This window comes from Parasteatoda tepidariorum, chromosome 3 (assembly GCF_043381705.1).
Source record: "Parasteatoda tepidariorum isolate YZ-2023 chromosome 3, CAS_Ptep_4.0, whole genome shotgun sequence".
Classification (NCBI taxonomy): domain Eukaryota; kingdom Metazoa; phylum Arthropoda; class Arachnida; order Araneae; family Theridiidae; genus Parasteatoda; species Parasteatoda tepidariorum.
Genome location: NC_092206.1, coordinates 39,146,628 through 39,275,715, shown reverse-complemented (window position 1 = coordinate 39,275,715; position 129,088 = coordinate 39,146,628). Strand labels below are relative to the sequence as shown.

The window sequence follows — 129,088 nt, the reverse complement described above, 5'->3', positions numbered from 1 at the left end:
CAATACCGCACACCCTCGGTCCCTACGCAGACTGATCCAAGTGGTCACCCACCCGCACACTGACCGTAACCAGTGATGCTTGACTTCGGTGATCTGCTGGGAACCGTGTCTTAACGATCAGTCCACTGCGGGACAGTTATTTGTTTGAATGCAACTTATTGCGTTAATATTTAAATAATAACATACATAGTAAATAAAATAAAAATAAAAAAATAAATAAAATAAAAAATAATTGAAATAAAAATGAATAAAATAAAACAGCAATAAGCAATTATGTAAATTAATGTAGCTCAATATTTAAAAGCAAAACAGAAATAAAAAAGCAAAACAGTAGTAAGCGAAAAATAAACCAGATGTTTAGCAGGTGATTATTAGAAGTTCATTTGCATTCGATGATAGCGCACATTTGTTTGCTTTTAATTTATTAAATAAATTCCTTTTTATTTAAAATATTTTTATTTAATAAAGTTTCTCTTTTAATATATAAAAACTTTTATTTTATTAAATAATTAATGAATTATTTTTAAGGGATTGTCAAGTCAAGAAGATAAATCAATAATAAGAATTATACAATAATAGAAGATAAACCATAATTGATTATCTATATATATATATATTTCTCTTACACGGCGACAAAAAAATAAGCCTCATTACAACTCCCCGAATCGCAACGCTAGAAAATCGACCAATGATTGCAGCTAAAAATGTCACATGCCAAATCTAGCTGAGATGGCTCAACATATAGCGCTTTTAAAAACGGAAACTGAAATAACCAGAGAGAGCATAAGCTAGGCAGAAGTGAGTAGTCTTTGTCGGTAGATCTCGATTTTAGTATTTTGTCGAAAGCCTTTTTTTCACGAATTTATATATTACGAATTAATTTGACGATTTTTGATTTATATCACGAATTTATTTGTTTTACTAGAATTTATTTGTTAGTGCAGGTTTTTCCATTGCAATTCACTTATTTCAATTTTTAATAGACTTAATTATAGCCAAAATTTTAACCTTTTTAAAGAGATATCAGTTTACGAAATTTTATCTTAAGATTTTATACTATAGCACATTTCTAATAGGTTTAACGAATTACATGTCATTTATTTGAATTCAAATTTATTTTAATGACTTAGTATTTATAAAAAGATGTAATTTTTTTTTTAAAAAATTTTTTTATATGGATTAGAATGATTGTTTTGAATTCTTAGAATTTTCTGCATTTGCATTGTACCTAAGTTAGTAGCGAGCGAAGCGAACTTGGTTTGCGAAGCAAACCATATAAGATTGCGTAGCAATTTTCGGGGTTTGGCGAGCGTTAGCGAGCAGGGGGCGCTGCCCACTAGTTGCAATGAATATCGTAAGACATGACTATGATTCTTCAAGGACTGTGAATCAGGTGTTTATGTTGAAATTGTTGTTGAAATATAAAATAAATAAATAAAATTTAAAAAAAAGCTCTGCATTTCACCTTCCTATGTTAAAAGTATATTAAAATTTTTTACAGTTTAAAAACAACAGTAGTAGAGCGACTTCGTGTGAAAAAAGTGTTTTGAATTTATATATTTAAGAGCACGACAACAAAAGTAAAAATTTGAAAAATAGAGAACAATTCCGAATACCTAAGGGGGCTAATTTCAAAATGGAGATGCATTTAGAAATTTTTTTTCTGATAAATCTAAATATTGGAATTACTACTTAAAATTTTTTTTTAGCGTCAATTGGACTGTTTCTTGTTCATGAAACATAAAACAGAAGAGTGATTTTTGGAACATAAAATAAAAAATAAAACATTAGCTTGATTTAAAAAAAATAAATAAGTATAAGTTACCTAAAACAGTAAAAATTTTTACAGTAAAATTTAACTTGGTTAAAAAATAAATAAATATAAGTTACCTGAAACAGTAAAAATTTTTACTCTAGTCAAATTTATACAGAATAAATTCCTAGAATAGCTTTTTATTATTTCATATGGGGAAATAAAGTTTCACAAATCGTAGGTAACGGAGGGTAAAGTTGAGAGAAGATCATAATTTTAATGTTCTTGCATTGCTAACTATTGAATGATACAAATATTGAAATCTACTTATTTTTCTTTATATAAACTTAATATTTAATGAAATGTTAATTTAAAAGTCAATAAATAAAGTTACCATGAATATGGTTATAAAGTAGAACAATAATAGGAGGGGAAAAAAGAAACTTCAAGTCAATATACTTGGAAAGCTCCAATGAAAAAGAAAAATTGATATAAAACTGAAAAACGTAATTTGATCTTCCCATATACAAATCAAATGAATATTAAAACAATAAATTTAAATCAATTATGCTAATAACTGAGGGAAAAGTGAATAAAACATCCTTACCTTGTCTAAGCTTTATTTTCTTGGAACACAGCAATTACAAGGACAATATTTAAAATGGCTGCCCAATCTAAAAAAAAACACCATCCAAGAAGCGATGGGCCCTATTTCTGAAAACTTAACAGAAATAATTTAATAGTACAGTAATAATGGTAATGGAGTGATTAAAAAATCTTGAGATAATATTAAAGTGCTTGATCTTTACTCAAAAGTAATTTTAAAATTATATATAAGCTGAACTATGCAGTAACTTACATAAAACACAATTTTCACAAGTAACTAAATTAAAACAAATAATAGATGGTTTAATTGCAGTTAAATAAGAGGCTAAGCAGGCTGGGACATAGCAATTTAGCTGTATCTGTTATATTAAATAGGTATTACGCAGGCATTATATTTAAATGCTAATTTTTATGTATGTACAAAGAATATAATAAATTAAATTGAATACTTAAAAACATTATTTGGAATTTTATTTCAGTAGTTAAAATAGTTATGGGAGATCAAAATTGCAAGTTCTTTGCAGTTTGAAAGTGCAAGCTTTGACCCAAAAATATATGCTCGAAAGAGTGTAATTTGTGAATTTATTTTTTCATTTTAATGCATAACTTCCTAATAAAACGGAAAATTAATTGTTTGGTTGACAAGTTTTTTTTTTTTTCACTTATGAGTTAGCAAAAATTTATTAACAAATTTTCATTACAAATTCCTCTCTTCACGATTGTTCTTGTTTTCAAGTGGCGCCATCTATGGCCAAGCATTCGACTTCTGCCACACCCATACGACACACCCGTTTATAGGGCGAACCCATTCATACATTCACAAATCGTAATTTTGACCTGAACCAGAGAACGATCAGTCCCCAATCCAGTACCCCTAGATGTATAAATTTTTTAATGGGAACATGGAGGACTTAGTGACTAGGCAGATTTAACGTGCACCAGTCACTATTTACTACACTGGGAGTCTTCAGCCGGTTGGATTTGAACTCCCGTTGTCACGAACATGAGTCCAACGCCCTACAAACCAGGCTATCCCGGCCCTATATAAATTCAGTTTAGGAATTATTTGACAATTTCGATGGTTAATAAATTGTTCTGAAATTGAGGACTAATTTTACGAGTAGTCTGAGCAAGAATATTGTTCTTACTGCTGGATATTCTATTCTGAACGAATAAAATCAATGAAAAGTAAGTTAATGCAATGAATAAAGAAAATAATAATAATAATAATAATAACTTCTCAATTTTCCGTTAATCAATTTAAATGTTAAAATTGTTGAATAAATTTTCCTAACATATTCTTTTAATAAAACATAACTACTTTCAGAACAGTATTAAGAAAATACAACATAATCAACCACTTAAAATAAATAAAAACGCAAACATCGAACATTTTAAAACACAAATCTATTCCTTTTTTACATTTATTTCGAACCATCTCAATATCGGCAAACAAAAATCCCTTCTCTGACTAGAAACTAGAATATCGAATTCTGACAAAAGAGTTGCAGCGCATATAGCATTCGCAATGGGTATTGTTTTCAAAAATGCAAATTTATTAATGCCGAGAGAAAGTAAAAATAAAAAAATAAAAGAAAAAAAAAACAAAGGAGCAGAGCGAAAAGCATCTCAATTCCCCTCTGGGCTACGAAGAAAGTTGTGTGGATCAAACAAAAGGCTTCTTAATTCTGGCGCTTTTCTGCACTCATGATTCTGTATCCATAGCAACGTACATAAGTTATATAGGAAGAAAAGCAGCCAAATATGATTAAGTGATACAGAGTTTAATGAAGGAAGCCAAGCTCAGTCATTAGGGAAAGGCCCCATGTCAACAACTGGCCCTCTGTTTTGACAGTATACTAAAGAGGAGTAATCCATTTAAATCTGTAACGACATCATAGAAGGTGTCAGAAATCAGTTTAAGGCGCCAAGCCCAATGACAAACACGGAGGAGGCTTTTCATGCCTCCCAGTCATTGGAGTAGTCATTGATCTGGGCGCCTAATTCGATTTGGGTTCTCAACGCCTCGCGCCAAACTAATCGAGGGCCTTGACTGACAACGTTTGGCTCTGGGCGGGCTATTTTTTTCAGCCAGTAATCTTATAGAGGTGAATGCAAAAACTCTTGCAGCATAGCAAAAGCGAATATCATATATTCCGCTACACACGCTGAAGCGCTTCCATAAATATACATAGCGGTTACTTCTTCACTTCAATTCCTTTTTTTATTCTTGCCGCCAAAAGCCTTTTCCCTTGTGTTATTTTTGACTCCGAATTTTCGATCGCTCCGGGAGTTCTTTCTCTTCAACTGTATAATAACGATTCATAAATAAGTTCTCTTTTCGAAGACGTCAATTTTTACATTTCTTTTGTAGTTTATTCTCTACCCCCCCCCCCTCCGTTCTTTAGATATCCATGTCTTTGGATATTATGCTGGAATTTTTCATTCGATGACAGGAATCTTGAAAGCAACTATTAGCATCTTATTACTGCTCCAGCAGTTTTTATTTGTTTAACTCAAAGAATTCTTTTTCTTTTTACCCTCTCCTGCTCACAATGAAGAGTGGGAGACATCGTAAATAAATTTGTGCGATGTTTTATGAAATTGATACACTCCCTTCCAATTTCAAAATGTCTGACCTCTTGGGAATGTCTTAGAGATGTTTAGTTTTATTACATGTACGTTGCTCTTTTAAGAAATTTTAAACAATTTTGATGCATTTTTTTAATTTTAACTTATTAGATTTAATCAACATCTAAACACGTGCCTCTAATCCATTTTTAGATGTTTTTTTTTTAAATTTGAGATAAGAAACTGGAGCATTTTATTTACGAAATAATGAATTACGGAATGAATTCAGAAAAAAAGTAGTAACTAACCTTTTGCCGTTATTCATGTCTTTAGATATTATGCTGGAATTTTTCATATGGTTACAGGGATCTTGAAGGCAACTATTTGTATCTTATTACTACTTCAGTAGTTTTTATTTGTTTAACTCGATTCTTTTTGTTTTCTCCTAACAATAAAGAGAAGAAGACTTAGTAAATAAATTTTTGCAATGCTGTATGAAATTGATATACTCTTTCCCATTTCAAAATGTCTCTTAACAATATTTTCGAGATGTTTCGTTTTAATACTTAAAATTAAAAGCTACTCTTTTATGAAATCTAAAATGACTTAGAGGTATTTTTTTAAAGCTTTTTGGGTTTAATCAACATCTAAGCATGTGTTTCTAATGCCTTTTCAAATGGTTTTTTAATTTTTGAATAATATATTAGTAGTTTTTTAATACTACTCCTGCAGTTTTTGTTCGTTACAATTTTAGAACTCTTTTTCCTTTCTTCTCTCTAATTAATGAGCATATTTGAAGTCACCCCCTGGAACAATTGAGATTGAGTCCTACTACTTGAAGATCCAATGATTAGATCCAATGATTTTTTTTTTAAATTTTTCATTTTATTTAATTTTATTTATTTATTTATTTATTATTTTATTTTATTTAATTTTATTTATTTATTTATTATTTTATTATATTTAATTTTATTTATTTATTTATTATTTTATTTTATTTTATTTTATTTATTTATTTCTGTGCACTGTACATCTAAGCTTGCGTGGATGAAGAGTTCTTAAACGAGATTTCTGTTTTATATTAAACTTTCAATGAGATATTAGAACTGAATTTCCAATTTCTCGAAAATTGAATATGATATTTTATTAATTATTACGTAAATTGGTGTGTTAATAATTTTCAATTAGGAAAAGTATATTAGCACTTGGTGTTATGACGCGTATGAAAACATATTTCAAAAATCTAAAAATTCTTTTGGATTTTTTTTTAAAATGCAAACTAAGAACAAAGCAAAAAATTTTTAAAATTTTTAATATATATTTATAAATGTATAAAAAGTAGATATTGATTATGGATGTTCCGCATGACACATAATGGTAAGAAAAATCTCAGCAAATTCAAATTATTTTTCACAATCTTCAAAACAGCATTTAAATTTAATATTGCAGTTTTTGTATCCTAAAGTGTTTTTGTATCCTAAAGTGTTTACTATGTCATAAGAAGATTTCCATTGTATAAATTAAGAAAAACTGTTTAAAAGATAAATGCAGATTTCATTTTATCGTGTTTTTTTTCTGTAATTGATGGGTTAGTTATTCTATACAGAAAGCCAACATCAAATGCAAACATCAAAGGGAAGGTACAAGGTAACGCTCTTTATATTGTCATCTAATCTTTCTTTCTTTTTTTTAAATGAAAAAATAAACATGCGAGGTTATATTTGTGATTTGTTCATTTTAGCTTGTTTTTCAGTAGTTAATAATGATACATTTCTATTCTCATTTTTTATAAATTTGAATTATGCATTATACATTGCTTTAAAGCAGTTTTTTATGTAGTTTGAAATGAATTATTTTTTTATCTCAAAAATAATATTTCAAAAATTATTATATTGATAAACTTTAACTAATTATAAATTAAAGTTCTTAAAATATCCTTAAAAAAACACGAATCCTGATTATAATTCTGCCGTATTTCATGGATCTTGTCATTTTTAATCCTAATTGATAGTTTTTTTCATGGGATTAGAACTTGATTATAAACAATAACATTTAAAGTTTGTCTAATCATTAAGGATTGTTTAGAATCTTAGTTTTTTCTACTTTTAATAGTTGCTAGGGCAGACTCGATTGAAGTTTATTACTATATTAAGTAAAAGAAGTTGAATCAAAACTAAACTGCAAGACACTTTGAGTTGTTTGTTGATTATAATTTATCTTCGGCAGATTTATATAACAAACAAATCTTGAAAAAATACCGACTCATAAAGTAATAAAAATTATAAATATGTATTTTTTACCGTTAAAAACACTATTACTGGACTCTTGCCCGGGGCATTTCCATTAGAAGAATGTGGGCTTAAAAATAAATTTATTTTCAATGTTGAAAATTTTAAAATTATTTGTCTTCTGCTTCAATATATCTAAATATTTTCAATTAATTAGTGAAATTATATCTACGAAGAAGCATTGAAGGTGATTATTTCAATGAGGTCCATAAACGCAAACTTCCTGACCTCTATCATCACAACAACTAATAAATTATTTATAAAATTTCAAAATTAGCATAAATTTTAGAAATTAAATTTAAAAGAAGGAAAAGAATATTTGAAAAAAATTCTCAAACAAACTTATTTCAATAATTCAGACAAGAATCAAAAGGGGTCCTAGAAGCCCCAGTAAAAGAAGGTACTCAAAAAATGTTTTGTCTAAAGCCCCGCAAAGTCTAGGACCAGTAAACGAAGTAAGAGCAATCACATTTTTTTAAATGGATAAATTTTAACAGGTACAATAGAGATTTGCTGTTAAATATCTTGTATCAGGTATAAGAAAACCATAAATTATAAATATGCTTTAAAACTTTAATTAATTCTATTAGTAGGTCTATGTATGTACAAAACATGCTGCATTAAAAAAAATTATATTTACTAAATGCGTTAAAAAGGTAGTATTTTTTTTCTCGAAAAAACTGTGCTCTTTACTGTAACTTGTACATGGTGTTCTGTAATCATTGACCCTATACATCATTGCCCCTATATATTTCTCAAAAAATAAATCGTACAGTGTACACATTAGAGGTCACAAATTAATATTTAAGCCTGGAAGAAACAAAAGCGATCATGAATTTTAGCAAACTACTACTAGGGAAATCAGGATTTAATAATCAATAAAGTTCTGTTTGCCAGATGAAACAAAGATGAACTGATAGGCAATTATTAGAAATACCACATTTTATCAGCCAGTCAAACAGGTTTTGAAAAAAATTGTATGTTTCTTCGGAGAATGTACATTTTCGTAATTAATTTCATGCCTTAAATTATCATCTGCACTAATTGATTAGTATATTTGAAGTCACATCTTTACATGAGGTTCCCCATAACCATTCCCTCGCTTCGCAGCTACATTTAAAACATACTCGCTATTGCCTAAATGTTAGCTTTCTGGAATCAAACTAATATCACTGAGTTATATTAAAAAAAGAAGTACAAAATTAAAAAGAAATTAAAATAAAAACTGGCTGTTAGGGTTCTAACATAAAATTTTCAAATTTTCAGAACGATTTCAAACTTTTAAAAGATGCTAAAAGCTGAAATAAGTGTAAATGGCATCAAGACTTATTTTCTCAAAAGTTATTATAACTGCTCGATTATTTTTAACTGAATTATATGTTTTTAGAGTCTGCAAATATGCAAGTCCTAAATGGTGGAAGTGCCCTACAACTTTTTCAAATCCATGTTGTTGAAGCATTTAAAGACAATTATGCGTTTTCTGATTATTTTTTTTAAAAATATGTGATGTACTTTTGGAGATTTGAGACATAATATTGTTAAATTTGTACCGAAATAAAAATAAATCAGCTTTTGTTGTTGCTTTAATTTTGAACTTTACTGTAATAATCTAATTTAAGGATTAAATTCAATATAAAAGATGCGACTTTCCATAAAACAAAATTTATCGTTTAAATCGCTTCAATAAAATTTGAGTACACTATTATTTAGGAATATTTAGAGATTTATTTTTGTGTTCAAGGCTGTTGACTTTCAAAAATCTTCGAATTTTTTTTTTAATTATTTCTTTCCACAAATTCAACTTTTATTCCAAATTTTAAATCTTTCCATGCGTAATTGTTTTTGCATTTTTTTATTTTTATTTTTAAGAAAATTTTGAAAAAAAGAGAAGGGAATTTTAATGTCTTAAGACATAAGCATTACTCTTTGTCAGGAAATATACGCAATTCATAAGCCTCTTCCCGTCTTTCATAATATCTGAAAGGCTTCTAATGCTTTTTTAAAGTTTCAGCAAATTTGTACGAATTATAAATTCTACTCGTAATGAGTTCAATATCTATTTTTTGTACACTTTTTAAATCTTTGCAAAACAACACCATCGGCATAATCATGCTTTCAAAGTAAATGAAACAATTCTAATAGTTTGGACAGAGTCCAATACTTAAAAAAAAATTTAAATTTTATTTTGTGTAAAATGCTAAAATTTATAATTTTGTGCACAAGAATGTGATTATAAGTAGGGGAGGGACCTTCGGAAATTTTTACTTGATCTTGGGACCAGCAGACTTAAAACGTAACTGAATGACTCGTCTAAAAAAAAAAAAAAAAAAAAAAAAAACATTGCTTATAAACAATGCTTATTTAATTCCCATAAAGAATTTATAAGCTTTGCGTTTCATGTTTTAAATTTTAAAATTTTATAATAAATAATTATTAGTTCTCCATTTATTAATTTATCATAGAATTTTAAGCAGTAAAACTACGTAATTAACGTTATAATAAATTGATAATAACGCAGTTTCACTCTTAAATTGTTTTTAATAAAACTTAAATTAACTCTAAAATAATATGTACAAATATCTCAAATTCTAACAAACAAGTGCTTAATTTGCAGAAACATCCTAAAATTTTAAGATCTTAAAAGACCAGATAATATTTATGAGGAAAAAATTTACAGCAGTAATTAAATAAATATCTTAAATAATTTAAGTTATTACAATTCATCTAACAGAGAAAGAAATTGGCCAACGATTTCTAATTTCAAGAATCGCAGATTATATTATTTTATTCATCGCTTTTAAAACTTCATTTTTATCAGATGATATTTATTAAGTTAAAGATGATATTTTGTTTCGGTTTTGTTTCTGTTTTCGGTTTAACTTTTAAACTAAACTAGCCGCCTTTAGCAAACAGCTCACTTACTCGCCCGCCTAATTTGTCCACTGTAGCCTAACTCCCCCTCCCCAAACTATTAAAAAAAGGAGGGGAGGAGAGGATTCGCTTGACATCGGAGACTTCGATTTGAAGATGATAAGGTTCATTGGGGATTTTTATTTTTATTTTTAGATTTTAATCCTGCATTTGTTACTATTCATGTGAGATTTAATAGTAATGAGATTTCTGGATTTTTAAATTATGATTTCATGTTTTCCCCTTCAGTATTTTATTTTCAAATTTCTTAAAAATAAAAATACACAAAATCTTAAGAAAGTTAAGCAAATAAATTACCCAAATTCAAATAAATATTGTAAAGAAAATTAAATAATCCAAAAATCAAACAGTTATCTTAAGTGGTGCCTTGTTTCAAAATTGGAATGAAGAAAGGTGTTTGCATTATTATCAAAAAAGGTAACCAAAACATCACCCTCAAATCAAACCTACTTTTTTTTTCTTTAATTACAGTTTGAGTTTTTGGTTATCTTATGAAATAATGCATATAAAACGTTTTGTCTTTTTCGTATTGATTGTGAAGATATAAATTATTCAATATGCCGATTTGGGCAAAGAAATTTGTGAAGAATCGCAGATATTGCTCAAAAATGCATGGCAAATAACACATTTTCAAATATTACGGTTAGTTCTAATTCAGTTAATAGCTTGTGGTTTTAAAAATAATTGTAAAATGTAGAATTTTACAGTAACTTTAAAACTTAATACTAAATAGGAAACAAAAGAATTTTTATTTTGAGCTTATAGTTTTATCTTTAAAATTTAGTTGTTTGAAACTTAATATCAGAAATTATGATTAGGGAGAAATCATCGAAGCATTTTATGCTTTTTAGCCAACAGGAATGATTTTAACTTGGTGACGTATTCAGGGTAAAAATTCTAGTTTTTTAATAACACTTGGTAAAAAAATTTTTGTTGTTGTTTTGCATGGGAATTTTTTAACGGATCATGTTTGTTTTCAAGTCACTGATTTCAAATCTGCAATCGGTTTTTCTCGTCAAGCTACAATTTTTTAAATGACATTTTTAGTCTATTTTTTGTCGAAATGATAAATGAAGTAAAACGTCGACGTAAAAGCATATATAGCACAGAGTCGCATGAATGTTGTGACAAACTTCTAGAGGGGTTAGGACTTATCATCAGGATTAAAATTGCAAAATTGCATAGGAATACATGCCCGGATATGAAACGAAAGGCTAACCATCCTAACTGAAGCGGTAAAGGTCAATGCTTGGTGAACTTGGCTTGTTCAAGTGTCCCTAGAAACAATAGCAACAAATGCGATCCAATCTTCCGACGAATCCTTAAGCATTTTTCAAACTTGCATTAACTGTATTAAAAAATAAATTAGCTACCGACATATTCATGAAAACTTACTGGTTTAATGAAGACAGCCAGTTATTTTCATTGAGTCGATGGCACTTTTATTCATTTAATATTACTTACATACGCAGAAAAAAAAAACTTTAAAACTTAAATTTAATGATTTGAGCCGTGGTGGCTTAGGGCAGTGTTCCCCAACCTCTTTATCACCGCGGACCTGTCAACGTTTGATAATATTACCGCGGCCCGCTGGGCGTTTATTGTTTATATTTCAGATTATTTTGATTCATCAATTTTAATTTAATTCTATTTAAACATAATTGCATTCAAAATAAAATACAGTTACACCGAAAAATAAATATACAGTGATTTAACATTTTGACTTACTAGAACGTTAAATCAATGAGTTACGATCGAGATAGTAGACGAATTTCTTAATTAGTTCCAATATAAATTTCGCGCCTAGCTTTTGTGTTTTATTTATGATATTTATAATTATGATTGATTTTTTCATTAAAACTGATTGAAAGAAAAAATAGTTGCGGTGGTTTTCTTTTTCCTTTTTTTTTACTTCTTAAAACATTAAAAAATTTATGTCACCTACCTTCGGGGCCCCTTCTTTTTAAATAAATAAAATTTTAATGGAACACAAATATTTTTAATTTAGGGTATAAACCTAGGAATTTAAATTCAGTTTCAATGAAATGGGTGGCCCGGTACCATTTGATCCACGGACCGGTACCGGTCCATGGACCGGGGGTTGGGGAACACTGGCTTAGGGAATAGACCATTCGCCTTTCAATGAAGTGAACCGGGTTCGAATCCCAGTGGTGGCTGGTCGATATGAATTCTGCACCCGACTCGCTCCGACCACAGTGCTGACGTAAAATATCCTCAGTGGTAGATGAATCATGTGTTAGAGCCCCTCTGCCGTCAAACTAACAGTGGGAGGTTTTCATTTTTTTCTTCTCCAGTTAGTTCCATCAAAAAAAGTCCTCCATGAAGGCATATTTCTCCCAATGCTTGATCCAGGAGTACCCTTGTCTTCTAGATTGGGTCCAAAATTACAAGGTTACGGAGTTGAACATACAGAGAGTAGTTGTAACCGAAGTATCCTCATCAGATTCCAAGTTTCTTCTTCAGATACCAAGTTACGGAGTAGTCGAAAACCCAAGAATTGGGTAGGCTGTTAAACGACGGTTATAAAATAAAATTTGATGATTTTAAGTATAATTTTGTTCAAATAGCCTACTGATAGCATCCTTTTCCCATACAAATTGTTTGCCGCTCATAAAAAAAATAATACTAAATATATGTTTTTCAAAATTTACAGTTGATCCTTCAAAAAAATCTGAACTTGTTTTATTCTACATTGTTCAATTGAAATTCATAATTAAGATAGCAATCCTAGTGACAATAAAAATAGAATAATAATAAAAAGAAAGAAAAAAACCCTGTTAGTTGTTACTAGGAATAAGAATAAATTGTTACTGAGAATAATAATTAGATAAATATAAAATAATATTGGCTCTATTCTGACCAGCTGCTCACGGAGCAGTAAGCAGCTGGTCAGAAAGGTTTTCAGATGATTATTTAAATGTACTTGGCTTTTAAGAGAACACGTGATTTACTTTTTAGCAGACGATCAATTTTTAAAACGTAATCAGAGATCTACCGGGTCCTAAAATCTTGCCGGTAAAATCTTGCTCAGTTAAAATTGAATAATTTTCCCTCGAAAATTCTGATTTAATACCCACCAGGGTATTACAAATTTTTTTGTAAAATAATATAAAAATAATATAGTTTTAAATATAGCAAATGTTTTCGAAGATAAAATATTAATCAAAATTTATTACTCGTCTATATAATTAAAAACATGCATTTTTATTTTTAGATTTTTTTTAAAACTAAATTTTAAAAAAAATATTCACAGAAGAAATTTGGGATGACTGTTCGGATGTATAATGATTGACTATGTATAATGATTGTATAATGAATTAAATTCGCATTTGAATTTGATCAATTTTCAACAACATTTATTAATGTAGCAGGTTATAATGTTTATTAATGTAACGTTCATTAATGTAGTTCAACGTATATTTAAAAATTACATTTTAAAAATTTTCATTACAATTCGATGTGTATTCTGCCGAATTGAAAATTGCAACTTTGAAAAATATACATTTTAAGATTTCTGCAAGCCAGTGAATTGTGAGAGGCTGCTCTTAAATTAAAAATTTTAGCGCAGAGCATAGGCATGTTGCAGTTATGCTCTGAATATGACCATGCCCTATATTCATTTCGAGTTATTAGTTCGGGTTATGCTAAGTTTGAGCTGAAAATTGTAACTTTGAGAAAAATGCCTTTTAAGATTTCTGAATGCCAGTGGATTGTGAGAGGCTGCGATTAAATTCAAAATTTTACCGCATCGTCCTAAAAACGTCTCATGGATGGACTCTTTGAACTTTTTTTTTTTATTATTTTTTGCACAGTGCTTATATGTGTAGAAGCTTATGATAATATGTATTCTTGTCACTATGATATATTTTGAAAAATACAATTTTAATAAAGTGGTTTAGTTTTGTGGTTTGCCACCAGTTGAAAAATAATATAAGCATCACAAAATTAAGAAGAAAAATGATATAATAGGAAATCACAATGCGGAATATTTTTCAGCAAATGTATTTATATTTTTCGAACAAGCATATGTTGAGCTGGGTACTATTAATATCCTAAAAACAAGGAAATAAAAAAATATATAAATAAATAAACAAGAAAATAAATAAATAAATTAATAACTAGTAATAATAATTAATCGTCAAATCTCCAATTTATTCGTATAAAGAGAAGAGGTTTCGACGAAATTTTATCTCAGAATTTATAAAATGTAAGTGATCATTTTCGAAACAAAATGTATTATTTCTTAATGGTTACAAACAGTTCTAACTAGATTAGTAATTCCTTTCGTCTTCTAAAACAATACTACTTATTTTCTACGTTCTTTCTCAGGACACGGGTATTTTTTATAATAGTATCACAATGTCTTTTAATATTATTAGTGCTGACATCTGTTGAGAAATTTTGATATAAAGACATTTCAGCGCGATTTAATACGGTTTCTTGTATTTCATATTATGATATAATTATTTACAGAGACATTTTTTTACAAGACAAATCACTTACTCCAAAATCGTTCCGAAAGCGCCGCGCAAGTAGCGGAAGATGCCTGACTTTTGCGGAATTTCCCTATTCTTAAAAAGGTAATCAAAGACTCATACTGCTTAATTTCTTTCTATGAAAAATGAGTAAATACAATTGGAACTGAATATTCTAATGTGTATTTTATGAATAATGTAAACATCCCAATTGTGATCTATTTTGTCTTTCTATTATATCTATCATGTTTTTATTTTATTTTGTTTAATTTATTTACTTTTAATTTAAGAAATCAGGCATTAATGAATCCCTTTTTTCGTTAAAGTTATTATAAATAAATATTTGCTACAGTTTTTTTTACAGAATTGGTTTCAATATTTTATGTAAACTAATGTCATATAACAGACTTGAATGCGGATTATAATGGGACGACAGAATTGAGATTAAGATATTTATAGCAATTTTCTATTGAAAATAAAAAATTTTATTTCACATATTATACTTTTTGTTTTGCTAAAAATGTAGGGTGACTCATAAGGAGGAATATCCAAAACTTATTTTACTAACCACAGCTAATTTACAAGAGCAAAATCCTAATATTGAAATTTTTAAACAAATGTCCTTTCCTGAACATATGTTTACCATAACTTCGGGAAAAAGTATAGTTACATATATTTCAACAAAGCTCTTGAGCAGTTACTGTAGATAATTTGCCTTTTGTCTGAATATTTAACAGAAAGAAACTTCTTTTCATCCTAAAGAATTTGTTTTACAGTTTCTAAAATGGATAAATATCTGACCTTTTTTAAAATTATTTTCCTTTTCTTTCTTTCTATAGGAAAAAGAAAGTAAAACTATTTTAATGACGAGAAAGTTGCAGAAAATGTAAATTTTATATACGATACTTTTTACAAAAAATATTTCTTATTTCATATTTGTGACCAGATGGTAGCATCAGTAAATAGGAGGCTCTTTTGTTTCAAACCGTGATTACTCTTTTCTTACAAAAATAATGATATGCAATTCTTACCATGCATTATTACATTTTTTCGATGTAACTCTGAGGGTTTACTTCAAAATATGAAAGCAAACACACCCAAATATAGTAAAATGTTCGTGATTTTTTGTAAGAAAAAGAAAGTTATAATAATACTTATAAATTTATAGTCTTAGATATTGTAAATTTGTTCATAAAAATATTTTTTTTATGTGTGCATAATTTTTTCAAGTTTAGCTTCATTATAAATTATTTTCACACTGGTACATTCTTATTTTTTTTTTTTAACTTTGATCATTAAAAAAGCTACTCGTATTTTAGAAATATTTAGAATAAACAATGTTGCAAGTGGTAGTTTGTGAGGATAACTATATATAGGTTTACTATAGGTTTGAAAGTACATTATAATTCTTCTTCCCGAACGTTTTATCAAACTTTAGTGCTGCCATCTAACAAAATATTTTTGCAATTAAAGTATCAATATATGATAGTTAATTAAAACTTACCATATTATACGGAGCGATTTTCACAAAAAGTTTTAAAAAAAATAACTTAAAACTTTTTATTTCTTAATGTTTCACGTTGCTAATGATGTTTTCTCGATATTTCTTCTTTAACAATTCATACCAATTTAATTGATTAGAAGGTTCAGGAATTTGAGGAAAGAAATCAGTATTATAGTTCAAAGCCGTTAAAGTTTAGTTTAGTTTAGTTCGCAAGATTAGCATTTCAAAATTTCGAAATTGAACTTCTCAAGTAAAAGTAAATGCTAAAATACTATTTTAATTAATTTAGAGATTTTAGTTTAAATTCAGAGAATAATTTCAAAATAAATAAACGTTCTTACTAAGTAAAATCTATTTATAATTCAAAGGCAAATTCTCTTTGCAACTTTATTTTAAGTAGAAATCTTATTTTTTTCGAAATTGTTATATAAATCATCAGCATTTTAGTTTGAAAGTTAAATAGTATTTTAATTATTTTTTAAATTAAATAAGAAATATTTGGTGATCAAATTTCATTGAAAAAGATTTTCTTAATCATAATTTTATTTTGAACACATAATTTATTGTAAAATGGCATGCAGTCGAGTCTCAAAATTCAAGGAACAGCCAGCAATTTTTAACTGTAAAAATAAAGTTTAAAGTACTTAATATTTAAAAGAAGCTATGAAAAATTTCTTTTATCATTTCCAACGGTTTTAAATAAACTTTATTTAAATTAAAGTAAATCATTGCAGCAATAGCTTGTGGGTTAAGAGTGGGTGGGAATAAAAGTTAAATCTCCTTAATTTCGTAATCAACATTGCACTTCATGATCAACATTGTGCTCAGCATTACATCCCTTATTGAAGTAAAAGAAATTAAAATTTTTGGAAAAACAATTTTATTTTTGCTATTTAACCAAAGCAGCATATATTAAAAAATTGTATTTCATAGTTGCATAGTAATAAAAAAATAATAATGAACATTTATGAAAAATAATTTTTTGCAACGAATTATCTTTGGATAAACGAATTATTCGTATTTTAGTTTAGCCCCTCGAACCATTACTTTGAGTTCTATCTTGTAAGAATCTGAACCTTAGATCAAAAGTAATTCAGGATGCTCTGTTTTTTCTTCTTTTTATTTCCGAATTATATATTTGCTGGTATTATCAAAAATGTTTATAAAATGTCGTGAAATGTTTATAAAATTACGTTTATAAGATAAATTATAACTAATTGTTCTGTCAACAATTGCAGCATGTGATGTGTCTTTTTAAAGAATTACACAAACTTTTTTCTTGCTCTTAGTCTACAAAAACTGAACCTACAAATTTTATGATTAAAGAAAAAAAAAAGAAAAAGAATATATATAATGGAGAGAAATGAGAAAAATGAAAATAAATAGTGCTGCCATCTATTGCAATATATTAAAAAAAGGGCAATTATTATTTTATATTAACTGACAGACAATTTAAAAACTATTGCAATTTTATTTCTAATAAAACCAATATTTCTAGACATCTTTGATGTATGAAATAAAATTGACTAATTTACGCTTATAGCTGCTATAACGAGCGCGACTGCCATCATGGTACATAAAAATATGTGACAAAGAGAGGGAAAAAAGTGTTGTAGCTGTTATTAGGGAGGCTAAAACGCAAAGTTATTACGTTACTTTTCCTCGTCACTTTATTTAGATAGATTAATGCCTTTAATCAAACTATATTAACATAATTTGCCGGATGATTTGCAATTATTTTTTTTAGGGTACGGGTTAACGGCTTATTTTTGCGGATTAAATTGGTTTATTGGAAAAAATAATCATACTCTTCCAAATTTTACAAAGCCATTCAAGAATGTTTTAGTAATTAAATAAACTAACTATAATAATTAGAAAGGAAAAATATCTTCATCGTAATAAAAATCTGAAATTTTAATTTAGATATGTATCGCTTTAAATTATTACTTTAAACTTAAAAGCATAGATGACGCCACCATGCATGAATGTACACTACACAGGCTAAATCGGAAGCACTATTGGCGGCGACAGTTTCGCCATTTCTAAAATATTTTTCGATGCAGATGGACAAATTTATGGAACTATTTTTTCTTTTTTATTTTAAAATTATAAATAATCTAACTCATGTATACCGTTCGCTCCTCTTTCTGAAAAAAGTTTTTATAAATAAATAATATAATAATAGTTTTTATAAAGCGAATTAAATAGTAAAATTTGTTGAATACGGATAACTACGCTCGCTACTTAATGTCACCACGAGATAACTACAATAAAGTTGCAGCTCATATGATACGTTGAATTTTTCGTATGCTGTGGTGGAAAAATTAGCTAAAATAATAAATACTTAACCAAAAATAACATAATTTTTTTTTTAGCTTTAGAAAATAGCTTTTTTACAAAGCGGAACAAGTCGGCATCTCTGCTAAAACTATATTGATATTTCGAGTTTTCACGCTAACTTTGCTTAATTTTTCAATGGACCCTGATTATTTGTTATCATTTAGGCGTCTACTTTTGAATTTTCCTTTAAAACTTTTACGCATCATAGTATGTATTTGAAACCTTTCTCATATGAAAGAAGGGACGTCATATTTTTCGGTAACATTCATTTACGTCCAAAATTATATATAGCCATTCAAAAAAAATAATTATAATTTTGTCTAAAACACTCACAAAACGAGAGCTTAATTGGTCCTATCTTCACGTTTTAAGATAGATTTTGAGTCTGGAGGTTTTGATTCCAATAAACGACTGATTCCTTTAACCGATAATCTTTTTTTTTTTCGAATGGCAGGCACTGAACTTTATTCGTTTCGCCTAAGCGGATTAGTGACGTAGATTTTCGCCTAAGATTAGAAGGAAGTGAAGGTCCTATCTTCCCGGTGGCAACAAAATTCCAAGAACTTACCCTCTTTCAGGTTTACCTTAGTCGAGTGGTTTATCTTATTATTGGCGAATCTTTAGCGAGCGCAAAAATATGAAATTTCATGCCCTATCTATGATTGGACAGATTTATTACTGTCTCTAGGCTTTAGAACATCTTACGTCGAAGTATCTTGCACACGAGACTGTCATGAAAGATGTACTATTTCTTAACTTGGAAATAGATTCGCAGTTGCACAAAGATATTATTTAGTCTTACTCAATTAAGTCATTTTATTATGATATTGAACACAATAAGATTATATTACTTCACCATTTATGTCTTTTAAAATCACATTAAAAGGTGAATTTTATTAAACATGATTTTAACATTCATATCGCTTGATTGTTATCGTTAAAAAAATTTAAAAATGATGTTAAAATAAATTTAGACTATCATTTAACAAACATTGAAGATGTTTGTTAATTAAGCTNAAAACACTTAACTATATCAATAATCGAGCGATTATAATATGTATAAATATAAGATTTAACATGGGATGTAACATACAACAACATAAAAGTTGAATATTTTCAAAACTTATATAAATAGTTAAACTTACCATAAGAGATTTAATAGATTATCCAAGTCTTAAAATGAAGAATTAAGAACTAAAATTAATAAAATCAATATTTATCACTAGTGAATCTAACACGTGCTGCACTGAACTGCTACTCTACAATGAAGCCAAAGCACAAAGCAGTGCAAAAGCAAAGCACTGGCTGGCGACTAAAACAGCAAATAATGTAGCCACGAGAATTAAAATAGTAACCTTTTAATCGTTGCCAACATATAAAACAGACCTTCACTTCCTATTAATCTTAGGCGAAAATCTACAAAAATCAGGATGCCAGAGTTGTTACTCATTGTTACCCAGGGACTTGTTACCATAGCGGGACTCGAAACCGCGGCCATTGGCTTTGCAGTCAGGCGCGCTAAACGCTCGACCACCTGGCCGGCTAACTGATAATCTAATTTGCATAAGAAATGAAAGGCATCTTCTTTGTTTTTCACGCCATTACTATTCTAAACATACACTAGGATTCATTAAACCTAATTTACTTAAATCTTCATAGTTTAATTTTTACTTAGCACTATAGTAAGCTGCAATTATGCTATTTTTAATTTCGTTGGAAAGAAATACTTCTTCGCCATACATCCGATGCATAATACTCCTTCGCCATACAGCTGTTTATGTCTATTTTAAAAATGGGCACGAAACGTTAATATGAGAAAAGCCGCAGTTTTGTGAAAATGAAAAGTGTTTGAGATCTAATTTTTTAATATTTAAAAACTTACTTTAATGCTGCATTATCTGGGCTCATAAAAATTTGAAAAAGCTGAAAATATTGCAGCGATTTTGATAATTTTCATCTAGGTGGAAAAATGTCACCGAATTGGCAGTTTTTAAAAAAGTTTAATAACTTTTAAAATATTTAAGTTATTTGTCTATTCTAAAGTCCGATAATTCTTCACGGCAAGATTATATAGTTCAAAATAATCGCATTGCTTCAAGTGAAAGGCACTTGAATTATGACTTTTTTATTTTTCTTGGCGACTGAGCTTCGAAAAACAGAGTTAAAAATTTAATTTGCTCAGTATCATTTCACGTAATACTCATGGTCGTTGCTAACTCCTAGTAGTCAAAACTTACCAAAATGAACAATTTACACCGATGCATAACACTGTAACGGCCGTAAAAGTTGTAGTCCGACTAATAGGCCGTAAAATACCTACTTCCACATTATGTTATGTGTCTATGATTGGTACCAAAGTAAACAACATCAATTAAAATTATCCCTTGATACCTATTACAAAAATTAATTAAGTGCCATTGGCCTTATTAATAAATGGGGATTTTTTTAGGTTTTCCTAGCTAATAAATAGCTTTTCTCTATTAATTTAGATCTTTAGCGCAAAACTTATTTTTTTATTCAATTTGTAACTATTACTGAAATTAATCAAGCATCATTGGCGCCATTAACAGTATGGTTACTTTTTGCGGCTCTTCTAGTTTAATTGAAACTTTTCACCCTTTTAATTTAGCTTTTTAGTACATAACAGTTTTTTATTAAAACTTATTTCTATTACCAAAATTAATTAAGTATAATTTGCGTCAACAAAAGTATGACGATTTTTCACTGTCTTCCAAAATGAATCGGTGTATCCATACTCCATTAATTTTGTTCCTTAGTACATAACTTTTTATTTTTATTTTCAGTTACTATTTATTTTATTTTGTTTATTTTTACAGAAACATGTGTTAAAAGCATAACCATAAGCAAAATAAAAGCGTTGGTTCAGATAACTTTAGAAATTCTAATTCAGCGACTAAGCCAAAACAATTAATATTCGATGGAATCACTAATCGCATTTGACATAACGAAAAAAAAAATTACAATTAAAGATTAAATAACTTGCAATAAACTCCTCTTTTGATTGAATTAAGCTATAGGCTAGCACACATCACTGATGTTATTTTTTATTTGAAAAATCACAATCATCTGTAGTTTAATCTACATTTTCTAAATAGCTAGTTCTGAACCAATAAGTAAACTCAATTTTTGAAGCTCAACCGACCTAATTTAAATTTTTGAACGATTTTTAGGATCAGGCAGCTTACACTAAACCAACTGTCTAAATTTCTGGACGCTATCACAATAGGTTCTGGAGTAATGAGATGGACGCACACTCAATTTCATATGAATAAAAACAGATGATATTTTCTGAAAAAACTACCGTATGCTTAGGAAACATCCCAAAAATATCATGAAAAAACAGCTATCTTTCAAATAATTTATTTTTTAATTTTACAATTTAAATTTTTTGTTGTATGCATTTTGTTTTATATATGTTTTACATATTTTTTCTTTCACTTTGAATTTATTGTATCACGGGAGGTATTTGAAATTGATGACATTTCTGTAACATTTTCTGAAAACACTCATATCATCCAAGAAAATCTCCAGAAAATAATCAAGACCCTTTCATTTTTAAAACAATTTATAATTTCAAATAATTCGTTTTTGAAATATTTTAGTTTTAAATAATTTATTTTTCACTGAACAATTTAGACTTTTATTTTTAAATTTATTGAATCGCAGGATGCATTTGAAATCAGTCTCACATGAAAAATAGGCATCATATTTTCTGAAAACACTCATATCAGTCCAGAAAACACTAAAAAGGTAATCAAGAAACTTTCATTCTTTAAACAATTTATTTCTTATATAATTTGTGGTTTTAATAATTAATTTTTTTAAATAATTTATTTTTTTAAATAATCCTATTTTAGCTAAGCAAATTAGATTATTACTTTTTTAATTTAGTGTATTTGAAATTAATCTCATACTAAGCAAAATGGATGTCAAGTTTTCTGAAAACACTTCTTTCTGTCTAGAAAATATGAAAAAAATATACAGGAAACTTTCATTTTTTGAATAATTTCTTCTTTTAAATAATTTATTTTTGAATAAGCCATTCAGATTTTCTTTATTTAGTTTATTGCATCGCAGGATGCAATTGAAATCAGTCACATACGAAATGAAATGGGTGTCATGTTTTCTGAAAATACTTATACGAAGAAACTATACTATACCAAGAAACTATAATTATTATTATTATTATTAGCACTTTTATTATTATTATTATTTTAATTTAAATTAGACCAGAACGTTCTAAGAGACGACAGACTTAACTTTTTAGTTTAAAAAAAAGCTTCGTGAGCTACATTCACCCTCAAAAAAGAGTTTTTGATAAATATTTTATAATATGAGTGATTTGCTAGTTTGCAGTTCTAATCGATTAAAAAAAAAAACAGCTTTATCGTACGCTTCAAGGAAATATTTTCTTTAGTTTATCACCAGTAAAATCAACTTTAATAATTTCACGTAGTATTGTGATGACGTCATCGAATAATTATTTTAAAAGGTAAATGAAACCATATGTTTCTCATAGTTATAAATATTTGGATTGGGCTCTATTTTGGGGCTTTAAGCTTTTACTGTACATGGAATCTATCATTTTCTTCTTCTTTTTTTTATTTCCCATTTTTCGAAAATATTCTCACTTTTGTATCATTTTCCCTGCTTTCTGCAAGAATATAAATTTCCTTTTGCCAAAATAAGGAGGCAGCCTATGTTTATATACAAAAAAAAGCTTGTACTAAAAGTTAAATTGATGGAGAAAAGATACTCATTCGTCTAGGAGAATCATTAAAAACAGCCATATTTCGATTGATGCCATTGACGTTTAATTTATTTTAGCAATGTAATAAGTAATACTGTCATATTAATTTGTATTTTTTAATCAGTACTAAATCTGTTAATATTGGTATCAAGATACCTACAGATACTGCGGAAATAAGATTTTAATGCCCCACCTAACGGAATAAGCACCGGAGAAAATTGTTGATTACGGTAATATTTGAGTTTCGGGAGTTGACTTCGAGAAATAGCATCATGCCAAATGATACAGAATATAGTTAATCCTCTTGATGGGATGAGTTCCTAAAATCATATTTCACTTAGTTTTATAACCTAAATCCATTAGCTCTTAAACAATAATTAGGATAGCAAAAAGCAAAATTTGAATAGCAATAAGAAATTAGAGAATTGTTTTAGCTTAATTAATAGTGTTGGTACATGTCTTTCAGTTTTAAGCATGATTCAAATAAGTAATATGAATTTATTGATTATTTACTTTTTCTTCACCCTGTACGCAGAACGAGTATTCAGCTATATTATATTAAGCTGCATTATAAAACACTATAAGAACAATTTGATACTTCTTTTCTTCTTGCCAAGCTTGCCTAATTTTTAAATAGAGTTTTATAAATTAATATAATGTATGGGATAATTACTACACACTTTTAAAAAAAATTAGAGAACATTAAAATTAATAATTAATAATTTTGTACCAAACACACTCATTCAAAAGCGTATGCGGGGCTAAAAGTTTCAGGTATGTATGTTCAAATAAAATGTGTTTTTAGTCTGGTGAAAAATTCTATGCAGTCGCCTTTTTTTTAAGCTTTTCTTTTTGTTTACTCATTATTTAGTATATTTTTGTCACGAAACGCTATTTTGAATCTCTTATAAATCCAGAACTGTTGGTGCTAGGGCTCTGAAATACGAATTCCGCAACAGCTGGTCGATGCAAAATCCGCACCCGGCTTGCACCAACCACAATGCTGACGTAAAATATCCTCAGTGGTCGATGGACTATGGGTAGAGTCCGCTTGCCGTCAAGCTAACCGTTGAAGGATTTCGTGTATTTCCTTGCCATGTAACGCAAATGCGGATCAGTTGCATCAAAAAGTCCTCCACGAAGGCAAATTTCTCCCGATACTTGATCCAGGAGTTTCTTTGTCTTCTGGATTGAGTTCAAAATAACAAGGCTATGGAGTTGAGCATCAGTAGTTGTAAGCCCAAATCGGGATGGCTGTTCTGAAACGGTTATATAAGACAGTTATTTCGTCACTTTGATGAAATGCTCGCTCGGCTTACCAAGAAACGGTTTCGTCAAAAACGAAGAAAATTTCCTGAAATTTGAGTATTCATTTTTCACAGTGCTTTTAAAACTACAAAAATTGGATAGTTTTTTAGCAAAATGCGATTTTTTTCGAGGAAAGTATTTTTTTTTAGAAGAAAAAGCTGAGCCTACTAGTTTCAATAAAAATTGCGAAAAAGAGTGATAAAATTGGCAGCTTGAATGACTTGGGTAAAAATCATAACAATCCTCTTTAACAGTTGTTTCCTCCTTTTTCATAATTTTTTTTTTGTTGGCGTTTTGGCCTATTCTCAAAGAAGTTTACCATTTACAATCTACGGCTTCATCATTTATCTTTATTACTTTTTTCTTATCATTCTATCTCTGTGTTTTACATGAATTTCTATACTTCCATATCCAATACTTTCAAGAGAATCTGTTAATGCTAACAGCGATAATGTTAGTTCATTTTTATATCATTGTCCGTTTTCAAAGTAACTATTATTCTACTTAACATCTTTTCAAAATTAAAACATATTTGTAGCATACTATTCTTTTAAGTATATACATTTCAAAAAAGAGTAAATTTTTCCAAGTATTTTGCTCTTATGAAGTTCAGTAAGTCTTTACGGTACTGGTTTTTAATTATTTACATTGATTTTTCTAAGAGTCTAATCATCTGTTAAAATTATCAACCTATCTACCCAATTACAAAAAAATTGATGCAAGTGTAGGTTTAAGGAATACATACTTATCAATATATTTAAGCATCACAATATCAATTATAAACTAGAAGTACGTCTTTACGTTACTGGTTTTTAGATATTTAAACTAATTTTTAAGAGTGCAAGTATCTACTAAAATTATCATTCTATCTACACAATTCAACAAAATTGATGCAAGTGTGCGTTCAGGAAATATCTATTTATGTTATTATGCTAAAGCTTCACCATATCATTTATTAAATATAAGTAATTCTTTACGTTATTGGCTCTTAGATGTTTAAACTGATTTTTCTAAGAGTGTAAGTATCTGCTAAAATTATCATTCTATCTCAACAAAATTGATGCAAGTGTGCGTTCAAGAAATATCTATTTATGTTATTATGCTAAAGCTTCACCATATCATTTATTAAATATAAGTAATTCTTTACGTTATTGGCTCTTAGATGTTTAAACTGATTTTTCTAAGAATGTAAGTATCTGCTGAAATTATGATTCTATCTCAACAAAATGGATGCAAGCGTGCGTTCAAGAAATATATATTTATGTTATTATGCTTTAGCTTCACAATATAATTTATTAAATATAAGTAATTATTTACGTTACTGGTTTTCAGATGTTTAAACTGATTTTTCTAAGAGTGTAAGTATCTGCTAAAATTATCATTCTATCTCAACAAAATTGTTGCAATGTGGGTTCAAGGAAATACTTATGTAACAATATGCTAAGGCTTCACAATATAATTTAATTTATAAAATATGATTAACGTTTGTATTACAAAAGATTAAATGCAAATTAAATTCGGTTTTCAATTCTCATGGTAACATCATTCTGAATAAACTTATTTTCTGAAATGTATTCATTGAAAAAAAACCCCTATTATTTCAAACTTCAAAGGAGAAATAGAGTTATTTAAAAATGTGGATTATATTTTAACCTCATTACCATATATATTTAAGACTTATTTTGTGAATTAGCATTCTAAAATCATTTACATCAACGTCATTCAAGATAAGAATTTTTTTAACTCAAGATGAAAAAAATAAAAAATAAATAAAACGAAAGAAAAAAGTCTAAGCTCCCAAACTTTTCTTCATTACTGTTCGATGATGCCTTAAATTGAAGCCTTTTCATATTTTCTTTTTTCTTTCCTAAACTCAACACAAAGAAAAAAATTTTTTTTAATGCTATCCTTTCCTTCATAATAATAATAGGCAGTGAAGCTTAGTTGCCGACCAGAGAAAGAGTAAGCGAGAAGTCTGCCGGATAGGAGTGTCACGTTCGTAACTGAGAGGTATTGTCCGGCCGCCTCACACTCCACGAGAGAGCCTGAAAGGAAGCTCCTTTTATCAATTACTAGCCGCGCATGGTACTTTCTAACAGGTGAACTGAACCAGCAGAAGAGTCTGTAATGACCTGTCATCGGCACTCCACGCAAACCAGAAATTTTCCATTAATATGCGAAATCTGTCACTTGCCACCAAATTAACTCTTGACACTTGCGTGCTTTTTAGCCACCCCCCCTTCCGTGCGCGACAGATCCTGCCCTTTCAAGACTGGAATAAGGGGGCACATTCCAGAAAATCTTCCGCAAACATCCTACAGATCGGCAGAAGAAGGGGAATTTCGAAGCGCTGGAGAAGAGTCATTATGCCGAGAGATGGGGGATTCGGCATCTTTCCTCTCGGATGAGGATGTCCAAGAGCAGTGTCAAAGGTGATGAAGCGAAGAGAAGAATATTTTATTGCTTCTCTCGGCCGTCATGACTCTGACTAAAGGAGAATAATGGCTATGATGATTTGTAAGCGCTAGTGTAGTTTTAATTAGTAAATAAGGACAGCTGTAATAATATATGGGGTTTTGATAAAGGAGTATTTGATACTAAGTTTTAAAAGCTTATGGAAGGGGTTTCAATAAGTAAGGAATATTTGATACAAAGTTTCAAAAGCTGATTTGGTACTAGAAGACATATATACATATTTGACGTAGTGTAAAAAAAGGGAATAATGTAAAAAAATACATAAATAAATAAAGCATCTTCTTCGTGTGAATCTCCAAGAGCAGTGCCAAAGGTGATGAAGCGAAGAGAAGAATATTTTATTGCTTCTCTCGGCCGTCATGCCTCTGACTAAAGGGGAATAATGGCTATGATGATTTGTAAGCGCTAGTATAGTTTTAATTAGCAATTAAGGACAGCTGTAATAATATATGGGGTTTTGATAAAGGAGTATTTGATACTAAGTTTCAAAAGCTTGTGTAAGGGGTTTTAATAAGTAAGGAATATTTGATACTAAGTTTAAAAAGCTGATTTGGTACTAGAAGACATATATACATATTTGACGTAGTGTGAAAAAAGGGAATAATGCAAAAAAAAAGTGCAAAAAAATTATTTAGCCAGCATTTTTTTTTTGGATGTCCAAGAGCAATGCCAAAGGTGATGAAGTGGAGAGAAGAATATTTTATTGCTTCTCTTGGTCGTTACGCTTCTGACTAAAAGGGAATAACGATCATGGATTGTAAGCGCTGTTATAGTTTTAATTAGTAAATAAAGAATGCAGTTATATTACAAGGGGTTTGATTAGTTAGGAATATTATTTGATGCTCGTTTCAAATGCAGGCATGATGCTAGAATACGGCTGAGAATGTCCCAGAGCAGCTTCTAAGGTGAATGTTGACATTTTGTAAGAGCAATTATAGTTTCTACGATGGCCACGTCTATGAATGGCTATGGACTTTAATAATAGCTTTGTAAGAGCCATTATAATATAGTTTTAAGAATAGAAATGGCAATTTATAAGAGCTATTAATGCTTTTATTAGTAAATTAAGACTACTGTTATATTAGACGGGGTTTTGATAAGTTGGGAGCATTATTTGTTATTAAGCTTCAAATGCCGTCATGATACTGGAATACATTTATAGATATTTACCACGTATACTCTATTGCAACAAATTTCTGTTTCAAAAAATTTGACACTTTTTTGTTCGGCTGAGGATGTCCCAGAGCACCTTCTAAGGTCAATGTTTACAATTTTTAAGAGCTATTATAGTTTTTGCGATAGCTGTGTCTATGAATGGCTATGAACTTTAATAATGGATTTGCTATTATAATTTTGTTTTAAAAATAGATATGGCAATTTATAAGAGCTATTAATGTTTAATTAGCAAATAAAGACTGCTGTTATATTAGACGGGATTTTTTATAAGTTCGGAGCATTATTTGATATTAAGCTTCAAAGGAAGATTTGATACTTTAATACATTTATAGACATTAGCCACGCATAATCTATTGCAATTAAATTATGTTTCAAAAATTTTTATATCTTTTCAAGTGAGGATGCCCAAGAGAAGAGTCAAAGAAGATGAAGTGAAGAGAGGAATATTTTTTATTGCTTCTCTCGGCCTTGATGCTTCTGATTAAAAGGGAATAATGGTTATTACAATTTGTAAGAGCTATGATAGTTTTAATTAGTAAATAAGGCTGTTTTAACATTGTGTGTGTGAGTCTGCAAAGAGTATGATAAGTTAGAAATATTATTCGTTCGCTCCAAAATCCTTTACGAAGTAAAAAAAAAGCTTCCATTCTCAAAAACTATTATGCGAAAAAGAAAATCATTCAAGTTGCTTTGTAATTAAGAAAAAATCTGGTAAATTTCTTTTATAATAAGCAAAATTCAAGATGGATAAATAAAAGACAATGATGTTCAAGATTGCCTTTTCTTAGAAATTCTAACAATATTATATACAATATTAGATTCATGCATAAGTTCAAATTAATTTACGACTGTGTTAACAATAAATGAGCATAAGTTGAGGAGAGAATTATGATTTATAAATGAAAGCATGTTAGTTAGATGGTTTAGTTAAAATTTTTATTTAAGTTTAATTAGAGTCCTATAATGATATCGATTTTTCTAGAAATAAATTAAATGTTTATTTTTTATATAATACAAATCTATATTTGTTGCCTTCTTCAATATAACAGCATATCTGAATAGATAAGTTTTTCAACGTTTATATAAAGTTCTCAGAAAAATTCAGATAAATTAATTACTAAGCTGTTTGTTATTGAATCTATATTAAATATATCTTTTAATTGCATGAAACCCCATTGATTGTGGTAAGGTTTTAATTTAGATGATGTTAAGGTTACTCTTTTGTGTGGAATTCAAAAGTTTTGTTATGAGAAATGAAGAAGACTGTCACCAACCTCAAACCACAAAATTATTATAGGAGTGTTTCTTAAATTACAAACAAAATTCAAGGGAGCATATATTTTTGGGCAGCTGATCCACGGAAATTAATTATTTGAGTGATTTGTTGGACTAAAACTCAAATCCGAAATTGTATTTCTAGATGTCATAACTTTTTAAGTCCTTCATCTTGACTTTTGCTTATTATAAAAAAAAATATCAAATTGCTTTCATTACAAAGTACCTTGTTTGATCTTCCTCTTTGCATAATTGTTTTTGTGTTTAACGGCTTTTTGTGATTTTTAAAAATTGTTTTGGAGAATATCAAGAGTTTTTTTTTATATTAAGTATTGGATAAATAGATATACAACTAACAATCCAATGCCGACTAAAAGACACAATTATCAAATCAAAAGTTTTTACATGAACTTCACGAGCGGCATTAACGAATATAATAGCCTCATCTTCAGTGAAGTGAATGTTTTTTAAAGTCCTACCTAAAAATTAAACAAACAAAAAATTAAAAAATTAAAAAAACAAATAATAGGAAACAATACCCCAGAGGTATTGATTTCTGGGGGTACCGATCCAGGAGTTTCCTTGTCTTCTGGATTGGTTCAAAATTACAAGGCTACGGCGTTGAACATTAGTAGTCGTAAACCCAAAAATTGGGTCGACTGTTCAACGGTGGTCATAAAATAAAAAATAAAAAGGTGCCTTAAATATTTTAGTTACTATATGCATATAAAATTTTTTTTTATTTATTTGTTTTTTAATTTTTTAAAATTTTTTTTGTTTAATTTTTAGGTAGGACTTTAAAATAAAATAATTCTGTAAAAATACAAATGCACACATGGAGCAACTTATATAGCCCCAAGTGCACCTTTGAAAAATATTTCTAGCACATATTCTGTTACAAAAAANTAAAAATAGCAATTTTTTTTTGTAAAAAAAAAAAAAGTATAAGTTTTTTTGAGCAGAATTTGAATCAACTTACCTGGGCTTCAAACTTGGATTACTCTATTGTGAGATGATCATTCTAGACCGTGAGCCCTAGCGGTTTTTTGATTACTAATTTTAAATAAGCTCTTGTTATGGATCTAAATATTGGTTCACATGGTTTGGACTAACCTTTAATTATCAAAGCTCAAATTTTAATTTTTGCCCATTTATTAAGTGCAATTGCGTAAATATTAAAACTACTATAATATTACAAAGTCTTACTATAAGATTCATATTAGATTTAGTACTGTAATTTCAAGTAATACATTTTCAAATAATCGAAATTCAACTTTAGTAAAATAAAATTGTCAAAGAAAACAGTAGGGATTTGATTCTTTCCACCAAATTAAAAACTTTATGCAACTAATCCTCAATTATGCTTAAATATGCAGTCTCAATCCTCCAAAGTTTTATGCAACTAATCCACAATCCTCAATGAAAAATGTCAAATATTCTATTTACAGAAGAAAAAAAAATTGCGTGAGCATAAGTAATTAAGTGCTAATAATCAGTATCAAAGTGTTAAGAGGCTTGCTTAGTTGTAAGGGGAAACATAAGGATGATATTACTTATTAGAAAACATCAGCATGATACAAGATAAAATTTCTAGATTTAAAACCAATTATTTTAAAGGAAACGAATAAGCTTACACCATAGAGAAAAAGAATAAGAGGAGTGGGCATAAAGTCTTATTGACAAAGAAATATATAAAGAGTTTCCACTCTTATAGAGTTCTGATATCTAACTTTAGATAGAAAGTTACAACAATAGCTTGTGCTGGAAGCTTTTATTTAACTTTTTTCTTCGTTTTTTAAGTACCAAGTGATGTTTGAGTTAAAGATAGGTTAATAAGAAAATTAAATTACATTTTAATTATAATAGTAAATTGTAGATAACCTTACCGAAAAACTAATTGTAAAACACTTATGTAAATATTTTTAACTTGATTAAAATACCTTTTTTATTTTACTAAATTGTTATTAACTCAATGGAATGGTTATCTTTGAAAGGAAATTTCGATGGAATCTTATAGACAAAATTTAGATTGCTTTCCGATTAGCTACAGCACCCAAACCCGTACTGATGCCTGATGTCAATGCAAGATTTTATCAGTTTCCGGTCGCTAACAGCAGATTTTGTCACGATATAACAATCAAAGAGAATTTATCGTCCACATTTTCTGGCCAGATTAAAACTAGCTGGAGCACTCAAATTTTAACTGAAGCTCTCTTCTGGATTGCAATATTGTTAGTAATAATTTCTTTACTGCTACAAGCAAAATTTATTGCGAAATTATTGCGGAAAGAAATTTAGAGCCTGTTGAATTTCCGGCCACTTTCAGACTTACTAGAGAGCTTGCATTATGAAGGTACATCCATGCTTGACGACAAGGCAAGTTTCAAACTTTTTCCTGATCTCTAGAATCAGAACTTATCATCATTTTATCGCAAAGTTAATTAATCACTGGTAGAAATTTTGATCTTGTTAAAACTAGAGTGTTTAAACTTCGACTAGAGATCTGAACCTAATGACGAATTAAACAACTATTCGTTCCCGATATTTTAATCACAAGCAGAAAAATTTAAAGAGAAATTCTATCACGTGTCTATTTTTAGGTAAACACCAATTTAGATTTTCTTAAATGTGAAATTTCAGCGTTTATATATTTTTTACAAAGTGAACTTCCCATATGTAGTCTAAATCGAGCAAATTTAATTCCCCAAACATCTGAAATTTCGACAAATTAAAGTTTTTATTTATCTATTTATTTTTTTATTTTTTATTTGGCTCATATTTATATAGCAGCACCAAAATTGCGTTCTTATTACCTAATCAAAATGTATAAAAAAGAACTTCATGATTTATTAATCTTCAGTATAAAGTTAAATATTAATTAAATGAAATCCAAAATGAACTTTTTTCAAAATTAACTACACAATGATATCGGCAATCAAAAGAAATATTGATTTTTGAATACCAATTGACGTATTTTTCGCCAAATTTGTGAGTAACCGTTGGTGTGCAAAATCCAGATTAACATCTCTTAAATTAATGGAAGGAGTAAAATGTCATTAGAATTTTACCGTTGGTGTGCAAAATTCAGATTAACATCTCTTAAATTAATGGAAGGAGAAAAATGTCATTAGAATTTTACCGTTGGTGTACAAAATCCAGATTAACATCTCTTAAATTAATGGAAGGAGTAAAATGTCATTAGAATTTTACCGTTGGTGTACAAAATCCAGATTAACATCTCTTAAATTTATGGAAGGAGTAAAATGTCATCAGAATTTTTACTTTTTAATTGAAACGATTCTAACTAACGTTGTGATACGAGCTATAGACGAGTTCGATGAATCCGTTGTTGTTGCTGTAGTTCATTTACGTCGGACTAGAGCTGCACAATGGGCTATTGGCGTCGGTCTGGGAAGCATCCCTAAGGATGATCCGAAGACATGCCATCACAATTTTGATCCTCTGCAGAGGGGATGGCACCCCCGCTTCGGTAGCCCGACGACCTGCACGTGAAGTGGAGCACTTTACGGTAGAACAGTTTAACGAGGACCAATACCGCACACCCTCGGTCCCTACGCAGACTGATCCAAGTGGTCACCCACCCGCACACTGGCCGCAGCCAGTGATGCTTGACTTCGGTGATCTGATGGGAACCGTGTCTTAACGATCAGTCCACTGCGGGACTTGATGAATCCGTAATTATTATGACTGATAAAGAAACAAAAATCCTAGAACTAGTAGAGAAATTATTAAAAATAATTTGTTTAAGAAAGTTAATTCTAATTTTCATACTTATTTTTAAAGTCTAAAAAATGACTAGATTAGTTGTTTTTATACCCTAACTCAATATATTAATTTAAATTTAATTTTATCGAGCATTACAATAACAACTTTTTATAAAGAAATGCCTGTTCTAAATAAATGAGTTAATTTTTGGTAATTCAAATATGATGCAATAATTTTTCATTGCTTCATAGCGATATTAAGCAATAAAAAATATCAGCAATAAAACTAGTAAGCCAATCGTAAGTGCAATCGTATTTTTAACTTTTACCAAAATTTTCTCGAAATTTGCTCGTGTTAAACGGAAGTCGCAGTTGCCCAAACTATCAACAACTGTTTACCTTCTCAGAGAAAAAATTGCTTGTAATTGAAAGCAACTCGCACTTGGCATTTTAGCTAGCATTTCATGAAACTTCAATTACCTGAAACTCCAGAAGAAGAAGGCCGCTGAAATATGTGGGCTTTGTATAAACGAAATAACCTGTTAACGTTACTGGCATTAGGCATGATTTATTATGGCGTTGAATCATTTTTCGGATATGATTTAATCAGGTTCGATACCTACGCGTGACGTTGCTTGCAGGTATCCGACCCCTAGTGATGACGTTGATGTAACGATGTAAATTAATTTTCGAACAGAATGACGATCGAAACTGAAATTTTCATTGATAAAATATAACTTAATCTTCAGTTTTAGATTGGAAAACGACCGTTTTTTTTCTTTCTTCAAAAACTCGAACATTGCAAAGAAATGACAAGCAAAATGCAGTAAAAGTACAATATTTAAAACCAGCACAGCATTTAAATGGTGTTAATTTTTTTTTATCCAGTAAGACTTTCTTTTATGTTTATTTTTTCGTTCTAATTAAATAGCGTCGGAAGCAAATTTTCGATTTTTTTTTAACTAGTAATCCTTTTCCCCCCCCTCTCTCTTTTTCTTTTTTAACTGAAACAATAAAAAGAAGAGTTTGTGTGTCGGTTCGTGTTCGAGTGTCTTTCTCTTATAACTCCAGAACCATTTGAGCTGGTGCTCAGAAATTTAGACAGTGATTGAAAGGGACAATTTTAGCCCCCGATCAAAAAACATCGTTCAAGAATTTCAATTACATTTTCCAGAAGGGACGGTTAGAAAATTGATTGTTTACTATTGTCTTCAGGCCAACTAGCCATCGTTTTTAATTAAATTGTACACTATTCTGCTTTATGAAATATTTTCAAAAGATAACATCATTGGCGTCTGCTAATTTATAGCTCTCCTTAATATAAAAAAAGTAGTTTATGATCTTATTCATTAATATCAGACCAACTTAAGTAGAAGGAGGTGGACAACGTCAGCAAATTTTAAAGTTTTCGGAAACCTCGAGTTTATTTTGTTTAACATTTTGCAGCTGTTTGTAAGATCTGTTTGTATAAAAAAAAATTAAAATCAAAAGTAAATAAAAAAAAAAAATTGTACTAAGATGCAACATTTATAGAGAAATTGGTTACTTGCACTTCAAGAAGATCACAGATAACCACACATGTGACCAATGAGGTCAGCACCAGCTGATCGTCTATAAGCAGAATGAAGTGTTTAAGTTGTGCTAAGTTTCTACACAAAAATTAGAACTGTATTTAATTAATGCTGCATTTAATTAACGTAAAATAAATTAAATACAGCGCCGTATCGAACATCGAATTTGTTGATATATAATTCTTTCTCATCTACGTCTTTTACTTAACTTAGATTTATTATTTGTTTATGTATTTTATATTAACCTTGATATAAGTTTGTTTTGTGTACCTGGCAACTCAATAAATTTCGTAGCATCATTCTAGCACATAAAATTTAAAGTGCAATTCACTTTTTTTTCTTTTAAAATTTTCCTTTTCCCAACTCCTCTACTTTTCTTGTAATTTTCTACAATCCTTCCTTTTTTTGTGCATTTTGATTTGCGTAATATTTTGTCTATTATTTTTTTTTTTCAAATATGTATTTAATTATTGATACTTTACTTTTCTAGAATAAAAGTAATGCTGTTTCATTTTCAAAACATCAAAAGTTTTAGAATTATAATTTATATTTTCAGACACAAATAAAATTTTGATCTAATCACAAATATTACGAAAACCATTATATTTTCCTTCTTTTACTGGGATATAGAGTAATCCAAAAATTATAAACGAAAAATATACTATAAGATATCTATGAGATATTTAAGTTGTTGTGCGATATCTAGTGACATAACTGATTTCAAATGGATGGTGTCAAATCATTATTAATCTAATATTAATGTGCTGTTAATATTTTCATCATGATAGCGATCTTTTTCCCTTTTATTTCGGATATCTGACAAAATTCTGTAAGTTCTCTCAAGTTTATTAGGAAAAAAATGTGATATTGTTTTTTTCTTGGAGCTAAAATTTTCTAGAAATGTAAATAAAAATACCTCCTGACGGGAATATATTCTGAATGTAACACATGATTTGCAATGCTTATTTTTTTTTCAAATTGATGCACGTGTTATTTGAATAACAAAGTACATTTAAGGTCTGTAAAAAAATTATAAATTTTACATAAAGATAGTGGTCTTCATAAATAAATCCTTTCCCCTGCTATTATTTAATTTTAATTTATCTATCGCATGTTAGGACAATTTATTTTAAACACTTATTACACTCATACACAATTATTGTACGCTTAATTATTGTACACAATTATTGTTCACAACTGTCATTTAATATTTTTGCTTACCAAACGGACGTATGTATTTTAAATACAATTTTTACATTTATCACTTTGTGCATGAAGATGAAAGTTTAGTTCTGAATCATTAATAATATTCATAATAGAATTCAGATATTCTCTGGTTCCGAAGAACGAAGATTTAAAATTTTGTTACAGAATACATTGCGCTTGACTATGAAAGACTAATCTATTTTATTAAGTTGGTACGTGATTGAGTTGGTAAAAGCCCATTAAAATTTTTATGGTTTAAGTAATTATCTAATCATATACAATTAGTTTTAGCTACTTCTAAGAATGAATAAAATAAATTAGTACCAATGGACGAAAAAAAATTGCCAATGTAAGGTCTGTTTCCTTTGTAAATGCCATTGAATCGAAATCGGGATTGCCAAATTTATGTGATTTTAGTATAAATTTTAATGAAATGGTAAAAAAAAAAATTAAATTAAAAAAAAAGTTTTCAAGCCTTTTATTCATTCGGAGTAGATCATATTTCAATTAACTCGTCATTAGGTAACAATGAGCTTTATAGGCATCACTTAAAATTTGGCGATAAAGCTACAATCTTGCCTTGTTCTTTTCGCTTCCATTTCAAGATCACAATTCCATTTCCTGTTATATAATACGAATTCAGTAATTACTAATTTGGTATATAAGAAACAGTAGTTTATTTATGTACAAAATATAGCAATAATTGTTTAAATGTTTTAAGTTGTTACCTAGATTTTATACTTATATTCATTTTTTAATATTATGAGCGTGCATGTTTTTAGCAAAAATAGTGCAATTTATTTTACATAGTATAAACATATGCCAACAAAGTCCAATTTTTAAATCTTGTTTTAAATTCACACTTTTTATTTTTTACTACACAATATTGAAATGCAAATTTAAAAAACAACCAATTAACAGTTCTCATAAAATGAATAATTTCTACCAAAATATGAGCATTTGAATCAGTTTAAATAATTTTGAGAACTGACAAGATAACTAACAGCGGTTGGAATCGCTTAATCTAATGTTCTAAATTAAATTTCCTAGAGAAAACAGGTTTTTAAATAACACGCAAAAACCAAAAATATTCATCTCTGTGAAAAAACATTTCGATTTTATTTTCTACTGGGAAACCAATGCCTCTATAATCACTAAATCTTTATTAACAATATTCTTTCTCTGTGTTTGGAATCGTTTTGCGTTTCAATATAAGCAGTATAATGTTTTGATTATTCAGTCAATATTTGGATAATGTGACCCCCAAAATCAAAATAAAGTCTAAGTTATGGGATACCATTTGACATATGTCGGCCAACGAAGCTGAATAAAAATTAATTTAAAATCGGGAAATTCCCTTTGTGAATTGTGACTAATATACTGGGGACATACTTTCTAATTATAATTGATGGAGGGCATAATTAAAATAAGTACAACAAATAACATACGTAATACAAACAATCAATTACAACTAATAAAAAAGGAGTGACTAAAAAAAAAAAAAAAGAGTGGGAGAACAATATCTGTCTATCGAATTTACTCTTTCTTTTGATCTTGTTCCACTATTCCATTAGTTAATTTTTTTTTCCTTGATGTAATTTGTATGCAATTTCTCTTGCATCTCTGTATTCTGACGGCACCACATTCCAGATTTTTCAACTATTAACGATCACAATGTCATTACATTATTTATGCATCTTTTACGTTGTTGAAACTTTATGTTTTATCATATTATGCTTTGTTTGATTCTTAAACAACATGAGTAATTGGATACAGACAGCTTACACAGATAGCAAAATTTTGAATTCTTGCATAGATGTTTAGATCATTGTCTTATATCAGCCTGAATTGTTCTTGCTTAGTTTTAAGTACATTTTTTTCACATTAAACAATTAGAGTCCCGTAGTGGACTGATAGTAAAGACATGGTTTCCAGTAGAACATCGAAGTCATGCATCACTGGCTGCGGTTAGTAAGCGGGTAGGTGACCACTTTGGTCAGCCTGCGTAGCGATCGAGGGTGCTTGGTATCGGACCTCGTTAATCTGTTCTACCGTAAAGAGCTCGACTCCACGGGCTTGTCGTCGGGCAATTAAAGCAAGGGAGCTCTCTCCTCTGCAGATCAAAATTACGATGGCATGCCTTCGGATCATCCTCAGGGATGTTCCCCAGACCGTCGGCAATAGCCCATTGAGCAGCTTTAGTGTGATCTAAGGCTGGTCAGTGGGCTATTGGCGACGGTCTGTTCAATGGGCTAGCGTGATTTACATTTTTACACTGAGAAAAAAGGGATGCTCAAACCTATCAGAATATGTAACAATTTGCTGTGTCACTGACTCGATAAGGAACACTAAAACCTCGATAATTTTCACGAAAGTGCTTTGGTGATGATTTTGTGAAATTAACAATAAAACATGGTTTTATAATACGTTATAAAATTTGGTAAATTTTGATATTTTTATCATGATAACCTAGAACATGGAGTAAAAACCATTCATTCGGTTAAATTAACTTTTAAGTTTTTTTTAATTTTTTTTTTAATAAATGTGTGGTAATAAGAACTATAATTTTAAAAAACAGTATCATTTGTTTTTTCAGAAATGTCTAGCATGCAGCATGTTTATTTTATCTTAATACCATACAACGGATTAATGAAATTTTCGATGATGTACATGATTTTATACAAAACCCTAAACTTTTTTGTCCAATCAACTTTGAAAAAAATTCAACTTAAAAAAGTAAAAATATTATTCAGAACTCTTTTCCCTTTAAATATTTAATCAGGTTTTTGGTAATTTGAAAATGAAAAATGCAGTAATCATTATTTTTATAAAGGATCAAGTTTTATTATTGGTTTGAGACTAGAAATTAACCGTTTTAGGCAGAAAATTCCTACTTTAGAGCTATCAGTTTTCCTTTTTGTTAAATTTTATGTTTTAATTTGAGCCATTTTTGATTTTCCTGATTTTTTGCAGATTTTTGGAAAGCATCACTCAATTAACTAAATGGCAGTTTCAAAATTAATTTTTAGAAGTAAGTAATAATTTTTCGTTATTATATTAAAACTTTTTGAAGCTTTTTTTTAAAAATTTAATTTGCAGTGGAAAAAAATAATAAATAGAAGCAACAAGTAAACATCAAACAAAAACAAATATCATAACACAATGGATGGAAAAAGAAGTCATCGCACCAAATTCATTCATAAGAACGAATATTAACCACCAAAACGGAAGTTTGCGATAATTTTCTTTTTCTATTCATTTGTTATTCTAAATGTATATTTTACCATACAAATGTACAATAATTTTTAATTACATATACAACTGTACAATCTTAGGTGTACATGTATTTGACTCTATTTATTACTCTCAAATATTAGTACGTCATGGTACGACCATACGTATTTTTGGTTCTTCTTACGCTATGGTACTGACATGCGTATTTTGTTTTGTTAGATCTAATTTCTAAATGCAGGAGTGGGCAAATAGGGGTCAAATAGAACCTAGATCGGAGTAGACCAATTAGATGCTAAAGAAAATCCTCCTTAAACTAAAAAATCGAGTAAGAATTGCAGAAAGAATGTTTTCGATACCTTACTGTGAAAAAAAAGTATGGTCAAAACTACCAGAATTCAGCACATTTCTGCTTCTATGGTAACACTAAAAATGTAATTATTACCTCAGTGGTTTGGTAATGATTTTAGGAAAATGAACAATAAAACAAGGTTTAATAATACCTTATAAAATTTGGTAAATGAGATAAATTTCGGTAATTTAATCACGATATTTTAAAGTATGGTATAAAAACCATTTATTTGGCAAATTTACTATTTTGTATTTTTAATTAAATGTGTGGTAATAGGGACAATGACTTTGAAATCCGGAATTTGCGGTAAACCTTTGAAAGGAAAAAATGCCAAATGAATGGTTTAAATACCGTATATTTTGGTTTTATTAACAAAAATTATGCTTTTTAATTAAAAAATTTTTTTTACTATTTTTTTTTAAGAAATGTCATTAACATGCAATGCTATAATTTTAAATTTTACCAGATTTTTTTCCGCGTTCTTTTTATTTTAATTAGAAAAATGTGATAGAGTATTACGTCTTATTATGATGCCCTTAAAATAACATGTATGATCTAATTTTTGTTTTCTTTATTTTGTATTATCTTATTATACTGGATTTATTGAGGAATTTTATTGAAAGGAATTTAGTGATATCAAAAAGTGCGAATGTTTGCTCCACCTTATGAATGAATAAATTTCTATAAAGTGGTGAGTGACATAATTTTAGTTTACTTTATTTTATGTTATATTATTATATTGAATATACATTAAAGAATTTTATTGATATTATCTTAGTCATATCAAAAAGTGTGAATGTTTGCTTATAATGTTGCTACTCCACTTTACTGTTGTTGCTCCACTTTATAAATGTAGACTAATTCAATTATAAAGACCGAAAATTATAATAAAGAATGCACCTCAGTTTTAATTATTGAGGTACATCACATTCTTTTTTGAAATTTTAAGTCTTAATACTTTATTAGGAAAAATTCAGTGACTTTGTAACAAATATTCAATTGATTTTAACATAAAAACTGACGCAAATTTAATTTAACAATTATTTTTATTAATCGTCGGGAGATTTATTAATCGTATAGAAAATAATTCTAAAGATAGTTGAATATAAAACTATCATAGTTGAAGAATTGTTTTTAAGAATATGGAATAAAATTTTTTTTTATTATCGCTATTAGTTAAAAAAAAGCAATAGTTTTTGAAAGTATTGAATAAAATATTAATAATAACATGGAATTGAATATATGAATATTGAAAATAATATTTCACACTGAATAGAAAAATGTGTGTGAAGTATGAAATTAAACTACTTTATAAACTACATATTTATAAAAATATTTCATAAAATTAGAGATAAGCTTTCTGTTGCCAAATGCACATGAATTGAAGAATGCTCTATGAATTGAAAAATCCCCAAATAACATGTCTATTTACCTCAATTTCATTTCACACTTATAAAATTGTTAAAAATTTGTTAAGTCATTTGATGAAAAAAATCAGAAAAGCATAGTCAAATGATTCGAGAAACATTTTTAATTATAAGAAAAATTACTTTAAAGAATATTGGGCAGAAATTTCTTTTTATCGAAAATAGATTAAAAATTCTCATCAAGTACGGAACAATTTGTATTAAAAACTTAATTCTGAACTTTTTTCTGTCAACAGCATTTCCTCATTAATTGAAAAATTAACCCTTTAAACGGCTATTCTTTCAATTTTATTTTACACTGATGAAATAAATAACAATACATTAATTGTTAATAAAATCTGAAAAACATCGTCAAATGATACAAGAAACAACTTTAACTAATTATAAGAAAAACTGTTGTAATAGTAATGGACAAAAAAATTATATTAATTGAAATCGGATAATAAAAAATATTAAAAATTACCTATATTTAGAAATTCTTCATGAACTTAAAGTAAATAAACTTCTTTCTGTCAAAAGCTACTTCATTATGTTTTGAAAAATCCACTGCTTCAACGACTATTCCTTTAATTTTATTTTACACCGATAAAATAGTTACAAATTTATTGCATTATTTTTCAAAAATGTAAGAATTTATTTTGTAAAACTTAGTAAAATGACGTGAGAGTGAGAAACACCTTCAATTAATTGTAAAAAAAGCTGTTTTAAAGAATTTTAAACGGAAAATTATTTTAATTAAAATTGAAAGAAAAAATAATGAGAACGGAATTATTTATATTAAAAAATTCTTTGTAAACTTAAATCAAATAAATTTCTTTCTGTTAAACGCATTTCTTTATGATTTGAAAAATACAATACTTAAGCGGCTATTCTTTCAATTTTATTCTACACTGTTTATAGTTGCAAATTTGTTGCATTATTTTTTAGTAGTGTAACAAACCAATCTCTAAATAGTCGAATGATTTGAGAAAATCCTTAATTAACTAAAATTAAAACTGTTTTAAAGAATATTAAAAGGAAATTTATTTTAATTGAAGTTGGATAGAAAATAGTCAGAATGGAACTATTTATTTAAAAAAAATCTTTGTAAACTTAAATCAAACTAACTTCTTTGTGTCAAAGGCATTTTTTTATGATTTGAAAAATCCACCACTTAAACGGCTACTCCTTCAACTTGATTTTACACTAATAAAATAGCTACAAATTTGTTACGTTATTTGTATCAATCTGTAAAACGTATCAATTTGTAAAATCTGCAAAGTATTGTCAAATGATTTGAGGAACACCTTTAATTAATTCTAAGAAAAACTGTTAGAAAAAATATTGAACAGAAAGATTTTTTAATTGAAATAGGATAGAAAATTCTCTTTACGAACGGAATGATTCACAGTAAAAAATTCTTTATGAACTTTAAATCAAATAAATTTCTTTCTGTCAAAAGCATTTCTCTATGAATTGAAAAATCCACCAGTTACACGATCATTTCTTCAATTTTTATTTCTTTTCCTCCGATACTCAGATATTACATTTCTTTTACCTTGTTGCTGTAAACAAGTCTCTCCCATCATGCAAAGAAATACCATTAATAAATATCGCGTCAGTAGCAGGCGTCGAATCAAATACAAAGAAGTTTGCGGACACGTGTAAAAGTGATATATATTCGATAACTGTCTTCCCCAGCCTTATGATTCTGTCCCGCCCTCCGCATTAACCGCGATTCTCTTACTTGGCGGTTTATCCCCGTAAGGAACAATAGAATCCGAAACTGAAACATAACGATCACGGGGAGAAATAATCGTAAAATGAAGTAGTGGATCTCCCCGCCAGACGTTAAAAAACATCTGACTCACCCAATTCGGTAACCGCTCCGATGATGTGTGAAGAGTTGGTGTAAAAAGGATTGGGAGGGGTGTGGAGAAAATGCATGTACCAAAGATAGAATCTGTATCCGGGGTGGAATGTGGAAGGTGTTAGAAATAGGCGTAGTCGCAAATGCAGGTAGAAAGAGTATCCAAGATTGGTCCAATGAGGAAACACCTCCGCTTATGACGTAGCAGCTATTACGACCAATGGCAATCAGGGATGGGGAGGGATTACATTCTGAATCAGATGCCGCGGGATCTTCGAGTTAAGATTACATTATTGCATCCGTTGATCGAGAAAGAGGAGCTTTTAGGTATCAATCTAAATTTAATTTGCCAAGTTGGCTCGAGAATCAAGTGAAATCGGCTGTGCGAGGCCCGCCATGAGCGTACCAGGCCGCACAGACGGCAGGCCCGCACCTCGCTCCTCCGAGGCTTGGCCGGGTCCCGGTGGACTGGCCAGGCCACCGGTCCCAGCAACCGGTGTTCTGGCCGCCGCCGGGCAGCCGACCCCGGGGCTGCTCCTGCGGTCAGCCGAGCGCTACCAAAGAACCCCCAAATGCGCCCGCTGCAGGAACCACGGGGTGGTGTCGGCGTTGAAGGGCCACAAACGCTACTGTCGATGGCGAGACTGCGTTTGCGCTAAGTGCACGCTGATCGCCGAGAGACAAAGGGTTATGGCAGCTCAAGTGGCCCTGCGCCGTCAACAGGCCCAGGAGGAGAACGAGGCGCGGGAACTGAGTCTGTTGTACGGGTGCCATGAGGGCCTCCTAGCTATGCATCGAGCCGGTTTCACTTTCTCGGCTGCAATGGCTCATATGTTAAGTGGACGAAGGTCATCTGGTGATTCCACATCAGCAGCGCCTTCCTCAACGACGCCAACAGGTCAGATGCTATTTTATATTCTAGTCATATTTAAAGCATGTGTAAGATGTTTTAAACAACTGATTAAAACATCCAACACATTAATGTGCTATAGTAGTTATAGGGTTTAGCTTGCACAACAAATGAAAAGTTTTAAATACATAGCACACTAACATTCAGAAATTTACTTTTTAGAGATCCTTAAAGACTTTAATGAAAAAGAATGTAAAATAAATTAGTGAAGAGTTCTAAGCTAAATCATTGTTTTCAAGTTTCATTGTTTTAAGCAACATAAATATGCTAAAGAAGTTATAGTGTGCAGCTTGTATAACAAAGGTTCTAAAGCACGCAAAAATAAACTATTAGCAATTTAATTTTTAGAGCTCCTCAAAGATTATCTTTAAAAATAATGTAAAATAAATTAGAGAAGCATCCTAAGCTAAATCATTGTTTTCAGGTTTCCTTGTTTGAAACAACTGATTAAAATATATGTAACACATGCTAAAGAAGTTATAGGGTACAGTTTGTACAACACGTGCCAAGTTTTGTAACACGTATAGAAATAAACTATTAGCAATTTTTTTTTCGGAGTTTCTCAAAGATTTTCCTTAAAAAGAATGTAAAATAAGTTGGTGAAGCGCTCTAAGCTAAATCATTGTTTTAAAGTTTCATTGTTTTGAGAAACTGATTAAAATAGATTAATATGTTAAATAGATTATAGTGCACAGCTTCTACAACAAATAAACGTAAAGGAAAAGTCTTAAAGCACACAAATAAACTATCAGCAATTTACTTTTTTGAGCTCCTCACATATTTTCATTAAAAAGAATGTAAAATAAACTAGTTCAATATTTTAATCTAAATCATTGTTTTTAAGTATTCCCTAAAATAGATTGATTGGTTCCCTGTAAACAAAAGGATGTGTAGATGTAAATCTGTTGTATGAATATGTTATCTTTTTTTCCCATTTTATTACTTTCAGTATACAAGCAACAAATCTATATATTTTCAGAGCATAAAATATTATTTTAAATTGTTTACATATAATAGAAAATGTATTCTTACTCTTACTTTTTCTTGCTTTCCTTTTCAAATAACAATACGTTTAACATGAATTTTTCAAAAATTTGAACTATTAGTTTACATGAGACAGATTTTTAACTACACAAATTAATTTTTATTCAGTAGTATGCATTAAACTTCTTATTTTGTATTAATATTAAATGCATATTTTTCGAATGTTTCGGGAAAATTCCCCTCAGTTATTTATAAACAAATAGCTTGGATAGATTTTTTAAATAAAAATATCTAGCTAAAAGAAGTTTTTATTGTGCTGCGAAATATCAGTAAGTACTTATAAATTTTTCTGCAAAATATGAACTTGTAAAATTTAAATTCATGAATGTAATGACTAAGCTAATAAGAAAATGGAGAAATAGTGTTTCATAAATTTTTAGTAAAACAAATAAATCCTTGCATGAATTTAGTATTTTATGTTTTGATATTTTTTATGATGGTTTGAAGGAGTTATATTCAATAAAAAATATGTCAAAAACCAAACGTATTAAAAAATATTTTGCTTTAAAAATATTAGTTAAAAATATAGTTTATACTTAACAATTTTACTATTAAAATAAATTGCTATACTGAAAAGAGAGTACTGTTGCTCCTCATTGCACTTCAGTGAAGTAATATAAATTGTTCATTTTAAAAATATTTATCTATTTAACTTGCTAAATAAAAACATGAAAAAAGCACATTTTCTAAGAAGAAATTGTTAATTTGAAATTGTTTCATTAAATAGATTTATTTTTGAAATTTCTAACAAAATCGCTTAAAATGATGGACGTTTTTGTGAATCCTACTAAACTAAAAGAAAAAGCATGCGCACTTACTCTAAATATATTCCGCTGGTGGAAAAAAGGAAAAAAAAATTTTTTTGCTGTTGATAAAAGCTTTGGTTTTGGATTACTCAAAGCAGCAAAATGAATATAAATGAATGTGTTGTAAAAACTTTTAAGCTGTTAAAAACTTGACTTTTATTTTTTTAATTTAATTTTTCAAAATAGAGAAAAAAATCTTGTTTTATTTTATTAATTTTGATATAGGATGTGCCTTTACTTATTAGTTTTGATATACGATGCAACTTTACAATGTAAAACATTTTTGAAATAATACTTTTGTCAATTTTTTTTCCGGAAATATTCTAAAATAAATCCATTTAACTCTTGACAAAAATTGTGAAAGACTGTTGTTATATTAATAACGTTGAAATAATTTTTTAAAGATATCAAATTAAAACTGACCATTTGTACTAACGTTTAATAACTTAATTATATTTAAAGTTTATTTTAAATGAAAGGAGATTTTTTTAATAATGAATTATATATATATATATATAAATTTTTTTTTTGTACAGAAAATAAAAATTCATTTTTTAATAAAACATTTTCTACTATTTTTCAAAGAGTATTCCATAAAAAAAATTAAAAAAAGAGTCCCAAAGTAAAGATACTTTACCATACAAATTATATCTAATACAAAAAGCAAGAAGAAAGATCACTAAGGTTCCTTTGGGTCAATAAATTCACATTTACCCTAAGAAAACAAGCACTATAAGGGGGTTACATATGGCTGAATTCATCGTAAACTATTCAATTTTCTACATGGAATAATATAACAAAAATATTTTTATGTGTTTAGGTTTATAGGCAAGTAGTGATACTTATAGTTTTGAAATTTAACATCATATATAAATACATAATAAAATATTTAGCTACAAATAAAAATGGGAATAAAACTATTTTTGACTTTGAAATTTAGAGTATAATAAAATAAATCAACATCCTTACTTCCAATAGTTCTCGCAACCGTACATCTGTTTCTTCCTAAAAAATGCAACACACATTTAACAAAGTATTAAACAAATAGTTCACATAAAAGTTCATNATATATATATATATATGTATGTATGTATATATGCATATGCAGACTATTTACATTAATTACAAACATATTTAAATCATTGTTTTATTTAAAAAGAGAAGAATGTAAAAATAATAAGCTTACTTTTTTATAAGAAATACTTTTTTGTTAGACCTCATAACTCAATCTTGCATCGCGGATTCTACCATATGAAGTTGTAAGTATTTTGAATGGAAATTTGAATGGTATTTGATGTGGCCAGAAATACAGATAGTCAAAGTCATGGAGCTAATAGAAGAGAGTGTTTGTACGGGGCTATTATAATACTAAGATTTTTTTATTCTCCTATTTTCAGATAAGAAAAAACAAGAAATTCTTAATTTCAGATAAGAAAATGTGGATTTTGTTTCATACTAGATCCGATATATGTAATTTAAATTCATTAAAATCTGATCAATTTTGTCTTGAATAGAAAGCAAGGTCAAAATTGCTTTTTCTTTAGAATCGTCTTTGAAAACAGAGAATTTTTTAAAAAAAATTTTGCTAGTTGTGAAAATAAGATTAAAATAGATTATATTTCTTTATTTATGATTTGTTATTTATTCATAATAAATATTAGTCTTTTCGAAATTAAATTCTCAAATTTCATAAAATGAAGGTTAAAATTATATCTAGCAGTAATATTCTCATTAATTTATCCTTAATAGCCTTTTCATGGAAAAGATAGTGTACTTATAGTTTATAATGAGATTTAATTTATACTTTTTAAGGATGATAAAAGATTTCCAAATATATGCTTCATATTAAAAAAGACCCAGCTAAAACAAAAAATATCTTGTTCATTTGAAATATATTTTTTATTATTATTTTCTAGTACATGCAGTACATTTATTACATGCAGTACATTTTTTTAGAAATGGATAGTAGTTTTTTGAAAGCTTTGCATATATGCATTGAAGAACTTATTTTTAATTATTGTCTATTCTTCTTAAATGTTAAAAAAAAAAAATCCTATTTCAGATTTTAAATACTTTTTTTTGTTTGCATATTTTTCTAAAACGTTTTCCTTAACGATTTTCACTTAAGTTCTAATCATTTGTTAGCTTATACACATCATTTAAAAAATTTCTATTTATACTTTTTTATAAGATGCAGATAGAAAGATGTGATATTTTCATTGTCTTTGAGGTTTTATTGTAAACTTTAAACGAAGCAGTAAAACCATTTTCGAAACTTATGTCATATTTTTTAGATATTATGATCCTTTAAAAATGATACCATGCATTAGTTCTGCCTGTGCTTTGTATTAAGTACCATTCATTAAGTTGAAAATAATATGAGACACAGTTTTAGCATTTTCAGAAATATTTTTTTTGAGATATTAAATAATGTTTAATCAATTTAATACTTTAATAATTCGGGATTTTTTTCAATTTTATTAAAATGTTGACCGACTGGTTTATATTAAAAAAAAATAAAATAGAAATCACCTATTTAAGCTTCGCTTTAAAAGCGTTGCTGTTATTTTATTATTCTAAAAGCAGAGTTTAGTAACAAGCATATTAAAACTTCCAAAATAATCTTAAATTACACTATTTTTATAAAAAGTGTGTTTCTTTATTAGATTAATTTAAACAAATATTTACTACAATAAATTGAGTGTCATCGAATCTTCTATTTTCTTGTTTTTCATATTTTTCACTAATCATATTTTTCACTAATCATGAATAATATTCTTGATGTAACAACAAAATCATTCAGCTTGGAAGTCGACAATTTTTAAATATAAATATTGGTGAATTGTGTTATAAATGCAAACTGAACATATTCCTACAAATTAATATACATATATATTTTAAAATTTTATGTATTTGAATGACTAAACGATGTGATTAATTTAAAAAAAAAATTAAATCTAAAAGTATTTGTCAATGAGTACATACACAAATTTCAACTGTTTTTTTTCTTCCTTAAATGCATATCTTAAATATTTGTAGGCGCTATTAATGAGTGTAAAATCATCATTGAATTTTTGAATTATTCCTATTAATTGCTATAAAATTGCTGCCAGTGCATTTTTTTTTTTTTTTACGCAAAAGGAGATGATAATTTTATTTTTGTGTTATTACCACAGAACTTAAGGTACTGATTGATTTAATAAAATTACAGATTTTAAAGTTAGGCTTAGATGCTTTTAAAATTCAAATGTTTTAAGAAAATGGATTTCTTGACAGTATCAAGATTAAATTGATCGCAAATACTATAAACGTTTTTCGCAATTTCAAAATATCTTTACAACATAAAAAATACTAATTGAAACTTTTTCAAAAATGAATTAAAATAACCAACTTTAAAATTAATGTTTGAATTTACTTAAGTTATTTTAAAGCAAAGATTGAGTAGTTTTTATCATCAATAGTTTATAATTTGGTTTAAATGAACCCAAAAGGATGTTTTAATTTTATTCTAAATATTATATTATATATAATTTTAATGCTATATAAAATGTTATAAATATTATATATAATTTTAATGTTAAAATGTTTCTTTTTCATTTGTTGTTCGCATATATATTGCTATTGTAAAATAATAAATTGTTGAATTATTTAAATCAGAATCAATTACGGTTCAAAGTAGAAAAGCAAGCTATCTTCTAAGGCAAAAGCTAACTTAATTAATTAGCTATTATAATTTTGGTTACGAGAATTCTATAAAGTATAATTTCCAGATTCAAATGGAAATTTATATGTTATAGATGTTTTACTTTATTAATGATTGCTAAGAATTTTACAATATACAATTCTTCTCATAATATAAACAAAATAATATTTTAAATATGTTTGCAAGTGCACATTTATATTGCTCTTACATTACTAAATGAAACTTATTCTGTAATTGTGATTCCGTCAGCGGATAAAAAGAAATTTAAATTAAGGCACTCAATATTATTTATTTTATGTTACTTCATCAAGTCAAGCACGGTTTGACACTTGTTGACTATGTATTTTATCGTGCAATATCTATAATTGAGATATGTAGGAAAAAAACAAAGTTACACATTTTTTATTAATCATCATGTTATTTACTCTGAGTATAAAAATGTTTCAGAAGGAAATTTTAGGTGTCATCCAATTTATTATTCTAGGCTGGATTGGACCTGTTTCATTGAAATTTAAATTATTTAAAAAATTTGTGTGCCCTTATGTAAAGAAAAACAGTTTCTTTGTTTTAGGTAATAGCAAATACCAAATTCAATTTTACATTATCATGTAAGAGAGTTTAAAAGAACATCAATAATGCATTTCTGATTTAGTTCAACCAAGTTTAGTTCAAGAGTTTAGTTTCTACATGTAGCAGAACTATATACAGCTATAAATTTAATTTTGTTTGTCCAAAGAAAGTTTCTATGTCAAAGATAGAAAAAGAAAAGAAAAAACAGCTTAAAATTGAAATTAGCAAATAATGAAACAAAATATTATTTTACAACCTTTTACTAAAGTATTGGTTTTCTTCTCTTTGAAGTATTATTTTTTAATGAAATAAAGTAAAACCTATTGATGCAATATTATGCCTGCAATATATCATACCTAAGACTATTGGTTAATTAAGGGTCTACCTACATAATATTTTGTTCAAATACCATCTTTAAAGAAATTCGTTCTTTGATATCTTTAGAATCATGAGAATATTTAATTTGAATAATTTTGTGTCACTATTTATTCTACATTTTAATAATTCATCATTTACAAAACAAGGTTTTGTTTTTCTTTAATAAAAAAATTTTTTTTTTCGTTATAATATTCCTTTATAAATTTTTAAAATTCTACAAGTCAAAAAGGAAGACAAAAACTTTGGCAAGCAGGGATCGTAAATTAATAGTTGAACGGGGAAAAAAACAAAAACGATATGAAAATCAGAGAAATAATTATTGAGGAAAGGACTGCACATGCTCATCGAAACATGTTTGATTTCCTCTTGGAACTGAAGAATTTATTTAACAATTGTTTTAATCCCCCCCCCCTGTTTTCCATTACGTAATCAAACAATAGATATTTTCTAAATGGGGTTAGAATTCCCCCCCCCCCCATACTCGTTTGAGTATTAGTTTTCGATTCTCAAATGTGTATACATCTTTGTCTTCATTTTATACCAGAAATATAATAATTGAGAGTGGTTGTATTTCACAAATGAATAAGGTTTTAGAAACGTTTCTTCGTGTTAGAGAATTTAAGGAATAATGCTGATTCAAAACTTTTACAATCTATATAATGCCTTTGGGCAAGTTTTTTATTTTCTTTTCTACTAAGAATCTAATAATATACGTGTTTGCTTTTTGTTACAGCTCCTCAATAAAAAAAAGTTAGATCTTTATTTTTATGAAAGATTCAGAAGTAAGTAATTTATCTTCTGAACTTATGCAAAATATTATTTCGCATAATAGTTAGAAAAATAAAGCAAGCATTTTAAAGCACGTTCAGATTTTTATATAAGGCCAAGTGCTCTTAAAAATGTTCTTAATTCTATATTATACTAAACTTTAGTTTTTCCTTTGCTTACCAGAAATGTAACAATTTATAGCAATAGTGGTTGCATTTCATTATGAATTAGGTTTCAGAAACGTTCTCCTTACTGGAGAATTTTAAGAGAATGCTATTGATTCACAACTTTTACAATCTACATAATGTATTTGGGCAAGGTTTTTATTTTTTACTAAGAATCTAAATATACATTTTTGAGTTTTTTTACAGCTCCCCAATAAGTAAATAAATAAATAAATAAATAAATAAATAAATAAAATAAAAAATTGAAGCAGAAAAAAGCTAGATCTTTATTTCTATGAGAGATTAAAGAATAAATAATTTATTTTTTGAATTTACGCAAAATATTATTTCACATAATAGTGCGAAAAATAAAGCGAACATTTTAAAGCACGTTTAGGTGTTTATATAAGGCCAAGTGCTCTTAAAAATGCTCTTAATTCTATATTATACTAAACTTTAGTTATTCCTTTGCTTGCCAGAAATGTAACAATTTATAGCAATAGTGGTTGTATTTCGTAAATGAATTAAGTTTTAGAAACGTTTCTCCTAACTGGAGAATTTTAAGAGAATATTATTGATTCACAACTTTTACAATCTATATAATGTATTTGGGGAAGTTTTTTATTTTTTACTGAGAATCTAAATTATACATTTTTGAGTTTTTTTCAGCTCCCCAATAAATAAATGAATAAATAAATAAATAAATAAATAATCACTAGTCAGTTAGAAAAAACTAACAGTAGAAAATAAATCAAAATTTAATTTTTATATATTGTTTTGTAATATATAGAGTCTTATGCTGAAATATTTGACAAAAAATAAAAAAATAAAAATAAAAAGCCCATGAAATTTCTAAAACAATTTTTTTGTTGCATGGAAATATTATTTTTTAGTTGACTTAATATTATAAATCATGCAGAATATCTAGTGCTAAATGCACCAGATTAAAAAACAAATATGATAAGGAAAATGCACTGAAATATAACTAACTACTATATTGCAAATTCTCCATTGCATCCTTAATTTATTTGTGGGCAATAATGTATTCTATGCACAGTATCGTAGCAAAATATGACAATGAAGTCCAATAGTATACTGAAAATAAAACCAGTGAAAATTTAAAAAAGAGATAACGAATCTTTTTCTTCATATTGTATAATGAAGTTCAAACTTTATGACAAAAGCATCGGCATTTCATGTAATGACTGAAATATAAACATACAATAAAACTAAATCATAAATTTTTTTAATAAAAAAACGTTAAAATAAATTAGCTTTAAAATATTACACAAGTTGTAAGCAAAAACCACAAATGTGCGAAAGTCAAAAACATATTAGCTCTTATTGAAAAATGATTTATTAGCTAAAAATTGCTTCTTCTTTCTTCATTTTATTGAAAAATAACATTTAAAACTCTTATTGGTGAAAGCATATTGAGACAAGCATATTAAGACATGCACGTCTCAATATGCTTAAGACATATGCATGGCTCTATAAGACATATACATGTCTCAATATGAGACAAGCATGAAAAAGCATATTAAGACATATTCTGTAATTTATATTGGGACATAATATATAAATATTCTCATTAAGACATAACGTATAAATATTGATATTAAGACATAAGGGGTTTGAATACTTTGTGCTGATTTGGTAACAACAGCAAAAGTATATTTCGCGTGCTAAGGAGAGTGTTAGTTTTCAGTTGCTTAAAATTTAAAACAATTAATTGTAGATCTGGTAGAAAAAATGTTACGAATACGCTTTTCTAGTTAGGATAAAGATATATTTCACAAGTGATTAAAGGAAAAAATAATAGAAGAATTTTATTCAAATGCCATAAAAAAAATATTCGAACATTCATTCTTTCATTAAGTAGTTAAATCACTCAAGAGGTCATAATTATTTCAGGTATCAGAATTTTTCAAGACGCTGTTTTGAACGAAGTTAGGATTGTAGAACATAGCTATGTGAAATAACGATGCAGAATTATAATAATTGAGCATGAATCCTTTATTACAAAAAAAATAAATAATAATAAATAAATTAATAAATAAATAAATAAAAATTACGTATTCAATTAAAAGTTGAAATTCTGTTTTTATATTTTACTTAATTTTTTGGAATACATAAAAAAAAATTCTAACGATGTAGGCTTTTTTCAAAATCATAGATACTTTGGTAAGCCTTAAGTAAAATGTAAACATATTCTTAGCTTAGCTATTGTAGAATGATAACTTAAGTAATTCAATTGTATATCATACCTTTATTCTTCTTTTGTTTGGTGTTTCACAGTTTTTCTTAATTTTGTTTGTTATTTTACGCTTGCATACTTCCAATTTTGTTGATTTTAATACTGATTTATATGACCCACACGCAATAGTCATTAAATTATTAATTTGGGGAATTAAGAAATAGGATAAAAACAGATACTCTTAAAAACAGAGTAGTAAATTAGGTTCGCGTTAAAATAATTTAATAAAATTAAAAAATGAAATAAGCAGTTGCTTTGAAAAGATTACATATGTTTTAAGATAAATATCATGTTCATTGCTTTTTAAATTAAGTATTACAAGACTCATTAATTTTGAATTTAAAAGAAAGGTAATTCTCTGTAAAATGTATTAAATAAACTGCATTATGTATACATACGGTCAATTAAACTTGCTATTATATCAACAGATCTCTCCTTAAACATTAATATAGATAATCCTACTTCACTGAAAATGATGTGAAAATTTTAGAATAAAAATCTGAATTAAAAATCATCTTAATTATAAAGTAGTAATACCTCGCATTTCGAAATCTTTAAGTTCGGAGTGTTAGAGTAATTAGAGAATTGGAGAAAAAAGTAAAAATAAATTGTTGTAGTTACCACATACGTAGCAATTTTTTTTTTAAATTTTTTTTAGGGGGGGGATAAAAATTAATACAAGTTTAGTTAAGTCTTACATTTGACGCCATTTCTTACTGTTTTTGAAACATGAGTACAATTTCAGCATAGTTGAGCATAGTTTCAGCATAGACTAAGGAGATGTATCAGTTGAATGTTAGCACATAATGCGCTTTACGATGATAGTATTACTAAACTTGTTAAAAGTACTTTCTTTGTAATTTTTTAATATATATATATATATATATAATTTCCATGTTAATAATGAAGAAAATTCATAAAATTCAAATTAAATAATAATTAAATACAATAAAACATTCCTAGTCTTTCTGCATAATATTAGCAAAGTTATCCAAAATATAGATCATCAAATCAATGCAATTTCATAGTAATACATACTTCCCCAGGAATATTTAATTGTCTTTCAGAATCAGCTCCATAAGCCTAAAAAAATGAGTTAATAAATTTTACATTTCACTTACTAAAATTAACTTAAATCATAAAACTAAAAAGACAATAAAATGCTTGAATAATGTTTAGATAATTTGAAATATAAACTAATGAACATATAACTAAATAAATCATGCCAAATTTTATAGCAGATGTAATTGGCTTTTTATATGCATTACCGATCTCAAAAAAGTGTGGATCTGAGATAGCATTAAGCTATAAATGACAAGAAATATTTNTTGGTATGAGTAAAAAAACATCTTTTTCTTTTTTGTCCTTTGAAAAAACTAGTAAAAAAAAAAAAAAAAAAAATATATTAAGAAACTAATATTCAGATCGGTATTATTTTTTTAAAGCTTAATTAATTCTTGATTTTAAAACTTAATTAAGCAATTAATTTCAAATTCTTAAATTACTTTATTTTTTTAAAAATTTTATTTAAATTATAACATTAATTCAATTAAAATTTCATGTATTCATGATCTATTATGTTAAATTTTTTTTATTGAATTATACACATGGATCGAATTAAATACTACTTAATTTTTGCAATAATATTTAAAATAAATCATGACATGTCTTATACAAAAATAACAATTGTGCAATATTTATATTCATAAACGAGGCTCAGTGGGTAATTGAAAAATCGGATTACAGTCTCTAATATTGCAAAACCTTCAGTACGGAAATGTCCAAAATTGTGAAACCTACTTGTTAGATTAGTTCAAAGTCTGTAACGTACAGATGAACAATGTCCAAAATTCGTAACTTATGTTCTTGAAGATTTAATTAATTAATTAATAATGTTTTAAAACACTTAGTATAGGTTAGTGCTTTATGTTATATTGCATTTACAATACAATAAAAAATTGGTGTTAAATTTCAAACTTTTTAAAATCAGTTGTGGTTAACATTATTGTTCCCATCTTTTATATACCTGTTCAAATATGAAGCTTCAAATTTCGATATGCTATCATGAAGTTTTGATTTCATTAGAAAAAAAATCTTTTGAAGATAACATAAGAATAACCACTTAATTTAAAATTTTAATGAACTGCTACTCTTTATAATAGCATTTTTCGCATCATTGCTTTTCAAAAAGTCCAGTGTTGTAAGGTCAAATAATCAGTTTTCCAACGTCTCAACAATGATGAAGTAATCTCGTATTAACAAACTTAGCTAATTATTATTATTCAGTTTGTTTAAATAGAGTGCAAGGGAAATATCACACCATTGATGGTCATAAAAATGTAAGCCAATATATGTACGCCTAGGGCATTGCATGTGTAAAGATCTAATATCTATTGATGTTAAGACATGCATCGTCATTCGGGATTACTGCCACCACTTATATATATATATAAAGTAAACCCTTTTAAAGCAAACATATTTATATTATCTTTTTATTTTTTATTTTTCACGCCTTAACTTTTTCCACATAAATTTGAAATGTAAGTAAATAGTTTTGTTTAGTTTGAGGTTATGTTAGTGTTTAAAGTATTTTGTCTTTAGTTTAATACAATTTTTTATTTTTTTTATTTCTAAAATTAATTTTCGTTTTACAAATTGTAGTCACTATGGTAGAAGAAACTGCCACAATAATTTAAAACTTAATTTTATTTTGGAGAATCAACACACATACCTACCTATCGTAATATATTAGTAATAGGCTGTTCTCAAAAAGTAGGAGAATGACCTGAACTGCAAGCAAAATTGCTGAAAAATCCCCGTATTTCTGGTTATTAAAACCAAAATATGGTACTTAAGCCATACATTTGGCCGTTTTTGAAATCACGTTGTTACGGTTTACAGAAAAATCTGGTTTTGAAAATAAAAGTACTTATGATTACACATTTAATAAAAAGAAAACAAAGCTGAAAAGCAAATGTAACTAAATAAATGTTTTTACATCATTCTCTAAAGTATCATAATAAAATTACCGAATTTTTAACACCTTTACCAAATTGTATCAAACATTACAAAACTATATTTTATTGTTAGTTTTAATAAAATCATAACCAAAGTGTTTGGATAAAAATTACCGTCCTTTTTGGTGTTCCTATTGAGCCAGAAACATGGTAAAGTTTACCATATTCTGGTAGTTTTGACTTAACCTTTTTTCCTTCAGTGTTGGGTTTTATGAACCATTTTTGCAATTAAAGAAAAATAGATGTAATGCTAAAAAGGATTTGATGCCTTAAAAATAAAAATTATTGTAATTTTATTTTTTTTTATATGAAAAGGCATTTATGGAAATATTAGCACTTTTCCAAAAAAAAAAAAATTTCACACGATTCTTATTCCTTCTACATTACGCAATTTGCTCATAGAGAATGCCAATAAATTCATTAAAGATAACAGAAATCGTAAGGATAACATAAATTAAATACAGCCAAAATAAATTCACAATAATTAAAAATAAGATAATAATAAAAAGACTTATAATCATAACTTTTTTAAAGTAAAAAGGAATTTTTTGTCAAAGTAGAGCTTATTTTGCGCATTATATAACAGATATTAAAAAATGAAAACCAACGGTTGAATAAAATCGATGCATCTGTGTTCATTACAAATTTTTTGACATTGGCATTTGTAACCAGTAACTACATTTTGGACAACACTGTTACACAATTTAGCATAAATTATGTAGTAAGGGTTAAAAATGGTTCCAAAAAGTTTATTTTTTTTCAAACTTTTTTTCAGAAAAGTATTTATTTGTTTTATTGTGTTTTGGTAAACTTCTGCAAGCAATTTTTTGAACTATTTCTGACTAGCTAGAGATTTTAAATCTTTGCAGAAGCTTTGTGTATGATGTGAATTTAAGTCCCAATCACTTCAATACCGTTGCAACCAGAACTTATTGTGATATTTCTTCCAAAGGAAAATCCCGTCAGAAAAAAAATAATTATCCGTCTACTTTTGGACTAGCTTCAACATTGAAAATGTAGTTGAAACTCTGAGTTGACTGAGTTAAGTTTCAAACGGGTTTAAGTTTCTCTGAATTGAGTTTCAAACGGTCCCTGACCACTACAAGCAGAGGTTATTGTGATATTATCGTCACACACTTTAATTGGAGCTCAGAGTCAAATGAACATCAACCATTTTATTAATAAATTGCTTCGTGATCGCTTTATCACCAGAAGACATTATTTGACAATTAAAATAGCGAATACTTAGTGAGGGCATTCATATTTAAAGTGGAAGCTTCATGTTTGATGAAAATACAAGTTACAATTGTTCCTTAAATTTTACAAGCAAAATTTATCAATGTATTTTTGCCAGTTAAAATTTGGATTACTTCCCAACATTGATAAAAAAAAATTATAGGGAATAAAATAATGAAACAGAACAAAAATTTTAAAAATTTAAGTTTATCAAGCTTATTTTTGTCACAACTAAAACGAAGATCATAGGAAGCATTGGTGTAGCAACAAACTTGTATAACCACCGAAAATCTTCTCCCCTCCCCACGTCTTTCGAAAGTGATGCGTCCTAAATTTGTTATTTTTGGTATGAGTAAAAAAACATCTTTTTCTTTTTTGTCCTTTGAAAAAACTAGTTAAACAAAAAAAAAAAAAAATATATTAAGAAACTAATATTCAGATCGGTATTATTTTTTTAAAGCTTAATTAATTCTTGATTTTAAAACTTAATTAAGCAATTAATTTCAAATTCTTAAATTACTTTATTTTTTTAAAAATTTTATTTAAATTATAACATTAATTCAATTAAAATTTCATGTATTCATGATCTATTATGTTAAATTTTTTTTATTGAATTATACACATGGATCGAATTAAATACTACTTAATTTTTGCAATAATATTTAAAATAAATCATGACATGTCTTATACAAAAATAACAATTGTGCAATATTTATATTCATAAACGAGGCTCAGTGGGTAATTGAAAAATCGGATTACAGTCTCTAATATTGCAAAACCTTCAGTACGGAAATGTCCAAAATTGTGAAACCTACTTGTTAGATTAGTTCAAAGTCTGTAACGTACAGATGAACAATGTCCAAAATTCGTAACTTATGTTCTTGAAGATTTAATTAATTAATTAATAATGTTTTAAAACACTTAGTATAGGTTAGTGCTTTATGTTATATTGCATTTACAATACAATAAAAAATTGGTGTTAAATTTCAAACTTTTTAAAATCAGTTGTGGTTAACATTATTGTTCCCATCTTTTATATACCTGTTCAAATATGAAGCTTCAAATTTCGATATGCTATCATGAAGTTTTGATTTCATTAGAAAAAAAATCTTTTGAAGATAACATAAGAATAACCACTTAATTTAAAATTTTAATGAACTGCTACTCTTTATAATAGCATTTTTCGCATCATTGCTTTTCAAAAAGTCCAGTGTTGTAAGGTCAAATAATCAGTTTTCCAACGTCTCAACAATGATGAAGTAATCTCGTATTAACAAACTTAGCTAATTATTATTATTCAGTTTGTTTAAATAGAGTGCAAGGGAAATATCACACCATTGATGGTCATAAAAATGTAAGCCAATATATGTACGCCTAGGGCATTGCATGTGTAAAGATCTAATATCTATTGATGTTAAGACATGCATCGTCATTCGGGATTACTGCCACCACTTTTCATTTTAAGACATTAGCCATTGTAAGAACATAAGATTGGAGATCAATTGTAACAATTGATATGCGCAATGGGTAATTATTGATATGCATTGTGCAACACGTTAATGGTCTATGCGTTACAATTGTAACACTTAGGTCTTTAGTTCCACTCTTATAAGAGGAGTATAAGAAAATGACGTAGGAGTTAACCTTCTATACTAACTCCAACAGAAAGAATTTAATATTTAATTTATGTAAGTTGGTGATGTTGTAACAAAAGGAAGAAGCCAATGTACATCGAGCCAAACAAAACTGACCTACCTAAATAACTTTTGATCTAATGATTGGATTTTAGCGATCTAGGATGCATTCTTAATGTTTCGGGGGGGGGTGACCTCAAATTAATTAGAGCAGACGATATTTTTAGTTTAGAAATCAGGCACAAAAACTTACTTTCTTCGAACAAGCATACCTTTTGTTCAATGGATTCTGATTTCTGACACCCAAAATATAGGGGGTTCCCAAAATATTTTCAACCAATTTTGCTCAAAATTTGTATTTTACCGTGCAAAATTACCTTCTTTAAAATGATGTAAAAAGCGTATAAATTACAATTAAAAATATTTTCGACTGTTATTAAGTAAAATAATTAAAAATAATAAATATTTACTAAAATTAATTTTTTTGCATGGAATTATCTTTGGATGAATAAATTTTATAGCTGGGTGTAAAAATTTTTCAAATTGTTTAAAAATTCTTGAGATATGGCGAAATACACAGAAATTAAAATTAACACTAAGGGGTCCAAACTTTGGATCGCTCTCCAAACCAAACTTTGACGACCATATTTCCCAGATTGCGGCTAGTCCAATATTTCGGGGGTTAGAAATTTGAATCCTTTGGAAAGAGGCATGTTTATTCAGAGAAGGTACGTTTTGTGTCTGATTTCGTAACTTAAAATATCGTCTGCACTAATTAATTAGCATACATGAGATCACCCCCTCGATCCATTAAGAATGAGTTCTAGAACGCCAATGTCCGATCATTAGATCACATATTTTTCAGGGTGGTCCTGTTTCCTTCCTTTTTTTTGGCTCACTGTACATATGGAATACAACTCAAAAGATTTAGTAGTAAAACGAAAGAGAAAAACTTTTTTTTCAGCAGTTTAATGTTTTAGACATTTAATTTTGACTAAAAAATTTAAAAAAAAAAAATTTTAATGAGTGAAGTTCAATAACAAGTTGAAATTTTAGAGAACTCTGTTGATTATAATTGACTGTACACACTGTAAAAAATTCCGGGTAATGGATCATCCGAATTTATGGAAAAAAAGTAGTGACACTCTGGGTGCTTAATCCGTAAAATCCATTTTGCTGCAAAATTTAATCTAACCGTAAAATGTTATACAGTGATTTTTACACTAATATTTATTTAATTACAGTGATTAAGTGAGTAAATATTACTGCAAAAATTACGATGTATCATATTTTTAGTTGCGAAACATTTTACGGTAAAAATGGATTTTACGGTGAAATGTATCAGCACCCTGAATGACAGTACTTTTTACAATGATTTTATCCTGAATTTTTCTCACTGCAGAAGTGACGAAGTGTGAAATATTCTGTTATAGTTATATAAAAAAGCTTTGTGGCCTTTATCATTGTATTCATATAAATCACTACTGAGCTTAAAATACCCAAACTGGCTAGATAACTAATAAAATAAATCAACCATAAAAATATTTGTTATAAAATTTTTTGAAACGTATAAATTTATGAGGGAATTGTCTTAAGCACAAGTAAAGGATTTTAAACTTAACTTTAACTGCACTCACAGCATGAAAATATTTTATCCACAACAAAACCAAAACAATGATGTTCATGAAATTAAGGTTTGAAATTTAGATAAAAAAAATGGATTTAATTACCTCAGTAGCTTAAATTACTCCAGATTTATATCATGTAATTAATATGCAATACAGAGTAAAATCTTATTTCTTAATATAGAGTTTCTTTAATGGCAAATATTTTAAATGGCTTTTTTTTGCCCGTAAAATGTAATTAAATTATTTATGTAAATTGACATAAAATACTGGACATAATGATTAAATGATGCTACTTAAACTAGAAACAGTTTGATTAGTTTTTTTTAAAATAATAATACGTGTAAAAAGTTAATAATTTTAAACCTTAATGATGCTAATACTCTACAATAGTTATTTTACAAATTCTTGTATTTATATATATTCCAGTTTAAATATATTTACCTATCGAAATCTCTCTATATTAAATATGAAACTGGAATTTGAATACTGAATTTATTTACGAACTTTAAATTCAGTTCATCTACGATTTTGAATGATTTTCTGTAAAGTACAATTCTTTTCAGGAAAAAAAACTCATTGTGTATGTTTTTTTTAAATAAAAGTAAATCTCAAAAAAATTATCTAATTCTATTTACAAATTTTTTAGAATATTCTTCTTCTTACTTATTAAGAAGTTTTTGATACATAATGACTAGGTTCAAAACTTGAATGAAATTTTTTAAAACTTGACTTATATCAATATTATTATATTATCATTATTAGCATAATTATTATAGTATAATTATTATAGTATAATTATTATCATTAAATATATCAAATTAGTTAAAATTTTGCTCATAATTTCTCCAAACATTTATTTAACACTTAATTGATTTCTTTTTGTAGTCATTCAATTATTATTATTTGTTCATATACTGCAAAAAAGGAAGTAAATTTTACTTTTCTTTATAAAAGGAGAGACGTATTATTGCAATCTGAAAAGGACTTTGACTTTTTGGTTAGAAATTAATAATCAAGGAAATTGAAATGAACGTGTAAAGTTTGAACGAGATAAAAGTTTCTTGTTTTAAAGAATTTATTGAAACATAGGATTTACTAATATTGAGGCAATGTGTGAGCAATGCTTGAAAATCTGATCAATAAAGTGAAAATATTTATACCATTATTTTAAAAAGGTTAAAAACATCAAACCTTTGCAGCACTTCAAATACAAAAAATAAATATTTGTAGCAATTTCTTAATTATATAAAGCATTGAAAAAACCTTAAACTAGTTAAAGTAAAAAAAAAATTCAATAATTTTTATTTTACAAAATATAAAATGGATTGAGTATTACCGGTAGCAGGGCAAAAATAGTGAACAGAAAGCACACAATTTTGATTTTGATCAAAAATTTAAAGGGATTTTTCACTTGGATGACTTTTTCTTATAAATAAATGTTATTTAATTCATTAAGATTTTTTCTATTACTTTGAGAAAAAAATGTATGGTAAAAACTACAAAATATGGTAAAATTTACCGCGTCTCTGGCTTGATGGGAACCTCAAAAATCTCAATAGTTTTTAAGCCCTTTGGTAATGACTTTTTGGTAAAATTAGCAATAAAATATAGTTTTACAATATGTTAAAAATTTAGTAAATGTGTTAATATTCGGCATTTTAGTCATAATGCCTTAGATCATACCATGAAAGCATTTATTTAGCGACATTTACTTTTTAGGCTTGCATTTTTCTCAAAATCTATGATAATAAGAACAATGGTACAAATACACTATACATTAGTTTTTATTGGAGGAATTATGGGTTGTTTTTTACCAAAAATATCATTAACATACAGTACGGTAAGGGAATCCAAAGTATCTACCAAAAAATGATAAAAATTAAGTTTATTAAAGTTGATTTGAAAGAGGTTTTTTTAATTAAAGAGGAAAGCATGGAACCTATTACTAAGAGTAAATGTCAAACTTTAACAAAGAAGAAAAAACAAATTAATATAAGTATGGATAAATAAATAAATTGGCAGCTTATCAAAAGATGTCATAGTTTTCTCCTAGAGAGACTCTATAGAAATCTATCTATGTCTTAACACAATTTCAAATAGTTGATATTTTTCTAATCTAAATCGGGTCCAAAATTTATTTGCCTGGAGGATTTTGAAAATTAACTTGGATAAAACATTTAGTGTTAGTTAAATTATTGCAGTTTTGACAATTTTAAAATATTAACTCGTTTACTTTGTACAGCGTAAAAAATAACATTAATATGTATAAAAAATTTTTGACATTTTGCATAAAAAATTTAAATTAGATTAAAATTGCTTTAAAAAAATAATCACGATTTGAGTTCCTTAAATCTGTATGGAGCATAACCAAATTAAGCTTATATCTAATTCTCATTATCGCAAAGAGAAAAAATCAAAACAAACATTTGCAAAAAATTACTGTAAATAGGACATCATTGGTCTCTTTCAGTGAATAATATTATTTTAATTTTAATTCTAATAAATATAAAAAATAATATATAAAAAAAATTCATATTGAAATTAAAGGTAAATTAAGAAATTGTCTTGGCTATGAGTTCCCTTAACCTGTAATGTATAAAACAAAAATAAGGCTAAGTTCTAATTAGTTATTGCGAAAATGAAAATCAGCACATTCTTCTTCTCTCTCTCTCTCGCTCTCTGTATATATATATATATATANTATATATATATATATATTGCTTAAAATATAAACATAAATAACATAACTCTGTCTACTTCCATGCATCGGATTAACTCTTTTATCTTTTAATGCACGACAAACAGTACTTCAGAAAAAAGAGACATAGAAACTGGATGCAAATTGAAAAGTCGTGTCTGTTATGAGTCTCCTTAACCAGGCATCAATAAAACCAAAATAAGGATAATACCAAACCCCGTTATTGCGAAAACGATAATCTGCACAATTGAAAAAGAAAAATATTGCAAAGATACAATTCTGTCTATTTCAATGTATCGGATTATCTCTTTTATTAAACCTTCTCTGAAGAAGACTGAAAAAAAGAAGGAAAGGAAAAAAATTCAACATTTGAGCTAAATTTACGGATTCCTACTTCACTATTCTTTTCAGCAGCTGTCATTCAATACAGAAACTGGAGAAGCTTTAGCAAGTGTAGCGATTAAGGGAGCTTTAAAGTGGATTAATTTGGGTGCTCCCAGGGGGCACTTCAGTGGAGCCCCATGTACGTGGGGCGTCTTTCTTTTGCCACTCAATTGTACAAGGGCAGTGTCCCTCAAAAAAAGTTGAGGATAGAAAGAAAAAAAAAACTTTCCTGATAGTCCAGTTGAATGCTGCTCTGTAGGTTTCCCTTTGTATCACTGTAGGAGGACCAGGAAAAATAATCTACAAAGATATCGTATTTCGAAGCATGGTGACAAGTTCTCCATGTAACTGTATGACAAGAAGTGCTTTGGTCCATTGTAACGTTACATTGTATGGTACAAATACTTTTATAGGTAGAGTGGAATCAACAACAACTTGTCGCCTCGTTGAGCTCGTACTGCTACCCCCTCCCCCTATGGACCGTTTTTCTTGTCTTCAATCAGGTGCGACATTTTTTTTCTTCTTAAACTGGAGGCAATTTTCTTACATATTTGAAAGATTGTGAAAAGTGTTTCATAATGTGTTATTCTACAATATAATTCGAAGCAAAAAATTGAAGTGACAAAATTTCTTATGAGATCTATTGACTGCATGTTGCATATTATGAAAAAGTAAGAAAAAAGCATTGAGTGGTTATACTCCAGTTGCGTTTTCTAAGAAGATAGGAAAGAAAAATAATTATTTTTTTCAAAACTCAAGGTTTCTTATAAAAAAAAAAGGCTATAAAAACTCTTCAAACTTTTATACTAGCTTTTTTATTAAGCCATTACATTTTGATGTCCATATAAATTCAATGTAATTTTGTGAATTATTATTTGAATTTTTATTTTTTAAGGTTTATTAAGAGCATCATGACATCATTAAAATTATTGTTGTGGTTATATAATGGTTATTTTGCCTGCTTTTGCAGCATGGTCATTTCACTCATACATTAGGATTGTATTTCGAAACCATTTTATTTTTTAAAATTTTTTCTTATATCTTACTATTTTAGTTCTTAAACAACTCAATTTCTACTTCTAAGAAAATTCAAATCGCAATTGTAATAATTATATTAAAAATTTAATTTATATAAATGCTAGGAATAAAATGAAGTTTAAAAATGTGTTTTTTAAAAGTATTTTCACAAATCTGACGTGGTTACCCAAATGATAGACTTAAAAAAATCATAAAATGCATTTAAAGACTTCAGTTAGAAGTATTTTTCAAGAGAAAAGTTGATAAAAAAATGATTTTCATAAATGCGTAAAACTTCCCGCTTCAACTGTTTGGCAGTTTTATCATGACATATTACAGCCTGCCATAAAAACCATTTACTTGATGAAATTTACTTTTCAGTTTTGTACTTTTCACCAAATGTGTGGTAATAAGAACTAAAATTTAGAAAACCCATAATTTGCGGGAAACCGTTAACATGTGATGAGAAATTACCAAATGAATAGTTTAAGTACCATGTATATTGGATTGATTAACCAGAATTATCCCCCCCCCCAGAAATATCATTTCCGTAAAGTACGGTAATTTTATCAAATTTTTTTCCCCGTTCAATCTCACCGTGATACCAATTTCGGAAAAGCCGGAAAAATATCCCAAAATGTTGAAAATACAAATATGTAAAAAAGGCAAATTAAATCCACTACCACTTGGCATTATGAGATAATAATTATAAAATGTCTCGATTTTTGAATATGATTTTAAGTCTCAGAAATCTTAAAATTCTTTCTTAGCAATAAGTAACACTATAAATTTACATAATATAACAAAAAGTTTCTTTTTTTTTTAAAAGGAATGGATACAGATTATTATTTCTTTCTTAAGCCAATACGAAAATTTATTTGGGCAGCTAGTCACTGAGATAAGGCAAAAAATTTACTTTAAATTTAAAAATCTTTCCTCACATTATTATTCTCATTTTTATTATTATTATTTAAAATAAACATACGTGTTGTTCGAAATTAAGTAGTAATTAATACATCCTTAGTAATAAGTTAAATAAAAAGAGATATGTAACACAATTCAAAATATGCTTAAATGTTTATTTTTCAAATTTTTCGTTGCAGAAATAATTCTAATAATCTAGAACTATTCTATGATCCCAGAACTTTTTGTGTAAGGTAATATAAATTGACACCAGAAGTGAATGTAGTTGTTATTGCAAATTCTGTAGATTGATTATAAACTAAAACTTTACTTTATATCGTAAATTTTGAGAAAAATATTAATTTATATTTTAATCAATATTGGAGAATCTTCACGACATAATTTTAGATATGTATCCAAACTGTTAAAAAATCCAGAAATATATTGTTCAAAAAGCTTGCAAAATTCTTATTTTCTAGAGAGAAAACTTAAATGGAAACAATAAATTTACAATTAGATAAAACAAAAGAGTTTTACCTCAAATGCTGCGATAAAATATAAAATACAATCCTGTTTGGATTTATCATAAATAGCTTTTTTTTGAAATAGTATCACTAAAATATTATTAAACTACCAAATTTTAAATTTGCTAAAATATTTACAACTGATATAAAATATTTATAACTAAGTATTCAATATAGTCGAATATAATATTTGCTAATATTAGCTGAGAGCATCCAAATAAATATTTAATCATTATGAAGGAATATATTTTTGGCAATAGGAAAAATATAACAGCTGCATTTCTGGGGCCAAACTCTATCTCTCTCTCAAAAAGAAAAAAAAATAATAATATCACTTTTAAATCACTTTCTTAAATGAGTGCTTAAAAACAAAATATGTTTCTGAATTTGTTTTTTTTTAAATGTTTATTTTTAATTGGAGATTAGATATTTTTTTTAATTGAAAATAGCATTTTATATAGTTAGTAATTAACATGTAGTTTTCAATAAATTTAGAATTTTTATTAGAAATTATTACAAATTACTGGGCCGTGGTACACATCTCCTCAACGTTGATGGCGACATCCTCCACTGAAATTAAGAAAATTCCACCTCTTAGAGAACAGCAAATATACAAATATTTTTCTATTTTATCTTTAACAATGTAAATTTTATTTGAATACATTGCTGATCACACGATTACTTAATTTACAGCAATATTTTAAGGCATAATTTTTGAATTATTAAATTAACATTGTGAAGATATAACCCCAAAAAAGACACTGTGTAAAAAACCGTTGTCCAAAGAAATCTTTTAAGAATACATTTAAAAATTGACACACGAAATAGTCAACAGCTGAAATGTGCTCACTTTAAAAATTATGTGAATTTCACTGCCAATTCGATACCCCTCCCTTATTTCAATACAATAAAATATCTACTAGAATTCGATAGGATATTTTTTTATAAAGTAAATTAATATTTAGGAATTATTTTTAAGTTTACGAAAAGGAACTTTTAAACATTATATTTTTTAATCATAGATCTCCTACACTGTAAAAACTTCCTGATTAAATTATGGTATAAAGTACCTGCACTTTGGGTGTATCATCTGTAAAATTTACCGCAAAATATTGAATTATAATTTTACAGTAATGTTTATTTAGTGATCAGAGTTATTCAGTGATTTCACAGTAATTATTATTGTAAAAATTATGGTACATTAGATTTTTTGGTTCCGCAATGTGTTCTGGCAAAAATGGATTTTTACGGTTAACTTCAGCTGGAATTTTTTACAGTGAATAGCAGCATTATCATAGTTATTGAATCAATAGTCTATGAGATAAATCTTGCTGTAAAGTATTTTTAAATAACTTCATCAATTTTGTTAACATTAACTAAAATGATGAAGGGTTTAATTTTAAGACAATTTTTATTTAAAAATCACTATTAGAAAAAAAAATAATGTTTTTTATATGATTATTATATAACAATGGGGTTACGTCATGTGACATCAAAATTACGTGTTAAACACTCTCTGGTTGCAGATTTAGCATATTTACGTTATTTTCTATCTTTTGATATTTTTTTAAAAACTTATTTGGATCCTATTAGAGCTTGACGCCAATGATAATGCCTATCCCCATTAAAATAGCTATATGTACTTATTTTTTTTCTTATTCCGTTCTACTAATTAAATAATTAATTTTAGTAATGAAACTTAAATTTTTAGAACAATTTTAACTGTAGAAAATTCCAAGGGTTACAATACATCAGTGACTCCCTATTTACTACAGATATTTAAAAGACTTTTCGCAAGCTTCGATTGTCTTTCTTCAAAGTCTACTGAGTTAGTCAAACTTTTTTTAACGTAAAAAATTTCAGATGAAGATGGTAGCATTTAAGGAATTAAATGAAATTTAAATTCATTGGCTTTAAGCAAAGTATGTTTTTTTTTTAAATACTTGAATCGTTTGTTAGCCACATAAATATTATTTTATGATTTCTAAAATTTATAAAGTGACATTAATGGGGCTTTAAAACTTTTAAAGAAAAAAACTATTTTGAATCTATTAATATTTCAATTTTGTTTTCTTTTTAGAGAAAAACTGTAGAGTTCAATTTTATTAAATTTGCCATTATCTAGCTTTAAAACTTATAATAGATCTTCCAAGTTACTTATTATTCAGTGCATTAGCATGAGAGCATTTCTATAAAATAGCTATAAGTTCTACTGATTATATTTTATAAATCACTATTTTACCCAATGTACAATGTATACATGTGACTTGTTTCTGCATTTAATTTTTTTTTATTACATAACTGCATATTTTGAAATACTAAAATTTTACATTCTCGTGTAAGCTATACGATCTAGAATTTGAATGCAATTAAAATGAAAACCTGTATTAATATTATTCTAATTTGAAACACATTAATGTAGTATGGACTTTAAATGTTATATAAACAACATTTCTATAGCATCCATTAGAAAAATTTAAAAAGTAATTTTTTTCTCTTCATATTTAATTTGGCAAATCTATAACTGGGGTCTCTAATTTTAAAGTACCGTAATTGAAAATTTTCGTCTATTGGAGGAAAATATCTTTTGCTTGCACCATTATTTAGAAAACAATTGAATTTGTATTAAGCGTAATGCAGATGAGAAACGAGTACAATATATCTGAGAGAAGGGGGAGGAGGTGCAAATTCATAAGTGCCCTAGGATTAGATTCGAAAACAGCCTCAGGCAAAGTAGCAGGCGAAACACAATCAACTTCATATCTAGAACACTTTTAGGGGAGTGGTAGAGGAACAAAACAAAAAAAGCAATGAATTACAAATTAAATTAGAATTATGAACTTTAGTTCTGTTAATTGTATATTAAAAATAGTGCAGGAAAAAATTATCTTATTTTGATACTAGGCGTTCAAATATTTAAAATTTGCAAATATTAAAGAATTACATTCAATTATTAAAGATTACTCAAATATTTAAAATTTGAGTGAAATATATAAGAAAAAAAATACATATGTAAGAAAAGGGAATTTACATAAAGGCTTACAAAAGTTCAGTAAGAAACTTAAAGAACGGAGGTCCGCCAAAGAAACAAATTGTTCAAGAATGGATGTGTGCCATGAGTTTTGTTATCTAAGAAGATAGATTAAAGAGAAATTGGCAAGACGACTTTCATCGTGTTTCTTCATAAATTTCAAAACAGGAAAATCACAAACTTTAGAGTAAATACGTAGTCCCAAACGTTGAAGTAAATTTGCAACTAAAATCTCACAAATTCACAATTTTTTTACTGATCAGAAAAAAAAAAAAATCACTGAAACTTCATTACTTTGGATAGGGTGAAGAAATGAAATAGTATACAAGTCAAAGCACTAATTTCCGTCTGTGAAAAATCAAATTTGCTCATCTCGCGACAAAAATATGTGAAAACTTTCTGGATTTTCTAATCTTCTTCACGCCTCTCTCTCTCTCTGTGTATATATANCTCCCATAAACAAAGGAGGTAAATTTTAGTCATACATTTATATAAATCGTAGAATGATTTCCGGAAATTTTTCGATTGATCCTTCTAATAACTTTAATGACAAGTTGCTAGTTGAATTTTCACTAATGCTGCACAAATGCAACTAACATAAAAATATTACAACATTTCATTTTTAATTTAAACACGAACAAGGATTGAAAGGTTACTGGAAAAAATTTTTTTTTCCAGATAATAGTCACCCTACATTGATTGCGGAAGTATCTTAAATGAGAAGGGGCTCTCTTCCTCCCTGTGTGTATATATACATATATATATACACACACATATATATATATATATATATATATATAAAACACCTTGTGCTGCATGTGGTGTTTACGGGCTGTGATTTTAAGAACACTGATCCATACAAATGTTTAGCTAAATAATAAATTTAAATGCTCGTTTTTGCACAGGGTGAAAAAATAAAAAGTAAATAGTCAATAATTAACACCACAATTGGGTGAACAAAACTGAAACTCCTATGGAAACAGCATTAAGCTTAAGTAATTGTTTACTAATAATTAAAAAAAATAATGTTGTTTGTTGCCTTTTCCGGTGGCTGTACCCTATTAGAATAAGCAAAACATGTTCATCATAAAAGGAAAGATGAAATGTATTTTATATCATTAAGCATAATAAGTTCATTAAGCATTAAGCTCATAATTGCCAACTCATGGTTGCGAAAATGTCGCACTATCAGGCAATTTTGTCTGGTACTTATTTTTTTAAGGGCAGTTAAAACATATTTTCATAGTACCTATACTAGGTATCTTGGTATATTAGTCATTTTGGTACCTATTGAAACAGTAACAATTACCATAGTATCTAAATTATCTGTTACCTAAATTCATCAATTACTCATCATTGGTTTATGTCATTGTTACGTTTTCATTGGCTTCATGTGGGGCTTCATATTGGTTTTACGGTTTACCTAAGCGAAACCGTATCTTTTTCCATTAATTTTGCTTTTTATCAAATATCTCTCTTTAAATTAAATAAGCATCATTGACTTCAATAAAAGTATGGCAATTTTTAAATGTACACCTAACGAACCGTTAATTAACTTTCCATTAAATAATCCATTGTTTTAAATTTTAGCAAAGGACTATTATTTCTAAATTTGAACCTATGACCAAATTTAATTAAGCATAACTTGCGTTTATAATTGTTAATTTTCCCTTCTCCCCAAAAGAATAAAATTTTTTTAAAAAGCAAAGAAATTTCCAAAAAAAGCTTACATAAACATCCAAAAACATTCCGGACATATTTTTAAGTACACAACACCAATTTTAATAAAAAATAACGCTTTTAATGGCTACGCTTTACAATCAGTTCAAAGTGAAAAACTTCAATTAATTTATTACTATTTATCTAAATATATATATGTACATTATAGCTTTTTAAAGGTTGATAAGTAACTTTATAAATATTTTTCCAATAAAAATTTTTTACCGGGGGTTTAAAAATTTCTATTGGGAAAGTACTTATATTACTTTTACAATAGCTTATTTTTAATATTTTGTAACTCTGCAATATAATGTATCTTAGCATAGTATATAACTCCATAAAATTAAAGTCACCAATTCATGAGTCGCTATTTATACAAAGATTTATTTGTATGACAAGTATATTTATAACAATCGCGCATGGTACGCATCTAGTATATTTTTGACAATTAGTATAACATTTAATAATGGGTAAATTAAAACAAATTTATGAACACAATATTGAAAACTATTCTTTAGACTTGTATGCGTATACAATGGATAATTTTAAATATTTTGTTTTTATAATTTATTAAAGCCTCACATTTGGCTCTTAATGTTTCGTACCCATTAGAAAATTACGGATTTCCAAAATTTCGATTAATCTGTGCTATTTTTATTTTCCAGAATTAATATATGGATGAAAATAATTAACTTAAAAAATTTATTTATGATATATAGCATTAAAATAATATTTTTGATCAATGAAGTTATATTGAAATCTTTACTAAACCTTAACTTCTATAAATTTTTAAAGCTAATATGATAAAAATATAATCAAGTCATTTTATTGTATTTCAATTATTGAATACTTATAGTATATATTATTAGATGCTTTTAAAATTATTTTTTTATGGAAAAGTAAGGATAAAAATTCATTTCTTTGATCTTGTTATTAAGTATCATCCTGTTTGTTGTGATATCCCAGGGAAAGTGCAGTTGTACAGCTTGGCTTCCTTACTAAATGGGGGGACAGCCCGGTGTGGGTTTCGGCTTTCCAATTTCGAATTGCCCTATTATTAGCCTTGAATTTGTATCAGGTTATTATTTTTTCTTTTTAAACAGCCGAGCCAATTTTCGGGTTAATTACTACTAATTTTAACTACGTAGCCTTGTAATTTTGAACCCAATCCAGAAGACAAGGGAATTCCTGGTTCAAGAATTCGGAGAAATTTGCCTTCGTGGAGGACATTTTGATGGAAGTAACCAGCATTTGTGTTACATGGAAAGGGAGACCACGAGAACCTCTCACGGTTAGCTTGATGTCAAGGGAACTCTTACCCATGATATGTCTACCACGGAGGATATTTTACATTAGCACTGTGGTCAGTGTAAGCCGGTTGCGGAGTTCTAGATTGTCCAACCATCGCTGGGATTCAAACTCAGTTCACCTCATTGAAAGGCGAACGCTCTATCCCCTGAACCACCACGACTCTTGCTGTTATTTTGAGGAAGCTCAAGTCTTTTCACAAATGGTATATCCATGTGAGTCTTGAGTCGGTGCTGGCGCCGAGCATTCTGATAAGGTGACAAGTCCATTTCAATTTTCCGATGTTGATGAAATTTATTATATCTGGTAGACATTGCATAGTTCATTTCTGATTATTTTTCTAAAGACTTCTTCACTTTGAAATCCAGCAAAAAACACATTTTAGGCATTTCCTCTTAAAAATTGCAGGTAGTTCTTTATCTTTTTCTGCCATTGTCCATGTTTCGGCTGCATATGTTAAAATATATATGATTAAACAAATATTAGTTAATTCAGTTGATCTTTTTATGAAATCTGTCATTAAGAATTTCATGCAGGTCTAGTGAGATGTAAATAAAGTATTACCACAACCACAGTTTTGACCTTTCTGCTTTTGCGTTTACTGAAAGGCTTTGGATCATAAATCTTTTTTGCTGGATTTTTTCATCACATTTAGTAACATGAAAAGCTCAATTTATTTTAATATAATGGTAGTTCATTTTAAATCTGTTAATAATATTGGGCTCTTTAAAATATTTATAAATTTCAAAGTCAGAACGTTTTTTTTCAAATGCAATTTTTTTTAATGCAGCTAAACATGTTTATGAGAGCAGTGGTGGCTCAGGGGATTGAGCTTTCACCTCTCAATGAGGTAGCCCTGGTTCCAATAAGAATTTTGACTCAGGCGATTCTGCTCCCTGCAGGCACCGACCGTAGTGCTGACGTGAAATATTCTCAGTCGTAGATGAATTATGGGCTAGAATCTCCTTGCCGTCGAGCTAACCCTGAGTGGTTTTCGAGGTTTTCCTCTCCATGTAACGCAAATGCGGATAATTCCAATCAAAAAGCTCTCCACGTAGGCTAGTTTGTCCTAATGCTTTATCCAGGAGTTCCCTTGTCTTATGGGTTGGGTTCAAAACTACAAGGATACGGAGATGAACACTGACAGTCGTAAACTCAGAATTAGGCTGGTTCTTCAATGTTGGCTATAAAATAAAAATGATTGTGAGAATTTTTCATACTAAATGTATACTAAAATGTAATTAAACATTGAAATCTACAATAATCTATTTTTCTGAGGTTAGATTATTCTTATTTAAAGGTTAGAAAAAAAGTATTTGTTGCTTATACTCACATGTTTATCGATTTCTGAAAACATGACTATCGATCAAATGTTCGAGGGCGACAGAGAAAAAAAAAAAGCCCCACATGAAGTGACTACGGGCATTTTTCTTCTTCAAAAGTTTTCTTTTCTTGTTTTTGTTAAAGAGACAGTGTTTCTAGGAGGTATGTTTTGGTTTCGATTCCATTTTTGAAGCGATCCGAAAGAGGAACAAGGAACGGTAAATTTCACGGATGCATTATCCACAATCTTTTTCGTAAAACGTCTTCAAAAACAAATATTTTTCCCAGTTGGGCATTGAAGCAAACAGAGCACCCGAAGCGGGTCAAAATAAAAATAGTACTACATAAAGTTCAATTTCTTCCCGAACATTTTAGGAAGTTTTTTTTTTTGTTGAGAAAAACTGTTTATTTTATTTCGGGACAAATTGTTTGTCCCTGTAAAATACTGAAGCGTGCGAATATTCTTTCTTGTCATTTTATTATAAAATCGAGTACATCTGTTGCAGTGGATTGCCAGATCTTTTATTTTTAATTCAGAATTTTTATCCTCTCTGCAATAAAATGTTTACTTTAAATTTAAAAAAAATTAATAAATCAAGCAGGCATAATTTATTTAAAAGACTTTGTTGTAATTACTATTTATCATATACTAAGGAATGAACTATTATTTTAATCATTTATCAAAAAAGTCAAAAAAGTGAAGTATTATTTTCATTTATCAAATAAAAATTATACTTCAAATCAATAATCCGAAAAAAAATACCGATGAATGAATATTTTGGACACATTTTTGTAGAGAAATCTATAAATACAAATTACGAGTATTCTGTATATTACGAGTATCCTGTAAATTACGAATATCCTGTATATTAGAACTCGGACATGGGGTTAGGGCTTGGTAAACCTCATCTCTGCTACACATTAACTCCTTTAACATATCATAAAAACGCATTTAATTATTCAACGAAAGTAAATTCTTTTAAATAATCAAATTTATTTTATACATCACAATCGATAAAATATGATTGAAAAATATCAAAAATCGATAAAAAAAACTAGATCAAATAAACTAAAATATTTTACTCTTTTTTTTCAAACAGAGTGAAAAAGAATTAGTGCGTAGCAGCAAAAGTGTAGCAGAGATAAGATACATATTTTTTTTCGGGCAATCCAAGACTTAACTAGTCAAGTCCAAGATTTTCTTATAAACAGGGTACTCCGCAGTAACCACCTTTAAAATTTTTTTATTTCTAGAAATAGTTGCCAAAACGAACTACGAAAATATGTTTATTAAGATATCACAAATTAATATTTCGTCGTCGAGACTAGAAGAAAAAAAAATTCAAATTAGTTTTATTCTCAGAAGACACCGAGGGAATCAAAAAGGCGATTATTGGAAACAAACAAGTATGGTCAGGCAATCAGACTGGTTTTCAAACCAGTTTTCTCATTAAGATCAGATTTTTTGTCTTTTCTCGGCAAAATACTAATTTGCGATTTTTAAAGTACATTCAATTTTTTTACATCATTTTTAAAAAGGATACTGAAATGTGCCTATTTTGTTGATTTTATTTTTGATGATGATTCTTATTTTATCTTATATTTTTCATCACTTACGAAAGGTAAAGAATTCAGATAAACTAATTAAACCTCATTCCATATTTTTTTTTTTTTGTTGTTGATTTTTTAACCCAACCACAACCTATCTCAAATGCACATTACCTAAAAAGCCTAGCTTCAATGTCCAGTTAAATTTGTTGTGTATGATTTTGAAAGCATGTTAGTTATAAATTGTTAAACGAAACTGTATAGTTTTTGTATTCATGGCTCCTTTACCATGCTAGTTGTAAACGGTTTCAAAACCGTAAATGTAAAAAATCTTATTTACAGTAAACTTTGAGGTTCATTGGAGGGACAAATTGTTGCCGGTTATTTTATTGTAATTTTAAGTTGAAAATTTTTAAAGTGTAAATAATCACTATGAATTCGCAAATATAATTATTCTGGATTATTATTATTTTTTACTAAACAAATCTGAAAAGTTCGAAATATAAGAAGCATTTTTTCGCAAACAAAATCTATCAATAAAAATTAAAAAATAAAAGCCAACTTCCAGGAATTTCCATATTCGAAGTGTTTTACAATAAATGGAATTCAGGAAACTTGATTTTTTTTCTGTATATATTCTCATACATTTTTTCTTTAGATAACTCTATATTTTGTTTTTCATGTGATGAATGCTGGCGCAACAGGTAAGTTTGAAAAGAAGAAGGAAATAAACGAACAACTCTTTCTGGAACCTTTTTATCGCTTTTTGGAACAATAGTCGAAGTTTGTGGAAAAATGTGGCAAACAGGAGAAACCCAGGAATTCTGTAGTTGAGAAATATTTTTCGGTGTCTTGCCAAAGTAATTACGAGATTTTTGAAAAGATCGGGCACAAAGAAAGGTCTAAATACCTTTGTGCAGACGAGTGCCCTTTTAAACGAATGCAAATTGAGGACAATGCATCAAATATCGTGAGGATGGAATTTCCTTTGTGCAATTATTATTTTTTATACGATGCGCCCTTCGACATTCCATGCGCCAAAAATCACATTCGCTGAAAGGCGAAGCTTCACCTTACTCAAAACCTTCTTCAAAAACATCTTTTATTAATTCTTCTTGAACTTAAAATGTCCTAAGAATCGATCACTTTCAATCCCCTTTTCACTTTATTTTTATATTTTCTGGAGGAACAGAAAGAAAAATGGCATTAAAGACCAGGAAAGTGCAATTTAAAATTAAAAGTGCCCTTTCTCTTTTCCTGGTATTCCAGAACTTTTTAGTTTCATAGATGTTATGAGAAATCGCTTTTGTTATTTGTTTTTTGTATGAGGATAGTTGACGCATATTTAGAATTAATTTAACGATTTTAAATTTTCGTTCTCAAATTACTTAGTTTTTTAAATTTTTCCTGAATGCTAAAGGGTGAAAGTTTAATACGTATTTGAATTTCGATAGCCCTTTTTCTAAGAATTAACTAATTTTTTCAAATATTTTATTACTCGTTTTTAATCATCTTTATTGTTTCGAATTATTTGGTGACATTAGAGCCGAAGATTGGGATTGTTACTTTTGGTTTTATTTATTTTTTACTGTGTATTTTATCTTTATGATTGAAACATATTAAATTAAACAAACAGTCATAATTCAAACATTGAACCAAACATGTATCTATGATTTTTAAGTGAATTTAACAGATGTGTATGAAATTGGAGAAAAAAGTGTAAAACAGATTGCTAATTGACAGAAGTAAATGATTTTAACTAGCTAATTTTTCTCCTTTTCTGTGCTTTTTCCGTACAGCTTGAAGCGAAAGTAACATTTGCTGTAAAAATAAATTTTATCACTCAATTGTTTTTTTATTTGATTTCCACTTTATTAAATCCTTTTAAGTATAAACAGTTTAAAACTATCACAGACTGACAAAAGGAAAATATTGAAATATACCGGAAATTGGTATATTTCAATAATTGTTATATTTCAAAAATATAAGGAACTATTTTAATTAAAGCTAAAATCTTTTTTTCTGTACCTTTTCTAGCACTTTTTGAACCGAAAATAATATTTTGACTGCGAGCCTTTTCTGGGCATAGATCAAAATACGTAGTTAAAAACAAAGTGAATATAGCTCAAAATACCTATTTAAGAAAATGAACATAACAATTGCTTCCATTTTTCAAACTTCTCTTATGTGAATTTTTTTCTTACTTTCAAGAATAATCTAGATAATCCAAATAAATTCGTAATATGATATCATACACTTGCATAAATTATTTAGTACATTTCATTTTAATATTAGTTTTTTTAAAGACTTTAAAAAACACCAGATGTTGTTATAAGGTTGTCATGGGATTTATACATTCGTAATTTGAGTAGTAAATTTACGTTGTAGAATTTTGATTAATTAAAATTACATTATAATTTGGAGTTATGAAACAAAGAGATCACCTGGAAAGTTACGTCTGTAAAATACCGAATCAACCTGATCCCGAATTCAAGCACTTTGACCCATAGTCAGTCGTTTGTCACACAATGCTTAGTGTTTAAATAACCAATGAAATATAAGTTGTTAAAATTGGGTTGAACATTCGAAATTCGTATCCCTTGCTGCATCCATTTTCTTAAATATGCTTTTTGATCCATAGACATTTTCTTTTCTTAATACGAATTTTGAGTTATGAGTATTTCTTTAAGTAAGCATTCTAAGATGCGAACAATTTTTTTAAATGCTGCGTTTTAAACTATGTCCATTTTCTTAAAGACACATTTTAAGCCATGTGCAATTTAATAAATACGCATTTTGAACTATGTGAGTTTCCTTAAATACACATTTTAAGCTGTGTAAAATCTCTTAAATACGCATTTCGAGCAATGTGTATTTCCTTATATACACATTTTAAGCCGTGTGTAATTTCTTAAATGCGCATTTTAAGCTATGTCCATTTCCATAGGTACGCGCTTTGAACTGTATCTTCTTCTTAAGTACGCATTTTTTGCAATGTCATATTCCTAATAATGAACTTTGGGTTGTGTCCATTTTTTAAATACGCATTTAGAGATATATCCTTTTTCTTAAATACGAATTTTGAACCTTGTAAAGAATGAAAATATCACTGATGATTTGCAGGACAAATAAATTTAATTTTATCGCTCAGTGAATTTTGTTTTTGCCTCTTTATTTAACCCTTTTATTCTTTTAGGCATAAACATTCAATCAATTGGTATTTTATTTTAATTTCTCTTTTTTGTAAAGAAGAGAAAGTATATATATATTTTTTTTTGACGAAAAAAAAACGATATAAAATATAAAAAATATAAAAATATCACGTCAGAAATATTTAATCTCAAATTTTTAAAATGAGTCTTTAATATATTTTGAGAATACGAAGCAGTCGAGTACATTCTATGCAGTTTAAAAATAGATGCTCCACACATATATTTTTCAACTGTGTAATACATATATTTTTAAACCATAAGCAGTTTAAAAATATTTGTTTCAAAAACAAATTTACAAGCTGCCTTTCCAGTCTCAGATTTAAAGAAACTGCACTGCATTTAACCGTTTTAATAGTGTAGCCGTAAATTGTGATTTTTTTTCTTCTTTTTATAAAGTGAAGGTGAAGATTAAATTTAGTTCAAAAGACGTAATAATTCATTAAAAAACTATTCGAAACAAATAAATCTTTTCGAAATATGTGGCTCTTTTTTAATGTAATTTAAATATGGATAAAAAAAATTCTGTTAAATCACCGTACTTTTTGGTGAAAAAAAAATTAAAAAAAATTCTGGTAATGAAAACTGAAATACACGAAATATAGTAAGCTATTCTTTTGTTAATTTGTTTCGTTCATATGGTAACGGTTTACCAAAAATTCTGTTTTTCAAAATTATAGTTTCTTTTACCATATATTTAGCAAAAATTGCAAAACTGAAAAGAAAATTTAACCGATAAATAGTTTTTGTGCCATATTCTGAAATATCATGATAAAACTCCCCAATTTCAACGCATTTTTCGAATTTTATTACATCCTATTAAACTCCTTTTCATTACTAATTATTAAACTCATAATCCAAGCGTATCTGTAACTAAATCAAATTTTGATAGATGTGTATGTATACATAAAAGTTCAATTTAACATTTTAAAATTCTGAACAATCAGACAGTTAAGTTTTTTTCCCCCTAATTGCTTTATTTTTAATTATTATTATCATTACATTACCTGCAGCGACTTCCAATAAAATTTTTTTTTTAATTAATGAAAACTTTTCTTTATCAGTGCTCATAGCATTGTTAAAGCTTTTATAACTACAAGAACTACGGCTATAACATAGGCTTCGAATAACATTTCTATACAACTCATTAATTAATTTCCATTCATTTATTCACAAGCATAATTAAATTAAAAAAATGTTCCGGAATTTTCCCGAAAAGACATTAATAAAGGACAAAAAAAAATGGGATCAAGCATTCTAAAGAGGGAAACACAATTACAAATTAAACCTCGCTAATTCACCCTTTTATCATTCTCTTCCACAAACATCGAGCAATAAAATCCTTAATTATATTCGATTACAGTCACTAAGCCTGTCAATAGATTATTCCAGAAAAAGCAATACAAATGCTTTTCCTGCCTCAATATTTATTCCAACCTCTTTCAATAAAAATGAGAAGCAATAATATCGGCTCTGAAAAGGGTAAGGGGACGGGGGGAGTTATCCCTCTCAGGCAAACACTTTTTTTTACAGTCCATGATGGAAGAATATTTTATTGGAATTCCAAAAGCGATATGAAATCCCTCCTTGTTGGTGACTTGTCGCGCGTGGGAAGCTACAAAGTGATAGAGTTTTTAATAAACGCTCGCCGCCGCAGAGTATCATAAAGTGTCGAAGCAATAAATTGGTCAGAAGGGGGAGTGTGTAGCGTGGGAGTCAAAAGAGCGGAGCGACAGTTCATTAAAGACTGGGATGCTTATCCGCATAGATGGCGGAATTCCAGGAATCCGCGGCCCGGCAATCGGAACCTATAGGCGTCCATCAGGAAGAAACTTTCATTATCTTCGGCTAGCTCCGTGTCAGTTTATTCGAACCGGTCTTTGTACTCGCAGCGAAATTCCTCGCCACCATATAACTATATCGATTATTATTAAATTTTTGTCCGCACCGGGATATGAGGAGGCGCCATTTATCAGAAGCGCTGCCGGAAACAAGCCTTTCCCCATTAATATCGCATTTTATGACTTGGAAAGTCATATGTCAAATCAACGACAATGCATACTCCCTTATGAAGCGCAGCCTAATACCTGCGCCGCCCTATTTTCTCGGCTTCTCCCCAAACGAAACGCTTTTACAGAAAGAATGCATCGGTTACCTCCTCCCTCCCCTGTCCAAAACGATATATCAAAGGATAATGCACCATGTTCCATTCCCTCCGGATAGATAATAGAGATTGTTCCTACCTTTTCATTCTTAGGAATATTTTTTTTACCTTTTCTGTTCTTGCTTTAATAAAGGAAAAAAACTCGACTTAATTTCCTAATATAAGATAATCCGAACAAAGCAGGCAGTGTTTATTGTTATTATTATTTTTTATAATAATTGCATTTAAAGGCATTCGTATCATACTCTTTTATTTGAGCTATCTAGTGTTAGTTTTTTTCTCTTTTTTTTAGAAATAAAATTTTTATATTTTTTTTATTGTCTTCAAATGACAAATAAAAAAATAATTTAAATTAATGGAGGAAAGCCGTAGTGGCTCAGGGGATTGAGCATTCGACTCCGAATGAGGTAACCCAGGTTTAAATCCCACTGGCGGTTAGTTGAAATGAATTCTGCTCCCGGCTAGCATCGACTATGGCGTTGTGATATAAAATATCCTCAGTTGTAGACGGATCATGGGTTTGAATCTTCTTAAAGACGTGCTAACCATAGGTTTTTTCGTGGTCTTCCGCTAGATGTAATGCAGATACGAGTTAGCTCCATCAAAAAGTCATCCACGAAGACGAGTTTGTCTCTATGTTTGTTCCCGGAGCTCCCTTGTTTTCAGGGTTGGGTACAAAATTATAAGGCTACGGAGTTGAACATTAATAGTCTGTAACTCAGAATTTGGTTGGCCGTTCGACGACAGTTAAAAAATAAAATAAAATTGATGATGGAGTTAAATATAAATTTACACAATTGCTTTTCCCGGTCGTGCTTATTTAATAAAAAAGAGCAGAATAAATTTCTTGGTTTAATTTGTCTCTTCCTTTATGTTAATCAACAGTGGGATATTCCTTACATATCAAATAATAGTAGTAACTTAATTTTAAAAAGTTTTAAAAATCACGTAATAAAATTTTTAAAAAAGTAATAGCTAGGTTCATTAGAATACAATTAATGATTAATGTGAAACAAAAATTTTCAAATAAACTAATGCCAGTTCTGTAAATTGAGTGTCATGAATGCTTAAGTGCCAAAATTTAGGTCAAAATATCAAAGACTAGAGAAACTGCCGAACTATATTGGAATGGCAGAACTTGTATTAACTTGCTCTCGAAATTTACCACTCAAACTTTGTTGCATTTTGTTAATCTTTATTTTGTTTATCAAGTATTTCTTTTCTTTTTTATTGTTCTTTGTAACTTTTGAAAATATCTGGCTGCCTGATAAGTATTTCATCTATAGATAGGTATTTAAGATAGTATAGTTTGTATCAACCGTATCTTAAATAGTAATATTAAGGTCTTCAAATTAACTAATTTTCTTCAATCTTCTGCTAAATTTGGTTTGATACTCAATTTAATAAAAAAAAAATTGATTATTCAGACTTACAAATTTTTTTTCCATTATTTTTATTATTTACTAGGTTCCATAATTTTTATAATAACTATAATACATTCTGATTTTTGAGAGTGATTAATAGTGATCAATATTGATTGTTCATTTTTATTGGGAAATATTATTTACTTTTGTATGTTTAGTGGGTAATATTATTTATTTTTATGGGGTAATGTTACTTAATTTTTAGCCTGCAAAAAATATTTTGAAGAAGTTAAAGAGATCTGTTATTATATGTTTCATTGAAAAAAAAAAGAATATTGAGATGGAGGATATTTATTTATTTATTTATTTTTTAAACGGTTGATAAAAATGAATGTTATAAAAGATAAAAAAAATTGTCAAATTTTATGAGTAAGAACTGCAATATTTATTCTACAATTCAACTCAATTTGAATAATTCTTTTCTTTGGAAAAGCTGTTAGTAAATTACAATTACTTTAAACAGGAAATTTAAAATTTGTTTTAAAAAAAAGTTGTTCAGAAAATGTACACCTAAAAGACAACTTTCTAGTATAGCGCACTGCTTCCAATTCTCTTTCCTGAAAGTATTATGCTTTACAAAAATACAAATAGTGAAAAAACTTTGATTAAAAATATCAGTTTATGTTGAGTTATGTTAGTTTTATTTAAGTTAATTTAAACATTTGCTTGTAAAATTTGAAAATACATTTTTCCTTAGTTAGTAATGAGGCATTTGTGCAGTAATTAATTTCAGTTAAATTAAATATGGAAAAAAAGTGCTTATGTAACTTTTGATTAAAATACATTGAAGGAGCATATTATAGTATGCAAATAAGTTTTGAATCCTTTCTTCATACCATATTATGGTGTTCAGGGTAATTTTGTTTTTTTATAAATGCATTGTTTTATAAGTTTTGCGACCTTGTAATGTTTAATGGATGCACAAACATGTTAAAAAGCTATTAAACGTTTGAAATTGAGTTAAGGTTTAGACATTGTAAAAAAATTTAAACTATCTTTTTTGATGGATTAACTTCACTATAATGCTTAGTAATTTTAGCAATTAAGTAATTTTAAATAAAAATATCAGGAGACAAATTCATTTCTATTAATATTATCTCAGAAAAAAAAAGTTTCTATATTTAATTGCATAGTTTCCTTTTTTATTACTTTTTTCTTAAAAAAATATTCGCAAGAATCGAAAGTTTTTCAATTTCTAGAAAAGAAATTTATGCTTATCTAAAGCCTCTAAATATATTCCAAATGTCATGCAGTAACTTTAAATTTGTATAATTGTTTATATTGGTCACTTTAAATTCGAAATCAAAATATGAAAAAAATGACCATAAGAGGAAAAAAATCAAGCTTTACTATTATTATTCGAGGTTATATTGGGAGAAAAAAAAACTAAGTTTAATTTTGCGTTCCAACTGAAGAAAGTTTCATTACTTGAAAGAATAACAATGACTTGAATTTTATCATTTTTAGCTAAGAATCCCCTTGTATTTGAGGAAAATGAATAGTGATCAAAAGGAACTAGCTAGTAGTGCAATTTTTTATTTTAATAAAAAAATTTCTTCTTTTATCAGAAAACAGTATAACTTTCACAAATTTTCATGTATGCAAAAAATTTGTCGTATCATATTCAAGTTCATTAACTATACTTAAAATATTCATGCATGTTTATTAAAGATTCGATATATGTTGACTTGATAGAGTTTTTATAAAGTTCCTTTAAAGAAATTAGGTAAAATCATTTCTAAAGAAATAATAGTAGTAGTAAAAAGAGGATGAAAGATTTGTTTCAAAAATAAGTTTAAAAAGAATCTCAAAGTTTATTTCTACTGTTATCAGACAAATAAAAAATTTACAATTTCTTAAATTTTTAAGAAAGATGGCTATTCGTTTTAACTTAGTTTAAATTCCATTTGAATTTTTTTTAAATTATTAGTTTTTTTCTCAAAACTAAAGAAAAATAAGCTGAATTCAAATGATATTTACCAAAGCACAATAAACCTCTTTTATATTGATTTTAAAGCTTGTTAACAAAGAAAAGGAGACAAATAATATAATTTATTATTTAGAATTTTATAACAAAAAAGTAAAAAAACAATTTTTTTTTAAATTTTAGACTACACTGTTTGCCAAACCAAATTACGGAAAACAGCTTCTAAAGTGCATCATCCGCAATATCCATTTTGCCATAAAATTCATTTTGAATATATATTTTCATACCGAAGCTTTTACATTAATGCTCATCTTATTGAAATGATTCAATGATTTTACAGTAAATATTGCTGTAAAATTTACGGTATTTCAGATTTTGTTGTTCTGTAAAATTGTACGGTAAAAATGAATTTTACAGAAAAAGTTCTGGCGCACTGAGTACCAGTACTTTCAACCGTACTTTAATTCGAAATTTTTGCAGTACAGGTGGATAATGTTAATTTTATCTGTTTTATTATTGTGATAAAGTTTTATTTATAGCACATAAATGATTTTCAAGAAATTCAATCTTGAAAATATTTAAACATTTTGAAATTGATCACAGATTTAACATTTCGATAGCAATACATTATTTAAAAGAATAGTTACATAATTCAGAAAAAAGGTTTCATTTAAATGCTTTGCGTTTGTTTTTTCAAATTGTAGTTCTTATACATTCTCAAAGACGGAAGTGCAAGCAAGAAATATTTATTAAATAAACGGCAGAATTTCGAAGCAATGAATTCCATAATTGAATTTTTAATTTAATTATCACGTCTTTTACCACAGATGACACGCTTAAACTAGAGAAGAATATTCCTATTTGTCAACATAATCGAAATTAATTATTTTCATATGCAAATTCAGCGCTTTCTAAACAACAGACTCGAATTATTGAAAGCTCGTCTGTCATCATTAGACTTATGATTATAAGACTCTGATGAACAGATGGGTGAGATAATGGATCAATGATTTCTAACACCGGTGCTTTTGTGGTGATATCAATGTTAATGACAGATTTCAGAACGTTCGTAATGTATGTTAGCGCCATTTCTAAATATCTAGTTTTCAATTGGAAATCGTAATCTGCGAGTTCAAATGCCCTTGATAAATTATTAATAAATTCATTCTTTTATTTGAGGTTCCCATGTCCTTTGTTCATATTCTATTAGTCTATTTCCATATGAAGTCGGGTTTTCCAGCTTGTCTTCATTCTCGAATGAGCAAGAATAATTTCATTTCATTGAAATATAATTTTACAAATGTTGCCGCTTGAGTGTAGAATTCAGTTATTATACAGATTATTTATTTTATCTAGCTAATGTGCAAATTAACTAGGATGATCCGTTTAACTACCAAAAATTAATTTGATTACTAAAACTGCCTACGTAATTTGATAATTACCTAGATAATCTGCAAATTGCCTACTAAACATTCATTAAAACTAAAATAAGATCTGTTCTGGAAAAATAGGAGCATACAATTGACATATTCTAGGAAAAACAAGCGTAATTTCATTTCTACAGAAGGGGAAATATAATTTTTCAAACCTTACCTAGATAATCTGCAAATTGCCTACTAAACATTCATTAAAACTAAAATAAGATCTGTTCTGGAAAAATAGGAGCATACAATCGACATATTCTAGGAAAAACAAACGTAATTTCATTTCTACAGAAAGGGAAATATAATTTTTCAAACATTGCCCTCAGTGCAGAAATCTGCAATGCTTCAGTGCAGAATGAATATATTATACAGATAACTTATTTTATCAAATCTGCAGATTAACTAATGCGATCCGTTAATTAATGGGTTAATTAATAGGGTGATCCAGCTGTATGATCCGTTATTTGGATAGTGCCAAAAGTAATTTATTTCTCAAACTGCCTACGTAATCTGCAAATTACCTAGATAATCTACTCATTATTGACTAAACACTCGTTAAAGTTGAAATAAAATCTGTGCTGAAAAAATAGGCGCATACAATATATACATTCTCAGATCGACAAAAGCAATTGAATTGCTGCAGAATGTGAAGTATAATTTTAAATATGTTGCCGCTAAAGTGAAAAAATAAATTACTCTACAAATTACTTATTTTTTCTAGATAATGTGCAGATTGACTTGGGTGATCCGTTAAAGTACCAAAAATTATTTCATTTCTTAAACTACCTAAGTAATCTGAAAGTTACCTAGATAATCTGCATATTTTCTTCTAAACATTTTAACAAGTTAAAATAAGATCTGTGAAGGGAAAACGGGAACATACAAATTAAGTTAATGTTATTTATATTTTACTAACGAAAAAAATCAAGTTACTACAATCAGCAAATCACTTGATAGAACCTATAATTAATAAATTTAAAAACATACAAAGAATTAAATTACTTAAAATATTATTACACTTAAAGAATTAATGTATTTATTTTCTGATTTTTTGATACCTAAGAAATCAAGTCAAAACGGTCAGCAAATCAGCGAAAATAATAGAATGAGACCTAAGATTTTCAAAATCCAGAATTTGAAATTTGAAATCATATGAATTACCAATTGAATTCTATATATCTGGTTTTATTAACCGGAATTCTGGAATTTTGAGAATTTTTTTCTTCGTGTGGAAATTACCTACACTATAAAAATTCCGGTTCGAATTACTGTGAAAAGTATCGGCAATCTGGTTGCGAGTATTTTTTTTATTGTAAAATCCACTTTTACCATAAAATTTTCAGCGCAAAAATTAAATACAATGCAATTTTTGCATTAATATTTACTGTAAAATTACTGAATTACCGTAATTAAATAATTATTGTTGTAAAAATTGCTTTAAAAATGGATTTTACGATTATTGCACGCAGGGTGTCAGTAATTTTTACCTCAATTTAGATCCGGAATTTTTTATAGTGTAGCCAAAATGTGGAAGACACTTGATTTCACACTTTAATGTAACAAATCAGTTAACTTTTAGAGTAGCCAAGTAACATGAACTGCTTTCGAGGTTTAGTGATAACATAAACACGAATGTCATTAATTTCTTTTAAGACTCTGACAAAATTACCTATATGACTATATAAATTATAATATACTATGCATCTCATGAAGACCTGATATTTTTTCATTTATTTACTTCATCAGCTATTTTTTAAGATTTGCAACAGCTTATAGGAGACTGGAGGACTATCCCTACCTTATAAAGTCTATTGAAGCACTTTCAAATGCATTTATAAGCATTATTAGTATTTTCAAATGTATTTTAGAATATGAACATCACTAGATGAATATAACATTTTTATTATTTTTTAATGGAATTTGCGAATACTTTTAAGTAGAATTTTCTTTCTGACATTTTCTTTGCCTACTTACTATGGGGAAAAATTTGTTTCTTATATACAAAGAAATTTAATTTTTCTCTGTGTTATAAAACAGAAAACTATAACGAGCAGGAATATTTCCATAAAATCTGTTATGGTAGCATTTAAAATGCTTAAAATTATACATTAAGCATAAAAAAATTATCAATTAAACACAATTTTTTTTTTATCTTACATGTTATCAAAAAATGTAAAGCGTCATTTAAAATTTTAGACAGCTAAACAATTTAAAAATAAAATAAAGCTGAATTCTATTGATCTGACTATAATGACTATTAAAGTCTGCAATAATTCTTAAAATTTACTTATTTGTTTATTGTTTTAAAAATATCTCAATAATGCACACGTTGTTTATTAAAATGAATTTCTAAAAATTCAAATTAAAAAGATTTATGTGACCAATATGGTATTTTTAAAGAGTATGTGACGTTTTTTTCTTCTTTTTTTTTAATATTAATATTTATTGGTCATTTTTTGTACCTTTTTTTTAATAATTTTAAATGATATTTCTGATAACCAACTTTAGAATTTCTCCGGTAATGAAAGATTTTATATAATTAATATTATTATACAAATATTCAGAAAAAAATTAATCATGAAATTATTTAACCAAATTTCATTAAATGTAATTTATGAAATGGCAATTAAAATGACAATCAATTAAATCACTTATCGCGTCATTCATTCAAATGGATTAATTATAAAAAAGGTCATGTTAAAGCCTTTCGATCAAATTAATTAAATTTTTTAAAACTGATTAACAATGTAGAACATTATTTCAAAAGGCTAATTATATAACAGAAACGCTGTTTTAAAACCAAGCACTGACGTATAATATTTTTTTTCTTTTCTAAAACAGATGTTTTTTCTTTTTTAAACTAAGTGGCGGGTACAGAAAATTTCGGTTTCTCCTATAAATTAGAGTTTTCCATTTGATAAAATTCTTTAACGGATACTTTCAATGGTATTTTTTTCTTAAAAGCAGTTTTAATATTATAAGCTAATAATCTCAAATATCTAAAGTTAATTAAAATTCAAAAATACTGCTGCATTGTAATATTTCTGTACAGTAATTCTTAAAGAAGTATTATGAAGTCTGAAACCCCACATCTACATTAATACATATTTAGATAGCTTTTTTTTACATTTTGTCCAGCATTAAAATTTTTAAATGTCAAAAATTTTTTAATCGTTATAAAATTTATTATATATATCTGAAAATTTTTTTTGGTTCGAAGTGCCATTTTTTAAATCAAGTAAGCAAATTTTTTTTATTTATTTCACTGTAAAAAATTCCAGCACAAATTACCAAACCACTGTCAAATAAGCGAATTTTACCCCTGAAGTCAATTTTTCCTCCTAGGTAAATTGGCAAAAGGGAATAAATAAAAACATTTTATAGTTTATTTCTTCCTCTTTGAGATTTATCTACACTGTAAACAGTTCAGATCAAATCACGATAAAAAGTACTGGCACCCAGAGTGTTGTACTTCTAACCATAAAGTCTATTTTTTAATACGAATTTTACGGTAAAATGGATTTTATGGATGATGCAGCCAAAGTGCCTGTGCTTCATATAATAATTTGATCTCGAATTTTTTATAGTGTAGAAGATCTATAATTAAAAAATGTGATAGTATATTGATTGCAGTAATGTGATTGCATAGCGCGTTTGACAATTGCGATTACAATACAGAATGTTGCTTATTTTTAGATACTTCATTATTTATTGATTTATTTTTCACTACTTTCTTACTCTTCTATTAATATTCTATATACTTACTCTTACTATATACTTACTCTTACTATATACTTACTCTTATTATATACCTACTCTTACTATGTACTTACTCTTACTATATACTTACTCTTCTATTAATGTATATATTTTTGTTACAGATACTGGTTGGAAGTAAATAGTAACAAAGGTAAACGTGGTAAAACATACAAAGCTTTGATTTATTAATATCTTTTCTTTTTAAGCAGATTGGAAACGGGCTCGACTCTCCCCATCAGAATCTGCAGCCAGTCCAAAAAGTGATACCAACCGACGAAGACCAGACACGGAAGAGACAACCACCGATTCAGAAGCATATGAAGACGAGGACCGTACCCCCAAAGAACCAGAACCTTCATCTCCTCCTCCAGAAATTAGAAAATCTGAATGGACACCTCAAGAACCCCTGGATTTGCATCACCGAAATGGTGTTCCCTCTCCCGAAAGAAGTCCGACACCAAATAGTGACATCCGAGTCTTCGATGTGCACAAAAAGAAATCACCCATAGACATATTAGCCAGAGTCTTTCCAAGAGAGAACAGAAGTATTCTAAATGTGGTCTTGCAAAGGAATGGTGGGGATGTTCTCCAAGCCATTGATGATCTTTTGAGTACTAAGGAACCTGAACCAGAAAAAACGATTAACGAAACCTCATCAGAGACTGCTAGTCCTAGTGCTTCACCTGTACCACGAGTACCTAGTCCACGACAACCAAATCATATGGGGGAACCAGCACCAATGTCTGGTTTTTCCAGTCCTCATAACTTTTTTCAGTCAGGACATTCATCTACTTTAGGAATGAATACCAGTGGTTTACCTTTCAGGAGGCCATATTCTTCGGCTCCTGGAGCAAGAGGGCTGTTGGCAGTGCCAACTTACTCAGGTTTTTTTCCAGGAATAACCCCGGCATTTAATCCCGGATATCCGAATTTTTTTGGAACAACGATAACGACCAATGCATCACCAGTCCCAGATGAAAATAAAAAGAAATCTAGTGACTGTTGGCCTACTTGTGGTAATCCTTCTCCCCAAGATTTGTCATCGCCCGATACAAAAAGTCCGAATGGTTTCACAGATTAATTGTTTTTTCGTGAACTCAAAAATATAAAACATTATGTTTTCAATGTATATATATGGTATGGCTCTGTTCTCCTTACCAGAAAAATAAAATAATTCCTTATTTTATTAAATTACTTTTGTTCAATTTCTAATCATATCAAAATCATGTGCATTTTAAAAATTTAATTTAAGTATTCCTACTCAAATGTTTCATTTGTACATTATTTCATTTCATTTATATTGAAAATCGAAACATTTATTTTTATGTGTATAGAATTTTAAACTTTATTTGTAATATATCTTCATTAATTGTCTTTCTGAATGGTTTATTTATTTCATCTGTATCATAATGAAAATACTTGATGTTTTTTTTTTTTGTTTCTTATTAAAGAAAGATGCAAATATTTTTTGAATGTTATTAAAATTGATTAAAATTAATTCTTGTTGTTATTTCATTCATAATTCTTTGAAATTTCACATATAAAAATAATCTGGAAGCATTGTAGTACTTAAAAAAAATTTCTGTTAACGTTATATCCTTTACAGCTGTTAAAGCAAGATATGTTGAATATAAAATTTTTATTGCTATCAATTTTCTGTTTTCTATGCTATAACTTGAACTAAACACCTCAAGTTTAAAACAGTATTATTATAAGGAGTTTAAATCTTAGATCTATATGCAAAACAATGCTATATATTATGCATGATAGCTGTTTCAAAACTAATGAATTTAGCAGTTTCTTAGCATTATTTAAAAAACTATTAAATATACAAATAAAATTATTAATAACTATTAAAATCTAATGTTGAATATTATTTTAGATACGTTTTTAAGTTAATAATACTCTTAAAAATCAATGAAAGGTTTTCTTTCAAATAATTATGAGAAAGAGTGTGTGTAAGAGATAAACAGATAACATATTAAACTTTCTTGGATACTGATGTTCAAATTTATAAATGCAAGCAAGGCTGATCTTATAATGCATAAGAAAGTAGGAAAAATATGCTTACATGTTAGACTTATGATATTAAAGGAAAATTAAGTAAAAATATTTAATTGACTGAGAATATACAAAAGCTGATAATGAACAAACAGCTGATGTTTACTAATGAAAGCAATGGTATCCAATTAGATCTCCGTTTGGGGTTAGCATAAATTTTTCTATTCTATACTGTAAAAATTTCTAGTATATAGTTGCCACAAGTTTTGGTGTTAAAGTGAACTGAATACATTTTCACTGTAAAAAAATGGATACTCAAACAACGCGAAATTTTCTTCGTTTTTGACAAAACAGTTTCCTGCTATATCCTCTGAGCAAAAATTTCGTCGAAGAGAAGGATTTAAGGAAGTCATTTCGCGCAATTGAATTCATCTACCAGCCAACACGGCATGATTTAATTTCTGCAATATCAAGTAGCAAAGTTTGCTAGTGCTGATGAAAACTTTTACAAGCAAAGTCATGGTTCACACAAGCATTTTTTAAAAAGTAGTATCGCAATGCATTTTGTGATGCAGAAAATTCAATATAATCATTGCTTTCAACTTACTGCGAAAAAAAAGATTGGATGGTAAAAAATTGAAATTTATCAAACCATCTTGAAGTGGCTAAAAAATCGATAAATAGCTTTCAAAAAATGAGGTGGATTTACGAGGCGAATTGATTACACCAAAAAATAATTTCTCAAGCATGAAATTCATGTGTTATAATAGTATTTGCTTTTAAAATATTGGAAATATAATGATCATGTAAAAATACCGCAAAAACGAAAAATAACTGAAATATCAGCTGAGAAAACAATAAGAAAACATCATGGATTAACAACGGAATAGCAGTAAATCATGCGCATCAAAAAATATTTACTCAAATTCAATTTACGGATTGTGAAACTTTTGAAAATAAATATTCAACTAAAAACTCATTACATAAATCCAAGTTATATAAGAATATCACATGTTAAAATTTAGGTTTATTATAGTAGTAGTTTTACACTGTAAAAAGTTTCGTGTATCTAAGCACCAAGAACGAGGGCAACTACTTCATGCCTAAGTATGTAGTGTTTCATTAAGTGTTCTACGACGCCAAACCCGAGAGTAATTCTTGGTGTAGTGAAACTCCTTGAATGCTCTTTGATACTACTTTGTTAAGTAACCCTCCCCCTTAAGTTTCTTATTCAGTAACACTAAAATGCATAAATATTGTAAGATATGATGCACATAAAAATTAATAAAGTTCATTTTAAAATGCAATTTAAGGCAAGAATTATAAATTTAGGATACATATATATTTATAATATTTCTTAAAATAAAATTGGTTTGTTAATTAAACATACACACATCGAAGACAGTATATAATTATGAATTAAAATGAAACCGACGCGAATAGGACATAAATATTTCAAAATGATTTAATATAATCGACAATTTATGTAAATCCTACGAGAACATAAATATTTTTATAATACGACTAGAAAAAGTCAGGCACTTCCTAACCGTTCATATGAGTTGTCCGACAAATTAATCCGAAAAGAAAACTGAAATTACTTAGTAAATAATTGACTACAATCAATATTCTCAAGCAATCGGAAAAGATGGTTGAAACCTTCTTGATATAAAATATGATATGGCCAGTTTGTCAATTCAATCCGACAAGAAGAAATCGCATTTCACCAGCACACTTCATGTAAACAAACCTCCATTTCGGCCGGTATATCGTCACCATCTTGAAATTGCACAATTATTCGCCTTTAAACTTCTAATAATAGTCCGAAACCATTTGTTATTTAATCATCCAGCTTTATCAATTATAATCTTTAGCAATTATTCTACTCCCCTTGAATTCAGATACGTATTACACCACAGTTTTTACAGAGTAGAGAAAATGTTAATTTTGTGTTAAAGTTTGAAGTTATGAAGTAACTAATCGTCCACCAGAAGTAATAAACTGCTGAAAGAGTTTCTGATCAATCATAAGACTAAGATGGAAAATCATCTTAATTTTTATCAGAACCCGAACTTTATTAAAAAATAAAAATAGAGATGTGTGATTCTGAATCGAAAACCATGTATTAAACTTAAAAAAAAAAAAAAAAAAAAAAAAAAAAAAAAATCAGAGATTTTCATTCAAGACGTTTGAAAACAGGAGTATGAAAACAAATGTGAAACAAATAAAAAATTAAAACAAAAGATTAAGTTCTTTTCAGTAAAAAAAATTAAAACTTAGAATGTATGGAAAGTAAGTACTTTTGTGAAACATTTTTGAAAATTCTCTCGCTTTGGATTATAAATAATTAATTTTGCATGCTGATCTCTAATATATTCTTTCTCATTCTTAATGAAATAACTGCATTTTTTTATTACAACAGAATTTTTACATTCGAATTTACTTAAATTCTGAGGTTAAAAAGTTGGATAAATTAAAATATCAAATAAATTTTTTGAGACTTACAGACTTAATGAACTTTATGACTTTATTTACATGAAAAAATAATGGTTTTAAATTTTCTTTAGCGTAATCTTTCTTAAGCGTATTTATTTGCTGCATTAAACTTATCTGGTTAACGTTTATGAACGCGCCAAATTTGCTTTGGAGAATGATGCAAGAACATGATCATTTTTGTACATGCCGGCTTTGATTCCAATAAATAAAAAATTCTACTAATTTAATTTTTGTTTCACATAAGAAATGAGAACATTTTCTCCTTTTTCCATAGAATTGCGAATATAAAAAGCAAGTTGTGTCAATTTACTTACTGAATTAAAATCCAAAAAATATTATACAAATTATATTCCCATTTAATTTTTTTTTAATTGTCCGTCACCTAATGTAAACCACTTTTATCAGTAAATAACTTTAATAATAACTTTAATAACAAAAACTTTTTTTTGCAATGCTCTTCAAATCTGACGCTATTAATTTCTACGACATTTTAAACTTTTTTCTCGTAGCAAATTGTTTTAATTTGGGAAACAAAAATTTTGCAAAAATGCTTTGGAAAAACATGACATTAAATCAATCAAAACATTGAATCATGACAATTAAAATCAATCTAAAAATTTTGCAAGATGTGTGTTTAAGCGAGTTTTAATGTGTGTTTTATTGCGCACTATAATTTTAATCTTACAAAGAAAGCTCTGTTTTTCCACTTCAATTCATAAAATTAAAAAATATTGTAAAATTCATACTTTCAAATTAAGTTTTTCATTTACAAATATACTAAAGTATGCTTTAAGTTCAATATCTCCTTTCTTTTTAAAGCAAGGAAAAAAAGTAATTAGAAATATCACTTAAAAATCAAATTAAGAATTTACTACCTTGCTTTATAGTTTCCTACTTCACAATTTAGTCAGTTCTCACACAACACCGTATGAAAAGGTTAAATAGTTTGGAGAATATGACAAAATTTTAGGAGAAACTTTGACCGAATTATTCCATTTGTTTATTTTAGACCCATTGCCACATTAGTCCTACTCTCTTCGATTTAGCATGTATGTAACAGGAATTTAAAATGCGAAATTTAAGCATATTTTTAAAAAATTCATTTTAAGTGAATATTATAAACTTTAAGAGAGAAAAAAAAAGAGGTATTTTGTGACAAGAAAAAAAAACAACAACAACGAATTATTTTAAAGCATTCATGGGGGTTTGTGAGTAGGAAGAAACACGGGTCTTTACCTACTAATACTGTGTATTCATTATATACTTTATTCAATTATCTTTGGGAAAGGCAGGAAATCATTTTAAAAGAACATTGTAATATTTAATTCAAAATGAAACAGGATATTGAAATTAAAATACTAAAATAAGAATAAATAAATAATAAAATAATAAATAAATAATAATTACTAAAATAATAAATGATTAATGAAATAATAAATAAATAATAAAATTATAAATAAGTAATAAAATAATAGAGAAGTAATCAATAATAAAATAAGAATAAATTATTTTTAAAATAACTTATTTTTATTGATGTTGTTTGTTCGAGTGCAAAAATACTACTACCACCATTTTCCCCTTACTCTATGAAAATGGTCTTCAGAATAGAAGAAAAATGATAAGGAATATTTTCTCAAATAGATCGAAAAAAAGAGAAGGAAAAAAAAGGCAAAGGAAGAGAAGGAAAAACTTCTTTTTCTGGTTATTTTCAGTATTGATATAATATAAATTTGATAAATAATACAATATCTATTTCCTTTCAATTTTAAAAAGCTCATTGGCTGTGTAATCCGCTTCCTGAAATACAGCCTAACGTGCGCAATGGGCCATCTTAGCTTCTTTTCAACATGCACAATGCTTTTCAACAACTCTTCTGAAGCAACTGGTGGATCTCTTTCACAAAATAAACCGAGACTGTGTATAAAACCCGAAAGGATATTCCTCGCAAAATATCAAACAGTTGGTTGAAAGTTGATAACTCAGATTTTGGTTCAGAATTTACGGACACGAATCATTTAATCCGATGAATGAATGCGGAGGGTTTTTATTGATCCACGGATCAAGGGTCGATGGCTTCCTCTTCTCAATGGTTATCTCTCAAAATGAAAGATTGACAATTGAACGTTGCCAAACGTCCAGGCTTCGATCACCAAATAAGAAGAGTCTTTGTGGATAAACGGATTACCAGGCATGCAACTGCGGAAGACAACAAAGAGATACAGGGAGATGACAAAAACTTTTCCGCATCGGTGATGACGATTTCCCTTGTTTGACGTTTCTAATTCGATTCTGCCGTTCAACTATATCGCATCTAGAAAAAAGAATTAATAGATTTTTAATACACCTAAATCGCTTTAAAAAAGACACCTTTTTTGCAGCGATGAATGTTTGAAAAAATACCATGTTCAGATATTGGTCAAGGAATACTATTCGACATTACTGTGTCTATAGGACAATATGCTCTCACAAAAATTGGTTCAACATTAAACCATAATTATTCCATATTGGGCCATAATAAGGGGTAACAATTCTGCAATCTTAATACGATGTTAAATTTAACCTTGCTTTTTGGTGTTCCCAAGGAGCATGATAAATTTTAATATATTCTTGTATTTTTTACCATACTTCTAAGGGGAAAACAAGAGAACTCCTTTGTAAGAGGACTGATGTAGAACTCTTTGTACTAAGTAAATAGCAGAACAGATGTTACAGATGAACAATTGCTTTTAATAGCACATTAAAAATATCATTAAACATTTCTATATTGCATTAAACAGTTATTTTTTTTTTTTATAAACTTTTATCGTAAAATAATTCCGGTGCAAAACTATTTGTATTTGAATAAATATGTTTGTTTAAAGACCAAAATTAATATTAATACATAACTTAAACTTATAATTTTTTTCTCATTTTTTTCTTACAAAAAGCTTTGTTTTCTGGTTTTAAAGGAAATGGTACTGTGTACTATAGTTTCGTTATGAAAATTTCATCTAATATTAAAATTATTAAAAATTTATAACTTGGGGAAAATTTTATTTTTCTGAATAAATTATAATCAATCGATAATGAAATTTTAAAATAAATAATTTTGAGAAAAAAATCTTCGTTTAATGTTATTTTCGTAATTAAAAATGCTGTCGTCTTTTATCTAAGCTTTAGAAAGTCATTAAAATCAATTTTATCTTTTTTTCCTATTTTTTTCTGACTTTTCTCTCGAAAATATTGGCTCAGTATTTAATCACATCTATCAATCTTGAACCACAATTTGTAGCGGCTTGAATACGATGTTATACAGAACCATATTTCCGTTTGATTAAATCAAAGTATCACTTAATAAATTTTTGAAATGATTACTTTGTACATTAACTTGTTCGATATTATCATTTAAAAAATGCACCACACAAATGCGCAAAAAATGCAACATAAATTCTTAGGAATTTTTTTTTTTTCTTGCCTAGTTCATTTTGTTCAAAACAGCTGCACAAGTACAACAAATATATTCACTTGTTTAATTATTTTCAAATTTATTTATTCTAATTTAGCAAATAATTTAGCAAACACAATTGCAAAGACGTATTTTTCAAAGCTCGCATTAATTCACATTGTAATTGTTTATTTTCTTTCGTTCTCTTACATAAATTTACAATTTTAATTTTTTTCTCTCATTTTGCATTTTTTTACGAGTTTCAAACTTTTAAGGATTTTCAATTTTTTACAAATAACAAAAAGTCGGTTTTTCTAAGTCGATAACAGATAGAACGATGGAAGCATCATTAGGGTAATTTTGATAATTCTTTGCCATCTCTTACGCTATTTTTGAAGATACACGTGAGTTTCGAAGCTAATATTTTTTTTAATTTTTATTTCTTTATTTTTCTTACGTTTCCTAAATTAGTTCTAAGTATACTATATCAAAATTTCATGCCTTAATAAGTAAAATAAATATTTATGGAAATACCTAAAACTAAAGGGGACCATTTTAGCCCCTATAAGAAAAATTTTAATTTTTGAAGGTTTATGTTTATTTTTTAATTTGGAGTCATAGAACAGTAATTAGGATCCACTATGCTAAAAAATGTCACGCAGAATATTTTTCGTGAAATTATATTGTATCTTAGATTCGATTACCGAAGTAGCTTAGTTTACTAAGCTGCTTCTAATTATTTTTTCGTTACTGCGTCTAAGAGAAACCATGTACAAGCTGATTATAAGCTGTTATACATTTGTCTTAATACTGTACAAGATAGTATTGTTGAGGAAGAGTTATTGTCATGTAAATAATAATAAAAATTTATTGTATGACGTTCAAGCAACACAACAGAACTTTGATTTCAACTGTTTATAAGTCAATAATTAAATAAATTTATTGACATTGATATTATCAATTCAATGTTAAAATAATTTTTTGTTGAATGGCTATTTTTATTTGTGTTTACGTAGGCTTAGCAGACTAGACTCTAAGGAATTATTCTTCCAGTGGTGAAACTTGCAGATGTCTTGCATTTCTTTACAACGTTTGTTATTTTGCTGCCCTCAATGCTTGAATCCTTGCCGCTCCACTTACTCACTGCTTATTCATTCTTGCGTTTGTTGGAAAACTACAAACTAGTGATTTACACATCAGATAGATCATAATTGACAAAATTCAATCCCTAAAATATAAGAGGCGTGCCTTTTAATACAGCAAGGAACAGAATGAAGCGAATACTGACCATGAGAAATGCTAGAAAATAATTTTTCGATGTTTAGTTGTCACTTTTTACGTCACGCAGATTTACTGTCTGTTTTACGCCTTCTCTAATGCCTAACTAGTGATAATTCTTAAAATTTTAAAACATGTTGCTTGCTTATGTGTATTATTTATATTCATGTCGTTTGTTTATTTTTGTTTTGCTTGCGTTCTTGTTAAAGAATAATCTGCAAGACACATGATTACATTATAACGTAATATTCTCAATGCGTTAAATAAAAAAAGAGAAAAAAATTAAATCTCTAAAAGCATTTACATATTGTATTTGTAACAATATTCATCATTCAGGAAAGAAAAAACATCAATTTCTTATAAGGATCAAATTGACTCTTAATGATTGTTTTAGGTATGTCCAAAATCCGGCTGTTCTAGTGTTAATAGTTCTTCTTGCTGATACAAAATATTATTGATAAATTACGACTTGGTATTAATAGATCGATTACTTGTGCTTCCAAATTTTCAAAGAATCTAGTTAAATACGATATTTGGAAATAGTTGGATTTGGTACAGGAGAAAATGCTTTTCCTGCATTTAAAAAATATTTTATGAAGTCTTGCTTTATATATATATTCAAAGAATAGTTAATTTTGAAAAACAAACTCTTTAATTGCAAATTAAATCTAAGAGCCCTTTACAATTTTGATATTTTTTATACACTTTCTATTGCAATGGAAAGGAAAAAAAGGAGATTAAATCAATTTTATTTTGCATTTAAAATGCTTTGAATATAATTTGTAATTTTTTAAGAACCTACATACAATTCCAAAATGAATTTGAAATTACATTTACTTGTACGAATAAATTTTTCTAATTTTTCAAGCACATTTTAAATACTTTTCTCACTTTTAATGGAATTTTTTTTAAGAATATTGCAGCAAAAAACTTCACATTTTTGAAGAAAAAAAAAGTAAAGATTTTTTGATTGAATATTTTTTTTCAAGAAACAGGACACACTTACATAACAATTTCTTAAACATTTCAAACATTTAAACCCCATTCTTTGAAATATTTTAAACGAAAATTAAATTAAATTCCGTAAAAATAGATGTGAAGTTTGAAATTTTTACAAAATATTTCATTTTTAAATACCACCGCACTTTCCTATACAACTGAGTTAATAAGATATCTACTAGGAGGGAAAAGTAAAATTTGAACTGGAGATAGCACACAAAGCAAGCTTAAAAATTGGAAAGCATTATTTAAATGAAAAGGATTGATAGCATTGTTCTGTGTTTCCCTTCTAAAACGTAAGTATTGTAGTACAGAGCTAGAGCACACTTCTAGTACGCCAGGGCCTCTTTTCTCCCCTCACCCCTCAAACTCAACCCCCATTGAGGAAGGAAGAGATTTGTTACGAATGCTCTTTCATTGCGTTCATAGAGAGATCGGGTTCAAAAAGGATGACATTAATAGAGCAGGCTTTTTATTAATCCGAACGGCAGGTTCATCTAAATTCGAGCGGCGCTCGATCACAAGTGGCCTAATGTAATTTCCAATCGAGGCGCCTCTCAATGGCGCCTGTCAAAGAAAGGTGTTATCTCTCCTATGCGACCGCAGCCCTGGCGCAATTGAAACTGTCAACAGCAGAAATTTTACCAGGTCGACCGCCATTAGATGATGCCACATGAGACGACTTAGCTAAATTTGGCGACCGATATTCTCCCTCAATATCACATTTGATCAGGTGGGAAGCTCAAATTTAATTTCAGTGTTCCATTAACCTTTTCTCTTTTTAATAACAAGTAAGTAAGAATAAATAAGATAAAGAAAGTTTTAGAGTTAATTTGTTTCCTTAAAATTATATAGATATGTCATAGGCTAATTGAAACCACGGAATATACCACGGAATACCACGGAACTGCTTCACACAAAAAAATCTAGTATTTTCCATTTCTCGCAATAGATGACACCTCCAGATAAACTAATTAAACCACGTTCCATGGTTCATTTGACAAAACTCAGCTCAACCACAACCAAATTCCAATTCCAATGAACATTATTTTTAGGGTTTTAAAATCATTCTAGTCGTAAATAGTTACAAAACCGTGTTACTATTCTGCTCGGTTCTGCTCGGATCTAAATCCTATAGAGCTGAAAACCGCAATGAGAGAGGAGTGGGACAATATCAAGAACTCTTCGATAGCTTAGTGTGCAACATGAATAACAGATGCAAAATGTGTATTAGTGTCCGAGGTAATCACACATGTGACTTATGTACTCGTAACTGTTTGATTCTGGTAAGAAGACTGTTTTTTCATGGCTGTTTGGAAATAGTCCAATAAGCATCTTTTTTATTTTCAATTTTATTATTCTTCGATTTGTCATTATCCGAACTTTTTAACATAATAATTAATGCACATTGTCTTTTTGAAATATAAAGTTAGTTTTATTTCATCAATCAACGTCAATTAATAATTATTCCGAAAAATATAGCTGTTCCTTAGCAATTGTCGAGCAGTGCAATTGTTTAAAAAAGATTGACAAAACGTTCTCGGTCTATGTATTTCTCAAAATCGAATGTTTAACGTTTAAAAACCTGTACATGCGTTTCTTAAAAATTGTGTAAAATTTTCACATATTTAATTTGTTGCATTTATATTTGTACTGAACATTGAGAATTAGAAACTGTGCATAATTTGAAAAAAAAAAAAAACTAAATTGAGCAAATGCGCAATGTTTATAACTGCTACAAGAAAAAAAAAAGAAAAGCGAACAAGACATTAAAAAAGATAATTTCTAAGTAAAAGGGTATTTCGGTATCTCTTTAGGTATTCTAATTTCAAACGAAAATTGCTCTTTCAATTTTTACATAGTTTTCATTTAAGTTAGTTTTCAGTATCTGAAAAAAGAGGCAGTTAAACTAAAAAATAGGTAAGCTACTGTTCAAAAGCATTTATTACAAATATTTGTCCCAATGTTGTATGCTCGATATAATTACACAATTTTGGAGTGTGATAATTGTATAGAATTATCACTGGAAGCATTTAATCAAACAACTATTTATTAATAAACAAAAATGATGATATTATCAGCAAATGACTGTTTAAATGCAAATGTAAAATAGTTAAATGTAAATGGTAAAAAATGAGACCCTCTTACTTACGTCCTCATCCTTCAACTTCGCATCAAACTCATCAAATGCATCAAAGTCATTTATTATTCACCAGTCTGGTTCACTATTTAATATTCACTGTGTCTGGTTCTATGTGAATGAATAAATATAAGACTACAGCTTAGATAAATGGTGTTGGCGAGAACTTTTAAGTCTCCCATTGGGGATCAAATTTTATGAAAAAAGAGTGGTTGTTATTTTGGATTGTTTATAAATTTTCAAACATATATTTTACTTCAAAGTACATTTAATGAAATGTTAACGGTTTTGAAAAATCAAATTCTTGCATTCAAAGTATGTGACTTCGATAAGTTTGAATTTCAACGTCTTCAATATCTTATTTCCACTGCTTATATATTTTTCCGCGTCTGATTTACAAGTGAGTGATATACAGGGTGTTTTGTAATCACCAGCCTTTTTATATATTTTTCCAATCCTCGTGAAAAACCAAAAGAGAATGCGCGCTAAATGCCACAAATTAATATTCAAGAAAGGCAAAATGAAGGAATATTTCGAAGCACTAGTAAAGAAAGGTGAAATGTAAAATGTTAAATACCAATTTACTTAACAGTTACTATTTTAAACTTGAAAGTGCTTTTAATAATTCCCTTTTAATTTTTATGTGTTACCCCCTAAGTTAAGCAGGTTTTAATGCTTTCAAGTTTGTTTTCCTTAGTAGTATTTGCCAGATTTTGATGAAACTTTAAATATAATCTATAGTTCAGTCATATTTATTATCATTTATCATATAATCATATTATTATTCATTATTATCATATAATCTTTTTTTTTTTCGTCCTTGAACATTGCTTTAGAAATCCTAATCTATATATATATATTTTTTATTTCATTTTGTCAAAAATACTAAATATATATATTGATTGAGAGTGATCATTACAAAGCACCTTCTATAGATGGAGCATGCGTAAGAATTGAGAGTAGATAGAGAAAACTTCTGAGAATTTTTCAATTTTTTTTTTTATTTTTTTTGAAAATGACTTTGTGAAAGCAACTGAATCTAAAACAAGAAAGTATTTTTTTTCTTATTTTTCAAAAGTCTAAAAATGAATAAATAAACTGGTGTAAGAAAATAAGAAAAATTTGCAGACTTGGTCTCTTATCGCTAGAACTACCGGACCGATTTTAAGGAGATTTCCTACGAACATGCATTAATACAATACAAAACAAATAACCATTCAACAAGTGTTATACACACTCATGATCGCGCGTAACACTCGTCGGAAGGTATGAAATTGCCACAGAACAATTCGGACCAATTGCCACAGAACAATTCGGACCAATTGCCACAGGAAATGATGAACTGCCTTATTTCAAGTATGAAATCAAGCTGCAAGATCTGTATATCTGTAAGAGGAGACCATACTCCCTATTAACCCGTTTTTTTTAATTCTGCAACAGCTGTTTCATACTTTCCGACTCCAATGAGTGTTACGCACGATCAAGAGTGTTTATTACAATTGTTGAACACTTATTTGTTTTGTATTGTATCAATGTAGGTCATATGAAATATCATTAAAATCGATTTAGTAGCTCTAGAGATAATCGATCAAGTCAGCAAACTCTCTTAATTTCTTACACCAGAATAGATAAAAATATATCAACAAATAAAAATGTACAAACAAATAAAAATTAATAAACAAATAAGAATAAATAAACAAGAATAAATAAATAATGAGAAAAAAAGAATAATAAATAATTAAGAATAAATGGAATAAATAAATAAATAAAAATAAATAAAATAAGTAAATTAGCAACTAAATAAACGTTTAAAATTACTGATGTCAGTAGCTAATTTCGCGCATAAGTTGCTCATATGGGTTGATTAAAAAAAACATAGATTAACCAAATGAAAGTTTTTTTAAAGGCCTGAAATAAAGTGTTCAAAAAAGAACTCTTTTCAAATAATTTTCAGTTCCGTGGATGTTGAATTTTCAGATAAGTTAATCTCGTGATTTTAAAAGCACATTGCTGAGAGTGAGATAACCACAAAAAACATTTTTAAAATGTAATTTTGTCTTTAACAAAATAGAATTTTTAAGCCCTGGATAAGGAAATTTCAAGATGCTTTCCTCAAAATTCTCAGGTAGAGGTTTAGGCCTTACCCACTCATAATTAAAAGATTATAGTGGGTGAATCATAATCTTCAGATTATGGGAAGGCAAAGTTAGTAGGTGAATCATAATCGTCAGATTATGAGTGGGAAAAGTTAGTGGATGGATCATAATTTTCAGATTATGAGTGGGTAAATCATAATCTTCAGATTATGAGTGGATAAAGTTAGTGGGTGAATCATAATCTTCAGATTACGAGTGATTAATTGATAGGCAAGTGCGTTTATAATTTAAATGTTCAAAATTAGTTGATTGGTTGATAGCCTTACGTAGTTTATTATATCTTTATTTTTCTCCCTTCCACTTTTCCAGCGTTTTAAATTTGCTAGTTGCCTTAGAATGAAATAAGAACTAATATATTTCAATAATCATGAAATTAAATGCAAACCTTGAAAAAAAAATTAGTATTATTGAATAATAGTGCGCTTCCAAATCCATTTATGTCTTGTCTAATTCCATTAAATTTTTTTTATTAAATTAGCTATCGTACTAAGTGCATAGTTCCTCATTAAGTATTTACGCTAAATCTCAGAACAAAACATTGATATTAAGACAAATAAATGTTTCATTGACTTTATGTTAGCTACTAATGACTTTTTTGCAATGTCGAAATTTTATATGATATGTAGAAGTATTTTTGAAATCTTTGCACATTAAAACATAACGCATAATAAAAATTTTAGCTATAAAATACTAGGAGTCATATTTTCGTATCTGAATGTGTTTAACAATATTTTGAAACATTGTGCTGAAGATTTACTTTTTGAATGAGCAGTTCAATGCATAAATTTTTTGCGTACTTACAATAGCAAATTGATTAAGTCTCCTTGTGACTTCGATTTCAAATTTATCAGATTTGTTGAATAAAGTTTGGCTTGTACTTAAGTACAATTACCTTGCTCAATACTCTCCAAACTCAATACTCACTGCACTCAATGCTCAATACTCACCGTACTCAATGCACCGTACTCAATACTAGAATACCCGTACTCAGGTCGTACTTTGATTCAAATCAAAACTGGAAATGGCAAAGAGAAACCTAAAAGAAGGGATGGGTTTGATTATAGGAGAACTAAACGTAGATTTTCAGATGCATCCTCATGAAATAAAATAGATACATCAGGCACTATAGGCTTCTATACACTTATAAAAAAAATATAATAAAGATACAACCATGAACTACTAGTTTATTAAAATCTTTCAATGTATTTTAACTTCCAATAAATAAAAAAATAAGTGCTATTTTACTATAAAATGACATTTAAAATCTGCAAAAATACTAGGCAATTTCACTTCTAAATAATATGCATTATTGAGTATATATAATCATGCTTGCTCTATAAGTTTATAATATAAAATAACATTTAAGGAAGAAAGAAAAAAAAACGGAGCAATGAATTCTAGAGACACATAATCTAGAAATTCATAATTACGTAAATTTAAAATAATAAACATGTACTTATTAAGTCATGCTATTTACTTTTGAAACATGAATATGCATCTTATTCTATAGATATATAATTCTATTTCTAATTAAATGTATTATTAAAGAAACTAAAAAAAAATCACATTTTCGGGATATGTTGTAACCATTTTCCGATCGGGAATATTGGCGAGATGTTTGGCGTCTGATTTTCGACTGTTATAGAATCGAATTGAATTTTCTACATTTCGTTTCCTGTGCGCATTGTATTTGCCACTTGTTCCCGTCAATCCCAGCTGGATGTCACACAAAAGCCTTGTTGCCGGTTACCAGGATCGCGCGAGGAACAGAAACCATTTCGGAAGTGCGGCTCATTGGCAACCTTTTAATTAATTTGAGCCGCCACACTTTCAAGGCGTGTTTTTGGCCCTCCAAGCTCTCGTAAAGTTTCTTCCGACAATATATAACTGGAAAAATGTTGTCGGAAGTTTATTTTTATTCCCTTTATGATTTTGTTTTTATCAGGAGAAGAAAAAAAAGAAGAATAAAGATGAGAAGTAAAAGAATTGTAAAGAAAGAAAACGATCGAGACGTCATTGCGGAATAAATTCAATCAGTTTCAGTTGTGTTATTTCGTTTGTTTTGTTACTGTTCTTTTGTTATAACTTGTCACACAGAATTGTTGAAAAAAGAAGTAAAAGGGAAGACTTTTTGTTAAATTTTTATTTTCTGTAAATGATTTATTTTTTTGTTTTTAAATATTGTAATTATTTTGGAAATGTTCTGGATTGAAAAATGATTCTGTATGGAGGATGTGTATCAATAAACTTCTTTCGCTTAATTATGCGCCGCAGCTGACATTATTTTTTTTAGGAACATTTATTTGTTCTTCTTTCCAATTTAACTGCTTCTATTAACGAAGCACATTTTTTAGTATTTACTAATTCAATTTAAAATAAGCAAGTAAAAAATTATGTAAATTTTTTCTTTGTGTTTAACTCTTAATGTTCTTAAGGTAAAAAAAAAAAAATTATTTCGTAATATAACTTCGTAAAAATAACTTTCGTAAAAATAACTTCCTAAAAAAAATTATTTAATTACTTTCATTTCGTTTTTTTACGATGTGAAAAAAATTATAATCCAATAGGACTTTTCGATTACAGAAATATTTTTAAAAATTTAGAAAAAAAAGAGATTCATATTAAATGTTATTGCATTAAAATATTTCAAACCACTTAGCCTATATTATTTTTTAAACTTGAAGGAATTTTCATATCTTTTCCTCTTCAGATATTTCTTGAAAGTAAGTTTTTAAAAGTAATTGTGTGCTTAAATATTCTATATTTACTAAATGCAGCAAAATACGAAATAATCATTTTATATTTTATAATATATGCTAAAAAATAATATCTTACATGAGTGTTGATTTGTATTTTACTTTCCATCTACTTTTTTTTTTTAAATAAGAAGTTGGTAGTTTTGAGGGAGAACTTTTTTTTTTCCCCAATGCTACAGCAAAACTAAAAAACGACAATTCCTCGAATTTTTTTTTTTATTCTTTTAAAAAATATATATGATTATCAGGGACGTACCAACTTTTTTTAGAACAGAAGGGGGACTATTTTATCTTGTAGCGCACACATAAGCAAAATTCTCAATAAAATATTTATTTTTCTCAAAATAATACTTGCTTTTTAAATGTAAGATCAGTATTCTTAATAATTGTATCATTGAAGTAGTTACAAAAAATGTACGAGCATCTTTTCTCTGAATTTTTTTTAAAAATATTTTGTACTAAATGCAAGAAAGAAAATCAAAAGCGTCAATTTTTTTAAAAATACTAGTACTACAAGGTAAGCGATTGCGTAATTCAAAAAAAATTTTTTTTTACTCAAAAAGATTATCTGGGAAAAATTCGATACTTTTCAATATTTTTACCGATAATAAGTCAAATGCAAATCTCTTACTTAAGTTATAAGTACATGTTTATTTCATTGAGTCTGGGCAAACGTCTTAAACGTGTTAGTTGCCACGCCAGTCAACGGAATAAGCGACTTCAGTCATGGGTGACTGACAGCGTAAAACATAACATAAAACTTAAAAAGTGTTTCATAGTTATTAAGCATATTTTAAGAAGCACACGAGATAATTCATAATAGGGAAGTGCCGCCAGAGGCGTATGACTACATTTCCAGGTATGAGCTCTTATGCAATTTTAATTCTGATAGTAAGCTCTCTAAGTTCCCTCGAAGTATGTCGAAACATTTATTCAACACATTGTTACATAGTGGTTTTTAAACTTGTTCATTTAAATAAAAAATAGACAAAATTTCTATTTCATAAAGAAAAGAAAAAACTGTAGCCTGGAGATAGAAACAAATGAAGAAGATTTGTTGATTGAAGATGTTGATTGATTCATTTATAATTATTCATTATTTTTATTCAGGATTGATACAGGCATGCAATTAAATACAAACATCATTAACTACTTTAATGAAGAATCGAAAATGATAAATAATTAAAAAAAATATTTCTGAGAATATGTAGCTCCATCAAACTAAAAATTATTTTTAATTTTTAATGTACATGTGAATTACTAAAATAATAAATTTTGAAAAATGGTCGGAAGGGTCGGATGCCGGACCAAGCCCACAGGACGCTTCCGTCCATCACGAAATCAAAAATGCTAGTGTCATGTACACGCTAGAATAGTTTTCGTCAAGGAAACTTGAGGAACTCATTTAAATTGCTTTAATTTATCGCCAAGGTTTCTTTTCTAAGCCTTACACTTTCAAATGTGTTGGAGAAATTAGAAATTGTTGAAACGTGTGAGAAAAAATAACGAACTTTAATAAAATCAAAACATTTAGCTACTATGTAACGGTTTCGGATTCTATGTTAATGTGTTAAGCTCATGTGGAAAGAATTTCTAAAAATAGATTTCATTCTGCACTCAATTCAAGGTTGTGGTATAAAAAGATTACCGATTATATTAATGACTTTTGTTTATTGAGAAAAGGATTAAATATAATAATCATTTAGTTTTAAAATGTTAGAATATATGTTATGCATATTTTTGCATGACAAAACCAATTGCAGATTTGAAATCGGTGATATGAAAGTATCTAAGATCTGTTAAAAAAACCGCTTGCAACAAAAAATTTGTTTTCTATTGTAAATTGCTAAAATTCAGGTAATCGTCTATTTAGTTGAGATTGGACTTTTACGTATGCGATTCCTTATTCGTTTATGCAAGAACATATTTAGAAAATGTTCTTTCATAAAGCTACAATAATTATTTAGTATTTTTAAAAGCAAAAGATTCTGTACCTTAGGGCAAAATATTAACATTTATGAAAATAGAAACAATATTAAATGGAAAATAATTACGGGGTTGGTAAGTGGAGCAAGCAGAGAGTGGGATGTGTACTCAGAAAAATCGTAAAATATTCGACTGAATGAAAGTAATAAAGCTTTAATAATTCAAAAATATTCTATTTTACCAAAAGTTTAAAAAAAAGTTTTAAGTGGGACGAAATTAGAGATAGTTGAAACTTTATTCATTTGATTTTCTGAATTATTACAAAACATGATCTATAACTTTAATTGATGCATGAAAAAATATAACTTGGAAAAAATTTTATTGTAGTGATTCTTTTTTCTTGAATATAAATAAAATAAATCAATAAATATAAAAAATGGGTAAATGAAATAGGAAATACACCATCTACTTTTTTTTTTAACTAAATGCATCTTAATTTCTTTTCAGTTTATTAATTTTATGCTTTTTATTTCTTTATTCCTTCCGCATGTGTAAATTGCGCTTTACATTGTAAAAAATGTAATATCTATCCGAATTTGATGGTGAACAACCCAAAGAATTCTGCGAAGGAATACATTGGTTCAAGTTAACACCCAATCGACTCTCATATTACAATTTAAAAGATGTTGTTAAATACAAGCACTTAAAGTAGGAAAACCATATACCAAACTCACCCTCCAATGTTGGCGCTCTTTGATTATCACCAGAAAATTGATTCCAATCGGAAAAGAATTGGCATGAGTTTATCCGCCTTATTGCTATATGGCTATAGAAAAAATAATATGACTGTAAGTTTTTAGTCTTGTAATAAGGTTAATTATATTTCAATTTTTAAATCTCTGCAAACTGCATTAAATAATTTTATAAATTATAATTTCTATTCGCTGGTTTTCTGATTAACCTAATTCGAATTTATCTTAATATTCTCTCTGTAATTCACCTATGTTCGATTTACAAATTAATTTTAATTTAAGAATTAAGGTATAAACGCGCCCTAAATTAATAATTCTTAGTTGATATTGTAGCTTAATAATAACTTTACTGACTCTTATATGTATCCTATCTTACTGTAATTATGAATGTTGTTGTTGCGGTTGTTGCCGTTGGCCATTAAGGTAGAGTGGGTGCTCTTGTTCTTGTTTTACAGCGGACCCATTCATCCATTCATTCGTCCACAGATCGTAGTTTTTGACCTGAACCGGAGAACGATCAATCTCCGATTCAGTACCCCCAGAGGTATTGATTTGTTATAGGAACTTGGAGGACTTTGTGACCCAACAGATTCATCGGCCAGTCACCATTTACTACACGGGGAGTCTTCGGCAGGGATCGAACTCACGACCTCTTGGACATGGGCCCAACGCCCTGCCAACCAGGCAATCCCGGTCTATGAATGTAGTGAATACCAAAAATGGTGACAGTTAATTTTAACCAAGTAGCATAAAAGAACATGCTTGGTGCTTCAATACACTTGGAACTATCCTTAGTGAAACACCAGGAGTTATCTGTGTGCCACGAGCTATCTAATTTTTTTTACCGTGTATAAATTTTTTTAAATTCACAAACAAAAAAAAAACAAAAAAGAAAAAAACCAAGCAACAAAACAACAACAAAAAAAAAACACAGCACATTTTCAATCAGCTGAAAACAACCATTTTTAAAAAAGTAGTCAAATTAATTTCTTTATTTTTAATTCATTGCAAATTTAAAATTTATTAATCAGGAAATAGTTAATTTCTATAATTGAATTATGGAAATAAATATCATTTATTTATTGAACACAAAACTAAATAATAACAAACAAAAAAATTTCAACCGTATTTTTAATTTTTAATTTACAGAAATATCGAAAGAAAAACTGATTTTTCTTTAATATTCATATCCGAATAAAAATAAATAAAAAATAACCAAATATTCCAACTGATGCATTATCGGAAAAAGCCCTAGGTAATATGAAGCAATTTTCACCAAACCACAATTGAATTTATAGCTCGCAAACACTACACCTGGTTATTTTCTCTCAACCCATAGCCTCACCCCCCCCCCCCNCCTCCCCCCCCCCCCCGACTTGTAATATTCGTCTTCAAAGATAAACAGAAACGAAAGGAATAGCGGAAGAAATGGAAGGGAAAAAAAAAGCGAAAACATAATATTTTTTTACGCAAAAAATGTGTGTACATAGATAGAGAACAGTAACGTTGAATTAATGAAGTCGTCGATTCCAGCTGTTGAAAAAAGGTAAAAGCCATTAGTACCCAAAACCCGGGGCCAAACACCCCTCCTGATCTCTGATACAATTTTTTTCCATCCATATTCCGCGAGTGTATCGGAGTTGCCATATACGGCACGTCAGAAAAAGCGGCGGCCCGTGAAAAACTTTCAATTTTCGGAAGTAATCGGCAGTAGCGGCAAATCCCTGAGGTAGCGTCGGCTTCCTGCGCCTCGCTGAATCCCTCCATTCTTTTCTGCCAGTGGCCAGTAGTTTTTGGTTGCGCCACTTTCCAAAGAAGATGTGGCGATAGTGGACTGCAAGGCGTGAGAAAGGCTAATTTTATCCCGATAATTGGCCCTCCACTTCCCTGCAGCACAATAGACCCCCTCTCCGATTTCATAACCCCCTCCCCAAACTGATATGCGAAAATGCATTTCTTTCATAAACCCGTCTGTCTTATTCTCTCGTTTCGGAAATGTATTTTCAACGATTCATTTTTATCCAAAACGTTCCGCGAGATACAAAAACGAACGGGGATCTGCACTTATGAAAAAATATTTTTTTTCTCTATCTCGCCCCTTTTTTATCCCCCTTTTCGCTTTTATATTGATAGAAAATACATAAAAGAATAAAAAAAAAGAAAAAAAAGAAAACGCGAGGCGGCTCTTAATATCAGATAATCTTCGCAGAGTAATATTTTCAGTGGTAAACATTGGCTCTAAGCAAATAAAAAGGACGGCGAGTATATCGACAAGTGAGAATACCGTATCTTTAATGAAGTGAAGATCACTTGGCATCGGTCAAATTTAATTAAATCCTCTTCGCCAAACACGCCAAGAATGCGGAGGGTGGAATTTGCCAGTGTGACCAAGTGCTTTATTATCCAGCCTCCCCCGACTTGTTGCTTGAGCTTCCCTTTTAATAATCGAACGAACGTAATGCGATACTCTTCTAAAATATTCCAATTAAGAACGTTAGTGTTTAGAACGCCGAAGAGGCGAGTAAAAAAAAAAATATCGATTGATAATACAGTTGCTGCATCTGCCTGGCACCACCTAAGCAAACGTAATGGCAAACAGACAACAATAGATGCATCTCATCTTTCTTGTGTAACTGCAAACCGCAGCGAAAGGATGGTCCCCTTCTCTATTGTTCTTGTTCAACGTCCTTCATCCTCAATCTCATTCAAGCCATTTTTTTTTCTTCGATCAGACGATTTTTTCTTGCCGAACTAGAATTGGAGTGGAACGATATTGAGTAAAAATAAGGCGTATCTAGTTTTAAGGGAAGAGCCACTCAATAATAACCGAGGGAGAAGACATAAGGGGGAGGAAAAAATTTACCCCCCAGCCAGTCAGGGAGTAAAAAAACAATAACGAACTAAACAGTGTTGAAGAGAGGGGTACAAAAATAAAAAGTATGTCGCCGAAAGCTGTTAACATGTATGGTAAAAATGAGACGGTGATTAGTGTTATTGAAGAATATTGTCATCTGGTGATCAGGTTTCTTCTTTCATCAACCACTTGATGATATCGGGATGGGTGATGAATAAAATAAAGAAAGAAAATATCAACGGTGAAAGCGAGACTTGTCAGTTGCAGCAATATTGGCTGTTAGGAGGTCAGCTCTGAGCCAGCAAAAGTAGCGGGGCCAGCTGACTGGGAGACTTGTAACTGGCGGACCCCACGCCTCTATTAATATTAACTCTAGGCAGCCTTTCAAAAACATTTTCCTTTTTCTGACGGTTAGTGTATTTTTTATTGATATTTTTTATACCACCCGCATGAAAAGTTTTTTTATTATGTAACTCGTGAGACTGTACTTTGAAGCAATTTTTTTTGACACTTTTTTGTTCATTATTTACTAAATATTAAATATGTCGTAGCTGAAAAGTTTTTTTTTTCTTGTTTTGTGAAACAATGGCAAGCAGCAATTATGATAAAAAGAAGCCGCAAATAAAGTAGAAAAGTAGTTGCAGAAAATTTTTTATCAATAAAAACATATTTTAAAACGCCATTGTTAATAATGATAAGAAATGCAAGGTAACATCAACCAAATGATGATTTGGATTGTTTCCTATTTCTATATAGTTTTCATTAATATCAGATATGAACAATGATTTCCTTTCCAGATATGGATATATTCTCTTTTTAAACAGAAATTTTAGAGACTACAATGCATGAATCAATCTTTTTAGATAATTATAGTTCAACTAATATAATTATGGTTCAACTCGAAAAAACTTCTGTACACAATCTGCAACAATTTTCCTACTTTATGTGTGGCTTTTTTTTATTATTATTATAGCTTATCATTTGTCATTGTTTTACGAAAAAACCCTTCAACCACCATGTATTTAGGGGATAAAGAACTTTAAGGATACATTTTACATAAACCAGAATAAATTTTTTATCAATAAGAATACATTTTTAAAAATGCCATTGTTAATAATGATGAGGAGCGCATGGTAATATTAACTAAGTGATAATTTGGATTGTTTTCTATTACTCTATATAGTTTTTCATCAGTATCAAATATGAACAATGATTTCCTTTCTAGATACGGATATATTCGTTTTTATAAACAAAAATTTTAGAAACTATGATACGCGAATCAATCTTTTTGTATAGTTATAGTTCAACTAATATAATTATGGTTCAACTGGAAGAAACTTCTTTACACAATCTCCAACAATTTTTCTGTTTTATGAGTAGCATTTTTTCTTTTATTATTGTAGCTTATCATTTGTCATTGTTTCACAAAAAAACCTTTCAACCATGTATTTAGGGGATAATGAACTTTAAGGATACATTTTACATAAACCAGAATAAATTTTTATCAATAGGAATACATTTTTAAAAATGCCATTGTTAATAATGATGAGGAATGCATGGTAATATTAACTAAGTGATAATTTGGATTGTTTTCTATTTCTCTATATAGTTTTTCCTCAGTATCAAATATGAACAATGATTTCCTTTCTAGATATGGATATATTCGTCTAGATATGGAAAAATTTTAGAGACTACAATACATGAATCAATCTTTTTACACAATTATAGTTCAACTAATATAATTATGGTTCAACTCGAAAAAACTTCAGTACACTATCTCCAACAATTTTTCTACTTTATGCGTGGCTTTTTTTATTATTATTGTAGCTTATCATTTGTCATTGTTTTACAAAAAAGAACCTTTAACCACCATGTATTTAGGTACCAATGTACAGGAGTACATTTTTTTTTCAATAAGAATACATTTTTAAAAATGTCATTGTTAATAATGATGAAGAATGCATGGTAATATTAACTAAGTAATAATTTGGATTGCTTCCTATTTCTATGTAGTTTTTCATCAGTAACAATTCCAATTTTAATTTAATCAGTAACAATTCCAATTTAACAACAATTTTAAAAACTACGATACATGAATCAATTTTTTTATATAGTCTATCTCGAACAATTTTTTTAACTTTATGTGTGGCTTTTTTTATATTTGTGGCTTGCAATTGCTTCACAAAAAAACCTTCTACCACCATATATTTAAAAAATAATAAACAATAAGGATACATTTCCCATCCACAAGAATACTTTTTTATCAATAAGGATACATTTAGAAAATGCCATTGAAAATAATGATAAATAATGCGTGGTAAAATCAACCAAGTGATGATTTAGATTGCTTCCTATTTCTATATAGTTTTTCACCAGTATCAAATATGAGCAATTATTTCCTTTTCAGATCTGGATACATTCGCATACCTGCCAACTCTTCCGGATTCTCCAGGAGGATTTTATTTTCATATTTAAAGCGGTAGCTATACTCATGTTATTCCAATTAACTTTTCGAATTTCAATGATAATCCTAAATGAGTTTGACCACCAATTCATATAAATAATTACAATAAATATATAAAAGCATAATAATCCTTGCACAAGCGATTTTCAACAGGATCAGAATATAAATTTATTATTGAGTCAGATTGTTTTTCGTTTACTGCTTTACAACCACTCTGAAAATCCTTTCTCGGAAAGAGTGAAAGTTGGCACGTATGCATTCGTGTTTTAACGCTTTTTTTTTTGAAGCTCTGTCGCCAACATCATATAAATGCATTACAGTTGAATCGATACGATGATTTCAAACTATATATATATTTTATTTTATAACAGTCGTTCTACAGCCGACCCAATTTCATGGGTTTACGACTACTTACGTTCAACTCCGTAGCCTTGTAATTTTGAACCAATCCAGAAGACAAGGAAACTCCTGGATCAGTACCCCCAGAGGTATTGATTTGTTGTGGGAACATGGAGGACTTTGAGACTCGACAGATTTAACGTGCATCAGTCACCATTTACTACACGGGGAGTCTTCGGCCGGCGAGGATCGAACCCACGACCTCTTGGATATGGGCCCAGCGCCCTACCGACCAGGCTATCCCGGCCTAAACTATATATATAATCTTTCCGTGAAGAATTATCTGGGCTTTAGAACGGTGAAATAACTTAAATATTTTAAAAGTTATTAAACTACATTTTAAAAATCGCCAATTTGGTGATTTTTTTTCCCACCGAGATGAAAATTATCAAAATCACTGCCTTATTCTCAGTTTTTTTCGCAAATTCTTATGAGCTCAAGTAATGCAGCATTGGAATAAGTTTCTAAATATTAAAAAAAAAATGTGGTTTTTCTCTAAATTGACGTTTTGCGCCATTTTCAAAATAAGCGTAGACAGTGCTGGCTTTAGATGGTTTTAGGCTTTGAACTTAAATCGACATAAAGATTAACTAGGGGAAAGTGGGGTATACATGTTTCGAAGCTAAACTGTGTTGGAGCTACAATGTTTAATCTATAAACTTTTATATTTAATCAAGAAATTCGTTGTTTAGTTATGTACAATATATCTTTCCTAAGCCGTAGTGGCTCAGGGGATAGAACGTTTGCCTTCCAATGAATAATGAATTTGCCTTCCATTAATATGAATTCCACACCTGGTTCGCATCGACCGCAGTGTTGACGTAAAATATCCTCAGTAGCAGACAGATCAAAGGTTAGACTGCCCTTGCCGTCTGGCTAACCGTGGAAGGTTTTCGTGGTTTTACGCACCATTTAACACAAATACGGGTAAGTTTCATCTAAAAGTCATCAACGAAGGCAAATTTCTCCCAATACTTGATCCAGGAGCTATATTGTCATCTGGATTGCGTTCAAAATTACAAGGCTACGGAGTTGAACATTAGTAGCCGTAAACCCAAAATTTGGTTGGCTGTCTAACGACGGTAATAAAATATAAAATTAAAAAAAATATATATCATTCTTGTAAAGTCATAGATGTACTATTTTTTTTTATAAATGATTTTTCCAGAAAAAGTCAAATTATCCGATTTTATCCTAGTAGATTAAAAAGAAGGGTATGACCGGGTACACATGAACTCTACGAGAAATTTAGAAAAGCTAGACTTTCAATGAAAAAACAAGCATTTCTTTTTTATGTGACAATTTAAGAAAATTATGCTAGTAATTTACACGTGATGTATAGTAAATAACTTCTTCCTCTGCTGCCCTGCAACTTTCGTGAGCCTAGAAAAGACTCGAATTAAAAGAATGTGAGATAAACCTTCTAGTTCCTATTTTCCCCCGAGAGCAGATGTTATCGAAAGGTAACAGAGCAGTGCTATTATTGGATTAAATCCATACTGTTTGTAGAGGTACGAATCCTTAGTGAACGTATAATAAGATGGATTGAAAATAATTTCTTTAACTGTAATGAAAAGAGCTAGTTTAAGAACAAGAGAATATAAGAGAGTTTACGTAATAAAACAAATTTACATACACAGACGTCGTGAATAAAGATACAACAACACGCTCATATATTGATTCCTCCTCTTGACTAGGAAGAGTAATTCAGAGTTTGTTCAGAGATTTGAGAACGGTTTTTATAGCTCTTTATTTTTTTATCGTTCTTTATTAACCCATTAATGTCTAGTCACAAGGCCGACCGGACGGTGTAGGAGACAGGGAACTGGGCATGCATCAGGAACGTTCTGGGTTCGAATCCCATGGATGTTGTTTCATTCTCAGTACTTTCTGTCCTTACTGTGGGAGCAGGATTGGCCCACTTAATATGACGCACTGGAAAGAGTGCCCAACAAATCTTCCCTGTAAATGCTTGAATTGACGAAAGGTTATGGTGGGTATTGGAAATAAATAAAAAAAGGCGGTCTAGCCACAAAAGTGGTTCATAAGTGAAAAACCCCTGTGCGAAAAAAGTGTCTGAGTGTTTATGTTTAAGTCGATTACTTCATTCTGTTATCTTATTTTTGTTGTCGTTACTTTTTATACTGAGAAAGAACTATATGTAACTTCATATCTAGATTTAAATATTTACAGTATTAATATATTAAGATATAATTAACAGAATTACCCTTTTCTCAAAATTAACTCTAATAATCAAACTCTTGTGTTACTCGAGCACAATCTTATAAAATAAAGAAATAACGATCTTTAGAGGGAAATATAAATTTTCTGCAATAATATAAACTGAACTCAGTGGCGTGACAGCCCATAGAGGGCCAGGCCTACTGTGCCCATCTCAGTTTTCTTGACTTCAGGCTCTGTGGTGCAGGAGCAGATGTTCCTGTTAGGTGGTCAGCCGAACGCGAAACACCTAGCATGCTTGGTACTCATTTATCGACCCATTGAAGGGATGAAAGGTTGGGTCAACCTTGCCCGTCTCGATGATCGAATCCAGGACCAGTGGCACGGAAGTGCAAGGCGCTACAACTCAGCCACCGGGTGTCTCTACAACAATATATAATAACAAATATATAAATAAATAAATAAATAAATAAATAAATAAATAAATAAATAAATAAATAAATAAATAAATAAATAAATCGAAGACCTTACGAAAAGGAATTAAAATTTGCAATAATTGTCGAAAGAATTGGAGTTTCTCACCGAAATACGCTTTAATTTCGTAAGCTTCGTAATTTTAATAGCATTTAATTAGCATTTCTTTTATTTTATAAAAATAGTATTGAATTTAGTTAAAGTTGTGTGTATTAGCGGCCATCAGACATCTTCGTTGTCATAATTTAGAGTTCTATTAAGATTATGAGTCAAAATGCGGAGGAGTTTTAATACGGGGTAAAACTTTTACGTGGTGATTGTTATATTTTTTTTAGTGTTGTTTTCGCATTCGAATAATTTGTCTTTATGTTAAATACTACGTTAAGAATCGTTTTTTTGTTCTTGTGGAGAATGAATATTAAAACATCGAAAAATAATGAATTTAAAAAGTTTTAACTGGAGGATTAGGCCAAAGTATTCCGCAGAGTGCCAAAGTCAGAGAATTAAAAAAATTTATTGAAACTAGTGATGTCCACAAATGTGACAATGAGTTTGTTCATAACCTTATTCTGAATATTCTAGAGGAAAAGAAGAATAAAATCGGACAGCTGGCTACCGAAACTAAAGCTAAATTATAATTCGAACCAATAAAATGTGTGCACTTGGAAAGAGAAGTGAAACTAGCAAATATTCGGAAAGAAATAACGTCCAGTCAAAGCTTATATATCGCAATACGGAAAGTTTAATTAAAAGTCTCAAAACGTTTACCATGTTATTTCCCATTAAAGCTAAATCCTTTAATTTATTTTTTCAATTCAATGCAAGAGCTTTCCCAAGAAAAAATGTACCAGACTATTTAAAAGTAGAAATTTGGTTAAGCATTTTTAGAGAAAAATCATCAATATGCAAATCCATATAAATGAGGAAAATATAAATCATTACAATAAATTTAAACCTATTATTTTTAAAGAATTGCATAATTTCCGGAGACGTCAAAAAATAATTATAAAATATCAGTCAAAATCTTAAATTAAGACCAAAAATTTAAAACCTAAAAGCAGTTGTCGTTAACGTCGATGATTACAAAATTATCTTGTGAGTCTATTATAATATACTGTGCAGGGTTAAAAAATAATATTTTTTTCTTGCAATATCTTAAGCATTTTTTAAAATACTTTTCTGGAATTATTTGAAACTGGTTTAATGCTAGTTAATATGTATGGTATTAACCAAAAATATCCCGATGCGTACAAAAGCATTGATAAACTTGCCAAAATAATTTTATTCTCGATAAGGAAATATGCAGAGGAATGATGGAAGTTTCAAATGTTCTGGTTTGAGCCTGATAATGATACCTGAACTTTAAATTTACTGAGGGGTAGAACTTAAACATTACAATCTATACAAGTGCCTCCCAATGAAGTGTTCCGGTGCTGGGACTCGATCCACAGTGCTGACGTAAAATATCTTCAGCGGTAGACGAATATTGGGTTCGAGTCCCTTTGTCGTCAGGGTAACCATGGGAGATTTTCGTGGTTTTTCTCTCCATGTGACGCAAATGAGGGACGGTTCTATCAAAAAAGTCCTCAACGAAGGCAAATTTCTCCCAATATCCAATAGTTTCTTGATGCAGGACTTCTGGTTTTTATTCAAAATTGCAAAACTTTTGAATTGAACATTAGTAAACGTTAACTCAAAATTGGGTTGGATGTTCAACGATGTTTATGAATTAAAAATAAAATCTGAATAAGTGAGTTACTGTTTTTCATTTTTTTTAACACTTGATTTAATGTTACCAAAGTTTGTAGAACTAATAGTTAAAACGTTGTTTGAGTTTATCTGCTTTATAAACACAATTTTGTACTTGTATGTATTAATGAATCAAACTCATATCCATCAAGTATCTCACTCGTATCCATACCATCCATCCAAGTGACATAATGTTTTCTAATTAATTTCTAACTCTAATTTTAAACTGACAGGAGATAATAAATTGGAGGAGGTTGTAAACTTTAAGTTTCTATATAGGGCCCAGACCAAAATTTTTGAAACAATTTCCAGCTTCCCTCTGATTATTTCCATATTGAGTCTTTTTTTATTTGTTAACACGGGCGTCAGATGTTAATAGAGTCCGATTCTCTGATATAATTTTCGTGCTAATTTCTTACACTTTTTTTTCATCGCAGAATTATATGAATAATGTTTAAAGAATTGCACTTTTAAAACAGGTGTCATTGTTTTGAAGAGAAAAAAATTCTAGACATATTTTTAAAACATTCATGAGAAAAAAATTACATTTAGACTAAAAAATCACACAATAGTGGTGGCGCCATCTCTTTCTGAAACATTCAACCTTAAATTAGGTTGCCTTCCAAAATATATTAATCAACGAGCAACAAATTTGTGGAGCTATCATCGATCAATTTAAAAGACAAAAAACACTCTAAAAAGGAATTTTCATGCCAAGTGCATTAGATGTTAAGAAAAAAACATCACTTAGCTTTATAAGAAGAAAATTCAGTTTGCTTGATTAATTTAGAGAAAGAAAAAGCATAATATTGGTTCAGGAATATTTGTAAATGTTGCTTAAATTGAAGAGCATAATTAAAAAAAAAACGGTATGGAAATATTTATTTTTTGAAATGAACTTCTTTTCAATATTTATATCCATCTGTCCCATTTTATGAAAATTAATAATTTTTAAATATACTTTTATTTTCTGTAAGAATTATTAAATATATCATCGTAATCTCATGAATTTAGAATTTGAATTATTAACTTATTATAGAAATCAGTTAGTACTGTTTTTTTACGTATAATAATTAATGTTTTATAATAAAGTATATTCTTAATCAATGCATAGATTTTACGAGTAGTTAAATCTTAAGTTTAATTTTATGTTCAGTGAAATATAAATACATAGATAAAGAATCCAAAACAAATGTTAATTAATTTAAATGATTTCTTATTGATGATTCTAGCAATAAAATGTTAAGAAGTTTATTTAAAAAACATTATAACTATATCGATTTCGCTGAAAAATGTTTAAAAGCATAGAATAATAAAATAATTCCAGCATTTACACTCATTCTAAGTTTGGAATCAGGCATCTATCCTTGGAGTAAAAATGTGGACGCATTTATTTTTGGAATTAAACTTTATATTTTAATTTCTTGTTCTTTGTTAACTTTGTAGTTAATAGATAGCAGCACAATATCGTTTTATTAACCAGTCTTGATAAAAACATTTCTTTTTCAGTTTTATATTTGTGGCGTCATCTATTAACTAATATTAGAACTTTTAAGATATCCGAAAGCATCGAGAATTCGAAGAGCTGTTGGAGCACGAAAATGTGAGAATGGCATATACTTCATTCATAATAATTCATAATTCATAATATAAAAATTTTTGTGCTGAAAAATTGAGAGAAAGAAGTAAAATAAATAAAGTAACAGAGGTAAATACAATGGTAAAAAATGTTGGTTTAATGTTTTCGATATATGTTTTTTTTAGACTAAAATGAAACTTACCAACGTATTTAATTACAAATTTTTAATGCAAAATAGCTTTTTAATGCTATTACTTAAAAAAATTTCTTGGGGGGGGGGAAAGGCTGACTATTAATTTAAAAAACTTCACTCTAATACATTAAACATAAAGCAAGCAGTTAATAAAGCATTTAATTAACTAATTAATATTTTTATGGTATAGGGAAAATACAATATATTATAGGGAAAAAAATAATTATAGAGGATTACTTGCTTGCTTAAGAAACTTTCCGGAAAGCAAAAGATATCTTCATGTTTTCATGTCCCTTACAAAATATTAACAATTGAATGACATCTAGTATTTTGGTTGTTTGTTTACATTTTATGGTGATGACTTATTGGAAAATCTATTTATCTTTATCTTGTATTAAAATTATTATTATTATTTTTTTATTTGATGTTTAACTATTTTGATTTTCTTTAGCAAGTAGTTGCGAGATTTGCTTGGCATCCTAGTGGTCTGGTGCCAATATATGTGATAGAATTTAATCAATAAATTTTACCAACAATATATTTTTATCAAGTTGTTTCTAAATTTTTCAATTAGTTTTGCTTGTTGTGTTATATTTATTCATGCTAAACAGTGAAGCAGGAAATTTCTTATCGTTTACTTTTAAATCTTGGTCTTAATGTTTACTTTTATACATAAATATATATATCTTGTTTACTAATGGAAAATTAAATATTTTTTTTTATATATATTTATGTAGAAAGTATTGTTTACTAGTTAATGTTTTCTACTAATTAAATGTTGAGTTTTTCATGACTTATTTTGGTAACTATCGCTATATTGTTTAAAATTCAGTGCGAAAGAGTTGCGAAAGCGAAACCAAATAATTTATTTTATACCCAACAATCAATCCAACTTTAAGCTTACAATTATTGATGTTCAACTAAGCAGCCTTATAATTTTGAACCAAACCTGAAAGACAAGGGTCCTGGATCAAGCATTGGGGGCAATCTAGCCTTCGTGGAGAAATATTTGATGGAACTAACTCGCATTTGCTTTGCGGGGTTATGAAAACCTTGAGACCCACCATGGTGAGTTCGACGACAGGGGGATTCTAACTCGTGAAAAATTTATTAATAAAGATATTATACATTAGACTCGATGCTTGCCTGAAACAGAATTCGCTTTGGCCAGCCGTTGTTGGGATTCGAAGCCGTTTTACCTCATTGGGAGGCAAGAGCTTTATCCCCAAGACCACTGACGCACAATTAATATCAATTTTATTTTATTTTAAATTTTATTACCGGCGTTGACCAGTAGATCGAATTCTGAGTTCACAACTATGAATATTGAATCCCGTATTCTTGTAATTTTCAACTCAGCCCAGAAGACGAAGACAAGGGAACTGCTGGATCAATTATTGGGAGAAATTTGCCTTTACGGATGACTGTTTGAAAGAACTAACCCACATTTGCATTCAAGGAGAGGAAAGACCCATGATCCGTCTACCATTGAGGATATTTTACGTCAGCACTGTGGTTGCTGCGAGTTGGTGTAGAATTCGTATCGACCAGTCATCACTGGGATTTAAACTCGTTCACCTCTTTGGGAGGTGAGTGGTGTATCTTAATAGTAATTTTATTTCATTTTATAACCCTCGTTGAACAGCTGACTCAATTTTTGGGTTTACGGCTTTTTAGCCGTAAATCCAGTAGCTCAGTAGCCTTGTAATTTTGAACCGATTCCAGAAGACAAGACTATTAGAAGAAATTAGCCTTCGTGGAGGACATTTGATGGAATTAACCCGCATTCACTTCACATGGAAAGGAAAACCACGAAAACCTCACACAGTTAGACAGGTGGCAAGGGCACTCTAACCCCCGATCCTTTCGACCCTAAGGATATTTTGCGTCAGCACTGTTGTCGGTGCGAACCGGGTGCAAAATTCATATCGCCCAACCATCGCAGGGATTCGAACCCGGGTCATTTCATTCGGAGTGAATTCTAAGTCACCACGGCTCAACAGTTACTGAGATATTTATGTGGTTCTTAAAAATTTCAGTGTCATAGATTAGTGAAAAGGTTGTTGACACAATGAACGAGTTTTAGATTAGAGCATATAATCAAATATTCTTTTTCAGAGATTCAAAATTTCAAAATTTACTAAAAGATTTTTCAGCCAAGTTAATAGAAAAGAAAAATATTTAAGTTTCTCGAAAATGGATATAAAATGTTAATTTTTTTTGGATAAATTTGAATTTTTTAAAGAGCATAAATTGTAAATAATTTATATCTCAGGCAACGGGCCAGTGAAATGTCAATTTTTTTTGAGGTAAAAAATCGTAAATTTTTTTTTCTAAAAGAATAAAGATCTGAAGTTCATAAATGCGAAGTTAGAATGTAAAGTAACAGAAAAAAAGCTTCTATGAAGTACAACTCTTAGGTCTCCAGGCATGTATAAACTAATATATATCCTAAAGAAAGGTTGAAAAGTAAAAAATTTACGTATTTGTTACTGAAAATAAAGTTTTTTTTACAAAATTTAAACGTTTTTCTTTTCATTCTAAAAAAATAATAATAATAATAATCTTTGAAATTAATTGATTGAGTTTTTTCAGGAATTTAAAATATTTTTCTGATTGATTACAAGCGTTAATTTGAAATAGGTCAAAATTTTTTGTTTAATTAAAATTTAGTATATTTAATAAAAGTTTTCGTGACATTCCTTAATCTAGACGTGAGAACGCAAATTGTTCTCGTCACAAAAACAATGAAATTTCATCTTGCATTTATTCAACAATAATAATATTAACTAGTGGGCTGCGCCCCCTGCTCGCTAACGCTCGCCAACCCCCAAAAATTGCTACGCAATCTTATATGGTTTGCTTCGAAAACCAAGCTCGCTTCGCTCGCTACTAACTTTGGTACATTGCAAATGCGCAAAATTCTAAGAATTCGAAACAATCATTCAAATTCATATAAAAACTTTCTTTTTTTTTAAAAAAAAAAATTACATCTTTTAAGTAAATACTAAGTCATTAAAATAAATTTGTATTCAAATAATTCATTAAACCTATTAGAAATGTCCTATAGTATAAAATCTTAAGATAAAATTTCTAAAACTGATATCTCTTTAAAAAGGTAAAAATTTTGGCTATAATTAAGTCTATTAAAAATTGAAATAAGTGAATTGCAATGGAAAAACCTGCATAAACAAATAAATTCTAGTAAAACAAATAAATTCGTGATATAAATCAAAAATCGTCAAATAAATTCGTAATATATAAATTCGTGAAAAAAAGCGCTTTCGACAAAATACTAAAATAGAGATCTATCGACAAAGACTACTCACTTCTGCCTAGCTTATGCTCTCTCTGGTTATTTCAGTTTCCGTTTTTAAAAGCGCTATATGTTGAGCCATCTCAGCTAGATTTGGCATGGGACATTTTTAGCGGCAATCATTTGTCGATTTTCTAGCGTTGCCATTCGGGGAGTTGTAATGAAGCTTTTTTTGTCGCCGTGTAAGAGAAATATATATATATAGATTTTGAGCCTCAAAGCAGATTTAATCTTTTCATCTGGCTTTTACGCATGTGGTATAAAATCTAATTTGGTATGTGAGTTTAAAAAGAGCTAAAATTAATGTATTTAACGCAATATAATTAATACTTGAAAATAATTAATGTACGGAAATTAAACTATTTCGAACGAATGTAATCCCCAAGAAACTAAATTTATAGACGAATTAAGTAATTATTGAAAATTATGCGTTATTTAGACTGTTGTGGCGTAACTACCACTACGAAAATTAAACATCAATTCTAATCATCATTCTAATCTAATAAGACATGCTAACTTCATTCAATCGCGGGGTACCTTTTGATAGATGACGGTTGGCATGATCGATAACTCCGCCCCCTCATTGGTAACCTCCGGACTTGATTTGAACACGCAGTAACGCCTANCTACCACTACGAAAATTAAACATCAATTCTAATCATCATTCTAATCTAATCAATATATAAGACATGCTAACTTCATTCAATCACGAGGTACCTTTTGATAGATGAAGGTTGGCATGGTCGATAACTCCGCCCCCACACTGTATTATTGATAATTTTTTAGAAACAATTAGGCAAAAATATTATTAATTTTGATTATTTAAAGTTTTAGAAATTAATAAGATGGCTGTTAAAATATTCAACTCATAGCAAGAGATAGCTGTGTAACATTTAATTTTTTTAAGAGAAATAAATTTAATTTAAATACTTAATGAAATTATTACTCATTGGCAAAAAATTATTACTCATTTCGGGTTTGATGACGTGCCCACTTTATTTGGACGTCATCACAGTTTTCAACTGTATTTAAGAGTAATAATAAACAGTGCGCGTCTTCATTGCGTGCGTTGCTATGGCGACTGCTGCTGTTTGATAATTGTTTTTTTGTTTGTTTTTGCTTAAAAAAAAAAGAAAAAAAAGAACACAACTATTTGGCCAATTAAACATTTAACCAATGCCAATTAACATAAACATTTTGCCAAAAAATTATAATTTTTTTTGTTGGTATATTAGTTTCACGATAAATATAGCGTTAAGCATTTGCCATATATACTTCTTATCATATATATTTAATAAAAGAAGGTGAAATAAATTTCTTTAACCATTTCATTACAAAATCGTTTGAACGCATTTTTCGGTTATATCACGCTTTGTAGGTACTCGTATACCAGAACTAATAGTCTTTTGTACTTATATACTGGGAATAAATTATATTAATAAAGACTTTGCCAACAACTAATTGCTTTAACAAAGTCTCATTCAAAAGGTCTTGCGCATGATAACGTTTATGAATATATTTTTGATATCAAAAATTTTCACTTTAATTCACTCATAAAAGCTTTTATCCAAACAATATTTTGCCCATACGTAATATCGTGCCTACAAGATTTTTACATCGTATTTAATAAGGTGAGCCTTTGTACTATATGAACAAAAGCTATTTAATTTATTAAAATTATTATTATTTTATTAATAATTGATTATAATTTAATTAAAAATCAATTATTTTTAAAAAAATATTTAAAATGTTTGTTCTTTTATTTATTTTCCTTATTTGAAGCGTTACTAATGAATATTTTCCAAACTGAAAAAATATTGAATCTTACGAAGAGACTTTTAGTTCTTTGTAATGCTTTAGTTTCTTATATCCTTCGCAAATACGACATTTAATTCTTCCTGTCTTATTGCAAGGATCACAACTGCAATAAAAAGAACACACAGCTACTAAGCACACAGCTTATGCTTCATTACTAAACTTATAATTATAATCAAATAATTATTTCTCGCTACTCATAAAACAGTCTATTAATTTATAATCAAATAATTATTTTTTTAAAATTATTTTTAAAAGAAAACAGTCAAAAATAAAAATAAGTATAAGGATTAGTTAAAAGAAAAATATTTTGATTAATTGAAGTCACTGCTTTTTCTAAAAATAAAGTAAATAAAATATCTTTTTTTCATAAAAATTTAAAAGAACTTCTTCCATAAGAATTTGGTTTACAAGACCAGAAATTACTTTCAAAATATTTTACTATTAACATAAATCGCGCATAAATTTTCTATATTCTAGAACTATGAGTGCAAATGAGGAGTTAGTAGATCTTTTATACATTTACAAGTTTTAGCAACGCACTTAATTCGTAAATGCGAGTTATTTTAAAATTCAATTATCTTCATTTACATAGCCAAAAATGCTATATTCCTGAGTCAGTTTTACTATTATCATTATCAATATCTTGAATACACAAGAATAAAATCATGAATTAACTGACGTAAAACATTACAAGCCTTAATTCTTCGCACAAATTTTGATAAGCCTAAACATGAATATTAAAAATAAGTTTATAAATAAGACAATTATTTGAAAGTATTCCTTGTGACACATTTCCTGTGCATAAAAAAATTTAAATTGAAACTTAACTTAGATAAAAAAAATAATAATACTGACCTCTCGCGATCAGATCTGTAATATTAACAACTGTTTTTTGTAGTAGGAGAGCATTTTTTGCAATAACTCTATAATAAATAAAATATTAAACTATTTCATTGTATTAAATTTCTCTTTTTAGCAAAAAGGCTGTATATTATAAACAACTAAGGTCATTTTTGTCTAATCATATCATTGTTTGTTTTGTGAGCTTTATGTATAAATTTTTTTTTTTATCTTAGTCATTTAAATATGCTAAAAAATTCCTAGATCTACCTCAATTGACGCAACCTTATTATTCTTATGGTGACGCTTTTTTTAAATTATTTAAGCGTACATGCTTTCATGCATTAATTTCGTGCATAATTAGTTGATTTTGTGCATAATTAATCAATTCAAAATAATTTTTTAGACATAAAACTTTAATTTAAAATAATGAAACTTGAATTCGTCATGATTAATTTCTGAAACAAGCTGAGTTTTGATTCTGAGACTAGCTGAGTTCTAAGTTTTTTGTTAAACTTAATTTTTTAATATTATAATAATAATTTCATTAAATATGCTTTATAAATCAAACTTTAAAAACCTTCAATGAGAAAAATCTCTTAAATTTAATTTGCATTAAAAATTATTAAGTTTTATGGTAAAAATTAAGTCACTCATTTCTCTATTTTGAAAATTTTTTTTTCTTTTTTTAAAAGTTTGTTTCCTACAGTCTATTATAATCTCAAAATTATTCTTGATTCAGTTTTTATGACATAAAGTTTTTGGTTTTTCGTATTTTTCTAAAATGTTTCCCTTCTTCTCTCTAAAATGCCTTGCAATCGGTCCCTAAGAAATATTGTAATTGAAAAATTTTTATTAAAAATTTCTTTTTTTTGCGAATTCAAAATTTCATGTCTTTTCAGCGTTTATTTCATTACCAAAAATTTAAGTACAGGGTGATTATAAAGTAATTTTTCCAACGTATGTCCCATTGAAGAGTGCAAGTTAACTGAATAATATTTTGTACATATGTATTATAATATACGCTTTTAAGAATGGCGTTAAAAACGATTGCGCAACTTTAACGGTTACAAATATAGTGACAAAATTTCGAAATTTTCTAATGCAACACCTACTTTTTTTTTATTAATGAAAACGTAATTCCCACATTAAAAAACCTAAATTGGAATTTGAACTGTATTTTTAGAGAAAGAACTTGAAACGCTGAACTTTTTATATGTGTTGCCATTTTTCATGACCAATAAGAAGAGAACGAGATAAAAATAAAAAAATAAAACGAGATAAAAAGATAGAAGAAACTATGGACCTGTAAAAAAAAAAATATCGTGCCCCGCTACCCCCTCGCAATGTGAGGGAATTGCAGGACAAGTTGGTGAGCGCTTGGTACCAGATACCTCAGACTACCTATCAGCACCTTGTGAAATCATTGCCACGGCGGGTGCTAGCTGTTTTGAGGGCTAAAGGTGGTCCTACTTGTTATTAGCAGGGTGGTAATAATGTAATAGCTCTTCGGTGTATACACGTATACATGTATATCAATTAGTGTTCGTTAGGGGTTGCAAAAATTTTTTTATCTTCCAAACCAAAAATAGTGTGTGGAGTCCCTCCACGCGGAAGAAGTGAAACTTCGTAATGTGGAAACGAAAATAGGAAGGGGTAGAAATTGATTTTTAGTGAAATCATATTGTTTCTTTAAGACAAACTTTATTAACATCTTACAATTCACAATTGATCGCATCTTTTAATTATCATTTTCGAGTGGAGAAATATCTAAATCTATAACATATACAATGGGATTATGATAACTAAAGTAAGATACGAAATGTTTGAGTTCTATTTTTTCAATATTTCTTGCAAAAACTGCATCAATGGTAGTTCCCCCTTTGGTTGTTGGATCATTCCTACCATTTATCATTTCCAATCCAAATTTGTCTTTAAGGAAGGTTAATAATGTTTCAGCT

At 28.5% G+C, this 129,088-nt stretch overlaps 1 protein-coding gene across 1 annotated transcript; it reads left to right on the top strand.

Annotated features, from left to right (window-relative positions):
* Positions 1-43,132: 43,132 nt before the first annotated feature.
* LOC107454113 (doublesex- and mab-3-related transcription factor A2) lies at positions 43,133-90,830 on the top strand. Its single transcript, XM_016071184.3, has 2 exons — positions 43,133-43,753; positions 89,542-90,830. The coding sequence occupies exons 1-2, from the start codon at positions 43,252-43,254 to the stop codon at positions 90,411-90,413; spliced, it is 1,374 nt and encodes a 457-aa protein (XP_015926670.1). The 5' UTR covers positions 43,133-43,251; the 3' UTR covers positions 90,414-90,830.
* The last annotated feature ends 38,258 nt before the right edge of the window (positions 90,831-129,088 follow it).

Excerpts from the sequence above, each read along its gene's own strand:
- LOC107454113 (XM_016071184.3), top strand. The coding sequence starts at position 43,252 with ATGAGCGTACCAGGCCGCACAGACGGCAGGCCCGCACCTCGCTCCTCC. Across the intron at positions 43,754-89,541 it reads TTCCTCAACGACGCCAACAG|ATTGGAAACGGGCTCGACTC; the intron begins GTCAGATGCTAT and ends CTTTTTAAGCAG.